At 45.7% G+C, this 124013-nt stretch overlaps 3 protein-coding genes and 1 non-coding gene across 12 annotated transcripts; 3 read left to right on the forward strand and 1 right to left on the reverse strand.

Annotated features, from left to right (window-relative positions):
* Positions 1–33181: 33181 nt before the first annotated feature.
* Positions 33182–80017, forward strand: RHBDL3 (rhomboid like 3). Of its 2 annotated transcripts, XM_007190151.3 has the most exons (8): positions 33182–33614; positions 50326–50484; positions 54343–54567; positions 57824–57972; positions 60417–60529; positions 65823–65923; positions 73787–73847; positions 76396–80017. In XM_007190151.3, exons 1-8 carry the CDS (start codon positions 33504–33506, stop codon positions 76665–76667), a joined length of 1191 nt encoding a protein of 396 aa, XP_007190213.1. In that variant the 5' UTR covers positions 33182–33503; the 3' UTR covers positions 76668–80017. The 2 variants fall into 2 exon arrangements, with proteins under 2 accessions (XP_007190213.1, XP_057391193.1); XM_057535210.1 differs by lacking the exon at positions 50326–50484.
* Positions 80018–82762: 2745 nt separating this feature from the next.
* C20H17orf75 (chromosome 20 C17orf75 homolog) lies at positions 82763–96825 on the reverse strand. 3 transcript variants are annotated; one of them, XM_007190154.2, is made up of 10 exons: positions 96535–96825; positions 95602–95682; positions 92277–92402; positions 91223–91366; positions 90920–90977; positions 88983–89102; positions 88139–88203; positions 87849–87985; positions 86626–86729; positions 82763–83837 (listed from the first exon to the last, which is right to left on the reverse strand). In XM_007190154.2, exons 1-10 carry the CDS (start codon positions 96672–96674, stop codon positions 83739–83741), a joined length of 1074 nt encoding a protein of 357 aa, XP_007190216.2. In that variant the 5' UTR covers positions 96675–96825; the 3' UTR covers positions 82763–83738. The 3 variants fall into 3 exon arrangements, with proteins under 3 accessions (XP_007190216.2, XP_007190215.2, XP_007190214.2); XM_007190153.2 differs by having other exon boundaries at positions 82763–84657; XM_007190152.2 differs by having other exon boundaries at positions 82763–84747; positions 96535–96822.
* TRNAW-CCA (transfer RNA tryptophan (anticodon CCA)) lies at positions 90716–90788 on the forward strand. Its single transcript has one exon. It is a non-coding gene; the product is annotated as a tRNA-Trp (tRNA).
* Positions 96826–100125: 3300 nt separating the features above from the next.
* On the forward strand, positions 100126–115875 carry ZNF207 (zinc finger protein 207). 6 transcript variants are annotated; one of them, XM_057535266.1, is made up of 12 exons: positions 100126–100304; positions 101769–101895; positions 106294–106432; positions 107161–107331; positions 107451–107526; positions 108042–108089; positions 109170–109240; positions 111539–111696; positions 112884–112976; positions 113991–114233; positions 114826–114985; positions 115128–115875. In XM_057535266.1, exons 1-12 carry the CDS (start codon positions 100264–100266, stop codon positions 115286–115288), a joined length of 1488 nt encoding a protein of 495 aa, XP_057391249.1. In that variant the 5' UTR covers positions 100126–100263; the 3' UTR covers positions 115289–115875. The 6 variants fall into 6 exon arrangements, with proteins under 6 accessions (XP_057391249.1, XP_057391250.1, XP_057391251.1 ...); XM_057535267.1 differs by having other exon boundaries at positions 107164–107331; XM_057535268.1 differs by lacking the exon at positions 108042–108089.
* Positions 115876–124013: the final 8138 nt, after the last annotated feature.

Below are 124013 nucleotides of genomic sequence, written 5' to 3' on the forward strand. Positions count from 1 at the left end.
AAGCTTGTAAAATAATGTGTGTCATGTTCACTTCATAATTCCCTGTCTCCCTCCCCACTCCAATTTCCATTCTGAAATTGAGGAAAAGGAAAATTGAGCAAAAAAATCTGGTGGCTCCTCATTTTCATTATTTTCTGAGAGTTTCTCATTTACCAAATAAATTTCAGTTACACAGCTTCCAATGACAGTTAATTCTTTCCTTCCAAGTTCTTCCCTGTTCAGACTGAAATATTATTTTAAATGAGTATGCCCTGTAGATTGTTTTGTTTGAGGAAACACAGAGGAAAGAAGGTAGTTTGCCAAAAGGTGAAAAGTAGTATGTTTACATATTTAGATTTTTCTCTCTGAATCTTTTCACTTGAGGCCTAAGTGTCTGATTCACAGGAAGGCACCTGCCCTATTTCTTTACCTGCTCTTGACCCTTCTCCCTCCCTGGGGGAAGCCTTCCTCCACTCTCAGTCTAGGCAGGGTGGGTTTGCAGAGGAAATGCTCACTGTTTTCTCCTCTTTAACCTACAGGCTCATGCGGATCCTTTTCCTTATTTCATATCCACGTTAGGGACTAGTTAATGTGGGGAAATATGTGAATCAATACAGTAATAGGCCTCTTCTGGCTTTTACAATTTACTCGAAGGTGCAAGCTGTAAGAATACTAAGGAAAAATGAGGAAAATAGGACTTTGAGGGTTGAAAGGAAACCTTTCACTTTGCACCAACTGCATTATATTTTAAATGGACAGTTCTGAAACTGCTACAGTATTTTAATGAATTTTCGAGACGGTCCTGTGAAGAAACATCACTTTGAAGGTTTGTAGTCCCTTGGCATAATGTAGTAACTTAGCCTTAATTAGCACATCAATGGTCTATCACTTCTTGCCATTCATCTGTCTTTCTCTTTCACATTTGACCAAATATGGGCCATGTCCCACGTTGGCAGAGCTTATGAGTGTTATAGTAGGAGTGGGCTGATGTTAGGAGTTTGGGAAGCACATCACCATTCTGAAATGGCCTGTGAAAGAGTAGGAGGGCTGTGGATATCTGTTTGTGCAGATCTGTACATCACCTGTCAGAGGAAGGCACCAAAGAGGAGGTATACTGCTGAGCCAGTCCTGAATGAAAGGAGAACTTTTCTGACCTGAGGGAAGGCAACTGAAAAATGACTAGCAGAGGGGAAACAGAGGTAAGTGCTCAAACTCTGTATAGGGCATAAACCTTTCCTAAACAGACCCTCACAATGCAACTGGTGTTAACATTGATGCCCCTTTTGTCTCAATTGTACTAGAAAACATCAGTGTAAAAGTGTCTTTAAAATACATGTGCAAATCTTAAAAATGGATATGTGACCTAATTTTCATTAGCACATTTATTTATTTGGCATCATCCTCGAATTTTTAATAGTCCATGTGTTTTTAGGAAGCTGATTCGGGACTAGATGCTTTTTGAGAAATACCCCATGTCAAGATTCTAAATTTATTTAATGTTTGTAGTATGAGAATGCTCCATGCAGGTAGCCTGAACCAAAAACCTTGATCCCCAGATTCACAGTCCCAGTAACCCATTTGTTAAAACCTCTAATCTTACAAGTACTTCTTGTCTTTTAAACTCTATTTATCAAAAGGCTCCATCAGTAAGAGTGAATGTCTGTTAACCTGTTTGGCTCTCAGCTCTGTGGAAGTCTCTGACCTGTGAGTATCACAGTTAATGCATCTCAGATCTCTCTAGTGCATCCCCAATTCAAAAACTATGTCCCCTTGCCTCCCGTGGCATGCTCACACTTGTCATACCATTTGTCTCAGTTATTTTTGGTTCAGAAAGCACGGACACCTTACTAAAAGGTGAGATTTTGACATCATTAGGAAACTTCTTAACTTTGTAGTGCCATTCTGGTTCCTAGCTGTATTTTCCAGTGATAATGTTTTACTCTGTAGATTTTCTCTTCTCCTTTAGCATAGAGAGCTGCAGAAAGACAGTGAAATTGAGAGATTGTCATTCCTTCTGGGTTTGAAAGCTGCACGTCGGATACACACACACAAGGAGGCATTGCCAGTATTATCCTCATATGTTGAAAAATTCCAGTTCTGTACGAACACTTTTCCTCTTTCAGTATTTTCCTATTCATACTTTACCTATGTCTTTTATGATCTAAATAACCCTTGGAAGTGTTTGTTATTAAAATGATATGGGTATATAGGCTGTGGTGTAACTTAGGGGTCACAAACTTTTTCTGTAAAAGGTCAGATAGTAAATATTCGAGATTTTTGCAGCTGCTCAACTATGTCATAGCAAGAAAGTAGCCACAGACTTTACATAAACAAATGAGCATGACTGCGTCCCAATAAAACTTTATTTATAGGCACCGAAATTTGAATTTTGTATAATTTTCACTTGTCAAAAAATATTCTGATTTTGATTATTGTAACCACTTAAAAATGTAGAAACTATTCTTGGCTCATGGGCTGTAGAAAAACAGGCTGTGGGCCAGATTCGACTAACTCCTTGGTGTAATTGATGAAAGTATTAGTAGTAAATGCATAGCAGGTTAAAAAAATTTACCTGATTGTTTTCGGAATTTGAAAAGGTACAGTACTAGGAAGAACTTAAAACGACTGTAGTCATGTTTTATTTATAGGGAAACCAAGATTGGACCTGCAGAAAGTGTTTGATTTCTTTCACTCTTACTGATGGTACTGTTGTTCACCGGAACATGGTGCTCTGGCTGAGCTGGCACCCACCTCGGAGGGCAGCATGGCGCTCAGAAGGTACAGGGAGCGTCAATTCCACTTCCTCTGAGCGCTCATCTGGAGCTGTTCTTTTTTTTTTTTTTTTTTTTTAACATCTTTATTGAAGTATAATTGCCTTACAATAGTGTGTTAGCTTCTGCTTTATAACAAAGTGAATCAGTTATACATATACAATATGTTCCCATTTCTCTTCCCTCTTGCATCTCCCTCCCTCCCACCCTCCCCATCCCACCCCTCTAGGTGGTCACAAAGCACCGAGCTGATCTCCCTGTGCTATGCGGCTGCTTCCCACTAGTTATCTATTTTACATTTGGTAGTGTATATATGTCCATGACACTCTCTTACCCTGTCACATCTCACCCCACCCCCTCCCCATATCCTCAAGTCCATTCTCTAGTAGGTCTGTGTCTTTATTCCCGTCTTGCCACTAGGTTCTTCATGGCCTTTTTTTTTTTTTCTCCCCTTAGATTCCGTATATATGTGTTAGCATACTGTATTTGTTTTTCTCTTTCTGACTTACTTCACTCTGTATGACAGACTCTAACTCCATCCACCTCATTACAAATACCTCCATTTCATTTCTTTTGATGGCTGAGTAATATTCCATTGTATATATGTGCCACATCTTCTTTATCCATTCATCTGTCGATGGACATTTAGGTTGCTTCCATGTCCTGGCTATTGTAAATAGAGCTGCAATGAACATTTTGGTACATGACTCTTTTTGACCTATGGTTTTCTCAGGGTATATGCCCAGTAGTGGGATATCATCTCACACCGGTCAGAATGGCCATCATCAAAAAATCTAGAAACAATAAATGCTGGAGAGGGTGTGGAGGAAAGGGAACACTCTTGCACTGTTGGTGGGAATGTAAATTGATACAGCCACTATGGAGAACAGTATGGAGGTTCCTTAAAAAACTACAAATAGAACTGCCATACGACCCAGCAATCCCACTACTGGAGCTGTTCTTTTGATACTTGATCCGTGTTTGCTTTCCCTTTGTCCAGTTGCGTAATTGACAAAGGTGGAAGGTGAAGGAATCCCACAAGAATGTTTCGTTTGAACTCTGGTTATCTGGGGACTGTCCCCTTGTGTGCATGACAGTGTGATAATGCTTCTTATTTCTTTAGATTTGAAAATCAAAATATCAGAGCTTAAATAGACCACAAAGACCATCTGTCCAGCTCTATACGTTTATAGCATAAACTGAGCACAAAGCCATACAGTTAGTCTGTGCCTGGGCTAGGAGTGGAACCCAGATGTCCTGATTCCCAGTTCAGCACTCCTTCCACTGTAGGAGCCAGCCTTAACAACTTGCCTTGATTTTATACCTTTAGTAAATATGCTGTATGTTCAGTTTAAAAACGCAGGCAAGAAAAAGAGGAGAGAGAGAGAAAGAAAAAAATAAACCAATACAGAGTTTGACATTTCTATTATTAAGAAGGGTTAAAGTTGGCAAAGCAAATTTTCTGGATGCTTTTCAGTTCCTCGGAGGCATTTTGCCTTCTCTTCTCGTAGCTGTCACCAGGTAATTGATGATGTCTATTTAGAGGAGTGCAGGCTTGGCGGTTAGGTTTATTTCAGGTATAGATAATTGAGGGAAGGTAAGGATGTAACTACTCTTTTAAAAGCATTCTTTGTGGTTTTTGTTTAATTGTTCTAAAATTGTTAATTTTGAAAAAATTACTGTTTTGCTTTTTATTTATAAATGGAAGAGTATCTTGGAACAGGGGCTTTAATGGAGGGGAAACCTCCTAGGCTAAAGTTTTGTCATTAACTGTTTTTATCTCTACTTTTCCAGTCTGCCTCTGAGATTTCTATAATTCCAGCCTCTTTTATCCCAGCTTGTTTTGTATATGGTCTAGAAGAGCATCAGGAACTGAGTGTGTCTTCATATACTCTCTTACTCTTTTTACTGATTCCCTCTAGGATCTTTTACTTTCCCCACCCAGATTCTTTTTTTTTTTTAATTTATTTTATTTATTTATTTATTTTTGGCTGTGTTGGGTCTTCGTTGCTGCACGCGGGCTTTCTCTAGTTCGCGGCGAGCGGGGGCTACTCTTCGTTGCGGTGCGCAGGCTTCTCATTGCAGTGGCTTCTCTCATTGTGGAGCACAGGCTCTAGGCGCGTGGGCTTCACTAGTTGCGGCACGCGGGCGTAGTAGCTGTGGCTCACGGGCTCTAGAGCACAGGCTCAGCAGTTGTGGCATACGAGCTTAGTTGCTCCGCGGCATGTGGGATCTTCCTGGACCAGGGATCGAACCCGTGTCCCCTGCATTGGCAGGCGGATTCTCAACCTCTGCACCACCGGGGAATCCCTCCCCGCTAGGTTCTTAAAGTGCAGTCACAACACCTGGGAACTTGTAAGGAATACAGTTATCAGGTCCCACCCCAGACCTACTGAATCAGAAACTTGAAGGTTGGGGCCCAGCAAAATCTGTGTTAACCACCCCTGCCCCCATCCCATGATTCTGCTAAAGTTTGAGAACCACTGCACTAGATATTGAGGAGGTAGAAGTAGTTCAATCCAATGGCTTTGCCCTCAGAGAGGTTATAGTCTGTTTGGATAACTAAGTTAACAGTGGTTAAATTTTTTTAAAGACAATTTAATTATGTGTAAGTATAATTTTGATTAAAAAAGGGAATAAACTTAACCTCTTCCCTTTCCTCTTATGATAAAATTCAAATCCTAAGGTAGTTTACAGAGCCCTGAAGACCTGGCCCCAGACCTTCTTTGCAGCCAAATGTACACTGTCCCACGCGACTACCCTCTAGTCAAAGAGATCATCTTTCGGTTCTAAGAATGCACCTTGCTCACTCTCTGTGGAGTGCTTTGCCAGATGCTTCCTGCATCTAAAACCCTGTCCTCCAGCTTCTCATCTTTTGGATCCCGGAGGGTCAAGGCCAGGATGCCAGTGTCCAGGAGCTGAGTCTTGGTGTTTAAGATACATGTGTCCCCTTCATCCTCCTGTTCGCAGCATTGACACCCCTGCCCTCACCTGTGCTTTGTCCAGATACTGTCTCTTTTACCCTCTAAAGATTCCATTAAAGGGGTTTAAGCAGGGGAGTGATGTACCAGGCAGGTCTTGACAAATTGCCCATTCCCCTGTCCCTGGGGAACTGAACCTGGGGTAGCTGACCAGTCTCCGTCCTGCCGTATTGGCAGTGAACTGAGTCCCAAATCTTTGCACTGCAGCCCTCCCAGCCCCCCACCATTGTGTGCCTGCCTAACCTTAAAGTACCCAGGGGGATACATATCAATCTGCTTGTGTCTAACTTAATTTTCTTGATTTATGCAACCCTTTCTTAAGAAGCAACTTTACTCAGTCACTGTAGCCCTTGTGGAAACACTGACTAGCAGCCCTGGAAACGGAAGGATCTTTAGGTGGTATTGGCAATTCACTAGGTTGCTGGGGGAGGAGTAGAAAAGCATGGACTTAAGAGCTAAAATTTTGAATCCCAACTTTGCCACATTCATTGTGCAAACCACTTGATTTTCTGGTTCTGTTTCCTCTCTCTAAAATGAAGATTAGGATCACTATGCACATTCACTGAGATCCGTCCCTGGTGGTATTTCATCTTCCTCCTTCCCCAGGAGAATAGATCTTCATCCCCACAGCAAGCACCACTGGGGGGCAAGGCTCTGCCCCTCCTACGCTTGGGTGGCAGCCAGATTTTTTTTTTCTTCATGTATCTGACAGATGTCTTGATTAAGCTCTCTGGAGTATTGGGGCCAGTAAAATGTCCCTCACCCCTGTTGTCTTGGCAGGCGGCACAAATAGCTGACTTTCCTATCTTGCTGGCTACTTTCTCTTTCTCAGTCTCCTGCTGTCTGTTCAACCTGTCTTCAACCTTTAAAGTGTTAGCATATCCCAAGGTTCTGTCCTGAGATTCCTTATCCTCTCTGTCTATACTGTCTCTAGGTGATCTCATCGAGTTCCCTGATTTTATTTTTCTAAATTTTTATTTTGGAATAATTTGAAACATTTTAAAAGTTGTAAAAATAATAATAGGGTTTGTCTATTCTGGGCATTTCATATAAATGGAGTCATACAATATGTGGTCTTTTGTGACTGGCTTCTTTTTAGCATAATGTTTTCAGGGTTCATCCATATTGTAGCATGTGTCAGTACTTCATTCCTTTTTTTTTTTTTTTTTTTCGGAGAGGGGGCTGAATAATATTTCATTGTATGGCTATACAGGCAGACCACGATGATACCGTATTGTGAGTTTGGTACCAGACCACCACAACAAAGTAAATACTGCAATAAAGTGAGTCACTTGAACTTTTTTGTTTCCCAGTGCATATAAAAGCTATGTTTACACTATACTCTAGTCCATTAAGTGTGTAATAGCCTTATGTCTAAAAAAACAATGTGTGTACCTTAATTTAAAAAATACTTTATTACTGAAAAATGCTAACCATCATCTGAGCCTTCAGTGAGTCGTAATCTTTTTGCTGGTGGAGGATCTTGCCTCGATGTTGGTGGCTGCTGGCTGCTGGCTGATCAGGGTGTTGGCTGCTGAAGGCGGGTGGGGGGGAGGCTGTGACAATTTCTTAAAACAAAACAACAGTGACGTTTGCCACATCAATTGACTCTTCCTTTCCCAAATGATTTCTCTGTAGCAGGCAATGCTGTTTAATAGCATTTTACCCACCATAGGACTTCTTTCAAAATTGACATCAGTCTTCTCAAACCCTGCCACTGCTTTATCAACTAAATTTATGTAATATTCTAAATCCTTTGTTGTCATTTCAACAGTCTTCACAACATCTTCACCAGGAGTAGATTCCATCTCAGGAAACCACTTTCTTTGCTCATCCATGAGAAGCAGCTTCTCACCCATGAGAGTTTTTTCATGGGATTGCAGCAATTCATCTCATCTTCAGGCTCCACTTCTAATTCTAGTTCTCCTGGTGTTCCTACCATATCTGCAGTTACCTCCTCCCCTGAAGTCTTGAACCTCTCCAAGTCATCCATAAGGGCTGGAATAAACTTCTAAATTTCTGTTAATGTTGATATTTTGACCCTTTCCCGTTAATCATGAATGTTCTTAGTGGCATCTAGAATCCTTTCCAGAAAGTTTTCCATTTATTTGCCCAGATCCATCAGGGGAATCACTATCTATGGCAGCTATAGCCTTACAAAATAGATTTCTTAAATAATAAGACTTGAAAGTTGAAATTACTCCTTGATCTGTGGTCTGTAGAATGGCTGTTGCATTAGCAGGCATGAAAACAACATTAATCTCATTGTAAATCACCAGCTGCATTAGCCCCTAATGAGAGTTAGCTTGTCCTTTGATGGTTTGAAGCCAGGCATTGATGACTCTCTAGCTATGAAAGTCCTAGATGGCATCTTCTTCCAAAATACTGTTTCGTCTACACTGAAAATCTGTTGTTTAGTGTAGCCGCCTCCATTAATTATCTTAGCTAGGTCTTCTGAGTATCTTGCTGCAGCTTCTACATCAGCACTTGCTTCTTCACCTTGCACTTTGATGTTATGGAGACGGCTTCTTTCCTTAAACCTCATGAACCAACCTCTGCTGGCTTCAGACATTTCTTCTGCAGCTTCCTCACCTCTCTCAGCTTTCACGGAATTGAAGAGAGTTAGGGCCTTGCTCTGGATTAGGCTTTGGCTTAAGGGAATGTGGTGGCTGGTTTGATCTTCTATCCAGACCACTCAAACTTTCTCCATGTCAGCAATAGGCTGCTTTGCTTTCTTATCATTCATATGTTCCCTGGAGTAGCATTTTTAATTTCCTACAAGAATTTTTCCTTTGCACTCACAACTTGGCGGTTTGGCAAAAGCCTGTTTCAGCTTTTGACAAGCCTTCCTCACTGATTTTAATCATGTCTAGCTTCTGATTTAAAGTGAGAGACGTGTGACTCTTCCTTTCACTTGAACACTTAGAGGCCAGCGTAGGGTTATTAATTGGCCTAATTTCAATATTGTTGTGTCTCGGGAGTAGCGAGGCCTAAAGAGAGGGAGAGATGGGAGCAGCTGGTTGGTGGAGCAGCCGGAACACACACAACATTTATCGACTGTGTTTGCTTTCTTATATTGGTACAGTTCCTGGTGCCCCAAAACAATTAAAATAGTAACATCGAAGGTCACTGATCACAGATCACTATAACAAATACGATAATAATGAAGAAGTTTGGAATACTGCAAGAATTAGCAAAATGTGACACAGAGATACGTAGTGAGCAAATGCTATTGGGAAAAATGGCACGGATAGACTTGCTCAACATAGGGTTGTCACAAACCTTCAGTTTGTTTAAAAAAAAAAAGAAAAATGCAGTATCCGTGAAATGTCTGTACCGTATTTTGTTTATTCATCAGTTTATGGACATTTGGATTGTTTCTACTTTTTAAAAAAAATTTATTTATTTATTTATTTATTTATTTTTGGCTGCTTTGGGTCTTCATTGCTGCACATAGGCTTTCTCTAGTTGCGGCGAGCGGGGCTACTCTTTCTTGCGGTGCGCGGGCTTCTCATTGCGGTGGCTTCTCTTGTTGCGGAGCACGGGCTCTAGGTGTGCGGGCTTCAATAGTTGTGGCACATGGGCTCAGTAGTTGTGGCTTGTGGGCTTAGTTGCTCCGTGGCATGTAGGATCTTCACGAACCAGTGTCCCCTGCATTAGCAAGTGGATTCTTAACCACTGCGCCACCAGGGAAACCCTTGTTTCTACTTTTTGACTATTATGAATAATGCTTATATGAACGTTTGTGTACAAGGTGTTTCTTTTTTGGTTTTTTTGGGGGGGTGGGTGGGTGCTGCACCTCACGGCTTGAGGGATCTTAGTTCCCCGCCCAGGGATGAAACCCGGACCACGGCAGTGAAAGTGCTGAGTCCTAACCACTGGACCACCAGGGAACTCCCAGTGTACAAGTTTTTATGTGGACATATGTTTTCTTTTTTTTTTTTTTTTTTTTTTTTCCCACACACACACACTGTATTTTATTTTTACAAGAGATAGATAGACTGACACCAAGCATTGTACATGGATGACCACAACAAAAGCAACAATGATTGCAATTACCAAACATGAAACACACTTATACTATGTCATAACATTGACATTCAGTCCAGTAATCCTCCACTGTAACAGCTCCTTTACTTTGCAGTGAAAATTGATTTGTATATTCTTTTCCTCTAAGTCCTTGTGGGATTTTTTGACATATGTTTTCATTTCCTTTGGGTATATACCTGGGAGTGGAATTGTGGGGTCATTTGGTAACTCAGTTTTAATATTTTGAGGAACTGCCAAACTGTTTCCCAAAGTGGCTGCACCGTTTTACATTCTCACCAGCAGCATCTAAGGGTTCTTGTTCTCCACATCCTTGCTGACACTTGTTATTATCTGTCCTTTTTACTGTAACCATTCTAGTGAGTGTGAAGTGGTACCTTCATTGTGATTTTGACTATTGCTGATCTTGCCCAGAACAGTTACTACTGTAATATTTGCCAACTTTTCTACTTCTATCATTTCTTCTACATTTATTAATTGGAATTGTACTGTAAGAGAGAACAAAGCATTTCCCCCCATATATTTATTCAGTGATTTACATGTATCGTTATGGGCTTGTGAATATTTACTTTGTTCTTTGCGTCATAGTCCATTACTATCATTTATTTCGTTGCTCAGTGTTGCTCATTGTTCTTATCTCAGGTTTGGCCAGTGGCAGCGCCTTCAGCTTGGTTCATGTGCCGTTTCAACATGTGCCCATTATTTCTGAGCCCTCCTTCCTTTCTGGCCTCGTAAGAAGTTCCAGGCAACTTTTGTACTTCCCAGGCATCATCCTGTACTTTCCCTGTCCTAGTGCTGACACCAACCATTTCTCCAAGGAACACTGGTCCTTTTATTATTTTATTAGAAACCAAGATCTCGGAACGAGGTATAGCTCATTGCTACTAGCAGCCCCTTGACTTTAAATCCAGTCCTCCAGGGAATCCCCTGGCGGTCTAGTGGTTAGGACTCTGTGCTTTCACTGCTGATGGCTCGGGCTCAGTCCCTTGTCGGGGAACTAAGATCCTGCAAGCCACACGGTGCTGCCAAATACATACATACATACATACATTCATTCATTCATTCATCCAGTGACTCCCAAATCAGTATTACCAGCCTTGACCTCATTCCAGAAATCCACACTTCTATTGTTTCTTGCCTGTAATTACCTCTTGGATATCTGAGGCCCCTTAAACAGACCCCTTGGTATCCAGCACTAACCACCCCCTTCCCAGTTTTCCCACTTTAGCAGAGTACATTCTCAAAGCAAAAATCTGGGAGTTATCTTCTGCTCTCCCCACCCCTGCAATCCGTCAACAAATCCCGTTGACTGTGCTTCCAAAATACGTAACTGTCCTCTTATCTCCATCTCCGCCATGACCACCTAAGTTCAGGCCGCCGTGACTTCCCACCTGGACTAAATGCAAGTTCACTAACTAACTGTTGGCTTCCCACTCCCATTCTTTTCCTTCTAAAATCCATTCTCTTATGTTGCCATGACTATGCTTAAGTTCTTTTGGTGTCTAATCACACTTAAATAAAACCTAGACTCCTTGCCCTGCCTTATAAAGTCTGCCTGAGCTGCTCCTTGCCTGCTTCCTGACCTTACCCTGTTCCTAGACCTATTGTGTACCTGCTTCAGAGCCTGTGCACTGACTATTTTCTGCTTGGAATGCTGTTCTCTCTGATTTTTGCCAAGCTGCCTCATTCTTGTCATTCATATCTCAGTTTAAATGTCATCTCCCCAGAGAGGAACCTTTCTAGACCATCTAATCTAAAAAAAAAAAAAGCTCACAGAAACATCACCCCGAATTCTTAGCATCTCACCATCTGTGTTTCATCCTTTTTTTTCCTCATGTGTATTCCTTCATTTGTTGAGTGTCTCCCCTGTGCTTGCATATAAACTTTGTGAGAGTAGCGATTTTTCTGTCTTTCTTTAAAATTGAGATATAATTGACATATAACATTATATTAGTATCAGGTGCACGACATGATTCAATATCTGTATATATTGTGAAATGATCATTACAATAAGTCTAGTTAACATCCATCATATACATAGTTACAAAATTTTTTTCTTGTGATGAGGACTTTTAAGATCTATTCTCTTAGTAACTTTCAAATATGCAATACAGTATTATTAACTATAGTCACCATGCTGTACATTACATCCCCATGACTTATTTATTTTATAACTGGAAGTTTGTACCTTTTGACCCCCTTCCCTCATTTCACCCACCCCCAACCCCCCACCCCTCAACTCTGGCAACCACCAATCTGTTCTGTGTCTATGAGCTTGGGGGGGGTGTTTTTTAGTGGAATTGTATGATATTTGTCTTTCTCTGGCTTATTTTGCTTAGCATAATTCCCTCAAGGTCTATCCATGTTTGTCACAAATGGCAAGGTTTCATTCTTTTTTATTGCTGAATAATATTCCATTGTTTATATATATGTGTGTGTGTGTGTGTATATATACACACACCACATCTTCTTTATCCATTCATCCATTGATGGACACTTGGGTTGTTTCCATATCTTGGCTATTGCAAGTAACAATGTAATGAACATGGGGGTACATATTCTTTTCAAGTTAGTGTTTTTGTTTTCTTCAGATAGATACCCAGAAGTTGAATTGATGGATTGTAGGTAGTTCTATTTTTAATTTTTTGAGGAACCTTCATACTGTTTTCCATAGTGGCTGCACCAGTTTATATTTCCACCAAGAGTGCACAAGGATTCCCTTTTCTCCATATCCTTGTCAACATTTATGTTTTGTGTTTTTGATATTCTAACAGGTGTGAAGTGATATCTCACTGTGGTTTGATTTTCATTTCCCTAATTAGTGATTTTGAGCATCTTTCCAGGTACCTGTTGACCACCTGTATATCTTCTTTGCAAAAATGTCTATACAGATCTTCTGCCCATTTTTAATCACTTTTAAATTGTTGTTTTGCTGTTGAGTTTTATGAGTTCTTTATGTATTTTGGTTATTAATTCCTTATCAAATATGTGACTTGCAAATATTTTCTCCCATTCAGTAGGTTGCCTTTTCATTTTGTTGATGATTTCCTTTGCCGTGCAGAAGCTTTTTAGTTTGATGTAGTTCCACTTGTTCGTTTTGCTTTTGGAACCAGATCCAAAAAATCATCACCAAGACTGCTGTCAAGGTGTCTTAATTACCACTGTATGCTCAGAGCCTAGAACAATCGATACTTGGCACGTAGTTGGTGCTCAATAAATTTTTTTTTTTGGCCGTGCCATGCAGCATGCAGGATCTTAGTTCCCCGACCACACCAGGGATCGAACTCGTGCCCGCTGCAGTGGAAACGCAGAGTCTTAACCACTGGACTGCCAGGGAGGTCCCTCAGTAAATATTTTTTGAATGAATGAATGAATGAGCAGGCAAATAAACGAACTTAAGGTTACTTGCCTTAAAACTCTATAGAAGTCAGTGCAGCTTATTGGACTGAGTGAGGAAGTAAAACTAAAGGGAAACCCAGATATTTTCTGTTGAGATAGCTCTGGCAGCTGAGACGCTGTGGGGAGGGGCCTCAGCAAAATCAACTACAGAATGGCAGGGACTCAGATAATTCAGGTATAGTGGTCATGGGCCTCAGAGTTGGGGTCTAAGCTTTTCTTCAAGTCATCTGGTCAACTATCCTCCTTAGCCTGAGCTCAACAGTCTCTCTCCTGCTGCACTTAGTGTTGTTTTCTTGTTTTGTTTTGTTTGTTTGTTTGTTTGTTTGGCTGCATTGGGTCTTAGTTGAGGCACGCAGGATCTTCGTTTGAGGTATGAAGGATCTTTCATTGCAACACATGGGCTCTTCATTGTGGTGTGCGGGCTTCTCTCTAGTTGTGGCCTGCAGGTTTTCTCTTCTCTAGCTGTGGCATGCAGGCTCCAGGGCGCGTGGACTCTGTAGTTGTGGAGCGCAGGTTCCAGGGTGTGTGGGCTCTGTAGTTGTGGCATGCAAGCGTTAGTTAAGGCGCGCAAGCTCAGTAGTTGTGGCGCGCAGGCTCAGTTGCCCTGTGGCATGTGGGATCTTAGTTCCCTGAACAGGGATTGAACCTGTGTCCTCTGCATTGGAAGGCGGATTCTTTACCACTGGACCATCAGGGAAGTCCCTGCACTTAGTTTTATCACGAGGGATTCCATACTGCTTGGTCATTCATTCATTCAGAAGCATGAATGAATAAAGTGCTGGGCTGGGTGTTGTGAGAACTAAAGATAAGATAGCTATAGTGAGACAGATTTTTATCTTCCGAGAGGTAATATGTAAATAAGTGTCTACTACAAGTAGAAAAATAATAAGAACTGTAAGAGATAAAATCAAGTGCAATGGGGATTCAAGCAAAGTGGGAATTTTCTGAAGTTGAGGAGCTCCCAAAAAGCTTTATGGAGGAGGTCGTGTTCCATTTGGACCTTGAACAATTCATATATAAAAAGTATTTAGTTAGTTTCACTTGGGCTGAAGGAGTTCAAGTTCCTGTGTGCCTCCTACTTCTGGGGCTGGAGATCAGCAATCACCTCTTTGAAGGAATTTCCTTCAGTGTGGTACGTAAAAAACATTTTTGACACACATTTCTATTAAAAAATGTCAAGGTAGCTGCTGAGTTTGAAAAATATACTGTATAATAATGCACTTGAGGGACTTCCCTGGGGGGTCCAGTGGGTAAGACTCCACATTCCCAATGCAGGCGGCCCGGGTTCGATCCCTGGTCGGGGAACTAGATCCTGCATGCATGCTGCAACTGAGAGTCTGCATGCTGCAACTAAGAAGTCTGCATGCTGCAGCTAAGAGCCTGCATGCCACAGCTAAAGCTCCCACATGCCGCAACGAAAATCCCACATGCCGAAGCTAAGACCCAGAGCAGCCAAAATAAAAACTGTATAAATAAATAAATATTTTTTAAAAATAATGCACTTGAAACAAAATAGGTGTTCATCTCAAGCAACAGGAAAGCTTTGGTCACCTGTTAAGTGTCAGTGGCAGCTGAAACATGTACCAGGTTATAAGCCAGGTGCAGATGTAGCATCTTACATTGCAATTAGGATTCTGCCACATTTTAGGATTCATGTTTTAGAAGTGAGAGTTACTGTTTATCAGAAATGACCTTCAAAGCCCAAATGAAGAAGCTCTGCCTGCCCAGCAGTCAGTGAGAAAGAATTGAGAGGCATGTCACCTGCCAGGGAGAGCCCTCCTCATGTGGCCAGGACTATGGAGCTCCCAAAGCCAATGATTCTGGGCGTCGGGCAGGGAAGCCTGCTTTAGGGTGTCTCCTGGCTGGCTTCTGTGTGCCAGTGGAGCCACCTGTCTTTAGAGCTCCCTGCTGCACTCTCTCTGCTCAGCTTATGCTTATGCTAAACCAAAATTTTCAACTGATTTTCACTTTGTGAAACAAATTCTGGAACAGAAAACGTGTGGTTCTGGAGGGTGTGAGAAACAGGGACAGCTGTATGTGTTGCTTCACTGGGTGCTCGTTTAGAGAAGGAAGACACTGTCCTCTGGTTGTTCACCCAGCCCAATATGGTTTCTGGTCTTTATGCTGCATTCTGGTAAGGATTAACTTCTACCTGCTACCTCCAAGCAACAGTTCAAGTGCTATGCTTGTGTTATATTTTAACTAAAGATCTCAAGAACAAAATGGAGGGAATTCCCTGGCGGTCCAGTGGTTAGGACTCCGCACTTTCACTGCTGAGGGCCCGGGTTCAATCCCTGGGTGGGGAAACTAAGATCCCTCAAGCCGTGCAGCGTGGCCAAAGACAAACAAACAACAACAACAAAAATGGAAAATCTAGATTCCGATACTCTAAGCAAACCTAGGCCTGGGGGAATTGACAGATAAGCATTTAGGTGAGCAGACAGTCCATTGTCATCCCACCTCACCTTAGGTCAGTTCACGTGTGCAGGGGTGCGTGGTGGGGTGCTATCCATTTCTTTCCTCTTTGTGTGATATTTAAAAGGTGCTTACATTAAGGGGCACCCAATCTGCATGTATCTTTACCCACTCATCGATATGGGTTCTTAAATTCCCCGCTAGCAGGTTGGATTCCCATTCGTCTTGTCGGTAGGATGGCTCTATTAGGGTGCCTCTTCTCAAAAAATAGAAACAACAAAAAAGGCAACAAATCCTCCTGAGAAGGGGGTATGGGGTTATAGCAGACAAGGGTAAAATGCCTGGCACAAAAGATAACCTGTCTTGCTCATCAATAAGTCATCTGTCCTTTGACTTCCCAAGGTCCTGGAGAAACAGGAGCTCAGCTGGCTGCGAGCTGCTTGGGACCCCTACATGTGCTTCAAGCAGTGGGTAGTTTGGGATGGAGGGCAAGGTAGTGGTCCCTCCTTGGTTAAGAAATAACTCCTGAGCCCTTGTAGAGGGCAGTACAGCATAGGAAATTCTGGATTGCAAGATGAGAATGTCTGTGCACCAGCGGGCTTCTGCCTTCAGGGTCCAGTCTGAGGCCCTGGGGATGCAGGGATCCTCAAAGCGCTTTGACCTCTTGCCAGGACAGAAACGGAACAGTGGCTAGAAGCGTCAGGAATTGGTAGGTCTTGTTTTCCTCCCCCACTCCCTGCCTCCCACATAAAGCCCCAGAAGGAAAGAGCAGCTTAGCCCCGCTACCAGCAATACTGAACAGTCACCCCCACCCACCTCCAGATCACCCACCTCTAGCCTGTATGGGAACCCTGACCCTTGGGGAAAAAATGCTGACCTACGAACTCTCCCCATTCTCCTCGAATGCACCCAGAGCAGAGTTTTGACTGAACTCATCAATCCTTTCTTTGGAACCTGTTCTTCCAGCTTCATCTTCCTTCCCTTGTTTCCTTTATTTCTAGAATTCTGAGAGCTGTACTGTTCATTGTTTCTACCCATCATTGTTAAGGGAGAGATATGGAAACATTCCCATGGTAACAGTTTCATCTCAAAATATCTGAATGCTATTAGCTGCTTTCCCACTCCAGGGAAAAGACTAGATTCTTTTTTTTCCTTCTTCATCTTCAGAGAACAGTTGACAGTTCCTCTCTACACTGCAGGGAGGCCTGCCCAGGTCAGAGGTAGAGACTGGAAAGCCCAGAAAGTCAGACTTGTTTCTTAGCTAACTTCACTTTCTGAACAAAGTAGAACCATTTCAAAAACTTAAAATTATATGGCTCTCACACTGACCCAGAGAATTGCTTGTGGAAGCACTGATGAAAATACCAACTTCCCTGGGGGAAATCATCACCTGAGAACACATGAGAGGGGCCAGCACAGACATGGTTCAAAGCCCCACGCACCACACTGTTTTACCGCAGAGCTGTGTGGTTTGAGCAAATTCAGATGTTATGTGCTGATTGTCGTTAGAGACACAGCAAGAGGCAGTGGGATGAGAGAGGGTTAAACGCTTTATATTCACGGCAGGCTTTGTGGTTGACAAGGGATTTTCAGATTGAAATAGGATGATGCAAGAGACAGGACACATTTGTTTTAAACATGTATATTTGTTATCTTACTGTTCTGATGGGTCAGAAATTTAGGAGCAGTTTAGTTGGGTGGTTTGGTTCAGAGCCTGTAATTAGGTCGCCGTCGTCTGAAGGCTTGACTAGGGCTTGAGGATGCCTTTCCAAGATGGCTCGCTCATACGGCTGTTGGCAGGAGGCCTCAGTTCCTCACCACATGGGCCTCTTCCTGTAAGGCTACTTGAGTGACATGACAGCTCGCTTCACCACAGCGCAAGTGAGTGAAGAGCTAGAGAACAAGGAGAAGCTGCATTCTTTCATGACCTAGTCTCGGAGGACACGCATTGCTTCTGCCATATTCTATCTATCAGAAGTGAGTCACTAAGTCCAGCCCACACTTAAGGGGAAGGGAATCAAGCTCTACTGCTTGAAGGTAGGACTATCAAAGACTTGTGAACATATTTTAAAACCATCACATCATAGTAGTTATGCAAAAGAAGGAGGCAGTGCTATATGTACTGATATGAGGCAATCTCCAAGATATATTCAGTGAAAACAGCAAGATGCAGAACAGTAAGTTTGGATACCATTTGTAGTTTAAAAAAGCAATGAGGGATACATATGCAAATATACACACATATGGTCTCATATACATAGATTATCTCTTAGAGGATATGCAATAAACTAGCCTCGAGGTAGGAAGGAGATTTGCTTCTGTACCTTTTGAATTTTATTTGTGCAACTATTACTCTTCAATAATAAAATAAAATTTAATTTAAAAATAGATTAAAATAACAAATAAATAACATTGTTGCAAGAATTCAGAGTAAAAGAATGACCAGTTTGGGTGGAATGAATTTTAAACAGCTGCTGGGGTAGATGATTTCTGGGGATTGGTTTGCTTGCTTGCTTGCTAATTTTCTTTGAAGCTAGTTTGCTTTCTTTGAAGGCATGTGTTGAGACAGGAGGCTGTAGCAAGAAGTTCAAGGAAAATAGACTGAGCTCTCTGAAGGAAGGCACTTGGAAGAGAACTTCCTCAAGCTCCCACACCATATATACCTGCATTTGTATGTATCTGTTGTCCTTTCTCTCCTGTTACTACAGATAAATTGTCCACAAGGCAGCCCCATTACTTCAGCGTTGGATTCCATCCCCTCTCATCTACATCTTCCAGCAATTCTGTCTCTCCACCCACTGCATCATCAACTTTTTTTTTTCCTTTCTGCTGGATGTTTTTTTTTTTTTTTTTGGCCGCACTCCGCGGCTCTCGGGATCTTAGTTTCCCGACCAGGGACTGAACCTGGGTCCTTGGCAGTAAGAGTGTGGAGTCCTAACCACTGGACTGCCAGGGAATTCCTTCTCCTGGATGTTCTTATACAAACATAGCGTTATTTCTGCCTCCTGAAAAAGTTATCTTGTCCCCATTCTTCTGTTCACCTTTACAGTAGCATTGCTTGGAAGCTTCTCCAATGTCTTCTCCTATTCTGTCACTTAGAAACTTGAGATATAATTCACCCACCATAATATTCACCTGTTTAAAGTGTAGGATTCAGTGGTGTTTAATATATTCACAAAGTTGTATAACTATCACCACTATCTAATTCAAGAACGTTTCATCACCGCCCCCCAAAAGCAACTCCATATACATTAGCAGTCACTTCCCCTCCAGGCCCTGGCAAACAATCTGCTTTCTGTTCATGAATCTGCCTATTCTGGATCTTCCACTTAGATGGAATCATGCAGTATGTGGCCTTCTGTGTCTGGCTTCTTTCACTTAGCATGTTTTCAAGATTCATCCATGTTATTGCATGTATTAGCACTTCTTTTTATGGCCAAAAAATATTCCATTGCATGGATATACTACATTTCGTTTATCCGTTCATCAATTGATGGATTTTGGAGCTGTTTCCACCTTTTGGTTATTATGAATAATGTTGCTATGAACATTTGTATGCAAGTTTTTGGATGGACATATGTTTTCAGTTTTCTTGAGTATATACCTAAGCGTGGAATTGCTGGGTCATATGGTAACTTTTTTTTTTTTAATCATGGTGTTCTGAATTCACAGAACAATTTTTTTTAACTTATTTTTAATTTTATTTATCTTTGGCTGTGTTGGGTCTTCTTTGCTGTGCGCGGGCTTTCTCTAGTTGCAGCGAGCAGTGGCTACTCTTCGTTGCAGCACACAGGCTTCTCATTGTGGTGGCTTCTGTTGTTGCGGAGCACAGGCTCTAGGCGCATGGGCTTCAGTAGTTGTGGCATGCAGGCTCAGTAGTTGTGGCACAAGGGCTTAGTTGCTCTGCAGCATGTGGGATCTTCCCGGACCAGGGATCGAACCCATGTCCCCTGCACTGGCAGGCGGACTTTTGACCACCACGCCACGAGGGAAGTCCATGGTAACTCATTTTTAACATGCTGAGTAACTGCCAGACCGTTTTCCAAAGTGGCTGCAACATTTTTACATTCCCATCATCCTTTCCTGACGTTACACTTTTTATGGTCCATCTTTTTATCATAGCCATCCTAGTAAGGGTGAAGTGATACGTCATTGTGGTTTTGATTTGCATTCTCTAACGACTAGTGATATTGAGCATCTTTTCATGTGCTTATTGGTCATTAGTACGTCCTCTTTAGAGAAATGTCTCTGAGTCCTTTGCCTATTTAAAAATTGAGTTATTTATCTTTTTATTGTCAGGTTGTAAACATTTGTTATTTTCTCTCATTCTGTGAGTTGTCTTTTCATTTTCTTGATAGTGACCTTTGAAACACATAAGTTTTCATTTTAAAGAAGTCCAATTTATTTATTCATTGTGTTGTTTGTGCTTTTGGTAACATATCGAAGAAACTGTTGCCTAACCCAAGGTGACCGAAATTTATACCCATGTTTTCTTCTAAGAGTTTTAGCTGTTACATTTAGACCTTTGGTCCATTTTGAGTTAATTTTGTATATTATGTGAGCTAGTGAGCCAACTACTGTCTCTTGCATGTGGATATTCAGTTGTCCCAGCACCATTTGTTGAAAAAAACTATTCTTTTCCTATTGAATAGTCTTCTCTAGGTCCATCCATATTGCTGCAAATGGCAATATGTCATTCTTTTTTATGGCTGAGTAATATTCCATTGTATGTGTGTGTGTGTGTGTGTGTGTATATGTGTATATATATATATACATACACACACACACACACACCACATCTTCTTAAGCCAATCATCTGTTGATGGGCACTTAGGTTGCTTCCATGTCTTGGTTCTTGTAAATAGTGCTGCAGTGAACATTGAGGTGCATGTATCTTTTTGAATTAGAGTTTTCATCTTTTCTGGATATGTGCCCAGGGGTGGGATTGCTAGATCATATAGTAGCTCTCCTAGCCTGAATTCTTGCTTTGTTTTTCTCTATAGCTCTTACCACCATTTTATATACTGTACTTTTTATATAATTAATTTTGTTAGTTGTTAGTCTCCCCAACACTGTAAGCTCTGTGAGGGCAGAATTTTTGTGTGTTTTATTCACTGCTTTACTCTCAGCTCCAACACAGTGCCTGGCACATAGCAAACACTCAGATACTTGCTTAGTGAATGCATAAAGAGAGCCTGCTGGGGGTGGATGGGAGAGTGTAATAAAAAGGAGGGAAAATTAGCACATTTTATAGAGCTGTTTCCAAAGTCCTTTTCACATATCATTTGATTCTCAAAACCAAGAGGTATGGTAACATCATCCCCATTAAAAATATAACAGAACTGTGGCTAAAGGAATTTAGATAGCCAGTCACAGACCCAGTTAAGTAGCAGGACTGGGACTTGTACAAACGCCCTCTTGTCAGATGCCTTGATTGAGGTTAGTACCCAGTTAGCAAAGGCCTTATGGGACAGACCTTAAGCTCCTTTCAGCTTTGATTTTGCGTATGACCATTTCCCAAAAGAAGGAGCAGAGCTTCTGGCATGCACTTCGTACGGGCAACACCACATTTCTGAGTTACAGCATCCTAAGAAAACTCCAGGGCTTCCCTGGTGGCGCAGTTGTTAAGAATCCGCCTGCCAATGCAAGGGACACAGGTTCGAGCCATGGTCTGGGAAGATCCCACATGCCGCGGAGCAACTGGGCCCGTGAGCCACAACTACTGAGCCTGCGCGTCTGGAGCCTGTGCTCCACAATAAGAGAGGCCGCGATAGTGAAGAGGCCCGCGCACCGCGATGAAGAGTGGCCCCCGCTCGCCGCAACTAGAGAAAGCCCTCGCACAGAAATGAAGACCCAACACAGCCAAAAATAAAAATAAATAAATAAATAAATAAATTTTAAAAAAAGAAAACTCCAGCATGACAGAGTGAGCACACCACCTGCAGATGCCCAGGAGAGCCTGGGACTTATTTTTAGCCAGAATAGGAAAAAAGCCGAATATCTTCTAGGAGAGTTGGCAACTGGCGGGCTGCTGATACAGCTGTGTTTATGTAAGCCAGCGGCAGAGGAGAGTATGAGGGTTAGAAAGGAGGCGGGAGGTGCTGAATCCACCTCTACACTTGCTGATGCTCTGATGCCCAGTGCCTTTTTTGGGGGAAGTTGTGGGTCAGAAGTTATCACTGAAGAGAGAGGGTTGTGCAGATAATTTGGAGATTGTAGAGAGCATGGGAGCAACGGTCCCCCCGGCCCACATGTCAGCATTGTCGAGGCGGTCCCTTAGAAGATGCGTCCACTGGTTCTTGGCCTCTTCCCACCCTATTATCCAGGAGTAAATAAAAGAACAGCTCATTCAAATGGTACAGCTGTAAAGCACGGCAGCTCATCTGATTCTGAGCGTGTTTCTGATGTTCCAGGTGAAAGCAATCCCTAACACCCCATCCTACAGAAGTTGTCGAACAGTGGGCTCCTGTTTCCTCATAGAGGGAGAGAATAAAGGTTTAAAGGAGTCTTCTACGGGCTCTCCTGAGGGTAATCACGGTGGAAACTTTTTCTAGTAGGGATTTTTTTTTATATTTAATTATGAAAATGTTCAAATAAAAACAGAAATAAAGCAAACAGCATAATGAACCCTCATGTACCCATCAGCCACCTTCAACAATTATCAACGTGGCCAGTCTTATTTCATCTCTTCCCCCACCCACTCTGAAATGATCTTGAACAAATCCCAGACAGCACATCATTTCATCAGAAAATATTTCAGTGTGTACCTCTCAAATATAGGGAACCTTTAAACAAAATAACCACAACACCATGTTCACACTTAAAAGAAATAAACAATTTCTTAAGATCAAAATACAGAGTTCAGATTTCCCCATTTGTCTAAAGTTTTTGTGGGTTTTTTCCCATTTTGTTTAAATCAGGATCCAAAAAAAGATTCATCTCTTTTCCTCTCTCTTTGCAATTTATTGCTGAAGAAAGGAGGTCATTTGTCCTGTAGAGTTTTCCACAGTCTGAATTTTTCTGACCACATCCCCGTGGTGGTTTTCAACATATTCCTCTGTAAATTTATTTGTTAACTACCAATTTGTTTCCTGTAAACTGGCGGTTAAATCTAGAGGCTGGGTCAGACTCAGGTTCAGTTCTATGGCAAGAATATTTCACAGGTGGTGCTGTGTACTTCCCTCAGAGGCAGCGAATGACTGGTTTCTTTTTGTGATGTTGGCAGCCTAGAATCATTGCCTAGACCCCATTCACTGACTAATGCCTAGTCATTTTAAGGAACAAGTGTGGCTGCAATGTCTGTCTCTGAGTAATACAATCAGAAAGGCATTTCCTGGAAAATGTGTTGTCCGTTTCTTTGGTATTTCCCAGTCATGAAGACAGCCCTGGAAGTCCTGGTAGCCGCACCCTGGGGCTGATCTGGAGCCCTTTAAGGAACCACCAGCCCTGGGCTTTGTATGTCTCGGCTGGGTCTCGGGGTGCTCTGGCTATTTTTCCCCACTAGAGGACAGTCTGGCTCCAGGACTTCATGTGGTTCCCCGCCAGTCTTGCAACTCCCATGCCTCTCCGAAGGCCAAGGCTTTGGTGTGCATTTATTAGGCACCAACTGTGTGCCTCCTGTGTCAAGGTGAGAAGAGGTCAAACACAGTCTTGTGGCGTTGTTTCCCGAGCTAGTTTCTTTGTATTCTCTTTTAAAAATAAATGACCCTCGGTACTTCTCCATCTGTTGGAAACCACTTTAGACCTCCAGAAGGTGGCTGCCTCCTGCTGTAAACTGCAAATTTGGTTCCTTGGTGTTGGTTTGGGGAAAAAAACAAAAACAAAAACTGCAATGTATGGGCTTTTTAGAATGTGAATGTATCCAAGAAAGATGCCAAAGTATATTCATCTCTGAAATAATGTATTCATTTATTCAGCACCATGTATTGAGTATCCAGGGGGAAAAGGGAGGGGCACTGGTGCTGACTGAGAGGTACTGTGTGTCAGCACTGTCTCATCCTTTTTACCCACACGATGGCAAGCTGTGTCTTATTAGCCTCGTTCATATCCACGGAAACTGAGGCTCATTGAGCCTAAGTGAACTAACCTGCTGGAGGCAAACAGAGATCTGTATGAATAAAGATATGTGGTTTCCACTAAGCCCCCTAGATACCACGCCGACAGGCATTGTTCTAAGAGGTAGAGAAAGGGAGGTGATTCCAAAGGCATCCTGTCATTGTGGAGGTCATGATCTAGCACGGAAGTTACAGCGAATGGACAGTTACAGGTTCCCCAATAAGTGGTCATCCTCACGACATACAGACTCCGCTGCTCTGCTGCTGTCCTTATGCAGGGGGAGGCCACTGACCACAAGTAAAAGGGCAACACCGGGCTCTGCGGTAGGGATGCCTTTGTGTTGACTGCCCACTCACCCTGCCCCCATCTGCCTGGCGAACAAGGCTTTCAGGAGCATCTGTGGGATTCAGGCTATGACCAATCCACCTGGAATATGTAGCAAAGCCAAGACAGACATAGCACATACCGCTCACAATCTAGTTTCACGGAGGAAGACAAAGGCAGACACATGTGTTAGCAGGGGAAGACAATGAGCTCTTGAAAATTCTGTGCTAATGTAGCAAATAATTTCAAACCCACTCCCAGCCTAGTCCCCATTACCTCACAGTTCAGCCCTGGCAGCACAACCAAACTCACATCATAGGTGCCCAAGCTGTATAATTGACTAAATGCTGACAGTTACATTAAGGAGAGAGAATGACAGCTGGCAGTTAGGAGAATGGACTGACTGGCTTAAGCTGGGAAAGAAGATACAGGTGGCAGGTATCTAAAGAAACAGAGCTAGGAGCACTTGGAGAGGCCCAATCCCCATCACCACCTCAACCTCAGGCAATCAGAGCTGCTCCAGACGAGCCCTAGGATAATGAATGAGCCATCAGCCAGCGCCTTTGCTCTCCAATGGAAGGACCCCCTCCCCCCGCTTCAGACCATTCCTCTGCAGACACAATTGTGCTCCAGGAACCATCTGGCAAATGTGCCCGTTCCTTCAGCGGTTCTGGTATTTCCCTGACTTGCAGCCCTTTTCTCTTGGATATAAATTGTTGCAGCAAGCCAAGCCAGCAGAATGCTTACTGGTGCTTCACAGGCTTTCCCCGAGCCTGGTTAACCCCATGGCTCACAGCCTATGAGGCTGTTCACAGCTAATGGATGTCTTGGATGCGTGCGTTTCTCCTCTCTGCTGTTCTTGTGTATATGGGAGTATGCAGAGCGGGCATACAGGCTGCAGACTGGAGCTGCAGCAGCCAGATTGAGAGGCCGGTGGGGGGAAAGCACATTTCTGTTGCAGGACGTCCTTCACGGAGAAGGGACAGGTTAACTCCATCTCTCTGCAGAGGACTTGGACAGCTCCCCGAGGAGCCACAACAGGCCGCCACAGCTGTAGGACAGATCACGTGCTCCGGCCACACGTGGGAGGCTGCCCAGCAAACCCAGACCGCCCATGCCAGCCAGCCGCTGGCCCCCATTTTGCACAAAGCCACGTTCCTCCTCTGACCCAGCCTGATGGTGTACAAGGCTGGAGAACTGTGGGTCACCTTGGAGCCCCTGGAGCCAGCCCCCTATTTCCAGCCTGCTTTACTGATTCTAATTCAGAGAACTGATAAAGGCAGGAGATGGAAGGGGAGACTTATTAGTCTCTCATCTCCTTGGTGATACGCTTTATGGACAGGGAGGCCAAGCTGAGCCGTCAACCATAAGCCCCCTCACCCCCATCCAGGGAGTACTGGATTGTTCCAGAGGGCTGGGAGAGGAAGCAGTCACTGCAAAGACTCCCAGAACGTCTCCATCACCCTAACAACAAGCGGGCAGTTTCTATGCAGATTCACACCTTCCTGCCTTAGTACATGCAGTTCCCTCTGTCTTGAACGCATCAAGCCTCATCCACCTGGCCAACTCCTACTTGGTTTTTTAAGATTCAGCTCTGGTATCATTTACTTGGACCCCCTTTCTGCCACCACATGCTTTGTATATATCTCTACTCAGTACCCATCACATTGTACCTGCAGTTTTCTTTTTTTTTTTTCTCTAGCATTTTAGCATGTCTTCTCCACCTGTCTTAGACCTCAATGAGGGTCTAATTCATCTCTATGTCTGGAGCCTCAGACTGTCAAGATGTTTATCAGCAGTGTTTTGGGAGGGGAAATCAGAGATCACGGAATTTCAAGGTGGATTCTCCTACTGAAATCTCCTAGTCCCACCCACATGTTTCACAAAAGACAAAACTGAGGTTAGGAAACTGTGCCTTCCCCAGGGTCACATGGCTAAATAGTGGCAGAGCTTGGACAAGAACCCAGGTCTGCTGACTCCTGGGCCTGCTCGCAAGTGCTGAGGAATCACATCCTCATCTGTATTTGCCCTGGCCAGCCTGGGTGGAAGGGATGATAGAAAATGAACAGGCTTCTGAGCAAACAGCAGGAGGGCGAAGGATGAGAGTGAGAACAATTGAACTGCAGAGCTAGAAGAGGTGTCACAAGTTATCTATCTAATCTGACCTCTGCATTTATAGATGAGAAAATGGAGGCCCACGGGGTTGAGCTGCTTTGCCCAAGGTCGCACAGCAAGCTGGTGGCAGAACTAGGACGAGAATGCAAGCTTCCTAATTCCCAGGAGATTTGAGAGCTCACCTCCCACCCCCACCCCAGAAAGCGGATGACCAAGCCCCCATGACCAGCTGCTCTCCGAGGGGCGGGTCCCTGGAGTCTTCGACTCTTCTGGGCTTTTCTCTCCCTCTCCTGGTGGCACAGCACTTAAGTAGGGTGCGTTCTGCATAAATAATAAAGAATGCTTCCCTTCCAGGGAGGAAGGCCGCGTCTGGGCAGGCAGTGTGACAGATGGTATTTACAATGTGTACTGAGAAGTTCTCACACAGCCTCACTTGGGCTGAGTGGCTGAGAGGTGCAGGAAACAGATCTGAGTGCCCGCTGTCTCACTCCTCTGCCTGGTGTTCCTGCTGCTGCTGCTGCTGCCGCCACCACTGCCGCAGTTCTCTTCTGTCTCCCTTGGGCCGGTTGCCCCATGTCAGCCTGGATCTGGAGCTCCAGGGTGTTTGCTGCTGCTGCTGCTGCGAACTCATCGTCAGAAAGCCTGCCTGTGGGGCTTCCCTGGTGGCGCAGTGGTTAAGAATCCGCCTGCCAATGCAGGGGACACGGGTTCGAGCCCTGGTCCGGGAAGATTCCACATGCTGCGGAGCAACTAAGCCCGTGCGCCACAACTACTGAGCCCACATGCCACAACTACTGAGCCTGCGCTCTAGAGCCCATGAGCCACAACTACTGAGCCCATGTGCCACAACTACTGAGCCTGCGCTCTAGAGCCCACGTGCCACAACTACTGAGCCTGCGCTCTAGAGCCCATGCTCCGCACCAAGAGAAGCCACCGCAATGAGAAGTCCAAGCACCGCAACAAAGAGTAGCCCCGTTCGCTGCAACTAGAGAAAGCCCGTGCACAGCAATGAAGACCCAATGCAGCCAAAAATAAACAAATAAATAAATTTTAAAAAGAAAGAAAGCAAGCAAGCCCGCCTGTGGACCCCAAGGCATTCTTCCCCATAGCACCTCACTAGAGGAGGTGCTGGATTAATGAACACTCTTCCCCGAAGGAGGCCAAGGAAGTCCTCTGAGGCCAAACACTGGGCAGAGTTCCCAGGAATTCTGACATCTGGGAGGCCTTCCCCAGGCCTGGAGAAGTATGAATAGGACAGGTCCGTTCACTGAGCACATACTTGCTGTGAATCTTCTAGGTGCCAGGAGTCATCCTAGGAGTCAGAGATTCTGCTGTAAGCAGACAGAACCAAGTCCTTGTCCTTGTGAAGTGGCCCCTCAAGCAGGAGGTTCACCACGGGCTTTGTGACAAATTGCCTCCAGACTCTCTCTGTCCCTTTCACTCTGCACAGACTCATGTCTGGCTCTGTGCAGTGGGGAGTGACAGCAAAGCAGTCCCCCTCCTGGGGGCGCTGCACATGTAGCTTAACAGAAACAAAGCAGAAAAACAATCCAATGGCTTTGCTCCACAGCCAGAGACACCCCCCCACTGTTCTGACTCCTACTAGCCTACAGCTGGACAAGCCCCCCCGGGTGCCCTGACTTAGCCCCACCCGCTTGCCTTGGGAGAAGGTCACTGCGGGCAGTGGTCGGGGCTTTGGTCTTTCACTCTTAAAATAAGAAATTTGGTGAGAGGAATGGAGAATCAAACCTCCTCTGGGCCTGGAGATCTTACTGTCCCCATCTGTACCTGTTCTGCTACCTCAAAAAGGCCAGCGTTTTGAGGATGGAATGAAATGACAAATGTGTAAGTGCTTTGAAATAAAGGCAGCAGGGATACAATTGTATTTTTATTATGCAGAAAAATCTTTTCTCTATAACATAAAACTTGTTTCTTGTTGAGGGCTGAGAGTAATAACTATGTAATTAGACTCCATGTCAGATCAAGAGACATGCTCTGTTTTTCATTAAACAGACATTTGTTCAGCTCTTACGGTGTGCAATGTTGTGTATTGGGATGGGTGCAAAATTGAATAAGCCATAATCTCTCCTTCAAGGAATATATATTTTCATACAAGGAAGACAAAACTTAGATAATTTAATGCAAGGTCAAAAGAAAAAAGTGATCCAGAGGAAGCAGTGGTCCATTTGGGCTTGGAGGGTTGAGGAAAGGCTTCCGGAGGAGAGAGCATTCGTCAGAGAGGCACACAATTGAACATGCACGTGCTGTTTGCTAAGGACACGGGGCCTGCCTATGGTATAACCAAAGGTCACACAGAGTGTTGGAGGCCCAAAGAGAATCCAGAAATGGGACCCTGGAGACAGCCTAGCCCCAAGGAGATGGCAGAGAAGGAAGAGGAGACCCAGCAAAGCAGCTGAGAGTTTCCCTGAATGTGGGGCTGGCTAAATCTTGGAACCAGGAAAGTTTCCTCTGTGCTTTTCTGAGCTTCACTTTTGGGTGCCCACGCCTCTCTCTGAAAGGGCTTGGTGTCTGTTGACCTAGACATCTTTCAGTAATGATTTAAGTTCCTTGGAAAATTGGCCCTGGCGTGAGAGAGGAAGAGACAAAAGGAGAGGGGAAAAAAAAAAAGTCCGTTTAGCAGTCATGTTCCGTTTGATCTCCTCGACAGCGGGCAGTAATGGAAGAATGCTGGAGCTGGGGATGGAGGGTGGTTGGATTCCAAGTGGCGGTCTCCTCCCTGAGCTGCGCCCGCTGTTCGGACTTGCAGACTTCAAACATGACTGGGGGATTCCTGGAAGACAAAAGAATTCAGGGCCCGGGCTTGGATCTCAGTCAAAAATAACTCATGTCTTCATCTCAGGCAGCTCGGGGCTGTTTGCAGGTTTCTCAGAAGATGGAGCTCCACGTGGGCAGGGGGCACTGTGAGGGTCAGTTTAGGTTTGCTTTGGGGAGAGAAAGGACCTTGAAGGGTGTGGGCTGTTGGGTGGGAAACTGTTGTTGAAGCCGAGAGGTTCTGGAGAGAAAGCCACCCCCATTTACCCCCCTTCTCGGCGTTGCCATTTGCTTTGAGCGGTAATTACAGCCTTTAATGTTTCTTCCCTGGCTTCTCATTAGCTCACGGTGTCCACAAACAAACTCCCGACTCCCCTCACCACCCGCCTTCCCTCTCCCAGTGGTTCCTCCTGGCTTTCCTGGTTCCCCATGGCAGCCCCATTGTTCCAGCCCCTCCCCCAGCCCAGGTCAGAACATCAGGTCCTTAAAGAAATCCCCCTCCCTGTCTTGATGGGTGCATCTTAGACACTCAGCCCCCAGACAGCTCTTCCTCACTTATCCCACTGGGCTGTAATTAGAGGATTATCTAATTTTCTCCCAGGAGGCCAGGGCCTGGGTCTTATTCCCTTTGAATTCTCAGCACCTCGGCCAGGGTCTGGCAAAGAATGGACACTCGCAATGTGTTAGTTGAATTGCTGTCTTGGGCTACTGCCAACTTAATCTTCCTAAAATGCTGCTCCAGTTAGAAGCCGCCACTGCTTCTCCATCGCCCATTAAGCAAGGTCCAGCCTCCTCAGACTGGTACTCAAAGACTTTTGTACAGTTTCTCACCCACCTGGCCATCCCCGCTTTGTGCTCACCCACTGAGTTGTCCCCAGCACAGTCAGTGGCTTTCCTGTCTCTGTGCCTTTACTGCAGTGGCTCCTTCCACAGAGAAACCCTTCCACACAAAGCTGCCCCCCCTTTCAAGGTTCATCTCAATAGCACGCTCCTGCCCCTCTGAGCTTAGTTTGATCCTTCAGGGTTTGAACTGCTCTCTCCCAAGCTCTTATCCTGTTCTGCATTGACTTAGTGTCTGGATAGGAACTTCAAGAGAGGTCATAGGGCTTCCCTGGCGGCGCAGTGGTTGAGAATCTGCCTGCCAATGCAGGGGACACGGGTTCGAGCCCTGGTCTGGGAAGATCCCACATGCCACGGAGCAACTAAGCCCGTGAGCCACAGCTACTGAGCCTGCGCGTCTGGAGCCTGTGCTCCGCAACAAGAGAGGCCGTGATAGTGAGAGGCCCGCGCACTGCGATGAAGAGTGGCCCCCGCTCGCCGCAACTGGAGAAAGCCCTCGCACAGAAACGAAGACCCAACACAGCCATAAATAAATAAGTAAATAAATAAAGGGAAAAAAAAAAGAGGTCATGAGTGTAGAGCTCTTACAAAATGAAGAGCAGGGTGTAAATGCCAATCAGCCCTTGCCTGCTGTCATCTCCAGGTAGACTCGGGGTTCCCTAGGGCAGAGCCTGTGAACATCTCTGAGCGCCTGGCCATGAACTGTTCAGTGGAAGTGAGTGGTCACCGTGCCCTTTCTCTCCTCTGTCCCCAGCAGGGCTCAGAATGTGCTGGTCCTCAGGTTGTCTCAGAGTGGGACAAAAGCTATCAGAGAGCCTGGCCACTCCCACCCCTCAGAGGTTCCAGGCCTCGGGACCCAGGCTCCATGCCCCAATGCCTGCTGGAGAGTGGGTTATTCCCAGTTGCACATTCCCCTGGGGCTGAGGGGGTGCAATGAGCTGGCTGGTGAGGCTGAGGCAACACTGAGGGCAAAAGGTGAGTGTGGCCTCAGGTTCACAGGGGATGCTGGATGTCACAGCTCGTCTCCAAGTCCAGATGGCCGTGCTCCTTCCAGCAGGGGCCAGGGAGAGGGAAGCCATCTCCCAAAGGGAGGATTCTGGCTAGAGGTCAGGAATTCTTCCCTAGGAGACTTTTGGGAACAGTCTGCCAAGGTGGGGTGAAACGTTCCTAGGACAGAAGGAAGAACAAGATACCCTTCTGGATACTTCCCAGAGCCTCGCTGCTGCCCTCATGACTCTTGGATGGCACCTCCCATTCTCATCTCCCTATGCTCAGGCCAGCCTCCTGGAGGGGATCTTTTTTTTTTTTAGTTCCCTGACCAGGGTTCTAACCCGGTCTCTCGGCAGTGAAAGAGCTTGGAGTCCTAATCACTGGACCGCCAGGGAAGTCCCTGGAGGGATCTTTTTAAATATTACTTTCCTGCTCACAATCCTTCGATGGCTCCCCATTGCCCTCAGGGTAAAGTCCAAGCCCCTTTCTCAGGAAACTCACAGCCCTTCAGACCGTCCACTCCAGGCTGGGTTCTTTACGTTGAGCACCTTGCTCTCATTTCCAGCCATGCCAAATTGCTTGTAGTTCCCCTCCCAAACCATACTGCTTCCCAAGCCCAGCCTCTGCCCATGCTGTTCCCTCTGCCTGGAATGTCCCACTTTGCCTGGTTCTGGGGTATATCCTTTGGGAAGCCCTCTTGGACCCACAGGAACCCCCCTCCTTTGGGTTTCTATACCCCCTGGACTTCCCTGGCTGTCACCCCCAATTAAACAGTTTCTGAAGGTCACTGTCTGGATGCTATCCACCTCTCCCTTCCCAAAGTTCTGTCACTGGCACTTAGTAGGAGCTCAAGAAGTGTTCAGGGAACTGAACTGAGCCTGCTGAGGTCCCTTCCACTGGAGGAGATGAAAGAGTTGGATAGGTTGATAAGAGCTGTTCCTGGGCTGGAGAAAAGGCAGAATCCAAAGGGCAGCTGGGGTCAGAACACTGCCCAGGGCTGCTGGGCATCTCACAGAGACCAAGCCCTCTCTGAGCTCTTCTCCTCCCCCCTCCCCTGGAACCGCCCACTTCCTGGCCCACTTCTCCAGCCCCAAAGATCTAAGTGTAACACATCCAGCACCCGGGTGGTGTCACCCGGCAGTGACACTGACCTCAGGGCCCCCAGCCACCCCTTGTCCTTCTGGGCTTCTTTCCACGAAGATGTGTGTCGGCCTCTCTTCTGTCCCCTGAAGGCTGTTTTCAAAATCACACCCTATGCAGTTTTATTTACAAGGAAATCTTGGCAGGATCTTGACTTAGTAGAGTAGGGATGGGGGAGGGTGGTGAGAAACAAAAATAGTTGGAATGATCACACTTTCTGAAACCGAGATGAAAATTGGTGTCTGTAGCAAACTCACCTAATTAGAACGGAGTTAATTTCCTTCTCTGTGTTTAGGGGGAGTAGTCATTGTCAGGTGAGATGGTCACAGGTTGGATCCTGGGGCTGGGGTTATGTGTTTGCTTTACGAAGATGAGAGCATTAATTGCAACTTTCACTACTGGAGAAGAGCATCAGTTTCTGAGAGGGAGGGAGAGGGGCAAAGGCCAGTGGGTGAGTGGGTGGTGGTAAGAGGAGTGGAAGGAGGTGTGGGCTGGGGACTGACCGTGGGACATCACCAGAAGTGAATCCCTGAGCCCCCTGGGAGAGCCGGGCACCTGTCCCAGTCGGCCACTGTCACCATTTACAGGCACGGCCTCGGCTTAAGGGAGACAGTCTCTCCTGGGAGGTCTTTCCTGCAAGGAAACGACACCAATTGTTTTCTTTAGAACCCCTATTCCTCTGCTCTAACTTGATTCCTACTTGCTGTAGTTGCTTTACCTCCCCTCTCCCAGTTGGGGCACTTCCCTGGTCTTACCTTTGTCAACCTGGTCCGATGAAGCCAGGGCACTGTCACATAGCTCTGGGGTGTGGGGAGGGAAGGATTTAGGGTCTGGGGTCCGGGACTCCCCTGACTTCTCCCATCCCTAAACTACTGAGCCTGCCTGGACCTCCCAGGATCTCAGACCGAAGAGAGATGGAAGGGTGGTCAGGGCATCCTGTCTTCCCAGCCTCCGGCCCCCAATTCACTCCCAGTTAACTCCGACATTGCCAACTTAGTGAAAACCTCGCCCCTGCCACCGTCACGCATCTGCTGCCTCCAAGTCATCTTTAACCCGGTGGGTCTCGGCAAGTAGACGCTGCATTCCCACCCCCGACCCAGTCCTGAGAGACAGACCTGAACCCGGGGTGGAGGCAGGTGGGGATGGGGCCATCCCCGCCCGGGACCGTGCAGCCACTTCCCCGCCAAGCCCGCCGCAGCCCTCCTCCTCCCTGGGCCGCGGCGCTCTGACCGATTCGGCCCGGGTGGTGGCGCCCGGTGGGGCGGGGGGGAAGGGGGCGGCAGTCCCGGGAGCAGCCCCGCCCCCGCCTGCGCGCCGCCCCCGAAGAGTCCGCGGGGAGGAGGAGACTCTGGTGCGGAGCGGGGAGCGGGAAGGCAGTGCGGGGAGTCGGGAGGCCGGGGCCGGCCCAAGGGCGCCCTCGCCTCGGAGCCGGGCGTAGGGGCCGGGGCGGAGGCGGAGGCCGGCGGGGCCGCGGGAGCCGAGAAGTTTGCGGCGGAGGGCCGGGCGTCCCGGGGTCGCAAGACGGCGGCGCGGGGGCTGGGACCATGGGGGCGGGCGCGGAGGCGGCGCGGCGCGCACTGAGAGCTCCGAGCGGCGCGGCCGCCGCGGCGCAAAGTTAGCCTGGCGCCCCGGGACGAGCCCCGCAGCCGCGCCCGGCCCCGGACGCCGCCTTGGCATGGGCGAGCACCCCAGCCCGGGCCCCGCAGTGGCCGCCTGCGCCGAGGCGGAGCGCATCGAGGAGCTGGAACCCGAGGTCGAGGAGCGGCCGCCGGCGGCGCCGGAGGACGTGAGTGCCCTCTTCCCCGCCCGGGCAAACTTTCTGGGGGGCTCCAGGGGGAGAGCTGCCCCCGGCTCGCCCCCCGCGGGGCCACTGGGAGGTTTCAGGGTGACGCGGGAGAGCCCCGGATTGGCCGGGTCCCCACGGGCGAGAGAGGGCGGAGGGACCGGGCTCCCCGAAACGCGCGCGCCACCCCCCGCTTGGGCTCCCCGGGCTTCCCTTCGGAACGCAGCGCCCGCCGCCGTGCTGGGGACCCGTCGGCCGCCGGAGCCCCCTCCTCGCGGCTGGTGCAGTGCCTGGGACACGGCGTTTTCCCGCAGAGGCGGCCGCGTCACAGCAGTGGCTCCCCTCCCCTCCCACTCGCGACCTGCGGGCTCTCCGAGTCCGGGGAAGGAGTGGGCGCCGCAGAGTCCCCAGAACCCGGCGGCGCAGACCGGTCTGGCGACCCCCTTCTCCGCTCCCGGATTAGCTCCCGCCCGGCACCTGCCCTGTCGCGACAATGATTGAAATTCAAGCTGGCCCCTGTCCCTGAGCCCGGCCGGAGGAGAGAGAGGAGTGCTGGGAGCGCTTTTGCTCCCAGAGGGGGGCTTACGAGCCCCAGACCGCGTCGGTGCCAGCGACGGTCCCCTGGGCGAGAATAGGGAGGGGCTGCCCTAGAGGGCTTCCCTGCCATCTGCTGCCTGTGTCTCCCTCCCTCCGGTCCTGGGAGCCGTGGGCAGAGCCGGCACTGGGGAGTCCTGGGAACTGGAGTTTCTTAAGCTTCTCCCTCCCTAGGTTAACCTGCTAACAGAGGTGAAAAATTGGGCACACGTCCTGCCCGTTCCCTCTCAGGGTGGGGACAGGGAAGTGAAGCCAGGCCCTCAACCTACCAGACCTCAACTGGAAAGTCTGAATTGGGTTGTATCCCCTGTAACTCTTGTGCTTAAACCCCTCACTTGCTTCTGGCCCCAACACTCTGGCAGACTCTCATGTGCTCATCACTTAGACTCAGTCTGGAAAGAGGCTGAGGGTGGGTTTCAGTGCAGGCGGAAACCCCCTCCTCCCAAACTACAGGCAAAATGTTAATACTTATGCAGGGGTGGATTTTCCTGACAGGGGTCATTGGCCCCCAGCAGGTGGAGACCGCTGCAGCAGGTCTGATGGAATTGCAGGGATTGCACCTGGGCGTGCATTCCCGCGGAGATGAGCTTTAGGCAGCAGAAGTTAGTAGAGGCCCTCGGACAGAATTGGACGACTTTATTTTAGGAATTGTTGAGGATCACCCTTGTTCTGCTCATCTCTCCTCCTGCCTGTCCCAGAATGAGGGACGCTGTCTCTCCCCAACCTGAGTTCTCCCACCTTTGTTATGTGTAGACTCATTTGGGAGGCTTCTCCCAGGTTTTCCTGGTCTCTTGTTCGCGCGGGTCCCTGAGCCTGGGGCAGCAGCTGGGAGGCTACAGAGGCCTTGGTGATAAGTGTGTTTCTTTCTTTCTCTCTTCTTCCTCCTCTCCTGCATGGCCTCCCTCTCTACCAGCACTGGAAAGTCCTGTTTGATCAGGTATGTGAGCAGTTAAATCCGCGCCCCCCCTTCCTTCCAGCCCTCCCCGCAGTCTCCCTGCTTGCGTGGGCTTCCCCAGCTCTGCACTCCTGAGACTGTGACGTGGGGGCGTGGCTTAACGCAGCTCTGTATATGAACGGTCCTGCTCTCCAGGTTTGGGGGGGCGGCTGGGGAGGGCTCCCCTGAGAGATCCCTCCCTCTCTCCCTCCCTCCTCCTCCCAACGCCACTTCACCAGGACCGGCTTTATACCAGGGAGACACTGGACAATATGTATTGAAAGCCTGGGACGTTCTCTGTATGCCAGGGGATCGCCTTTGGGGCTGGGGAGGAGGGGGAAGGACTTAGGTTAACATCCCCTTTCCTCTTCCCCCTCCACCATCAGAGAGCCACTGAAGTCAAATCTCTGCCATCCTTGAAGGGCGACTCGATATGAGCACTTCTGAAAGCTGACTCTACTCTAATTTTGCTGCAGGGATGGGGGAGTCATAGCCGGAAACTTGTATGTGATTGTTCGAAATGCCTAGAGCCTAGGCGTGGTGGATGGAGTTGGAAGTGCCACGCGTTGGCTTTGGAACCGGGAGATGGACATTTGACCTTCAGCAGGGAAATGGTTCTCTTCTTTGCTTGGTACTCCTTTTGCGTGCTGTTGTTGTTATGTGTTTCCTTCTCCCTCCCCGTTTCACGATGCAGAAGGAGAGGAGGCAAGAGCTGTCCCAGTGTGGGGGAATAATGAGCATTGTGGTCCTGGGGTGAAAATGACTATACCATGAAGTGTGTGTGACTTCAAGAGACCAGTCTGGTTGGGCCAGAGGGAACGTGTTGGGTTGGAGAGGTAGCTGAAAAAGTAGCACGGACCAGACCTCGTCCTGTTGGAGGCAGGGGAAGCCTTTGAAAGCTTTTTTGACAAGTTTGTTACCAGATCCAGGCAGTGGTTTGGGAAGATCCTGTGTGAGAGTGGGATAGAGGTGAGATGGGTTGCAGGGATGAGAGGAACTGGCCAGGAGCCTGCTGCCATGAATGGAGACAAGCACCTTGACTTGGAAGATGACAGTGGGAGTGGAAAGGAAGTGGGGCATGGTGATGGGAGAATTGGAAGATCTTATTAGACCCGAATAGATGAGGTGAACCACATGTATACCTTTGAGGTTCTGCACCTAGGAGGAGAAGGAAATGTCAGGCTGGGGACAGGGGGGTTTGTAAAATAGACAACTTTGGTTTCAGACCAGTTCAGTTTGAGGAGTCAGCTAAATGCAGATGGCCAAGTGGGACTGACAACACGGAATTCAGCTTGAAAGGCATGGTGGGCCTGGGGTGGGGACTGGGGGCTGTCATCCACCTTAACACAAGGCCTGGCTGTGGCTTGGGGAGCATCCGGCCGCTCCTGTCCCTCTGGGGTCTATAGACCATCTCTCCCTCCGGCTCTTAAGAGTACAGCAGCTTCTGGCCTGACGCCCTGAGGCAGGAGGGAGCCGCCTGCTGCCACGGATGCCACGACCAGCAAGCTGCCAGCCCTTCACACCTCCTGCCAGATTTAGAGTCGAAACCTAGAACAAAGTGTATCATTCTTTTTTTCCCTCTGTCTGTGTCTTTCTCATTTCATTAATTTCCTTTGCCAATCCCTGCGTGTATGTTTACATTGTAAAACGAACTATTTGGGGGAATGGAAGAAAACTTTTAGGAGGAGGAATCTGGAGCTTGAGGGAGCAGAGAGAATGTACAGCACCTAATATCAGCGCGTGGTCTATGAAATCCCATTTTTCCCACTGTAGGGCGATCCTGGGTGTCACCAAGAGCCTCCACCTGCTTCTGGGTAGGCCCACCCAGAAACCATTCTGGACAGATGAAATTAATTCTCGGAAAGAAACTCCCCAAACTTACTCTGGACAGTTTTTTCTCTCATGATAAGTTCTGCCTTAGGTCCACTCCCAAGCCCTCACGCGGCTTTAGAAGCTTGTTTCTGTTGTTTTCCTTCCTATGGGTGCTTTGTGTTTGAGAAGAACTGCTCCTGAGCGGGGGCCTGACCTCTGGCAGATATCCAGTCCCTCTGCGTCTGTTCCCCCTCCTTTGTGCAGCCCCCCTGGACCATTCCCCTGAGAGGACTGAATGCAAAGCCGGTGTGAAGCTTCATAAATGGATGTACAACTTCAGAGGGACGCCGGGTTATTTGGAAAGCTGAAGGGTCTTATCCTTTCTGACTCTTCCTCTGGGCCTACTTAAAGGAAGGATTTGGTGATGGTGAACTTGGTGCACTCAGGAAAGAATGTTTGGCTGGTGGTTGCAGGCAGCCTTCCCACAATTTCTTACAGAAATAGCCCTGATGGGTCAAACTCTGCTGAATGGGGTAGGATTCACATGACATCCGTCAGAATCCCTGTAAACTAATGTGACCCTGGAATTCACCTTCCCGAGGTCACTGGATTGGGAGGCTGGCCCCAGTCAGTCCTCCTTCCCATCCTGGGTCAAGGGGATGTCAGTGGTCACCTGGTTTCAAACCAGGATCAGCTGGGACCTTTTCCCAGGTGTTAGGAATGGAATTAGACCAGTGCCTCTGTGCTATCTGGTTCTTCAGCATGTAGAGTAGCTTTGACCCAACATGACCCTAATTGGATCCAAGGGCTCGAAGCCATGACCTTGGCCTTTTGGTCCTATGTGGTCACCCCTCAACTCAATGGCCAGAATGCCTTTTGGGGAGTTGGAGGTGCAGAAAACAGGTGACCCCAGTCCCTTGGAAGTTTACCTGGCCACCGCCCACCCCCGGCATCCTGGACATTTGTCTGGTCTGCTCAAGCAGGGGTGTAACACGCCACCCAACCTCACCCCCTCCCCAGTGTTTCCTCACACATCCCAGAAATTACAACAGACAGGAAACCTGAAGATCACGTTGACCCCCAGATGTTCCAGGTGTTTGTTTCCTGTTTGAACTTCTCCTTAAGGAAATTGTCTTTTCATATCCTTGGGTGGTTTTCCTAAATACTAGATTTTAAAGTTACCATAAATATTAACCCGTCGTTATAGTGTAATATCATGGTAAAAATGTCTTATTTTTCTACAGTTGAATCTGTTGGGCCTTTCCTTCATGATTCCTTATGTTGCTTTGGAGCTGAGACACTTTTCTTCCCTCTTCAGATCACATAAATATGTGCTTCTGGTTCCTACTGTTTTTTCTCTGATTTAAAAAAAAAAGTTGTCTAACCCTTTACTCCATCCAGATCCTATTCCTATCCACTTACACCAGCATCACTTATTAAGAAAGGCTTCATTTATTTATTTACTTACTTAGTTAAGTTTTTTTTTTTTCTTTTTGGCTGCTCCACGAGGCATGCAGGATCTTAGCTCCCCGACCAGGGATTGAACACATGCCCCCTGCAGTGAGGGCACAGCGTCTTAACCACTGGACCGCCAGGGAAGTCCCAAGAAAGCCTTCCTTTATATACTGAGAAACTGTATCATTTGGTAAATTTTTATATGTGGTTAGGTTTATTTATTTATTATTTTTTTAAATCAATTTATTTATTTATGGCTGTGTTGGGTCTTTGTTTCTGTGCGAGGGCTTTCTCTAGTTGTGGCAAGCGGGGGCCACTCTTCTTCGCGGTGCGCGGGCCTCTCACTATCGCGGCCTCTCTTGTTGTGGAGCACAGGCTCCAGACACGCAGGCTCAGTAAATTGTGGCTCACGGGCCCAGCTGCTCTGCGGCATGTGGGATCTTCCCAGACCAGGGCTCGAACCCGTGTCCCCTGCATTAGCAGGCAGATTCTCAACCACTGCGCCACCAGGGAAGCCCGGTTAGCTTTATTTTTGATTTCTGATCTACTCCCCTGATGTTTACAGTTGTGCCTAGGTAATGTACCCTTTAGTTAATGCTCCCATAGGTTTCCTACAAGCTCCTCTTTTTCAGGTTATGCTCTGATAGTTTCACTCCCAGTTCCTTCCTGAACTCCAGGGAGGTGTCCTCAAGGACCCAAGGTCAAATAGCAGGTCCATGGCAGATACGGGACTGGAGCCCGTTAACCCATAAAAGACTTCCAGGGTTGGAAAACCATTTCCAGTTTCACCCTTACAAATGCCTTCAATATCTCCAAATGTTTAATGAGCAAAAGGGTTTGGAGCAGAGTTCTGTTAAGTCAACAGAGCACAATTGCTTTCCAAGCTCAAACAAGCAAGAGGGAAAAGGGAGAATTGAAAGGAACTTGATCCTGTCTCCCTTTTTCCCTTCCCACTAGGAGCATGCATTTTCCAGACTCCGAGAAGGGACCCTAACTTTGCTAATCTCCCAGAAGGGAAGCAGACAAGTCTTGACTATCCCTCCAAAATTATAAACATGCTACGAACACAACACGGAGCTGCTTGCGTGGGCTGCTGGGGAGAACCCTGAATGTGGGGTCAGAGAGTCCTGGGTTCAAGCCTTACTGACTTTGTGATTGGGGTCAAGCGACATTAGCTCTCTGAGCCTCAATTTCTTCATCTCTAAAATGGGGAGGATCATCTTTAACTCCAGGGGTGACTGTGGGAGTTTAATGGAAGTGGAAACTCTCTTAGTGATGTCTGATACCCAGTGGACTTTTTTCTTTTTGGTCACGCCGAGTGCCATGTGGGACCTTAGTTCCCCGACCAGGGATCGAACCTGTGCCTCCTGCAGTGCAAGTGCAGAGTCTTAACCCCCAGTGGACATTTGACAACTGTCTTTTGACCAGGAACCAGAATTTGCTGGAAGAAGCACAGGGCCGCTTCTGAGATCCAGGCCCCTATAGGGAAAGCCGCTGCCTCTAAACCAGCTCCTTCCCAATCCCGGCTCCTGGAGAGAGAGCCACTTTTGCGCCCGGAGGATTTTTCTGCTTGCTTTCCCCAAGTGTCTCCCTTGTCCAGCCCCCTTGCCTCCAGCCTGAGAGTCTTCCCTTAGCCTGACCCTGAAGCCTGCCTCATTTACAGCCCTGCAGGCTGGCTTAAGAGGGTTCTGGGAGCTGAAAAGAGGTTCAGATGAGACTGCTGCGTGGATTAGTGAGGAGCCGCACAGAAAGCACCTGCCCCAGAGTCAGGGGCATTGGCGGCGCCCCCAGGACACAGGATTGACCAGCAGAGAGGGATTCCCTTACTCAGGCTCTGCATCTCCAACCCCTTATCAGGTGGCGTCCAGGCCCCTAGAGTCTGTGGACTTCCCTCCACCGCAAAGCCAGCTTCCCTACCCTGCTCCTGCCCCAGTGACCCCAGCGGTCATGCTGAATTAACCCTTTTATCCCTGACCACTCCCAGAAATGCATTGGATAGCGGTTGAGCGGTGGGGCCAAGGGAGCCGAGGTTGTTTGCTGCCTGGCTGCCTGCCTGCCACGGAACAGGCACGCACATGCCGGAGCGAACGAGTCCAGCTACATCCCTGCACACGTTGTCTTGGGTTCTAATGTCTTCTCCAGGGGCAGGCCCTGACTGTGCGGCCACCTGGCCCGTGCCAGCCCTTCTGGGGCTGCCGCCACCTCAAGGACCGTGGATTATTAGAAGGTCGGTGGAAGCATCTTGTCCAATCTGCTCATTTTGCAGATGAGGGAACAGAGGTCCGAGACCTTCTGAGGTCACTTGGTGCAGTAATGTCAGAGCTGGAACTAGAGCCTGGCTCTACTTTCTTTCTCTCTCTGACCGGTGTTCCTGCCACCGGGCCTTGCAGGCTTCCGTCTGCTTCCTTGGCACCCTGAGTAACTCAGGCGGGGCGAGGACACGGAGTCTGCCTCGGGTCCCAGTTCTTCTCCTCCTTGCTGTGTGACCAGGGGCAAGCCGGGTAACCTCTCCAAGCCTTGGTCTTCTCATCAGTAAGCTGCCTGCCCTCAGGGCTGTGGTGAGGCCTGATGAGATGGTGTGTGAATAGTACGTGGCACAGTGTGTGGTGAGCCCCTGGTAAATGTGGTGGTTACCGCGTTACTGGAATTTAAAGAAATTAACACTGTTTTCAAAATAACCTCTGACACGTGATAGTTCTAGGTCTTGAATCAAAGTGTCCAGATCCCCAGTCTGGGGTTCCTTCCACCATATCAAGCTGACTTCTTCAGGGCAGGAGCTGGAAAACCACATTCCCCCTGAACTTTCCAAAGAAAGGAGAGAAGTGTTTGGATAGAGGCTGGCTGGGGGAACGTGGACGCCCAAGCATTTTCCCTCCGCTCACTGGCTGCCTGCATAGCAGAGGGTGAGGGCGAGAACGAGGCATCGGGCACCACGTGGCCAGACCCCAGGGCAGGCTTGCTCTGCCCAGTGTTCAGATTTGGCAATTCCTGGTGGTCGACTGTGAGATTGGGCCCAAGGCGCTGTTCTCTGTTACGGAAGTGAGCTGATGTGTATCTCGAGTTGTGGACAACTAGGGGTAGCTGCCAGCCTCGTCCCACCAGCTTTTTTTTTTTTTTTTTTTTTTTTTTATTAATTTATTTTTTATTTTATGGCTGTGTTGGGTCTTCGTTTCTGTGTGAGGGCTTTCTCTAGTTGCGGCAAGCGGGGGCCACTCTTCATCACGGTGCGCGGGCCTCTCACCATCGCGGCCTCCCCCGCTGCGGAGCACAGGCTCCAGACGCGCAGGCTCAGTAGTTGTGGCTCACGGGCCCAGCCGCTCCGCGGCACGTGGGATCTTCCCAGACCAGGGCTCGAACCCGTGTCCCCTGCATTGGCAGGCAGACTCTCAACCACTGCGCCACCAGGGAAGCCCCCACCAGCTTTTTTAAAGCAAGGTACAGGTTTGAGTCGGAAAGTATTCCTCTGAGGGAGCAAACATCGAGCTTCAGCTGTGTGCACATGCGTCCTTGTCTTGTTTTTATCTCTCAATAGCCCTGCGAAGTGAGTGGTGCTATCTCCTCTTTACAAGGAGGAAACTGAGGCCCAAGGGGGCGGGGATTGCCCAAAGACACAAAGCAAACAAGGACCCTCTGCAGAGGGGTTTGTGTGTGTTTGTACACGAGGCTCCTGGGTATGTTTCCACACAAGGCTTCTAGGTGGCTTCTGAAACAGGCAGCGGGCCGCAGGAGGTGAACCAGTTTGGTGACCCTTTATCCTGCCCACCCTGCTCCTGGTCAGAGGTCTGTGTCCCACTCCCCTCCTTCTCCCTGGATCTCTCTTTTCTGGGGAACCAGAGGGATCCCTTGGTGGCTTCCAGGAGAAGGAGCAGGAGGAAATGGGTTTAGGCTGAAGGGGGTGGGATGAGGCAGATTAAGACCCCTCCCTGCTCGAACCCGCTCCCACCTCTCCCTGCCCGCAGCTCCCCTGGGACTCCTGCCTTTATGGCCCTGACTGGGCTTCAGTCCCCAGGTGGCCTCGACGGTTGGACCTGGGCGAGTCAGCACAGGTGTTACGTCTGCTCCTGGCACCCAAGGGGCCTGCCTCTGAGTCACAGCCCCCAGCTGCCCCCTCAGAGTCTGTGTGCCTCCAAGGCCTTCTGTGATTTGAAGGGGGAGAAGCAGGGTCTTCCAGGAGGCTCTCTCTCAGGGTGGAGATGGGCAGGGCCTGGAGGAAAGAGGCGGCCCCCACTTGACCCCAGCTTTCTGCGTTAAGGGGAAAGTCTGAGAGCTCTTCTTCTCCTCACGGCCCAGGTGTTGAGAGAGAGAGGGCTGGGTAGTTTTCTGGAAATTTGCCAATTGTCCAGCGGCTCAGCCTGGATTCAGGCCAGGATGTCCTCCGCTTCTCTACTGAGGGAAGGGTGTTCTAGCTTCCTAATCAGCCTGCCAACCTCAGATCCTGGGGTTCAGCTCTTTGACTTATGGGGGGGATGTTCAGGAGCCTGACTTGGAGCTTCTGGGAGAAGCCCCTTGAGAGGGATGAGCTCCCTCCCCCGGACCCCTGGGGTGGCAGCTGGAAGAACAGAAATAATGTAACTGGGAATCGTGGAATTGCTGAAGCTTCGCCAGCTGTCAGATGCCTGGCCAAATCCCAGGGGAGCACCAGAGCCCCTCCTGCCTCCATGTGGGGAGACTGGAGAGCAGGAGGGGTCAGAACCTGGCTTTTAGGAACTGGTCTCTCTCCTTCCCAGGGAGGCTTGAGGTCTTTATAAATCCACTTCTGGCTTCAGCTGAAAGCAGGCCCGATGGTACCCTGTTCTACTCACTGAAGTGCCTCTGGACAAGTCGTTCGTCTCTGTGTGCCTCAGTTTCCATATCTGTTAAATGGGACTAATCACACTTATACTCTAGGGTTGATGTGAGAACAAAAGCAATCACATATTTGTGCCAATGAGTATTTCAGGTCTGGGGGAAAAGTCAGGGGATGGTGTGAGGTGGTTTTCTGTATGGGGCGAATTAGCATCTTCATTTGCAAGGCAGAAGTGCTAGAGAAAGCTGCTACTCCCCTAACCTCGCCTCCTGACCTCAGCAGCTGCAGGCCTGGGCCTGATTTATGGGGCTGTAAATATCCCTGAATGGGCCTGAGTTCCCTGGTGGGCTCTGGCTGTTGGATGGGGACAGCTCTGCTGAGCTGGAAACCCCTGGGCAGCCTCGTTAATTCTGCTCTGCTCGGAAGCCAGGTGATGATGCGGGGAGCCAGCAGATGAGCCATGGTAACCCCCTAAGTGGGGAGGGGCAGTTGCCTGCACCCTCCTCTGCCCCAGCACGCACACCATGTGGTCCTTTCCCAGGGCTTATTCTGTCTCAGTGGACAGAGAGGGGACAGTGGGGCCTGAGATGGGAGGCTTCCTTAGACTCCAGGTCCCAACCTTCCAGGCGTGAGAGGTCTGCACCAGCATGGCTCCCCAGGTGCCACCTTTGGGCTCCCACACCCCTCACTGAGGACATGGACCTCTCGAGATGAAGGAGAGGGAGAGGTCCCCCTGGGAGAGAGAAGGGATCAGACATGTAATTGTCCTGGAAATGAGTTGGTGCAGATCACACATAACATAAGAGCTATAAAATAGACGTGTTCCTTTCTTCTTTCTCTTCTGCTTTGCTGCTGCTGAGTGGATTCTGAAGCCTTGGCCGGGCTCTTGGGCCTGCAGCAGGGGTGGGGAGAAGTGGCGCTGCTGTCCTGGGTGCTGAGCAGGCAGATCCCAGACCCTGCGGGCTTGGTTCCCTGGAAGCTCAGCTCAGCCCATTAGGCCAGTCACTTCCTCCTCGGCCACTCCCGGGGCCTGGCACCCTCCTCAACCCTCTGGCTGGGGCCTGGATCCGGCAGACTTCTAACTTGGCTGGGAGGACTCCAAATAAAGTGTCAGCTGCCTCGAGGGCCTGTGCCACTCATGAGATGGAGGCGAAAGGCTGGTTCGGAAACACTGACAAAGGGGCCTGGTTTCACAAAAGGGAAAAGTAACTCTACTATGGATTCATGCATTTTCCCCAGATTGTGTCCCATGGAGTGTTACTGTGAAAAAATATTATGATCAAAAGACCCAGTAAGTTTGGGAAATGCTGGGCTGAAAAAAATCAGACAGGATTCTCCACTGTAAGATCTTGAAGGACCTTTAATATGGTTTTATACATCACGCCCTTCCAAAAGGGTTTCCCAAACTTCTGGAACCACGGCACCCTTATTTCATGCACCGTCTTGGGCCTGGTGTTCCACAAAACACACAGTGGGAAACCCTGTGCCAGTTATATTTCATATGACAGAACAGGACAAAGAAAAACAAGGAAGAGCAATGCTGGACCGTTCAACCACTATGGAGGAACCCTGAACTATTTCCATCTTGACCACTAACTTGCTCTGTGACCTTGAACTAGTTTCTTTTGCTCTCTGCACCTGTTTCCCCATCCATAAAGCGAGTGTGATGCCAGACACGTAGTCGATCCTTAGCAAGTATTTGTTAAATGAACGAATGGGAGGACTGAACTGGGGTCTCTCGAACCCTTTTTAACCACAGCATCCTAATGATGGGAGAGTGCAAGCTCTGGGCCTGGCCACTTGGATGTGAGTCTACCTGCATCAATTACCAGCTCTTTGAACTTGGGCAACTCTGCTCTTGGTGCCTCGTTTTTCTCCCATGTAAAATAGCACCTACCTCGTAGGGTTGTTGTGAGGTTTAAATGGGGGGACCACATAATTTATTATCCAACTTGGGACGATTTTGAGGGTGAAAGGAGCACTGTTAATAATCATGCTCAGGGACTTCCCTGGCGGTCCAGTGGTTAGGACTCTGTGCTTCCACTGCAGGGGGCATGGGTTTGATCCCCGGTCAGGGAACTAAGATCCCTCAAGCTGTGCAGGCGCAGCCAAAAAAAAAAAAAAAAAAAAAGTCATGCTCAGACAATAGGTGTAAGAAGCCAGGACTGTCCCAGACAAACCAGGACATAGCGGGGGTGACCTGAGGCTTCAATGAGGTAGCGCCTGATACCTGGCGGGTATTCTGCATACACAGCCACTATCGTGTTGCTGTTCAACCTGGTAGTATGCAGAAGGCCAATGCAGAAAACAACTCAGAATGGGGCCGCTCGGCAACCCCCTCCCCGCCTCGCTGGGCTTCGCAAGTCCCCCAGCCCCTAGAACTCTGCAGAGCAGTTTGAAAACCACTGAGGTTCCTTTCAGCTCTCCTGGATCATGACTTATAATTTCCTGACCTGCTGTCCTTCTTTCCAGTGTCACCAGCTCCTTCCTACAGCACAGACCTCCCCCCCTCCCCCCCCCAATGTGAGCTGCCTCATCCTGATTCCAAATTTCCCGTCAGCCCTTTGACCGAGCAAGGATGCAGAATTGAAGATCAGCTGCCCCCATGGGCTGTGTGGGTTGTGGATGTCTCTTTCCCCAGCCCCCATTTGCGTATGGTATGCTTAGGTATGCAGGGCTGGGGACCGACCACCTTACATCGCCCCAAGAAGGGAAAGTTCCTACCACATGGTGGATGGGGAAAGTGAGGCAGTGTGGTTAATGGTCTGCCCAAGATGGCACAGGCAGCTGGGGCCGGGGTTCCTTCCAGAACTCTCCCCCAACTCCTTGCCCCAGAGGAGGGGAAGAGCCCTAGGTGGCAACAGTACAGAGAGAATCCGGTGGGTCCTTTTTGCATCCAAGGTCATAAGTGAGCCAGGAGGGGGCCCAGGGTGGGAGATGGGATATATATATGGCAGAGCATGCGTGGGGCGCCGGGGGTGGGGAGAACTGGCGACCTAGAGGATTAAGGGGCCAGAGGGCTCGGTGCTGGTGGGATTAAGCGCCCCTGGAGTCTGGAAGCTCTTTTCAAGGCCAAGGCAGGTGGGCGGGAGCTGTGGGAGGGTCACTCGTCACTTTGTGTTTTCCTCCTCTTCTGCGCCAGCAGCCTCCACGCAGGCTGAATGTGGACGTGGCTCCCCCTTCACACACACACACACACACACACACACACACGTGCACCCGGCCCTGCACAGCGCTGGGGAGGCAGCTGCAAGGATGCTCCTGGATCCCCAAGGGGCCCCTGCCTGCGGCTGTTCAATCCCATTCCTCCCGCTGCCCCGCCACCCCCAGACCACCCCCGGTCAGGTTGTCTCCAACCCACCCAGCCTAGACCTCATCCCAAGAGCCCCCCCCTCCGTCCAAAGTGGGTGAATCCGGGTCATGGAGCACCCAGGACGGGGAGCTTCGGGGCCTTCAGTACATTACTGACAAGGAAATTGCATTTGTAGGGTTTGTTTCCCCCAAAGCTCCAAACCACGGTGCTTGTGTGATCCTGTCCCCAAAGCTGCCCTTGAGGAGGCCCAAAGGCGGGAACAGTGTCCGGGAGGGTCGGCCAAGCCTCCATGGCAGGGCTGCTCCCTCCTCGCTTCGAATGAGGCCAGTGCGGCCGGACACTGAGTGCGGGCGGCCCTGGGCCCCGGAGAGCACAGCCCTGCGTTTGCTTCAGCCCACCGCACCCCGAGGGCACGCTCGCCCCTGCTTGGTGAATGAGGCCAAGGCAGTTATGGCTCGAGGTGTTTCCCCTAAGTTACACGAACTGGTAAGTGGCTGAGACCAGAGTGGGATTTTGCCCTGCTCCTCGCAGCCTCCTTTAGAAGCTCCGTCAGGGCAGTGGTACCCACCTCTCTCCGCCTCTGCACGAATCCTCTCTGTGTGTTTCTTTTTGTCTCCCCCTCGTTCCCTCTCTCTGCACTACCCCCCCCCCCGCCCCGTGCCCCCTGCCCCCTGTCAGCCGGGGCTCTTGCCCTCATCTTCCCAGGTGTTCGGGGTGGTAGTTGGAAGGTGTCCCGTGTACATCTGTGGAGCCCAGGCAGCTGGCCCCTCCCTTCCTCTCCCCCCCTCCCCCAGTCCCCCTCCTTCATCCCTGAGGCCTCATTATTAGGGTAGCGGTGACCCCCCCCCCCCATTGTCTGGGCTGTCTGGCCCTGGCATGAAAGGTAGAGTTTTGGCAGAGAAGGGAGGCTCGGCATGCTTCCAGCTCCTTCTCTGAGGTCTGGAGCCTGTGATGTGCTAGGGGCAGGCCGGGCAGGCCCTGGTGGGGGGGAGGGGGAGGGGCCACAGGGCAGCCCCTGTCACTGGGACGACAGCAGGGAGCCCTGGAGGGGGAGGGAGAGCAGGGGAGCAGGTGGTTCTTTGTCTGGAGCTGGAATCAGGGAGAGGGGCCCTTGCCTGATCGCAGCCCCTCCACCCCACTGCCCCCCCCATCCTCGGATGGGCCCCCTGGGGCGGGGATTGGCTTCCTCCCCCGGGCTGGGCAGCAGAGGCTCCCTGCCATGCGCACAGCCCACTGCCCCCTGCCGTGCTCACCAGGGGAGGGTTAGGGAGGGGATGGATCTTCCCAGGGGTCGGGGCTGCTTCTCATCCCCCACGTCAGCCCACCCAGTACGGGGGCCATGTGGGCCCAGGCAGGGGCCAGGCTGGTGAGTCCCTGTAGCCAGTGCCAGCCTGTGGGGACGGGAGGGGTCCCAGGCAGAGGAGGAGACCCTCCCTAGCTGCCATCGCCACTTTGCCACTCCAGGCGTCATTTCCTGTCTGAGCTATAAGGAGATCAGAACTGTTGCTGTTTGAGCTCTTTCCTGCTTTAAAAATCTGTGTAGGGTGGGCCCGTGAGGCTGCTGGAGCCCCCTCCACTCCCGGGCCTGCACTCACCTCTTTGACCCTTGACATTTGGCTTCTGAGCAGCAGAGCAGGCCCTGGAGGCTGACGGTCAGCGGCAGCCAGCGGTTAGAGGCAGTGCCCGCTGCCCGGGTCTGGAATCCTGGCTCTGCCACTTGCAGACATGTCACTTAACCTCTCTCTGCTCGTTTTCCCGTGTCTCTACTTCCTCATCTGTGACATGGAGATAATCATAGGACCCACTCATAAGGTCGCAGTAGGAGGCCAAAGAAATCGTATATTTACATGAAGTGCTTGGTATGTATGATGTTTGGCCCAATGAAAACACTCAGCAAATATTAGGCGTTTTTACTCGTAAAGATCTTTCTGGAACAGAGGGTAGGTGAGTTTCCTGAAATAGTCGATGGTGGGAACTGAAGAGGTGTCATCCCTGAAATCTGGTATTTTGGGTAGAGGATTGGGTACACAAGCAGATTTTATTTATTTATTTATTTATTTATGTATTTATTTTTGGCTGTGTTGGGTCTTCGTTTCTGTGCGAGGGCTTTCTCTAGTTGCGGCAAGTGGGGGCCACTCTTCATCGCGGTGCGCGGGCCTCTCACCGTCGCGGCCTCTCTTGTTGCGGAGCACAGGCTCCAGACGCGCAGGCTCAGTAGTTGTGGCTCACGGGCCTAGTTGCTCCGCGGTCTGTGGGATCTTCCCAGACCAGGGCTCGAACCCGTGTCCCCTGCATTGGCAGGCAGATTCTCAACCACTGCGCCACCAGGGAAGCCCCCAACAGGCAGATTTTTAAATAGGCCTCTTTAGAGATGTCCTCTCTCGTTGAGTTCTGGGGAGAATTGAAGGAGTCATGACTTGTGACTCTTGGCTGTTTTCCTGGATTGTCTTAGACAGGCTGCACACAGCATCAGCCTTCCGAAAATAGTCTTCACTGGCCTTATCCAGAAGAGAGGGAAAGGTGGGTTCGGTCTTCCGGGCTCCCTTGTCATGCACACGCGGACGTCCGCAACGCAACCCACAGCAGCACCTCTGTGTGCAGTGAATTCATGTGGGGAGGCGGTTTGTGAACAGGACTTCTCTGGGCAAACTGGGAGCTGGTTAGTGTGTGCTGAGCGGGGGCACTGAGGGGGTTCTGCCAGGAAAGAGAGGCGATGGAAGGGTGGCAGAAAGGTTATGTGCTTCTCCTGGGGAGATGAATAAGCCCCTTTTCTAACTGAACCTGTGAGCCTTTCCTTGGAAAATGGGTACCTGTCTTTTCACCCAAGCATCCACTTGTTCACCCAGCAAATCTTCACTGAGTGCCGACTCTGCCGGGCTCTGTGCTATAAGCCCCGGGGATAAGTTGTGCACCAACTTGCAAGGAGTTGAACATGGAGGCCAGTGCAGGGTGGAGGCCAGAGGGCTGTCTGACATGCAGGGGGAGCAGATCACGTGTTGGGGGAAGGCTTCCTGGACGCGGGACATCTGAGGAGTCGGAAGGGTGAGTCGGAGTCTCCCAGGGAGACGAGGGGAGAGAGGGAGTCTTAGGCAGAGGAGCCCAAGTGTGCAAAGCTGCAGAGGGAAAAGGGCAGCGTCAAAAATCCAACCAGGGACTTCCCTGGTGGTCCAGTGGTTAAGACTCCACGCTTCCAATGCAGGGGGCGCGGGTTCGATCCCTGGTCGGGGAACCAAGATCCCACATACTGCGTGGCATGGCCCAAAAATAAAGAAAACAAAAAAAACAACCAAACAGAGCACAGTGTCTTTGGGGAGCCCTGTGTGCAGGTTGTGGGGTGTACGTGGGTGCAGGCGTGGGAGAGGGGCTGGCAGGCAGATGCGGAAGTGCTGTCCAGGCTGTGCTCCCCGCTGCCCGGGGCCTCGTGCCTTCCCCGCTCAGTCCCTCTGCCCCAGGCCCCAGATTTCCTCATCTTCCTCTACTCATCGCCTTTTCATTCCCTCTTTCCCCTTGTCCAGGGTCAGGAGTAAGGGCAGAGAGTAATAACCTCTCTCAACCTCCGTTTCCCTTCTCCACGCACCACACGGTTGCGCTGGGCGATCTCAAAGGTCTCCAGGGCCTTCTAGGGTTGTAAGTGGTTGACCGCCCTATTTGGATGTTTCCCCTGGGGGCCTTGGAAACATCCCAGATGCCGCCTAGGCCTCTGTCAGCAGAGGGCTGGAGACAGGAGCCGTGAGTGGTGACGGTGATGGGGCACCCGGGGCAGTGTGGAGAGGGGGATGGGGCCCTGCTGACCCCGCTGCTGTGTGTGCTTCTCCCTCAGTTTGACCCTGGGAACACGGGCTATATCAGCACATGTAAGTTCCGGAGCCTCCTGGAGAGCCAAAGCTCCAAGCTGGACCCGCACAAGAGGGAGGTGCTCCTGGCTCTCGCCGACAGCCATGCCGATGGGCAGATCTGCTACCAGGATTTTGTCAACCTGGTGAGCGCTCTGGGCCCCTCGCCACTGGGAGAGGCCTGTTTGGGGGTGTGGCTTAGAGGATCCTTTTGGATAATTAATGGGATCTGTTGGTCTGTAGCATTGAAAAAGTCCAGGCTTCAGCAGGTGAAAGGAAATCACCAAGGACCCAATTTCTCTTTATCTCTAAGTTCTGCTTTCTGCAGTGTCAGCACTACTCAAAAAAGCCCCAGGCAAATCCAGACCCTACCATCGTGGCAGCAAAGTGGCTGCAGCTGTTCCAGCCCTCATGCCCTCAGGCCTCACCACGCAGGGGAGGAGAGGGACTTTTTGAATGGTAGCTCCCACATGAGGCCTGGGATTTCCTTCCTCCAGTTGGCCTAGATTGGGTCAGTGGGTTGTGCTGATTGAGTCAAACCAATCAGTGCCCACCCGTGGAGCTGGGAGTGGGGTCATTTCCACAGAAACGAAGGACTGGGAGTGGGAGGTGGGAGGTTGTTGTTGGCAGGAGAGGAGCTGGGGAGTGGATGTTGGGAGGATCAGGGCAGACCTTTCGGGAGCAACGGGGCACATGGGTGAAGGCCAGAGCTCATCAGACCTGCTGGAAGCTGTCCTGGGTTGCCGGAGAGGCTGGAGACGGGAGGCCCGTGAATCCTGCCCAGTGGTCTGGTGTCTTGGAGTCGGGACTTCCTCCTCACTGGAGTTACTGCTGTGCTGTTCTGGGGGCTACTATGGCGGGATTGGAGTGGGGTTCAGTGGGGTTAAGCAGGAAGCATCCCACTGTGGGGTGGATGGCACATGAGTAGAAGCTGCATGAACTAGCAGGGTGAACACGAGGCCAGAAGGCTCCACTTGGTTTCCCTGTTGGTGAAATGGAAACAGTCGCCTCTCTTCTTGTCACCCATGAAATGACTGGTGTGAAGTCCCCAGGCTCTCGGAATTCAAAAGCATCAGTGATGGAGGAGCCAGGACCTGCCATCGTGCCAGGTTTGCTCTCTGATGTGGATGCATGGGCTTTGGCGTTGTTTTAATTGCCTCTTGATTAAGGACCTGCCTTTGCCCAGAGGTTAGCGTGATTGCAGGGAGCAGCTGTAGGGCTTTTAGGGGTGAAGAAACCTGCTGTTCAGAGTGGACCCAGGGAGCAGATCTCCTAGAGGGCGGGGTTGCAGAGCTCAGATAAGCAGGGGAGTTGGGGACAGTTGGGATTCATGGGATGGGCTGTGGAGGTGAGCCCCGTGACTGGGAACCCAGCAGTGCCAGCAAAGACCAGGCCACGGAGTTGAGCCTGCATCGGCTCGTCCACAGCCCCAGCGCCAGCGTGTTTGCTGCATGCCCTGCTCAGCCCAGGGCAGAGTGAGGGCATGGCTGGGCCAGGGAGCTGCTTCTCTCCAGCTGGGGGTTCGTGGAGTCGTCTGTGTGAATTCGCAACAGCAGATTACTTGTTACCATCGAGATTTCTCTATTTGGATTCTGAGCTGGAGCAGCAAGCCATAGCCTGGATTCTTGTGAGCAGCGCTGCCCCGGAGGCCAAGACTAAGAAGGGGTTCACGAGGGGGAAGCTCTGGGCAGGGCAGAGAGCTCAGGGGCCGGAGTCAGGTGGGCCTGGGTCCTGCTCCAGGCTCTGCCTTTGCCACTCAGTGACAAAACTGAGCCTCGGTTTTCCCATTTGTAAAATGAAGCCAAAGGAGACCCTCTTCAGGGTTGTGGCAAGGATTAAATGAGAAGACGTGTTTGAAAGTTTTTGTTGCCTCTGATGTTCTTCCACCAGATTAACTCCTCTGCATCCTTTGTGAGCCCTTTCCCACCCCAACCCAGGGAGAATGAACCAACCTTACCCAGAGCCCCCGCAGTGCTTTGCACAGGCCTGTCTTATAGCACAGACCACATTGCATTACAGCTGAGTGGCCAGGGTTGTCATGTATGGGTGTGCAGGTTGTGGACTGCACAAGGATGCCGGGCAGAGAGAGGAATGGGGACTGAAATCCGGCCTGGGCTTTGTTCAGCAAGGCCTGGAATGGGTGCATCCACCTGAAAGGAGAGGCTCCCTTATCTAATGGGCACAAAAGCTCCACATGGGCCAGCATGGGCTCCAGAGTCAGGCAGATCTGGATTTGAATCCTGACTCTGTGATTGACTAACTGTGGGTCCTTGAGAAAATTACTTACGCTCTCCAAGCTCTCATCCCCATCTTTGTAACGTGGGGATAATACTACGCACCAAATAACGAAGATGACATCCTCTTTTGCTGCCGTTTATGCGTCTGTCTCTCCTGTATGCGCCGTGAGGCCAGAGACCACGGCTGCTGCTGTGCCCGGCACAGTTCTAGGCACATCGGGGCACAGGTGAATGGTGAGTGTGTGTGTGTGTACACACTGCTTCTCCTGTATTTATGCTGAGCTCCTTCCCACCACGGGTCTTGCAGATGTATTGTTTGTGAGTATATGTGTGGTACATGCACATGTGCATGTACACACCCAGGGATTAGGGGAGAGGATGGCTACCAAACTAATTTGATGACGTGGTCTTACCTTGGGCTTGTAGTGATCATGGAGCCCCAAGTCCCGTCTGCATGTACAGATCCGCCAAGCCACTAAGAACCAGACCCAAGCTTTGCAGGCATGGAGGGGATGGGAGTAGGGCATCGTTGGAAGGCGTTCATCCAGGAAGGCCTGCTGGATGGGGGAGGCTTAAGCCAGATTTTTCAGGTGTGTGCAGAACCCAGGAGAGGGGACGGGGCACTGCAGATGGAGGCTTGTTCCATCTGGCCTGGTCTGAACCCAGATCCTCCCCAGCTCCCTGCCGCCTGACAGAGCTTCAAACCCATGTGCCTTGGTTGGGCTGGCTCACCTCCCCAGCCCTGTCTGGACTCCGGCCTTCAGTTTTAACCTGATGTCCCTGCTGGGCCCATAGTCCCAGGAATATGTTGATAATCCCCACCCAGCAACCACAGAGCGGCCCCCGGGTGGCACTGTGAGCGCTGGGGTTGGGAGAGCTTTGTCTTTAGGACATCTCCCCGTAGGAAGGGTCTAGAGTGTGGTTGTGGAGGGTGGGTGGGAGGTAACAGAGGCCTTGGGAGGCTGGAAGTCAGTAGGACCGCCTCTGATCTCTGGGGGTCAGGCTGACCGCTGGGTGAGGCAGCCAGGACTCTGCCTGGGGAGGGGCCAGTCCTGGGGCTCCCTGAGCATCACAGTTCCCTTGGAGGCACTCAGGACTGATGACCTTCCACAAGCACAGCTTTGGGTTCTGGTTCCGGGGACTGAGGATGCTGACCCCTGCTTATCCTTCAGTTCTCATTCATGCCACCTCCTTCAGGAAGCCCTCCCTGACTACCTTGGGACCGGGTTGGACTCTTTCCTGTGTGCTCCTGCAGCAGCCTTCACTCTGAACTGTTACTTATTGCTGGTTACTTATCTGTCTTGAGCACCACCGTATTCCCATGTCTGGCAACACCTGATGCTTAGTAGTTGCTCAGGAAATTGTGATGGATGATGGACAGGTGGGTGGAAGGGAGGTATAGTGGATATGAATACAGGCTGTGGAGCCCTACTGGGTTTGAACCTGATGGATTCCTAAAACTCTCTATGCTTTGGTCTCCTGTCTGGTGGAATGGGGATATTTATGGTCTTTATCTAGCAGGTAGACTAGTTGCATCAATGAGCCAAGCTGTGATGTGCTTAGAACAGCGCCTGACACATAAGAGCTCAGTGAATATTGCTTCTTGTTAACTATGACATTTAACTTCTTGTTAACTATTATTACAGAAGAAAGAGGAAGGTAGAATCAGGCCTGGTTGGTCTGAGGAACGTGCTGGCTGGGAAACGGGATGGGGCTCCCCTGAGACTCTGGTTCTGACCCCCCTCCCCTGCCCTGTTTCCTGTGTAGATGAGCAACAAGCGGTCCAACAGCTTCCGCCAGGCCATCCTGCAGGGCAACCGCAGGCTCTGCAGCAAGGCCCTGCTGGAGGAGAAGGGGCTGAACCTCTCCCAGCGACTGATCCGCCACGTGGCATACGAGACCCTGCCCCGGGAGATTGACCGGAAGTGGTACTATGACAGCTACACCTGCTGCCCACCGCCCTGGTTCATGATCACAGTAACACTGCTGGAGGCAAGGACGAGGGTGGGGAAGGGGCTGCTGGAGGGTCAAGAGGATATCTGAGATCACGAGGGGAAGGGCAAGTCACTGCAAGTCAGGCCCTGTTACAGGGCACTCAAGTGTTGTTATAACCGCCGCCCGGACCATAGAGAGATTACAAAGATCATTACTTTAAGCAATACGCCGTGCAGCAAAATCCCCACGTGACCACCTCCACCAAAACCAACAGCAGCAAAAACAATGTCAGTAGTTCATTGATTCGGGGGATTTAGCCAGGCTAACTCATTAAGACACCTTCTTTTAGTTCCTCCTGGGGTGAGTAACGTGGATGAGTCATGTGCTCCCCTGGGACACCTGTAAAGTAGGAACAACCAGACCTGCCCTCCTTCTCCCACAAGACTCCCCTATTTAGAGCCAGAGAACGGCAGGTGGTGCTTTGTGAACACAAAAGCATTGCACAAATACATATGGGAGGGAGTGTTTATGAACAGGTAGATGTGGGCTTCACATATTTTGCAAGAACATTCTCCCCTTAGGAAATCATCCATACCTATTGTTATTCTAAAAGTCTCATGCTTATGCAGCAGAATCCAAAGTACCACCTTCTGAATCAGCGCTCCTGTATGAGGAACTCTGAATGCTTTCAGCTCTTCAGCCCAAGAACCAGCGGGCCCCCCAACCCCAGCTCTTGAACGAACCGATGCTTGGCTTCCCTTGGGCGTTTTATAATCTCCATCGTTTCTCTTCCAGAACCAGGGGCCTACTTACCGCCCCTGCATATGTTCTTGTAAAGTTCCTGCCGAATCAAACTGCAGGATCATTATGCTTCATGGCGTCTCTCTTCTTTTTTTCTAAATCATAATATCTGGACCGCAGGCTAGAGCTCCTCTGTTGTCCTGGCTTCATCCAAGTACATGTGGAAGTTGTGATTTTTCTGAGATATTCTTGGACTTGTTCTCCAAGCATTTACTGTGTTGGTCTATTTATTAACTTCCATTTGAGGACCAATAATAACAAGCTGTCTTGGAAGCTGTATTTGCTCCCAGGCCAACTGTACCCACGGTGTTAGGTGGACAGAACAGCTCCCAGAGAGCCCCGGGAATCCAGCTGCTGGGAGGCCTGAGCCATTCCCAGGCTCAGCCCAGGAGGGCTTAGCCACACGCTAATTACAGCTGCCTTCCCTAAGTGCATGCCTGCTCCTCACGTACTTTATCATTTTTAAACCTCACGATCACCGTGGAAGTGTAAGAATTAGTATCCCCGTTTCCAAATGGGGAAACTGAGGACCAGTAAATTAAAATAATTTGCCCAAGGTCATCCAGAGGAGCCAGATCTTGTGTCCAGATTGGTTTCAGATTTTCAGAAACCTCAGCTGTGTAATCTCGAGCCACCAATCTAGAAGAAACTGGAAAATGATGAAATAACTGTTTCAGAGTCCTTATACTAAAGCCCAAGGTTTTTGTTTTACATACAGTTCTAGTAACCTGGTTTTCTGAGTCCGTAACAGAGTGAACATGGTGGGAAGCTACTAGAAGGGGCCCCCTACCAACCAACAATAGGAAGAAAGAACCTTGTTGTAGTACCTGGTCAACAGCGTGCTGACACCCAGGCATTGCGGACACCCAGGCATTGCGGGAGAGGACAAAAGAAAATGTAAAAGCAAACCTGAGTCGTTAAGAAACACAACAAACACAAGAATTTGGGACCATTTAGTATAGGAGCAAAACCCCTGTCAATTACTGGAGGAGGCATCACTCCTATAGCCCAGATCAATACCTGAGACATCCTTAAAATTAAGAACCTAGGGCCTTGAATTATGCATTCTAGAAAGAGTTCCAGGGGACTTCCCTGGTGGCACACGCCCAGTGAAGGGGGTCTGGGTTTTATCCCTGGTCAGGGAACTAGATCCCACATACATGCCGCAACTAAGAGTTCACATGCCACAGCTAAGGAGCTGGCGAGCTGCAACTAAGGAGCCCACCTGCTGCAACTAAGACCCAGCACAACCAAATAAATAAATAATATTTGAAGAAAGAAAAAGAGTTCCAGGAAAAAATAGTTCAAATAAATACTCTTTTAGGGCTTAAACAAGTACACATCAGTCATCTTTAAAATTAACTTATGTGGGACTTACCCGGTGGTCCAGTGGTTAAGACTCCACGCTTCCACTGCAGGGGGCACAGGTTCAATCCCTGGTCGGGGAAGTTCCGCATGACACACGGTGCAGCCAAAAAAAAAAAAAAAAGAACAATTATGTGAGGTGTTGGTGAGAATTCAAAGAAATTGAAACCCTTGTGTACTGTTGGTAGGAAGGTAAAATGGTACAGCGACTGTGGGAAACAGTATGGCAGTTCCTCAAAAAAATTAAACAGAATTACATGGTCCAGCAGTTCCACTTCTGGGTGTATACCCAAAAGAATTGAAAACGGATTCAAAGAGATATTTGTACACTCATGTTCATAGCAGCATTGTTCACAATAGCTAAAAGGTGGAAGCAACCCAAGTGTCCATTGACAGATGAATGGATAAACAAAATGTGGTAGATACATACAGAGGATTATTAGGAAGGAAATTCTGACATGTGTTACAGCATGGCTATACCTTGATGACATTATGCTGAGTGAAATGAACCAATCACAAAAGACAGATACTGTATGATTCCACTTATATGCAGTCCCTGGAGTAGTCAAATTCATAGAAACAGAAAGCAGAATGGTGATTGCCGGGGGCTGGGAGGCAGGGAATGGGAATTAATGTTTAATGGGTATAGAGTTTCTTTCAGTTTTACGAGATGAAAAGAATCCTGTAAATGGATGTTGGTGATGGTTGCATATTATGAATGTATTTAATACCACTGAACCGTACACTTAAAATGGATAAGATGGTAAATTTTACCTTATGTGTATTTTACCACAGTTTTTTTTTTTTTTAAATCAACTTACGTGGAATTGCTTCAGCCCCCAAGTGGGTATGTGAATTATTATCAGAATTAAAGTTTAAAATCCTACAAACCCTTCCTGCTTAACACCGAGGAAATGTGGGCAGAGACCATGAGACCATTTTGTGAACATTTAACACAAAATAATCGAACAGAAGTGGGGTAAGAGATGGTGCAGAGCTAGCTTGGCTCTGGTCGTAGGGATGTCCCTCCTTCTCTGAGAAGGAAGGATGACAACTTGCATAGGGATTCCAAATGTCAGCACAAGAGGGGTTCCTGGGCAGTTTCACACCTAGCAACAGGCTCTCTTCATTCTGTGCTCTCATCCAGGTTGCCTTTTTCCTCTATAATGGGGTGTCGCTGGACCAATTTGTGCTGCAGGTAACCCATCCACGATACCTAAAGAACTCATTGGTTTACCATCCACAGCTCCGAGCACAGGCTTGGCGTTACCTGACGTACATCTTCATGCATGCGGGGTGAGTACACTCTATCAAGAGTCCCTGTGGGAAAATAACTGGTCCAGAGAGCCTGGATTGAAATTTTTTTTTTTAAAGTATTTTTTTTAAACGTTTCTTTTAATTAATTTATTTATTTATATTTATTTTTTGGCTGTGTTGGGTCTTCGTTTCTGTGCGAGGGCTTTCTCCAGTTGCGGCGAGCGGGGGCCACTCTTCATCGCGGTGCGCGGGCCTCTCTCTGTCGCGGCCTCTCTTGTTGCGGAGCACAGGCTCCAGACGCGCAGGCTCAGTAGTTGTGGCTCACGGGCTTAGTTGCTCTGCGGCATGTGGGATCTTCCCAGACCAGGGCTCGAACCCGTGTCCCCTGCATTGGCAGGCAGATTCTCAACCACTGTGCCACCAGGGAAGCCCGAAATATATTTTTTAATTTTATCTACCTGGACACAGGATTTGAGGTGGCTTCTTGAAACTTATCTAATACCAAACTGTATGAGTAAATTATTAAGAGTGTATGGGAGGGGCTTCCCTGGTGGCACAGCGGTTGGGAGTCCGCCTGCCGATGCAGGGGACACAGGTTTGAGCCCTAGTCCGGGAAGATCCCACATGCCGCAGAGCAACTAAGCCCTTGTGCCACAACTACTGAGGCTGCGCTCTAGAGCCCGCGAGCCACAACTCCTGAGCCCGTGTGCCACAACTACTGAATCCCACGTGCCTAGAGCCTGTGCTCCGCAACAAGAGAAGCCACTGCAATGAGAAGCCCGCACACCACAACGAAGAGTAGCCCCCGCTCGCTGCAACTAGAGGAAGCCTGTGTGCAGCAACGGAGACCCAAGGCAGCCAAAACTAAATAAATAAAATAAATAAATTTATTTAAAAAAAAGTGTATGGGAAAGGGAAAATAGAAACAGAAAAATGCTAAAAAGCCAGCAGAGAGCTTTTTAGCCTATACACAGCATGTGATGCTATGTACTTGCTGTAAGTGGGTTATAAATTTATTCTGAACTTCCTAGTGGCCAAAGCAAAGAGGGAAATGTGGTCAGCCACCAGGTTCATTGTCCATAAACCGTGTGTGTGAGTGCCCCATAAGTGAAATAAAGGACACATTTATTGAAAGGAGGTCTCGCAATATGGTGGCATGAGTCTTCTTGAGGAACTCTGGCAATACTTAAGGTTTCTGTTTGTAGAGCCGTGTGGCCTCTTTTGGGGCCTGGAATGCAATCAGTTCTCACTGGTACTTCCTACCCCATGATAAGGACCAGGCGACCACCCAGGTCCAAGTCCCTTGAAGAGCGTGGTCTTGGCTGGAGACTGTTTTTACATAGTAGAAGCATGGAGTTGGGAAATCAGAGTCCCCAGACACCAGACCTCTGTGGTGTCTTCTACAGACTCTTCTAGAGAAGTAAAGGAAAAGCCTGGAAAAGCCCTGGGGGTGCCTGTCCCTGGGGTTGCCAATGGGAAGAGGATTATCCCGGCCCCCATGGCTCTTTCCTTGGCAGAAAGACCCACAGTGGCCAAGAGGAAGCTCCACTGTGAGCCTCCCTTCCTGCTGAGCCTCTAAAGGGGGCACAAGAGCCACCCCCTAACTGGCTGCGCGTGCTGGGAAGGGTGCTTTGGCGTGAGGAGACTTCTGGATGGTTGTTGATGGATGTCTCCACTCTGAGCCTGCGGGGATGGATGCCTTGCCTGCTGTGTCCCAGCTTCAACTTCACAGGCTGAGGAGCAGGGTCGGGGAGGCACTTCATGCTTCAGTCTCCTCATGAGCCAAGATGTGGACACAACAGGAACTGGAGGATAGCTTTGATATACTAAGCTCTAACAGATATCTTTCATGCTTGCACTTGTTTGGAAAACATCTTTCTCTTTAAATATCAGTAGGTCTTACAAATACAATAGCAAGCCAGAGCGACTGAGTAGCCTGGATAATGGACCAGGTCCCGCACATCAGAGACCAGGGCCGTGGTCCCAGCCTGACCACTAACCAGCTGTGTGACTTTAAGTCGGTCAGCGCTCCTCTCTGAGCCTCAGCTTCTCTTGTGTCAGCTGATGGAGTTGCTGGATCTTGACCGTTGTTAGCCCCTCATTGGCAAGTGCAGACACTGCCAGTCACCACCCAGCCCTGTACCTGTGTCCCTGTCCCAGCTGGCAGGGAGGGTGGAAGGAACACTCCAAAATGGTCTATCTGCATTGTAATTCCTTCCCCTCCACCCCCCAGACTGTGAGCTCCTCAAAGGCAGCTGTAGGGTCTTTTTTTTTTTTTAATTTAATTTTGGCCACGCAGCACGGCTTGTGGGATCACAGTTCCCCAACCAGGGATTGAACCCCGGGCTACAGCAATGAAAGCACTGAATCCTAACCACTAGACCACCAGGGAACTCCCAGCTATAGGGTCTTGTTCACTACTGGATCCCCAGCATCTTGGCATGCTGAATGAATGGATGAATGAATGTGATCTCTCTGTACAGGATAGAACACCTGGGACTCAACGTGGTGCTGCAGCTCCTGGTGGGGGTACCCCTGGAGATGGTGCACGGAGCAACCCGCATTGCGCTTGTCTATGTGGCTGGTGTCGTGGCAGGTAGGCAGGTGGGCCCCATGTCCCCAGGGGTGTACCTCCCCAGGGCGGCTAGGAGACCCCATGAGGTCAAGCAAGCCCCAAGTTCCAGAGGACCCTCACCATCCAGGCTCCTGACTACTAGGGTTGTCCTCCAGGCAAATCTCTCCACTTCCCCGGGGAGGCTGGAAAGGGAACTGCCACCCAGAGAGGGAGGCACGTGATGACAAAGGAGGGGAGAGCACAGGATTTGGAACGGGCAGACTGACTGGAGTTTCAGTCTTTACACTGCCGTGTTGCAGCTGTGCGAACTTGGGGAAATGCCTTACCTTCTCTTGGCCCTGTTAAGCTTTAAGAGGGAACTGATGAGATCTGCCTGCCAGGCGTGAGGAGGGCGGAGTGAGGTGAAGGATGAAATAAACCGTGCAAGGGAGGTGAGATCCCTGTGGGGACATCCAAGGGGTGGGTGGAGTCAGGTACCTCCCCTGGCCAGGCCAGCACCTGTACCCTAAGGGGGATCTTGCCTCTGCCCCGGCTGGCCCTTGATTGACTCACTGCCGGCCGGAGAGAGTCTGGCCTAGGAGGTAGTGAGCACTCGTGCCAGCTGGAGGAGTCTGGGGCCCTGGCTGACTCAGCCCACGTGGCAGGTGATGATAGTGATCATTGTGGCCTTGAGGATAGTGGCCAGCCCCCTATCCCCCTCCCCAGTGGCAGGGGAGGTAGACTGGGATGAGGTGGGGAGAGCAGAGCAGATTTCTGCAGGAAAAGTCTGCACCAGCTGGGCTTCTGAACAGAGGAATCTCCCTCGTGATGTTTCCAACTTTATCGCCGGCTTTTTTCTTTACAAGGTTTGCCGCCTCAGCTCTTCCCCCCTGACAGCTGTGCCCAGGGGAGCTTTGTGTGTACGTTTAAGTAAGATCTTAATCCTTTCTGAGTGGCATTGAAGTTGTCATCAGGAGAGCAGGGCAGCGTCAGCCTTGTAAACAGTGGGCAGGCAGGGACCCTGGAAGTAAGTGGAATGACTTCAGGAATCAAAGAGGGAAGGGTCCCACCACACCCCCCCATCCCATGAGAGGCTGGTCTGCTAGTTCGTGAACCCTCAGCCTGGGAGATTGGCCCAGCGCTGTCTCCTTCACTCCTGTGCTGAGGTTAAAAACTTGGCCACCTTGGACAGCACTCACACCAGCTTCTCCCAGAATCCAGCACCTTCTGCATCCTTGAAAAAAAGGTCTGATGAGCATCTCTGTGTGCCAGACTTACTTAGCCACTGACACACCCCTGAGTGTCGACATCTGGGGATTTAGAGCCACATTTTCCATACCTACATACTCAGAGACCCAGATGGTTAATGGAGAGGAACAGGAAAGATGCTCGTTAACACTTGCAGTTGGTAGTTAATTAGATGAGAGTGCCAGTAACCTAGAAGGCAGACATAGATTCAAGATGACTCAGGCCTCGCCCAAACCAGATGACACCCAGCGGGAAGACAGTGCAGGTATCACTTCACAGTGATGCCAGTACAGAAGGAGATGGTGTAAAGGCAGACGGGGGCTTTCCAACTAAACCTGAGGGTGTGGGGCTGTATTGCAAAGCAAATGACATGCACTGTTCTATCTGAGTCATTGATTCAGAGCAGAGGGCATTCTGGTCACTGCATATCAAATCACTGATCTCCAGGATTGAGTTGACTGACCTGCCTGTACCCCTTCCTCCCTGTCTGCTCTGTGTGCATCCCTCCTCAGAGAAGGGGGGCCCGTTCAGACAGCCAGATCCTGACCAGATAGCCAATAGTTATCAGGTGCTTGTCCTGTGCAGGCTGTATTTAATCCCCACGACAACTCCATGAGGCAGGAACTGTTACTCTCCATCTGTTACAGATACAGAAACCGAGACTTAGGGAAGCTAAGTGACTTGCCTAAGAAGATACAGTCATAAGTGGTGGAGCTGGGCTCTAATCCAGGCTATCTGACCCCAAAGGCTGTGCTCTAACGCTATCATAGTGTTATGAGAATGAAAAGGCAGGCCTTATCCTTTATGCACATAATTTGTCAGAAACCAAGGGAGGTCTTAATAGACATTGACCCCTGCTCTCTAATACCTGCCCAATGAAAATATTCCAAATCCAAGGCCATCGCATTTTGTAACAATAATTAACCTCTGCTGAGCGTGTCTAGTAGTCCAGGTATGTGATAAATGGTTCACATGTATATTATCCACTCTTCTCATCACAACATTCCTATGAGGTAGGTGCCGACACCCCCATTTTATAGGCAGTTCAAAGAGGTAAAATCACTCTATTTGCTCAGCCAAGAAGCCCTAGAACTGGAGTGGAAACCCTTCCTCCGCCCGGTGCTTCTAGCCAATGCTTGAAGCCAACGTGCATCTCACTTCCGGCCAATGATTACAGGGCTGAGTTTAAATACTTTAAGATCCAGTCTCTTTGCTGCTCTGCCCAGCTTTATGATAGATTATATAGATCAGAAGCGATGGATGCATCCCCAGAGCCTAGCACAGGGTTTGGTACATGATAAGCAACAAATATTTGTAAACTAAGTGAAAGAGTACATACATAAATAAAGTTGTACTGCTTAAAGGTAGATGTTCTGTCAATTTTTATTTGGATTTGTTTGGGGTTTTTTTAACGGCTAAGGGAGATGCTGGAGAACACCTGCTTTAAATTTTCCAGGCTAAAATTATCGCAGCTGTGCATTATGGCAAAGTCACCAATTCATCCCCATGCTGGCATGGACCCAGGGTTTTGGGGGAAAATTCATAGCCTTGACTAACACTGATCCTTTGGTTTGCTGCTGTGTACAGGTGTGGCATGTCACTCCGGCTCGCCTTTCTCTCCCCGTCCTCTGCCCCCATGACCTCCAGGAGTCCACACTGGCCTTTATTGAACTGTGATCCATTCGGTTCATTGGGAATCCTGCCTGGCCCTGGCTTTCTGTCCCAGGATGACCTGCCTTACTTTATTGATATGCATACATGCCCACATTTGTACTTGACCTCTCCTAGTCCCTATAGCCCAGGGCTAATCTGCAGTCACTTAAGGAAAGTCTTTCTACCACAGATGGAGGGCAGGTGGATCCAGATTGTCACCTTCCAGATTCTAGAACCAGGATCTGAACCTCAGACCCTGGATCTTAGGCCGAGACTTGGATTATTGTATTTCTGATCTGGAAGGAACCCTTGAGATGCCCTCCAGTGGGTGGCAAACTTTACTCCCCAGGTCCCACCCCCATTCAGCCAGAGCAGCTCTCTGCACCATGGGGTAGGGGTGTGAGTCAGGTTTCTTTGAAAAGAATGTCTCACTGCTCAAAAGTTGGAAAGCTTTAGAGTAACCTCCTCATTTCACAGATGTGAAAACTGAAGCCCAAAGAATTCAGGAGCTGTGCCCAGGGTCACACAAGTAGGCAGTCACGCCCCCATCCCATAATCCTGCCACAATCCAGACCTCTGGTCCTGGGGTCAGGACTCTCATCCATCATTAGGGTGAGGGAAAGGTCAGTGCACAGAAGCTGGACCCTGGGGGCTTCCCTGCCGCCTCCCTGTCCTGGTGGATCCCACCGGGGAGGCCGAGGGAGCAGAATCTGGCCTGGTTTGTGCGGACTCACGTGGAGGAAAGAGGCCAGCCCCAAGGAGGCTGGGGCTTCCTCTGTCCAGACGGTAATTAATGGGCAGCCAGCCCTGTGCAGCCCTGCAATGCAGCCTTTGCAGCCAGCCCTGCCGCCAGGGAGAGTGAGAGCGTGGGAATCCTTTGTCATGCAGATCCCGCTGCCTGCCCCTTGGCCACCCTGGGATTTTTTTTTTTTTTTCTTTTTCCTGTTATATAGGGCTGACCCCATGGCTAGGCAGTTAAAAAAAAAAAAGAAAGTTATCTGACAATAGATCAATACCTAATTAAAGCCAGAGGGAAAGCATGAAAGGGGAGAAGAAAGATTTATAGTTGCCCTGGGAGGGGAGAAGGACTTCGGTGTCCTTAGTTCGTGATGGTTTGTATTTTCCTGAGAGATGACATTCTCCTTGAGACTAAGAATCTGTTGTGGGGATCTCTTCCTCCAAGGATCTCAGTGAGCCAAGAAGCCTTGAGAGTGGTCTGGGGATGCCGGCAAGCCAGGGAGAAGGCACATGACGTTGCAGGGGCCTCTCCACGCCCAGGGTGTCAGGCACGCTGATTCCCGGGCCGGGCCTTGCCTCTTCCTAGTAGTGAACCCTCCACCCCTGTAGGGCCTGCAGAATTTGGCCTTCTGCCTGTCCCTCTTCTCTCCACCCAGGCAGCAGCTAATTGGCTCCTGAGCCTGCGGGCATTTTCCAGTGGTGATTTCTGCACACTCACCCAGGCCAGCCCCCTCTCATCCTCTGAGCCCTGGGTTCTAACTCCCAGTTATTTTTAGTTTCCTGTGTCTTTCCCTGAAAGCCAAAGCATTGATCACACTTAAATGAGACCAGAACAATACATTTCCCATCTTCTTCTCTGCCCAGCTTCCCTCCCAGGATGAAAGTTTGTCATCCCCCAGACCAAGAGTCTCTACCATTCCTTTTCCCCAGAGGGTATGACATCATCTTTCTCTCTTCCCCGGGACTTCTCAAGGATGTTTTTCCTCCAGAGAAGCCCCGCTCTGGAGATCCTGTTGGCCTGTTGTAATTTCACTCGGTTGGAGGTGATGCTAGGCAGGTTTTTGGATGCCGTTGAGGAGAAAGAGGGAGGGTAGAGGGTGGAGGTTGACCTCTGACCCAGTTTGGGGAGTGGTTGCTAGAGAGGCCGAGAGTGTCGGGCAGACCTGGACTCGTATCCTGGCTCCAGCCCTTCCTACCAGGTGACTCTGGGCTCAGCCTCCTCATCTCTGCAGTGAGGCTGCTAGTGCCTGCCTCAAAGGGTGGGCTTGAGGGTCAAAGGGAAGGATGTCTGTAAAATGCTTGGCCGGTGTCTAACACACAGTGCCCCGTAAGGGGTGGCTATTTCTGCAAGAACTACTGCTACTATTTTTGTCGTTGCTTAGAACCCTGAGATAGCACAAGGGGAGGCTGGATTGCCAGGCAGACGATCTGGGTGGCAGAGTTCTACTTTGGGCAAGTCACTTCTCTCCTTGAGACTTTGCTTCCCGGCTGTAAAAGGAGAAGTTTGAACCAAATGGTTCTTTCAGCCATAAATGAATCTTCTAGGAAGCTCCGAGGTGACATGGGATCAAGGGAGGAAGAGAGCGAGCCTCTCGCTCTGGGGTCTCAGCCCCGAGGCTGCAGCATCCGAGGGCCTGGGACTGGGCTGGGGAGCCGACTCCAGCATCCTTGAGTTCTCCGTCTCTCTCTGTACCAGGGTCCTTGGCGGTGTCTGTGGCTGACATGACCGCACCAGTGGTGGGCTCCTCTGGAGGGGTGTATGCGCTTGTCTCTGCCCATCTGGCCAACATCGTGATGGTGAGCACCCCCTGTCCCAGCAGCCCTCTCTTGGCCTCCCCTCTGCTGTCACTGGGCCCAGCATTGATCTGCTGGAGCTGGGTTTTAGATCCTCCTCCACACTCCAGCCCGGGCTTGGCAAGCACCAAGTGGCCTTGGCCAGTAGCTGAGGTCAAGGACACTCCTCACCCTCTGCCAGGACACTTCCAGTGGGGCCCTTACATATATGATTCATATTTTCTCCAGCCATGGCTTTGCCAATCTTCCTATTCCAACTCTGCTACTCAGTGACTTTAAAAAGTTTAAATCCTTGACTACTAGCATGCGTCGTAATTGTAACTTGTTGTTTGTCATTGGTTGTTAAAAGTAAGGGGATCTTAGGGACTTCCCTGGTGGCGCAGTGGTTAAGAATTCGCCTGCCAATGCAGGGGACATGGGTTTGAGCCTGGGTCCGGGAAGATCCCACATGCCTCAGAGCAACTAAGCCCGTGCGCCACAACTACTGAGGCTGCGCTCTAGAGCCCGTGAGCCACAACTACTGAGCCTGCATGCCACAACTACTGAAGCCCGCGTGCCGAGAGCCCACGCTCCACAACAAGAGAAGCCACAGCAATGAGAAGCCCGCGCACCGCAACGAAGAGTAGCCCCCACTCACTTTATTATTAAAGCCCGCGTGCAGCAACAAAGACCCAATGCAGCCAAAAATTAAAAAAAAAAAAAAGTAAAGGGATCTTAGAGATGATCTCATCAAAAGTCCCAAATAGGAAAGAAGGCTCTGAGAGGTTAAGTGATTTGTCCAAAGCCACAATCAAATTTGTGGCAAAATGGGGACTTGAACCCACGTCTCCTGGCAATCATTCTAGTGTCACTCTCCTCCACCAGCCCCTCAAAGCGACTGGACGCCGTCATTCCGTTTCTCATGCTCTTCCTTGCCTTTTCCTGAAAGGCAATCTAGTGTAACTAGCTAAGAGCAGGAGCTGTTATTCCACCTAGATCTGAATCCCAGCTACCCACTTCCTAAAGAGTGACCTTGGGCAAATGACTTTACTGCTTTGTGCCTCAGTGTCTACATCTGTGAAATGGGATGAGATGGGATCAATAACATAAAGTGAAAATAACCACTCAGTATAAGTGTGAACTTAATTCCTGACTCCCCACAGAAGAGGCGGGGGTAGACTCAGAATAGAGACAGGATCTTCAAGGCAAGCAATTGGAAGCCATCTGATAGTCTCAGAGGAGGCCAAGACGGCTTCCTTGTTTTAGAAGCAGTCTGAAGTTTGGAGGCTGAAAGAGGAGTCACTGGCAGTGCTTGGCTCACCCTGTCTGATGCTCCCACTAGCCCAGGAGCCTCCAGGCAGAGCCCAGATCTTACTCATCTTTTCCCCAGTGCCTGGAATAGGGCTGGACACATGGCAGAGGGTGCCCACTAAACTGGGGGGAAGGAGGGAGGGAAGGGCCGGAGGGAGGGAAGGAGGGCAGGAGGGACTGTCAGGAAAGGCGTAGCTTCTCTTTGGGGTCTTCTTGCTCTCACCTCTCTCCTCCATCACTGTCTTCACCCATGTGGCAGATGTGTGAATGCTCAGTGACAGCAGTTTATGGAGTTCTTGGAAACACGAGTCTTAACCACTGGACCTCTAGGGAAGTCCCACCCCCATTTCTTCATTATTATTGCCACTCTCACCTGGCCTGCCCCTTAGCACCATCCCCTTTCTTTGCACCAAAGTCCCCTTTGTACACCGAGAGAGAAGGAGAGCTACAGCAGGGGCGGGTGGGTGTGTGACAGTGTGTTCACACACGGGGTGCTTGGCTTGGTCTGCTAAACACCTGGGAGCCCAGGGCCGCCTCACATGGCCCTTTAAATGGGTCATTCCGTATCAGTGCCACAGCTTTCCCCAGACACAGCTTTTCCTCTGAATTCTGCTTCTGCCACTCCCCCCTCCCCCTGCCCCAATTCCTTTCTGCAGGGGGAGGAAAGGCCACCCTCCCCTTCCCCTTCCCCCCAAGGTGCATCTGTGTATGAAGGGGATGAGCCAGCCCAAGTAAGAAAGAAGAGGCAAACAGGACTCATACCGATGACCTTTTCCACCCCTTCCCACCACCTGGGAAGCAGCCCCATGCCCCAGGAGTTCCTGTGGTGAGGGCAGACCACCTGGAGGACCCAGGACTGAGGGCTGGGGCATGGGGTTGAGGAGGGGGGTGTGAGAGCAGTTTTCTTCCTGTTTATGTTTCTTTCTGCAAGTAGCCTGTGGCTCTGCAGATAAGCTGTCCCACCCGAGAGCCCAGCGGTCTTCCAGAGGACGTGGCTTTCCCTGACCAACGGGGAGCTTTGGGGGCCCCTGGAGTTGACATAAGGTAGCCTTTCCCTTAGAAAGTTGTGTGGTGCTTATTGGACAGTGAAAAACACTCATTTCCTCCTTAGAAGGTCAGTTTCCTTTCATCAAGAGGCTGCCTTTACCCAAGCTAGCTCAGTGCCCAGCAATTCAGAGATACATTAGGACACACCATATGAAATTGCCATTTCTGTGGGTCAGAAGCATTTAAGCATTGGCAATTTCATGTGGTTCAACTTAATAGATAGACTATCGATTTTTTTTTTTCCAGAATGTTAGCAAATGTATGGGGAGAGTTCTTTTTTATTTTAATTTTTATTTTATATTGGAGTATAGTTGATTTACAGTGTTTTGTTAGTTTCAGGAGTACAGCAGGGACTTCCCTGGCTGTCCAGTGGTTAAGACTCTGCACTTCCACTGCAGGGGCCAGGGGTTCGATCCCTGGTCGGGAAACTAAGATCCCACATTCCACTCGGCCAAAAAAAAAAAAAGAGTACAGCAAAGTGACTTAGTTATACATATACATATATCTATTCTTTTTCAGATTCTTTTCCCATATAGGTTATTACAAAATATTGAGTAGAGTTCCCTGTGCTATACAGTAGGTCCTTGTTATCTATTTTATATATAGTAGTGTGTATATGTTTAGACTATTGATTTTCAATTCCAAAATGAAGACTTGTCTGTGTGTCCCAGTAAAGCACCTCATCAGAACAAAAAGGAGAAAGAACATGCACTTGACATCCAGGAAATCTGGATTTGAGGACTGCTATCACCATTTTAATAGCTGTGAGTTCCTTAACTTCTCAGGGACTCTTCTCTCATCTGTAATCCCTTCTTCACAAGGTAGTTGTGAGAAAGACATGAAAAAAATGGATGTGAAAATGTTTTTCATGTGACACATCACCAGACAGCTGGGAGACCCTGTATGTATATGGGTGTATTTCTATATATTTTTATACATATAATTCTTTATCTTTATAAATTCTACCTGATGTCTGTACAGAGAATAATCTAAAAATGTGTTCTTTATGCTTCAGATACATAACAGAAAAATGTTGAACACTTCTGTTCTCAGGACTCTATTTAAGTGAGAGATTCTGCCTTAAATGAAAGTATGTCTTATTTTTCATAAAAAACACTCTGAGTTTCAAAACGCTTGTTTACATCAAGGGAATAAATCTAGAAAATATTTCAGCAAATGATCTGGATGGCATTAAAGACCTGTAATCAAGACTTCTTATTTTAAATTCTAGCAGTATAAAGACACACATAATTGAATAATTTATTAATTCCTTTTGCTGGGGCCCATAGGGCAGAGTTTCATTTTTATTTATTTATTTTTAATTTTAAAAAATTTATTTTATTTTATTATTTATTTTTGGCTGCATTGGGTCTCTGTTGCTGTGCGTGGGCTTTCTCTAGTTGCGGCGAGTGGGGGCTGCTCTTCGTTGCAGTGCACAGGCTTCTCATTGAGGTGGCTTCTCTTGTTGCAGAGCATGGGCTCTAGGCTCACGGGCTTCAGTAGCTGTGGCACACAGGCTCAGTAGTTGTGGCTCACTGGCTCTAGAGCGCAGGCTCAGTAGTTGTGGGGCACGGGCTTAGTTGCTCCGGGGCATGTGGGATCTTCCCAGACCAGGGCTCGAACCCCTGTCCCCTGCATTAGCAGGCAGATTCTCAACCACTGCGCCACCAGGGAAGCCCTCATTTTAAAATATACAAGATATTTTCTTTAACTTTGCCCCATATGATAGATGTTTTTCTAAAACATTTGAGACCTAAATTTTCGCAAATGGAACCATACTGTCAAAGCACAAGGAAAGATTGTTGTCAAAAAGTCACAGAAGATTTCTGTTATAAGGTTCATTTTATTAAGTAAAAATCCTTCTGTAGGATTTGTACTTAATAAAATGTAATTTTATCTGTGTCATGCTTTCTTTTTTATCTGTGTCACGCTTTCCTTGTTTCCTGTGTTGGGTTTTCTTGAAGTGATTTGACAAGAAATTGTTTCCACTGGGGTTATGTAAAGCTGTCTTGGAACAGAACCTCTCGCCTGGGTTTCAGCCTCTGAGCTCTTGACTGGTTGGGTGAGCAAGGTGCCGAGGGGACGTGTTACTGCCTTGTTTGACGTTGGTGAGTTACCATCTCACCCTGTGAGGCTCTGGTAGAGAATGAAATTAAAGGACCTGAAAAAAGTTTATATTCCCCAGGGGCCTGCAGGCTTTTCAACATTTATAGCAGCAGCAGCACTGGCTCTGTGTGAGATTTTTTTCCTTCTCTCCTGTTGTTTCACTGTGCTCATTTTATTGGAGGGAATAATGGGGAGGAGGGGGGGAGCTGAGGCAGCTGGTGGAAAGGAGTGACTTTCTAGTTTAACCCCTCAGCTGCTGGGAGGCTGTTCATTTACTGATGATGGCTCAGCTCTGGGGGCAGCCAGCATGGACAGACAGAATGTGACCCTGCCTTGGAAGTGTGGGCGGACAGAGCCCTGGACTGGGAACCCTGTCAAGCTCAACATTAACTCACTGTGACCTTGCACTTGCCCTCCTGGACCCTCAAGTGCAGATCAGAGGGGGGTGACTGGATCAGCTTGGCAAACTCCAGTGCCTTCTAGGGCTGGGCAGGTATGGTAGATGAAGTTGGCCCTGGGAGCCACGTTGCAAAACAGGAGCTCCCCGGCCTCCTCCAAGGTCATTGAGAGTCTGAAACTTCTTTTTAAAAAATTTTGTTTATTTTTATACGATTTTTAAAGTTTACTTTCCATTTACAGTTATAACAAAATATCGGCTATATTATACAATACATCCTTGAGCCTGTCTTACCCCCTAATAGTTTGTACCTTCCACTCCCCATCCCTATATTTCCCCTCCCCCCTCACTGGTAACCACTCATTTGTTCTCTGTGTTGTATTCACTAGTTTGTTGAATTTTTGAGATTCCACATGTAAGTGATATCATACAGTATTTGTCTTTCTCTGTCTGACTTAGCAGAGATTCTGAAGTTTTAAAGCCGCTCTGCAGGGCAAACTCACCATCTTTGCCCCAGGTCCAGATACTATCAGGCACTTAGATGACTCTTACCACATGCCAGACAGTGTTCTTCTTTACGCATATTAATTCATTTCACCTTCGCAACAAACCATGAGATGGGTAATGAGTTAGGTACTGTTGTTATCTCAGATTTACAAATGAGGACACTAGAAAAAAAGGAATTCTGAGTCACCCCACCAGTGGTCTTGCCAGACTAAAAATGCAGACAGTGCTTTTTTAGACAGATCCCAGATAGGGCCCAGAGGGGCCTGGACCTCAGCTGAAGGAGAGAGTGGCCAATACATTCTAGACTTACTCTGCCTGATACTATCACTCAGAACACAGTGAAAGAGACTTCAGGTAAAATATTCAGAGGGTTGTTATGAGGAAAAGGGATCTTAGAAGTGTTCCCTATCCATATGAATCGCCATGTGTCCACAGAACTCTTTCTATTTTGCAAAACAAAAACTCTATACCCATTTAACAACTTCCATTCCTCCCTCCCCCAGCTCCTGGAAACCCCTATTCTACTTTCTGTCTCCATGAATTTGACGACCTCTGTAGTCTGTACCTCGTATAAGTGGAATCGAACACTATTTGTCTTTTTGTGAGTGGCTTATTTCACTTAGCGTAGTGTCTTCAAGGTTCATTCAAGTGGTAGCATGTGTCTTAATTTCCTTCCTTTTGAAGGCTGAGTACTATTCCATTGTGTGGATATAGCACCTTCTGTTTCTCTATTCATCCATCCATGGACGCTTGGCTGGCTTCCACTTTTTTGGCTGTTGTGAATAACACTGCTGTGAACATGGGTGTCACATTTAAGGGAGAATGACGACCCATGGGTGGACCTCACAGGGAGACAAAGCCTGGCCGGACAATAGCAGGAAGAACTTTTCAGTGATTGGAGCCCCTTCACGGGGCTGCTTCAGGAGGTGGTGAGTTCCCGGTCACAGGGGCTGGAGGGCCATTTTGTCAGCTTCTTGGCAGGGGTGTCCCTTTGGGTGGAGATGGCCCATCAGGTGACTCCCAAGGACCCTCCCATCCTTGGGCTTCATCTTGGAGAGGAGCTGAGGGACCACCGACCTTCGGCCAAATGAACTAGCTTGGATTAGGTGGCCAGATCCGGTGGAGGGCACCAACTCCCATTTTGTTGCCTGTCTCCCAGCGAGGGTCCTCTGTGGGCAGATGCCAGCAGGTGACAGCCTTGTCCTGCCGTCTGCTTCTTAGCACAGAACACGTCAGGAAGCAGAGATTAGACTCCCCCACCTAAAGTAGGGCCGTGTGTCACTCACCTCGCCTTTTGTGAGGTTCAGGTCATTGAGGAATAATAGGGAATAATAGGGAGGCAAAGGGCAAGAAGCCGAATGTGGCAGGATTTCTCTGTCTTTTTGGCAGCTTCCCGGCATCCTGCTTGGTCCACTGAAGCTTCCGTAGACATTATTGTACATGCCAGCGTTCAGGGCCTCTGTCAAGTTTCACGCATGGGTCCCCCAATGTCAAAGGAGTTCAAGACATGCCCCTGAGCTGGGCCTGGGCCAGGCAGCAGAAGCAGGGGAGGTGGGTGGGAGGGAACAGAAGCCCCGGCTGTCCCCACTTGCCTCCTTCCCTAGGACTGATGTGTTCCAGGGAGATTCCAGGCTCGTTTCTGCTTCTGGGTAAATGGAATCGAGCTTTGAAAGCGCTGCAGGAGTGCCCCTCAAAGGAGCCCTGTGGCGCAGTCTTTTGTAAATTGAACAGTCCTTTTGTAGGGTGAGTAATTGTGCTCTGATTATCTGCTTTGGAGGTTCAGAGTGTTCAGAGATTCTCAGGGGAAAGAGGGATTTGTCTGAAGGCCATCTGGCCCACCCCGTTTCCAATGCCTGATTCTCTTGAGCATCCCCTCTGAGTGATGCGAAGCCCCCATTTGAACCCCTCAATGATGGGAAACTCACCATCCCATGGATCACTCCATCTTTGGACAGCTCAGCTTATTAGAAATGAAAGCTTATCCTGAGCTTAAAAAAAAATCTCTGAAGTTTTCATCCGTTGAGTCTTCCGCTTACAGGTTACACTGAATATGCCCTTTCCTTGCATTGACTCACTTGATACTTGATGGCAATGAACTTGACCCCTGAGTTGTCTCCTCATTCATTCCTCAGATGGAGGATTTTGAGTTCTTTTATCATCCTGATGGCTCTGCTTTAACTTGGCTTGCTTTGCTGTCCTGCATCACTTTGCAACCGTGGGACCCAGCAGTTGAGGCAACCGTCAGACATCTGTGTGAGGGAAACAAGGACTGTCATCTCCCAGGATCTAGATTCTCTTCCTCTGTTCGTGCAGCTTGAGAGCTTTTATGACACTAATAAACTTACCGTTGCCTGAAATCTCAAAGCCATGCTGGTGTGATCTGGGACAAAGCCACGACCGGCTCATTCAGGATTTAATGGAGATGATTTTTTTAAATGTCAGGTTTTCCTAAGCGGGTTACCTCTGCAGAGGAGTGGTCTGATCTGGAACTAATGGAACTCTCTCTCCTTTTTCCCTAGAACTGGTCAGGCATGAAGTGTCAATTCAAGCTGCTTCGGATGGCTGTGGCCTTGATCTGTAGTAAGTTCTGACGGGGCAGGCTCGGGGAGGGGAGCCCTGTCCTGGGCCTGGGGGCGGATGTAGAGATGACACAGTCCCTGCCCTTCTGGGACTTGTGGTCAAAAAGAAAACCTTTTGGGTCATGGAGTTGATCCTTTGAGATCTCCTGTTGGAAGCTCAGGATTCCTTTCCAGAAAAGTGCCTGTATGCACGTGCGCACACACACACACACACACGTACACACACTCTAAAACTTGCAGTTCAGCAGGTTCACAAACTGTAGCTAATCCATGAACCCCTGTGAACAGGTGCCGTGGGGACCTTGGTTGGGAGAAGTCAGTCTACCTGCAGAGTCTACCTGCATTTTGAAAGACAATTTGCCTCCCAGCAATTACCTGAAAGACAGGCAGGTGTCTGCCAGATAGACAGGATGCAAGAGGACACTTCAGGTGCAGCAGGAACAAAGACACGGGTGGGTGACGGGTCATGGCTGGCAAGTCAGTTAACAAAACTGCCCCAGGAGGTTCAGGACCGTGTGTGATTGTGTAAGAGGTCATTGGAGTCGGATCATGGAGGGATTTAAATGCAAAGAGAAAAATTGGGCTTCATTCTGAATGTACTGGGAGGCCACTGGAGGCCTTTAAACAAGAGAGATACTGACAGTTTTGAATTTGCAGTCACTCATCAGGCTGCAGGATGAAGAGGATGTTGAGTGAGGGGGATGAGACCAGAGGCCAAGAGGCTCATTCTGAGATAGGAGAAGATGAGTCTGAACAGAGGAGAGAAGAGGGATGCACAGACTCTCATTCAGTCCCCAGAACATGGCTATGAAGAGTGGATTATTGTCAGGCTTAATTTACAGGCTCAGAGCGTGAAGTTCCTTGCCTGGGGTCACCCGCCCTAGAGGTGGTAGAGCCAGTATTCAGAGCCAGCCTGTGTCATCTCTAATGCCCCACACTTTAGCCAGGCTGGGCTGGAGCTCCTGGACTGTCTGTGCCTGGGTCAGCTACCTGCTGTGTGGGGAAGAGGAAGACTGAGCCAGGACAAAGGAGCAGGGGCCTGGGTGGGCTTCACTTCAATCCACGTTTATATCCCTTGTACCCCTGGCGTTCAGGGCCCTCTGGTCTCCGTTTCCTGGATGGGGTTGGAGGATCTCTAATCCCAGAGAGGAACTTCCAGCCCTAAAACTCACAGAATCTTTGAGCCGGGGCCATGGTGGGCCATGGGGGGCAGTGGGCTGGAAGCAGTTGGGGAGCATAGCCTCCAGTTTGCTCAGACTGAGTTTGTCTGTTTGCAAGGAAAGGAACCGAATGCTAAGTCTTGCTGTTGAGAAGAATCCAACTCCAAGCACCATAAAAACTAAAATGTGGTTTTGGAGCTGGAACCAATGCCATTCAAACCTCGTTTGTGGACCGCAGGGCCTGTGAAGCAAAGGCAGGAAGATGCCCCAGGGCCTGGGGAGGCATGTGGGAGGGCACGGTGGGCGTCCCTCGCCGCTCCTTTTCCGCCATCTATTGGCCACCCCTGGAGTTGCAGGGTCCAGGCCAGGAGGCTGGGCGATTCCCCCTGGGGAATGATCATCGCTGTAGGTGCTGGCATCTCTGGGACGTTAGAGAGGAGAGAGGTGCCCTGGTTAATTAACTGGTAACGAATAAGTAGAAAATTCCCCTCAAAGGCTTTAGTCTGTCAAATGGGGATAAGAATCCCCACACTTGGTGTTTTTTGGGCGGTAGGTAATGAAATGGCACGATTTCCCAGCACTTATCCTTTCAAGAGAGTACATACATCCCCATTGGACTGGCCAACCCAAGAAGTTCGTGCAAGAACGATGGATTGGAGAACGGGATGAGGGCGTTTTAGAATCTGTCAAGACTAAATTCCAGCACTTTGTTGGGATTGTTTATTTCCAACCCTTCCTTCCAACCACAAAAGCACTGGTTCTGAGGGTTCTTTAAGGGTTTTGAACTAGTACATGAAGACACTTTATAAAATGTAAAGGGCTAGCACGTACTGAGGTTGTTATTAATGTCCCGGCAGTGCAGCCTGGTACCGAGAGGCTGAGACTTTATACAGATGGGGAAACTGCACCTCCAGGACTCACGCCTGCAGGGGTGCAAGGGCCTTCGGGCTTCTGCACAGAGCTGTCGCCTCTGCCTGGAACGCTCTTCTTAGGGTCTTCTCTTGCTATTCAGATGTCAGTCCTTTAGGAAGCTCTGGCCTGATTCCCCAAACTAAAGAATCCCCCCTCCTTAAATGTGGCCTTGATTTTAAATCACCTATTTTTTTCCCCATAGAAATTCTTTTACTGAAACTATCTTATGTATGTAACTATATGCTGGTCCATCTCCAGACCCTGTAAGCTCTAGGAGGACAGAGGTTTGTGTGTTGTCTTCACGATTATATTTCCAGGGCACAGAGCAAACAGTGCTTGGCCTGATGGGTAGTGAATGAATTCGTGGGTGGCTGGCTGAGTGGCTGGCTGGATGAATGGACGGACTGCAAGGCCTCCCGCGCAGCCCCCGCCCCGTGGCCCTCCTGTGACTTCTCTGTGCTCTTCCTCCCCTTGCAGTGAGTATGGAGTTTGGGCGGGCCGTGTGGCTGCGATTCCACCCATCAGCCTATCCCCCGTGCCCTCACCCGAGCTTCGTGGCGCACTTGGGTGGCGTGGCTGTAGGCATCACCCTGGGCGTGGTGACCCTGAGGAACTACGAGCAGAGGCTGCAGGACCAGTCGCTGTGGTGGATTTTTGGGGCCATGTACACCGTCTTTGTGCTGTTCGCTGTCTTCTGGAACATCTTTGCCTACAGCCTGCTGGACTTAAAGCTGCCGCCGCCCCCCTAAGGGCCTGGAGGACCTCGGTCGGGGAGGGGAGGGAGAAGCGGCGTCGGCAAGGAGCAGCCGTATTCTTTTTCTCATCACCAGCTCAGTGAGGCCAGGGAGGAGAGGACAAGAGACGCTGGGCCGCTGTAATATTTGTGTTCCGATTTGAACAGAGTGGAGGCATTTTTCCGAAAGGCACCTGTTGGAGGATTTGGATGTGGCTTCTGTAGTTTTTCTAGATTATTCTGAAAACCTCGGGCCAGGGTGAAGGCCTGGGGTGAGGTGAGAGTGGCCGTCCCCTCGGGCTGGGCGTGTCCCACGTGTACAGGGGTCCCCTCCCTTGTCATAGACTGGGCACCAGCCTTCTCGCTCATCGCCACCCTGAGAGACCTAAGCACGTAAGGACGGCCTGAGTCTGTAGTAGCCAGGCAGGCCCTTGTCCAGCCCCGAGGTCACTGTGGGCCAGGAAGTGTTCCCTCCGTAGCTGTTGGGTCTGGAGCTCTGGAGTGGAAGGGGGCCTGGTGGTGGAGGACGTGTCGACTTTGGTCTGGGGGGGCCCAGGGTGCCCTCCCATGCATGTCAGTGGGTGCTGGGATGTGGCCTCTAGTGCCTGGGGTGGGCAGAGGAGGGCGATTCTGTAACTCCAGGCCCCACCTTTGCCCTGCAGGTACCCAGCGAGAGGAACCCAAGCGGGAGGGAATAAACTTCGTTCCAAGTTCCCCCCGCGGAAGGGTATCAACTTTGGGCGTCTCCTGGGTGCTGACATCTCACACCAGTGCCCCAGCATCCATGCCCTTATGTTCAGGGCCTTTCCCTCCCCTTCCACTGCCCTGACCCCGCAATGTGCCTGTCCTTTGTTTATAGAGCCAGTGTTCTGATACGTGTGTGCATGCGTGAGTGTGCGTGTGTGTGTGTGTGTGGTTTGGTGGGCGGATGCACGTGGGATGGGAAAGACAACGTGAGGCCAGTTGGAGGCTGCAGAGGAGGCTGCAAGGGGCAGAGGGGGATGGGGCGGGAGTTTGCATGAGAGGAAGGAGGGTGCTGAGAGATGGGAAAAAGCTTGCCCCCTTCTTTCTTGCCTTTCTCAGAGAGGCTACTGGGCTTTCTTGCCTTTCTCAGAGAGGCTCCCAGTAGCCTCTCTGAGAATCACTGACCGTGGGAGACTTGCCGTGGTGGAGGGAGACCTCGGGCCTTTCCAGGGACCCTCAGGACGCTGAGGTTTTCCTCGCCTTTGCCAAGTTCTGCTCTGATTCCCATCTAGAATAGACTCCCTATCTGAAAAGATTCTGTTGTATCTCCCTTAGGAGCTTTGGGGGCACAGGAGAGGCTGGAGCAGGAATGTTGAGGCCAAGTGCCCTTTTGAGTTGAGGGCACAGGAGGCTACAGTAAAAGGAACTCAATTCAGGTGGAAAACTGCTCCTGGAGAAGAGCTGTAGGGTGCTTGGGTGAGTGTCAGAGGTGAGGGCAGCCTGTAGACTCAGATGCTCAGAGCTGGGAGGGATGATCAAATCCGTCCCCCCACCCATTACCCAAGTGGCAAAACAAGGCTGAGGCAACGACCCCTGACAGAAGCTTGTGCCCACCCTGAGGGGTGGGTGTGGGGAGGATGGCCTTTGACAAACTACGCCATTCCCTTCATACCGCTCTGGGAACTCACAGCCACTGGCAGCCCAGGAGGCTGCGTTCGTGCAGGAAGGAGGCAGCCACGTGCCTGTCAGAGCCCTTAAATACACCAAGGTCCAGAGTCAGCCAGGCCAGGCATTTGGGGGTCTTGGGCCACTGTGATCGCACGTAAATGGTCAGGGTCCTCCTAGCCAGGGACACCCCCAAGCCATGCCAAGCCCTTCCCTGGCTTTGCCCAGCAATAGATTGTTCTGGTCCCCGCATCTGGCTCCCGAGGTCCTGCTGCACTTGTGCCAACGCTGTGCGGAGGACTGCCAGCCCCAGGGTGGGGGATGAGCCTGGGTGTGCCAGCCTGTGCCCGCCACTCTCTGCCCCCTGAGAGGCAGGTGTAGCTGGAAGAGTCTGCTTCTTAGGAGACTCTGAGCTGGAATGGGGGCCAAGAAGACTCGGGGGAGGATGGAGGGGGTGGCCTCAGCCCTGGGCTGCCACCACTGCTAACCCTGAGTGGCGCTGTCCTTTCCTGGAGGGACGGAAGCTGCTGGTGCCCTGCTGCAAGGCAGGGCGTCCCCTCCAGGCCCTGGCACCTGAGAGCTCTGGGATGTGGGTGGAGGGAGCAGAGAGGGGCCTTCTTGTTTGGTGCGGCCTGGAGAGGGGCAAGAAGACTGTGAACCAGAAGAGTCTAGAAAGCCCTCAGAGAAGTACCCAGTTCCTTCAGAGTTTCAGATGGAAGCCTGTTACCGAGACGGACTGCCTGAGGTGGAGGTCCTGTCTCCCATCCTGTTAAGTCTGCCCTGCAAGGTCTGGGACGCGCTAAGGGAGCCTCCTCCACGCCTCAGGCCTCCAGCCCCAGCGGCTCCCTGTCCGAAAACAACCCTGAAGTTCTTTGCTGTGCTTAACGCCCACCTCCACCACCTCTCCCAACCATGGCTCCAAGCAAGACTGCCCAGTGATGACAGCAGTCACTTCACACCACTCAGGTCTCCAACCCAGGGCCGGGAGACAGCTGTCCGGTAAGAAGGCTTTACTTTTGGAGTCTGGGTTTCTCCCCGGCAAGTCCCTCTGTTCGCGAGCTCCCAGCACCTGCCAGCAGCACGTCCCCGTCCTCCGTCCTCCCTCCTCTAGTGTGGCCACCTGGCCAGGGTGCTGGGAAGCAGAGGGTGGAGTGAATCTTCAGGCTGTGGAGGCCGGTCGCCTTTCATCCACAGGCTCCAGAGACTGAAAGCTGAGGTTCCCCAAACAGCAGCCCTAGACTCACTCCCTCCCTAAACGGAAGAGGAATCACGGAAACTGGGGAAAGGAAAACAAACCTTCAGAGGAGAAATTTCGTTTTAATGACACCATTCATCATTCATTTTTTAATTAGGAAAAGCTCCCTAAGGAGATGCTTTTGACAGCTAATGGGATTCTCAATTTCCATGAGAATCATTCTTGCCCAGAGGATTAGGAGAGTCTCGGCTCGCCAAGCCTGGATCTTCTTTCCCCAGTGTCCAATTTCGTTTGCAAATAATGACGATTCCCAGGTGCAGTGGAAACCCTTTCCTGACATCATTCATGTTGCTCCCAGTGCTGGCTGGAAAGCTCTGAAACTCCTCTGCCTTAAAAAACTGCCCGACACTGATCTTCCCCCGCCCAGGACTTGAGTAAGTGGAAACAAAAAACACAAGCTGCAATGTTTGTTTCTAAATATTTTTATATTGTGTATATTCTGTATATTTTTGTTGTAACATATTATTTGAGCACAGATTCCATTAAAGATGTTTTTTTTTTCTTTAAGCCACTGGTTATTCAAGAAGTGACCTGAAGGGCTGGCATTGGAGTCTATTTCATCTCAGTTTGAGTTAGGGTGGGGGAGGGGGCGGGGGAGAGTGTGGACAGCAGTGGGGGTGGGTCTATGATGTATGCGCTACAGATGGGGCATCCGTGCTCGGTGCTGGTGATTCCAGCTCGGTGGTTCTTTTTTTTATATATATATAAATTTATTTATTTATTTATTTATTTTTGGCTGCATTGGGTCTTCGTTGCTGTGCGCAGGCTTTCTCTAGCTGTGGCGAGCGGGGGCTACTCTTCGTTGCGGTGCGCGGGCTTCTCATTGTCGTGGCTTCTCTCGTTGCAGAGCACGGGCTCTGGGTGCCAGGGCTTCAGTAGTTGTGGCACGTGGGCTCGGTAGTTGTGGCATGCATGCTCTAGAGCGCAGGCTCAGTAGTTGTGGCGCACGGGCTTAGTTGCTCCGCGGCATGTGGGATCCTCCCGGGCCAGGGCTCGAACCCGCATCTCCTGCATTGATAGGTGGACTCTTAACCACTGCGCCACCAGGGAAGCCCAGTTTGGTGGTTCTTAACGTTTCTTGAATTACTGAGTTCTTTTGAGGGGTTGATGAAAGCACGATTTCTCTGCCCATAAAAATGCACAGATAGACAATTCTGTGTATGATTTAGGGGGAGAGGGCTGTGAATAAGGACACTCATCCATAGTTTCAGGTCAAGAACCTCTGTGCCAGCTGTCCTGGTGGGTGCCCTGCCTTCCCCTTCCACTCTTACGTGGTACCCCAATGAGAGCTTAATATTTTGACTATTATTATTGGAGGAATTGTCTTCAAAATATCCTAGGTACTTCCTTTTTTACCCCAATGGCCTAGTCTTTAGGTCTTTCTAGAGGCTGTCAGCACCCTGATCTTGAGAAGGGATTAGGAATGTTCTCAGGGTAAAAGGGCATGGACAGTTCACATACAGAAGGGGAAAATAAGAGGAGCATTAAGTGTTAAGGTAGAGTCTGGTGCTTGGTAAGTTTAACAATCGAGTGGGCTTTGAATGGGTGAAACCTGAGAAGGTGATCCGTTCTCATCAGTTTTTCTAAGCTGATGGCAGTGTATGTAGTTTTGCCATTCATAACTTTCGCTGGAGGATTAAACTACCCTGTTAAATTCACTGTGGGAGTTGCTTCCCTTAAATGTTTTCACATCAGTTTCCTGTGTATCATTTACAAATATTTTAAAATGCTTTCTGGGATGGCAGAAGTCACCCCAGAACAAACTTGAGAGCAGGGTTCAGCCTAAAGGTCCAGGAACCCACTTCTGTTTGGAGTGTGGAGAACTGACTCCCCTAGAAGGAAAGTCTGGACCCTGTCAGCAGCCGTGCTCCCAGGACTCAGTTCCAGGTTCTGACACCCGAGGCAGTTAAAGGTAAGCTCCCTGGCAGCCAAAAGTCGTTAAGCCAGCTTTGGACTTGGCCTCTTATCCCTTCCTTCTTCACTCTTCGGCTTCCTCCCTTCTACCATTAAGTAATGGAAAGATTCTCATTCTTCCCATTACTTAATGTTTACTGATAATGAGGTAATTATGAAGACCATTTACTGGGTACCTATTATGTGCCAGGGCACTGGGCGAAAGGCACTTTCAATCTTACTCTCATTTAATTGCACAGCTACTTGGTGTGAAGTGGGTATAAGTACACCCGTATTGACACATGAGGGCAAGGCTTAGAGAAGTTCAGTAACTTGCTAGTAGGATCACACCCGACTGCCTGGTTCCGAAGTTCATGTTCTCAGCCTTCGGGTGTTTGTATAGAACTTTAAGGACACTAAGTCTGTAGAATCATCAGGGTGTTTGTTTAAAGAGCCAGTCTCATTGCCCTGGGCCTGGGGCCATTGGTCACAGCCATGAACCTTGGAACATTCACTCGGTGTTCACTTAACAGGATCTCCATTTTGTCAGCCCTCCCAGAGGTAGGTCACAAGAAAATCAGCAGCTATCACCCACTATCACCCCCAATGTCCAGAATCTAGCATTTATGCCAATGCAGAGTGGTATGAAGTCCATGAGGCACATTTAAGAAGTTTAGCAGATATAGGACTGGAGCTGCCTTCTTAGACCTCCAAATGGAAAGACTTCATTGAAGCCAGTGGGGTTTCCATGACTAAGAAGACACATGGTTAGGAAAATGTAGTCCTAGTAACTGAATCTTATTTCTGAGACGCCTGCAGCCTTTTCTGGCATCTGGTATAAGTGATCCTCTGGTAAAGGAGAGGCATTCTGTCATGGTTAATAATGAATGAGAGTGAAAGGAATTGACTTGGGTTATTGAGTTCGAGAGGTGAACTTTACTGGACAATGAATAAAACATTGTGATGGAAATTGCTCCTACACTCTGCCTGATGCCTCCTGCAGGATGCAGAAAGGTGTCTCCCAGCAGGTGCTTTGATTTCCTTCAACAAATTCCTTAGCCTAACAAGTATAATTTCCCCCATAAACTTGTTGCGAATTAATAAAAATGTCAGGCTGGAGAATTGAGCTCACTGAATAAAAACGACTGTGCTGGTGAGAAGCTAAGCTGTTTTATTATTATTATTGTACATATAATTACAGATAAATTGAGACCATTTTTTTTTTTTTTTTTTGAGACCATTTTTGATACGTGACAAACATACATTTCCTGTGTATAGCACACAAATAATACATAATGTATTCCACACTTGAACAAATGCTTTTTTAATAATATATTAGCTTATTAAAATTTGAATACAGTACATGTTTTTGGTCATGAGCTCTTTGAGTTTCTTCTCATGGCCCACAAGATGTTCAACGCCATGTCACTATTTTCCTTGTCTACAGTAGTGATATACAGTTTATCATACACTTTTAAAATAAGACTGTTTTATATATAACTGTGTAATGTAGTGAGCTTACATTACAAAAAGTATATATAAAAGTACATATAAAGAATATGTAATTATGCCTTGACCCTATCCATAAATGACTTGAAGCAGGTGATACATTTGCTTTTAAATGCTATTTACAACATGGACTCTTGAATGATATGTGAATTTGAAAATGAAAAATATGTTTTCCAGACTCAAGATGTTGATGTCTTAACATTGTTTATCTAAAAATTTGATTTCCAAGTGGGCGACCCTACATTAGAAAAAGATTCAAGGGCTGTGCCGCAAAATCGCTTGTTTTCCACAGTCATTCTGAATTTAATGCTATAAAGAAGATGCTACTTGGATTTTTTTTTTTCTACCCTGACTATGATCCAAGTTATTAACGTTTAAAACCATATGAAAGCCTTTATGAGGATCCTGAATTGTATTTCTCATTAAAGAAAAGAAATGGCTCAGTGAGTCATGTCTCTAGACTTCTATATAAGAGAAAGCAGAAGGCCATTGTCAGTCATTTGCAAAGTTAACACTCAGCACTTAATGTGAATCTAGATGAGTGTAGGAGAAGATTTTTACGGGCTTGTGTTCCTCTGAGCATCCTGAGGGCAGTGAGAACACAAGACTTCTGATCTTCTAAACAAAAATCATTATCAAATGGATTTATTAAAGAGCTAAGCAGAACAAACTGCAGTCATACGTGTGTAGCTACAGTTGGCTTCCATGGGAATTATAAATGGCTCTGAGAACACTTTCAATTGATTCAGAATAAAACAATTTAAGGCTTGCAACAAATGTACAAAAAACTAAAAGCAATGATTAACCCTGACGTGAAGAATCTCTGTTACATTTGCTTGTACAATTTATGTACTTTTGTTTCTTTTTTAACACTCGGTTTAAAAACTCCAGCATTTTCATCTGAAAGAAAAAAGAAAATATAGGCTCTTGGCAAATACCTGTGAACAAATGAAGAAAGTGATGGGGCCACTTCTGCAGTAGCTTTCCATCAGAGATAATGTTTTATCTTGAAGCTAGTACATCTATTTTTAAAGCTCATTTACTTCCTTACACACTCATGATTTATTTGCATATTGACATAAAAGCTGACTTCATCATCCATCCATTATCAATCAGACAAAAAAAATCTATCAAGCACCCACAGGATGCACAGATCTGTTTTTGAAATGGTGTCGTGGTGTTAATCTGTCCTAAGACTAGAAGTACTTTTTTTAAAAGAAGCTATAGTACGTTGAGAAAGAAGTATTATCATCTTTCTGGGAGGAAAAGTTGCTAAATACTGCAGCAAACTCCTCACAGAAGCCACAAAATCTCCTCTGAAGTTTTTTAAGGAACAACTCCCTGAAGTCTAGAATTTATGAGACCAGCAAATGTAAAATTTTCACAACTCTAACACACATCTATCTAGGGCTCAGTGAAGACTTGCCTCAGATTTATATGTCTAATTAGGTTTAATCTTAAAAGTACAACATGAAAAAACCTAGAATATGTTTCAAATAATCTGAAATAGCAATCCTATGACAGTTATAACAACTGCAATTTCAAACACCAAGGCTTGCATAACTTCACAATATAATCATCTCAAAACATGTGATCAAAAACTTTGGGTAGGAGCTTCTTTCATAAATTCTTCGAGGACAGCTACCACACTTTTGGCTTCGGGCATTTCTTCGTGTTCCACTTTAACAATCTTCAAAAGGATATCTCCACTACCACAGTTCTTTAGGAACATGAAACATTTAAACAAAGCATAATGACTCATTTCTGCCTGCCGGATAAATCTCTTCAAATTATTTGTGTCTTGTATGGCCTAGAAAAAGATTACCCAGTTAAATATATGTTTAGTGAGATAATAATGAAGCCTGAAAAAGATCTCCTATCCAGCTGAGAGCTCAACATATGTTACTGAAATGTTTGCTTTTTATTTTTGAATATTTTCATCATTTTTATTGCTAATATACTTTGCCCTTGGTAGAACAAAATCTTTTATATATATAAAGTAAAAATACTTTACAAATCTCCTAAATAAGGTGACAACATGCCTCCCCACCAAAATTTTGAACGCTTAGGCATGGAACTCCTTTTTTTGTGCTTTCCAACTAAGATATGTCACAAATTACAAGACTGATGTCCTTGAAATATAAGCAAGCATTCAATCCAATTAATTGGATATGCAGTGGTACATATGCAGAAGCCACTGAAAAATATAAATGGAATGCCTTTTGAGGATTCTAGTTTGTGTTTGTTTTTAAAAAATTATTTTAATTATTGTGAATAAGGCTTATGGTACAAAATAGATACAGAATAATGCAAATTTATGGTTAAGACCCGGACTCTACTTGACAATTTATCAAAAAATATAAAGATATTGTTTACATATAGAGAATGACAGGTAACATCTTTCATTAGTATTGCCTTTACAATTTATAATGTCGCTATATCATAGTGGATAGATTTGCTCCATTGAAATGTGTCTTTTTGTTTGTTTATTTGCAAACAGTAAACTAACATGAAAAAATGTTCAGCCTGAATAATAATTAAAGACAGATGTGAATAGCTATGGAGTACCAATATTAAATTAATAAAAATAAATAAGATTGATAAAAACTGTTATATTAGGTTCTGCATAGAAAACCCACACACAATGCTGGCCATTCTGTAATTTGTTCCTATTTTTCTGAAGTGCAAGCTGGCAATTTGTAATAGGAACCAAAGCATTCAAACACTTTAACTTGGTAATCCCACTTTTGGGAATATGCCCTAAGGTAATAATCCAAAGGAAAAAAATACGATCCAGCAATGCTCCTTCTGCATCTACCTGAAGAAAACAAAAACACCTATTCAAAAAGGTATCTGCACCCTCATGTTCCCTGCGGCATCACCGACGACATGAAGAACCCAACTGTCCACTGACGGATGACTGGACAAAGAAACTGTGGTATATATACACAGTGGAATACCACTCAGCCATGAAAAAGAATGAGATCCTGCCATCGGTGACAACACAGATGGACCTCAAGGGCACCATGCTAAGTGAAACAAGTCTGATAGAGAAAGACAAATACCACACGATCTCTTCTACATGTGGAATCCAAATATGTATAGGTTTAAAAAAAAAAACAAAAAAAAAAACAAGCTCATAGACTTAGAAAACAGACTGGTGGCCACCAGAGGCAAGAGGTAGGGAGTGGGAGAAATGGGCAACCCGTTTTGGTTTTGGTTGAAATAAACTGAATTTTTAAAATGCAAATAAAGGGACTTCCCTGGTGGTCCAGTGGTTAAGAATCCGTCTTGCAATGCAGGGGATGCTGGTTCGATCCCTGGTCAGGGAACTAACATCCCACACGCTGTGGGGCAACTAAGCCTGCGCGCCACAACCAGAGAGCCCGCACACCGCAATGAAGAGCCCGCACTCTGCAACTAAGACCCGACACACCCAAAAAATAAAAAAAATAAAAAAATAAAAAAGCAAATAAAAACAGTGATATACCATCGTCACCTGTCAGATTAGCAAAGATGAAAAGTTTAGGTACCCAGTAGTCACTGGGTATGGGAAAACTGGCACTGAGGATTCTAGTTTTGAGAATGACATCATAGCTACAAAGCAGATTTGTTACTCAGTCACTGGTACTAATTACAATTCAGACAAAGACTACGTGTGGCACTCGGCACACAGCCAATTAGTTACCTTTAGTTTAAAGTTCTCCAGGACTTGTCGAAAAAGAAAAGGGTTACCTCCTTCAGCACCATTCAAAAAAGCCTGCATCCAATCCTCACAAAACCGATTGCTTCCTATAAAATATTTTAGAAAAAACAAAAGTGAAATCACAAGACATTTATTCTTCCTTTCTTTTTATTTTCTTTTTTTTAAATTGAGGTGTAATTGACATATTAGTTTCAGGTGCACAACATAATGATTCAATATTTGTATACATCATGATATTCTTTCCTCCTTTATAAAAACTCTTATAATGAATTATTTAACATTTCTATAATGGTCTAAAAAAACTTAACTCACCACCTGGTTAAGAAATACCAAAATGGTTGAAGCTCCAATGTGCCTCTTCCCAATCACATCCCCTTCCTTTCCCATCAGAAAGGATTATCATGCCCGTGTCTTTCTTTAAACTTTTGCCACATACTTTATCTCTAAGCCCTATATAGTATTATTTTGCATATGTTAAAACTGGGCTTCCCTGGTGGCGCAGTGGTTGGGAGTCTGCCTGCCAATGCAGGGGACACGGGTTCGAGCCCTGGTCTGGGAGGATCCCACATGCCGCGGAGCAACTAGGCCCGTGAGCCACAACTACTGAGCCTGTGCATCTGGAGCCTGTGCTCCGCAACAAGAGAGGCCACGATAGTGAGAGGCCCGCGCACTGCGATGAAGAGTGGCCCCCGCTTGCCACAACTAGAGAAAGCCCTCGCACAGAAACGAAGACCCAACACAGCCATAAATAAATAAATAAATAAATATTTTAAAAAAAAAAAAAAACTGTATTTTTCTTTAATGGCTCTTGCACTATATAATATGTTTGTGTGCTATACTGAGACATATAGCTCTAGTTCACTCATTGTCATGGCTATATAGTATTCCATTGTACGAATAGAGCAGTTTATCAATTCTCCTGTTGACAGACACTTAAGCTGCTTTCAGTTCTTTGCTATTTCAAACAGTGCCCTTATGAACATCTTGTATTTGTCTCCTTGTGTACATATACAAGAGTTCTCTATATACCTAGGAGAAGAATTGCTAGGCATGACATGATTTCCATGTTTCTAGAACTGCTATTGTTTTTGGTGATTTGGGGATAAACATGTAAAACTGCACAAGACAGGAAGGATAAGTTTGCATCATTTGTTCTCAGCGCAAAAAAGGAGATTCACAAGCCTGCTCCCGGGGTTGTGGCTCACCTGCGTTGTGGAACTGAGGCTGGGAGCTACTACAATCGATGATCACAGACTTATGCTGCTCCTCCGTCATGGCCATGCACAAAGACGTCATGGTGCCTTCGTGAATAAGGCCTTGGAGACTGGCCACACTCAGAAACCTGCCACACACACAATCCTTTTGCACAAATTATATTACAGGATGGGAGGGAGGAAGCAAATTCATTCTGCATTGGGAGCGGGGGTGGGTGTTAAAAACATAAATATCAGGCTTGCTGTGGAAAAGGTTCTCTCTTTGCAAAACTGTTCTTTACCTGTGAATGTCTCTCTTTGTTTTTTCATCTGATTCTTTAACCTCAACAGGAGTATAACTCAGAGCCTATGAGAGAAAAATAAAGTCTAACTGATACATGTATTCCAGTTTTCCTTGTTGAGCAGCCACTTGTGACTAAACATCACCTCCCCCAATAACCACCACGCTAGACGATGCTTGCTGGGCACTCTCCGGGAGCTCTCCAGAGCCTTGTTCAGCTGTTGCTTACTAATGGTCTGAAACCTGGCTTCACCACCTGGGCTTGTGGGGCCATCCAGCCTCAGCTGCATCTACCTACCACATATTTACATGAAAAACCTGGCCATTTACTTGAGCCTACCCCATTGTCTGGATATTTTAGTGAATTTTTCATTTTTTATTTGGACATTTTTATACAGGTAAAATCACTTTTGATTTCCATTTTCCTTCTCAAATTATTTTGAAAATTACACCTCTTCCAGATCACTTCAAAGAGTAATTATTTTAGGGAGTTCCCTGCTGGTCTAGTGGTTAGGATTCGGGGCTTTCACTGCCGTGGCCCAGGTTCAATCCCTGGTCGGGAACCAAGATCGCATAAGCTGTGCGGCGTGGCCAAAAAAAAAAAAAGTAATTATTTTACAACTTTTATCCTATTAGAAGACTCAGTATTTGCAATTCTACCTTAGTAGTGTAACTTTCTAGGTCTGAATAAATAGAGTGTGGTCTATCCTAATTGCAGGCATTGTCTGAATGAATGTTCGGGGGGGAAGGTAATGTTCAGAGAAAATAAGTATGTCTTTAAATAATCCAAACTCGGCCAAAGTGATTCTCAATTAAGGAAATGATTTTGTTTGGGCAATACTTACAGCATGTAGCAGAAAGGTAAGCTGCTCCTGAAAGAGATGAACCACCCTTTGGATTGGGCATACAACATCCTCAAACCAGCTGCTCAGGTAGGACTGTACGTGGTTCTCCCCACCCCTTTCCTAGATCAAGAGAGAATGTCATTTGCTTTGATATCAGCCTTCACCTTAGTGGACTTAACATTTTCTTCATGATACTCTTGACAGTGAAAAGAACTGGGGACAGACACCTTCTTTTAAGCTAATACCACAAATTTTAAAAAAGGAATTGTGATATAACTTTGCTGGGCTTGTTGGGCAGAGTGGGGATTAATTCAGTACTGCATTTCTTAAAAACACACTAAGAAATGCGTTATATAAAATGAAGAGACTGAATTAATAGGGTTCCATGCTATTTCTTCACTGAAAGGAGTTGGGGCATTTACATGTCAATCTCCTCCCACTGTACTGTGAACTCTTGGAGATACTCTCTTAATAATCCTCTCCCCAGCACCTGGCACAGCCTCTGAAACGTCCATGGATGAGCTTATAAAGTGCCTGTTGAATGACTGAAAGAATGCAGATAGTTCGTTCACATTCGAAATGCAAACAGGGAAGGATACAAGTCATCGCATCAAAGCACTCAAGCCCACTCTGGGTGTCAGACACGCTGCCAGGAGCTCATTTGGCTTCCTTAGCTGTGCTGCTCCCTGGGGCTGGAGGGAGAGCTCCAGCCTGGGAGAGCAGCTCCCCCTAGACTCGTATCCCCGGCTCACTCCTATGCTATCCATTCCCCTCCTGCAGTGTCTTGTAAGCACATGCACGACAAGTGAAAGGAATTATTACCACGTGTAATGGGTAGTAAATTTATAAGAGTTATGACTTAACTGCCACCAACCAAACGCGTAGTTTTTAAAAGGTATGGATAAAGGAATCGATACGGATGTATCTAATTCATAAAAGATCGATTAATGAAAAATGGGATGTTTCTAAAAATCTTTGAGGTTGAGTTCAAGGACAGTCATCCCATTGCATAGCATGTCTCTGGTGCCAGAGGCTTTGTGGGCCATTAGTTCTGACCAGAATATAAATCTTATGTGTCTAGAAATTGGGAAAAGAACGTCATCTTCCTCGCTTAGCATGTTACTATATACCTTTGAATTTAATTGATTGAATTTTTCATAAATGCAAAACTTCAGAAGCAGTCTTGTGAAACTTACAGCACTTATAGGACTATGTTCCCTGCTTCCCTTAACAAGCACCTTTCTTTTTTTTCTTTTTTTTAAAACAAATCCATTTTAAATTAATTTATTTATTTTTGACTGCGTTGGGTCTTCATTGCTGTGCACGGACTTTCTCTAGTTGTGTGGAGTGGGGGCTACTCTTCATTGTGGTGTGCGGGCTTCTCATTGCCGTGGCTTTTCTTGTTGCAGAGCACGGGTTCTAGACACGCGGGCTCAGTAGTTGCGGTGCACGGGCTCTAGAGCACAGGCTCAGTAGTTGTGGCGCATGGGCTTAGTTGCTCCGCAGCATGTGGGATCTTCCCGGACCAGGGCTCGAATCCGTGTCCCCTGCATTGGCAGGCGGATTCTTAACCACTGCGCCACCAGGGAAGCCCCCAAGCACCTTTCTATTAGCCCGCAAAGTAGCACATTTTCAGAATTCCTAAGTGTCTGTGTCCACCTGGATGATTTGACAAGTATAGCAGTTGCATAATGTTAATCATCCCAGTCTTTAAAAATATTAATGCAGGGACTTCCCTGGTGGTCCAGCGGTTAAGACTCCATGCTCCCAATGCAGGGGGCCCAGGTTCAATCCCTGGTCAGGGAACTAGATCCCGCATGCCACAACTAAAGATCCCGCATGCCGCAACTAAGACCCAGCACAACCAAATAAATAATAAATATTAAAAAAAAAAAGAATGAAACTCTTTTAAAAAAAAATTAACACAATCATCTTACCTCACAGTTCATGTTATTTTTCAGCCCTTGAATATACTTGTCCAATTCAAGCCTGAAAGTATGTTCTTAAGGAAGCAATAAAGGATGAATCAAGAAAGGGTTTTATCTCTCAATAGGTAATATAAAAATCTCTCAAATAACTGTCAATTAAAACAAGCCAAGACAAACTGGTCGTATGGAGGTCTGAAATTGAAGTTAATGCATAAGAGGTAGAAAACCTTTTCGGAGGTTGCTAGTAATAATCCTCTACTTGCCTGCCAACATTTTCCTTCCTGATATCCTCAACGACCAAAGAAAGGATATAGCTCAAGTCCTTTTTCAGACCCTCCTAAAAAGCAGACCACATACTCTGAACAGTTATGTTCAGAGTCTGTTGTTGCTGTTTGGGAAAGCAGTTTTTCTTGTTGGAAAAGGCAGTAATAACAACCAACTCGGTAACCTGGAGTTCTAGAAAAGAAAGAAAAAGGTTAAATGTATTATTTTGATAACTCATGCATGTAGTCCTGTAGACTCCTCTGAGCCCTGGTCATCCTGATCTGGCAATACCATTAGACTGCTCAGTAGGTCAGAGCTTCCCAGACTTCTTGGTTTACTTGTAACAACAGAGGAAAATGAACATATACCATAACGGGCTTTAGCTAAAGCAGCGCCTAACAAACATGGAATTTCTTTGAATTCTCCTGTCTTATGTGAAAAATTCATGCAAATTTCGCTCTTGTTCATAGTTTATCCAGGTTCACATAAATATAATCATCTTTTCTCCCTCCCCTAAACCTTCACGAATCACTGAAGCCCCAGGCAGATGTGAAGTGTTTATCCGATGGCCTTATGTTTGGGATGTGACCTCATACTCCTGAGAGGACTTGATGCCAATGTCATGGTCTGAAGGGAACTACAATCAAGGGGTGTAGTGGAAAGGTGGCTGGAATTCAACTGAGGACACCTATATTTAAGCCTGCATTCCATCAATGTGACCAGCCTTGGGACCTCAACTTCTCTGAGTTTATGACTTCATCTGAAAATGGAAGTAAGAGTATCTGCTTTATCACCCCTTTGTAAGGAGAATGGCATTGAAGTTTGTGAAAGCCCTTTACAACTGTAAAGTATACAGTTTTAGTTTTGGTAATCAGCTCTTTTCTTCCAAGTACAAGGCTAAATGTGTACACTGAGGAGGCAGAGTCTCTGCCATTCAGTTAATTCCATTCCACAAAAATGTGTGTGAGGCCCAGTGCTCAGCTGCCAGGGAACAAAGATGAACTTTGCAGGTCTAGTAGGTACTGATCTTTTGGAGTTTCTCACCACTTCTCATATTTAGCTCAGAAATAAAACCTCAGGATACAGCACATTCTATACTTACCTCAGCTCCACAGATGCAACATTACCCAGCCCTTCAAAGACTGCTCCCTTAGAAAGACGCTTAGCAATGAAACTGCACAGCTCTGGCTCCAATTCAGATGGTAGATTAGTATCCGCCAAGGAGAGGCTTGACAAATGAAAGACACACGTTCCTTACCAGTGGACTCTGCATTTACACCCCGAAAGTCAGACAGGACATCGCTAAAAGCCCTCGCTAAGGACTCGGCAAAGCTTTCTATCTGACTCCTGTTGGTGAGGCTTCTAGGAATGTATATCACCAAGTATGATCTACCTCATCCATTTAAAATAGTTCTATCTTTCCAGCTCATTCTCTCTAGTATTATGACTCCACTGGGACCCCCAAGCCACTGACCTTATATCTTTTTCACAGAAACCTCAAGTTTCTCATCCTCACCTCCTTCCTCCTTACCCAGCTTAAATTCCAGTCATTGTAATCACACCCCTGCACACATTCTCATTCAACCCCTTTGTTTTCACCTCCCTGTACCTGCTTAGCAAAACTTCAGCCCTGGTTAGTCCAGCTCTCTACCTACTCTGCATCTGCACCTATGCAGCTGAATGTGGTTGGACAAAAACCCATATCCACAGTGTCTAGTCTCATTTTAAATTAATGACCACTAGGAATTCCCTGGCGGTCCAGCGGTTAGGTTGGTGGTTTCACAGCCGTGGGCCCGGGTTCGATCCCTGGTCGGGGAACTAAGATCCTGCAAGCCGTGCAGCACAGCCAAAATACATAAATAAATAAATTAATTAATTAATTAATTGAATTAATGACCACTAGCCTCCAGTGGGCCCTACCGCTGCCCAGCTATCACAACATTTCCTGGTTCACTCATTCTTCTACTCTTTGAGATCTCTATTTTTCTTTAAATTAATTAATTAATTTATTTATTTATTTTGGCTGCATTGGGTCTTCGTTGCTGAGCGCGGGCTTTCTCTAGTCGTGGTGAGTGGGGGCTACTCTTCTTTGCAGTGCATGGGCTTCTCATTGTGGTGGCTTCTCTTGTTACGGAGCACGGGCTCTAGGCACACGGGCTTCAGTAGTTGTGGCTCGTGGGCTCTAGAGCGCAGGCTCAGTAGTTGTGGGACACATGGCTTAGTTGCTTCACGGCATGTGGGATCTTCCCAGACCAGGGCTCGAACCCGTGTCCCCTGCATTGGCAGGCGGATTCTTAACCACTGTGCCACCAGGGAAGTCCCTCGAGATCACTATTTCATGCCTCCTCTTCTTTCCTCAATCCTCCAACTACCTACTACCCATGAGTAAACACACCAGCTTAGTGATCATTTATGAGCTAAACGTAAACACTTCAGTTTGGTTGAGATTAGAATATAAACAGAAACTATGAATTGAATATGGAGGAAGAAAAGCTCTTCTATCACCAAACTTCCCAATAGAAAATATAAACCCAATACGCCTCACATCTTTGGTTTCATGTTATGGAAAATTTCAAACATATAAAAGTAGAGAGAATAGTATAATGAACCCACATGTACCTACCACCCAGTTTTGACAATTATCAGCTTATGGGCAATCTTGTTTCACTTGGGGGGGCAGGGATAAACTGGGAGATTGGGATTGACTTTTTTTTTTAACTTATTTATTTTTTAAATTTATTTTCGGCTGCGTTGGGTCTTTGTTGCTGCTTGCAGGCTTTCTCTAGTTGTGGCGAGCGGGGGTTACTCTTCATTGCAGTGCATGGGCTTCTCATTGTGGTGGCTTCTCTTGTTGTGGAGCAGGGTCTCTAGGCGCGTGGGCTTCAGTAGTTGTGGCATGTGGGCTCAGTAGTTGTGGCTCGCGGGCTCTAGAGCACAGGCTCAGTAGTTGTGGGACACATGGCTTAGTTGCTTCACGGCATGTGGGATCTTCCTGGACCAGGGATCGAACCCATGTCCCCTGCACTGGCAGGCAGATTCTTAACCACCGTGCCACCAGGGAAGTCCCTCGAGATCACTATTTCATGCCTCCTCTTCTTTCCTCAATCCTCCAACTACCTACTACCCATGAATAAACACACCAGCTTAGTGATCATTTATGAGCTAAACGTAAACACTTCAGTTTGGTTGAGATTAGAATATAAACAGAAACTATAAATTGAATATGCAGGAAGAAAAGCTCTTCTGTCATCAAATTTCCCAGTATAAAATATAAACCCAATACGCATCACATCTTTGGTTTCATGTTATGGAAAATTTCAAACATATAAAAAACAGAATAGTATAATGAACCCACATGTACCTACCACCCAGTTTTGACAACTATCAGCTTATGGGCAATCTTGTTTCACTTGAGGGGGGGATAAATTGAGAGACTGAGATTGACTTTTACACACTACTATATATAAAATAGATAACTAAAAAAGACCTAGTATATAGCACAGAGAACTCTACTCAATACTCTGTAATAGCCTATATGGGGAAAGAATCTAAAAAAGAATGGCTATATGTATACATATAACTGATTCACTTTGCTGTACACCTGAAACTAACACAACATTGTAAATCAACTATACTGCAATAAAAATTATTTTTTAAAAAATCTTGTTTCACCTGTACTCCCATGTTGTCCATACCTCCCACTTCTCAGACTTATTTTGAAGCAAGTTTCTGGAATCATATTATTTCATTCCTAAATTTCTCATTAGGTATCTCTAAAAATGAGGACTTAAAAAAAATATATATATATATATATATCTATATATATATCTATCTGCAATTCTATTACAGTACCTGAAAAATTCCTTAAATCATCCATCATCCAGTCACTCAGTGAACATATTTTTGTTTTATACTCCACTTTGCATCCATCAAGTATTGAGGTTCATTCATTCATATATATATAAGTATATATTAAATATCTACCCTGTGCCAGGTACCACTCAAGGTACGAGGTAGGGAGACATCGATGAACAAAAGAGACAGCAATCCCTGCTATCTTGGAGTTTACACTGTAGCGTGCAGCAGAGGAGTTATGAAAGGGTATTCAATGGGGGGGGGGGGAAGGAGGATTTTAAATTTCTTGATACTTATATGATATTGAATATTTACTGGAGTTCCAGTCAAGAAGCTCAGAATAACTGTGTGGCTAATCACCCTGGTGCTAATCACAGGGGTATTTGGATCTGCCCCAACCTTGAATAAATGAACTAATAAGAAAATCAAGATAAGGTTCCTAGGGGAGAGGTGGGCTTGATGGTTTGACTCAGGGAAAGCTGCGTGGAGACAGGGTACCCACTGACATCTGCAGGCCAGAGATGCCCTTAGGAGAAAAGCACATACGCGGGTTATGGCCAAGCTGTTTTTACCTGAAATCATCACCAGAGGGAGTTTCCGCATTTGTGCCACTTGGGCTTCCATTATCACTGTCCGCTCGCTGCTGTGCCAATCTGCACTCCGCAAAAGCAAGTCAGCTATCAACTTATGGGTTCTAACTCAAGTGGAGTATGGGGCCCCCCACCCCCCGCAAGCAGGATAGGGGCAGTCAACTAAAAATGCTTCAAGGTAGAAGTGCTTGAATCCTCCACTGCCTCCATTGACAGGGAAAACCCATAAAACAGCTCTGACAAGAGCTCCTTCTCTCTGCAGGCCACTTAAGGGGTGGAGGAAAGGCTAAATTAAACATCCAGAAGAGTCAAGGAAATTTACTCTTAAAAACAGACTTTACAGGGAATTCCCTGGCGGTCCACTGGTTAGGACTCGGAACTTTCACTGCTGAGGGCCTGGGTTCAATCCCTGGTCAGGGAAATAAGATCCCCCAAGCCACGCACTACGGCCAAAACAAAAACAAAAACAGACTTTACAGGGCCAGAAGAACCCCAGGCAGTCTGCTGGGGCAGAGGGAAAAGAGGCAGCAAGGACAGAGGGTAACTAGAAGGTGGGCGTGGGGGTAGGGATGGCGGGTTGGGGTTGGAGGAAAGTGGGGAGACAATGACAGGAAGGACAGGGGATGGGAATTGACATTATTGAGCGTGCGTGGCACTGCGCTAAACAAAAGGCAGGGGCGACAGGAAGGGGCTGGAAGATGTCAAGGACAGGGCGCAGAGGCATGGGAGGGCCAGGCACAAAAGTCCAGGATGGGGGCCCGGAAGTACCGCGTGAGGCGAGGAGGGCCCTGAGGGCCAGAGACCTTGGCTGGGAGGGGAGAAGACGGCGTTTGAGAGCCGCCAGGCTGCGGGACCCGGGGTGGGCTGCGGGGTCGGGCGGCGGGGCCGGGCCACAAGGGCGGCCGGGCGCTGCACCTGCTTCCGCGGTAGCTGTAGAGACAGTAGTGGCTGCTGGGCGGCGGCTCGAGTCTCCGCTCCTCGGCGGAGCCACCCTCCTCGCTGCTCTCTACCTCCTTTTCATCCCCATCCAGCGATTCCTGCAAGGAGGGGAGCATCGCGGCGGCCACTGAACGGCCCTGTGTCCCCGCCAAACCGCTCCCCCGCTGCCGTACAGTCCTCGGTGGCCCGGCTCCTCCGGCTCCCGGCCCTCGCGTATCTGCGTTCCGCCGGTTTCCCGGGCTCTCAGGCGAGGAAGCTGGACCGCCCCCTGATTTTTATCTCTTCTTCTCTCACATCATTCAGGTCTCTGCAGAAACGTCACTTCCTCAGAGAGAACTTCTTGACTGCCCTATGCAAAACACATCCCACACGCACCTCTCCTGCTGTCCCATCAGTCTCTGTCCTGTCCCCTTATATTTACTTCTTCTTCATCGCACTTACCCCCACGTTATGTATTTGTTTACTATGTCTCTCCCACTAGAATGTCAGCTTGTTCACTGCTATATCCTCTGTCCTAGCCCATGGCCTACGGTGCTCAAGAACTGTTTGCTGAATTAGTTCTAAGATTTTGTAACGCCTAATCATGTTTTTCTTGCACGTTTCACCCTATCACCGTATCAAAGATATTAAAGTACACCTACATCTCATGTTAACTTTATATAGAAAAATAATATCTAACATGTACTGAGCAGTTTCTGTGTGTGAGGACCCTTCTAAGTGCTTTACAAATACTCATTTAATTCTCGCAACTCCGTGAGGTAAATATTATTATCCCATTTGACAGATGAGTAAACCAAGGCCAGTATCCTTAACTTGTCCATGGTAAAATAGCTAATAAGTGGCAGAGTGGCATTCAAACCCACTCTGGCTCTAGAACTTTTTTTTTTTTTTTTAATTTATCTTTGGCTGCCTCGGGTCTTCATTGCTGCCCAGAGGCTTTCTCTAGTTGCGGCGAGTGGTGCGCGGGCTTCTCATTGCACTGTCTTCTCTTGTTGCGGAGCACAGGTTCTCGGCACATGGGCTTCAGTAGTTGTGGCGCACAGGCTTGGTTGCTCCGCGGCATGTGGGATCTTCCCGGACCAGGGCTCGAACCCGTGTCCCCTGCATTGGCAGGCGGATTCTTAACTACTGCTCCACCAGGGAAGTCCCTCTAGAACTCTTAATACTGCAAAATTGAATTGAGGATGACTTGTTGACCTAAAATTATTGGACAATTAATCTCAGGGTTGTTTTGTTTTGTTTTTTGTTTGTTTTCACTTCTTTAGATCTTTAATTTCTTACAATATTTTGGTTTTCCAGAGTATAGTTCAGAACTTTTGTTAAATTTATTCCTAATTTTTATGCTTTTTGATGCTATTGTAAACAGAATTGTTTTCTTAATTTTATTTTCAGATTGCTTGTTGCTAGTGTATAGAAGTACAATTGATTTTTGTATATTGATCTTGTACTGTGAACTTTGTTGAACGCTTATTAGCTCTAGATTTTAAAAAAATGTATTCCTTAGAATTTTCTATAACCAAGTGTATTAGTTTTCCAGGGTTCCCATTAACAAAGTACCACAGACTGAGTGGTTTAAACACACACGCAAAAACATTTTTTTTTTGGCTGTGTGGCTTGCAGGACTGAACCTTAGGGTCCCAGCAGTGAAAGTGCTGAGTCCTAACCCCTGCACCCTAAACAACAAAATTTATTGTCCCACAGTTCTAGAGGTTAGAAGTCCAAAGTCAAGGTGAAAACAGGGTTGGTTCCTTCTGAGGGCTACGGGGAAAAGTCTGTTCCAGGTTTTTCTCCTTGATTTATAGTGGTCTCCTTCCTATGTCTCTTTATATTGTTTTCTTCTATACCTATCTCTGCAACCAAATTTCCTCTTTTTGTAAGGACACCAGTCATCAGTGTCCACCCCAATGACCTCACCTTAGCATTATTACCTCTGTAAAGGCTCTATTTCCAAATAAGGTCACATTATGAGGTACTGGGGGGTAGGATTTCAACACATTACTTTTTCTTTGCGGGCTTTTTCTTTTATTCACACACTCATGCCATCTCTGAATAGAAATGGTTTTACTTGTTCCATTCCAATCTGGATTCATTTTACTTCTTTTTCTTGCCTAATCACCCTGGCTGGACCTGCAGTACAATGTTGAATAAGAGTGGCAAGAGTGGACATCCTTATATTGTTCCATCACCTTCTTTCTTCATTTTTGTTTTTGGTAGAGCACTGGGCACCATCTAAAATTATCTTATTTTTTATTTTAGGAAGAATGAATAAATGCTTTTCTATAATCACTCCCTACTTCAGACCAATTTCATCTCTTATCCAGATTACTGTCACATTCTCTATGACTTGCCTTTCAGCCTCCACCAATCCACTGTTCTCACTGTAGGCAAAACGATTTTTTCTAAAACGCAAATCTAATTCAGCTTCATACTTACTAACTCTGTGACTTTGTGTCAATTACTTCAACTACCCGCTCCCCCCCCCCCTTTTTTTGGCTGCTCCGCCCTTCAGCTTGTGGGGTCCTTGTCTGGCCCACGATAAGTGCTCCATGGATATCTACTATTACTTTTTCCTTTTAATAGTAACATTAAGTTACATTACTGGTTATTTCTCTATGCCAAACTCTAAGTGCAGACAGACGAAGTTTAAGTGGCTTGCCCAAAGCCATGCAAATAGGCAGTGGCACTGGTGGAAAATGAACCCAAGCACTGGACTCTTAACCAGCTATACTCTTATTTGCGTTTTTCTCTACCTGCCCTCTTAAAACTCTTCTGTTGCTTCCCAGAGACTTCAGCATAAAATCCAGCTCCTCAGACTGCTGGAGAATCTCCGGAAGTCGCCTTTGCCGGCCTCCCTAGGATTATCTCTTGCCATCAGCCCCTTCACTACGAGCTCCAACCCTACTATCTCTAGTGTTTTTTCAGGTGCTCAGGCTCAAAGACGTGCACTTTTTGCGCCCTTAGTGAGATACCCTCTCCTCCACCTCGTTTGCTCCCATTGACCCTGCAGGAAGCCTTCCTCGATACCCCAGTGACCGCCAAGGCACTGTAAACGGTTCCCCTCCTCTGAGGTTCCCCTCCTCTGAGGTTCCGCAGCACCTCGAATTTCCGTCACCGTGGTGGCCACGCTGCGTCGTTTACGCATCCGTCACCGATCTGTGAATTACAAGGCAAAGACTGCGACTTCTTCGACTTAGTAGGCAAACGTCCAACACTTACTACAGAAAGGAGTAATCCGGGAAATGAAACAAAATGAAAAATTGGGCGCTGTCTCAATTATCCTTTATTTGTAGTTTACCTTGAATTACTCTGGTAACCTATTGAGGTTTTTTTTTTTCTCCAATTCGCGCTGTCTCGGCGCACCTACGTGTCACCGGCTCTTTTACAAACAAAATAAACCCGGAGTTATTCGCACGCACGGGAGAGCCCGGACCGCACGCACGGACAAGATGGCAGCCGGCCCTCCGCTGGCGCGAGTGTCCGCCCACTCAGGGCGAGGCCTCGTCATGTGACCCTCCCCTGCCTGGCACCGCCCCCGGCCGCAGTGCCTGACGGGAGGCAGAGCAGCGAGCGAGGGCGTCGGCCATTTTGTGGCTGTTTCCTGTGGGACGCGGTGGTGGCGGTAGGGTCGGGAGAGTGAGCGACTCTTCGGCTAGTTTTTCCTGCTTGTTTTCTCCTCCCTTTTTTTTTTGTCGGTAGAGCGCAGTTATGGGTCGCAAGAAGAAGAAGCAGCTGAAGCCGTGGTGCTGGTATCCTTTGTCGGTTTGAAGTCGAGGCCGAGCGGGGGCGCCGGTTGGTGGTGACTGGGACGGGGAGGCCTGGCTTTGGCCTATGGCGGAGAGTGGGATCTAGGCCTCGGGGTCGGTGATTTGGTGGCTGGACTCGGACTTGGGAATGCTTCTCGGAAAATGGGGTCCCTGGGGCGAGAAGCTCTGGCATTGTGGGTCGTGGGACTCCGTGACTCAGGAGGGTCTTGGTTTGGTGCGAGCGTTGACCCACGGGGAGGTGGCTTGGACCCCCTTCACCAAGGACAGAGTCCCCTGAGGACTCTTCTGCTACACTCCGTCGTTTTGGTGACGGTTCAACAAAGGGACTTGCTTCCAGTATAGTACGCTGATTGACTCTGTGGCGGATCAGGGGGGAGCTTCCGGAGTCGGTCACCCACTTTTTCTTTTTCTTTTTTTTTTTTTTTTTTTTGTAGAATCGGTGGTTTAGTAAAGGCTTATGTTAGTCAACCCTGATTTCGACGCCCCCCCACCCCCCCCCTTTTTTTTTTTTGCGGGGGTTGGGGGGAAGATCTAGCTTCCGCCTCCCACCCACTGACGCCTTAATCTTGGAGAAGCGTTCTCTTACAGGGTGGGGTTTCTTGTTATCTTTTTACCTGGTTTTATTGGAGTGAGAAAGTGCCTCTTACTAATGAAACGTGGCGTCGGTTTTTTTTTTTTTTCCCCCCGGAAACGTTAGTAAACTACGTTTCAATTGATTTTATTTACTGTCTGGTACCTAGAAACGCTTCATTTATTTATATAATAGTTGAAAAACGGTTACGGATTTTGTAAAGTGCTTTTAGGAAAATCTGACAAGGGAGAGAAGAATTCTCAGTATTATTGACAGAACTTATCTGTGAATTTAAATACATTCTTGGGCGACAAATTCGTACGGAATTGCAAGCAACTTTGTGGATTGTTCATAGGAAATTGTCGCAATGAACTTATTTTCAGATTCTAAATAATATAAACATTAAATTTTAAATGTTAGGTAAATTCTTGGTATTTCGATTATTTTCATCTTCTAATTTTTGAAGTTCTGTCCACATTAACTTTGGGTTTTTTTTTTTTTTAAACATTTTGAACCCTTCCAGTTCACAGTGTGTATTTGTAAATGTTGAGACATTGAGCAAAAGAAGAGTTAATTTCATATAAATCTGTGTGAAACGCGGGAATTTGACAAAACCATATTGCCTACTGAGATGTGTTTATTTAGGGGTGGTGAAGAGATATGGTGATCTTCCAGGACATGGAAAATTCCAAAATTATGTGGCAGGTTAATCCTTAGTTATATAATAAATATCAAAAGTAGAGTTTATATAAAGTACTCTTGGTTTTAGCTGTTGCCTGTTTTTAATGTTACTGCTGTTCTCTTTCATTACAGATTTATTTTTTATAGGCAGTGTCATTATTGTGCTATTTTTGTACCTTAACAATAGTGATCAGGTATTGTAATAGAGATTTTGATGATGAGAAGATCCTTATACAGCACCAAAAAGCAAAGCATTTTAAATGTCATATATGTCATAAGAAATTGTATACAGGACCTGGCTTAGCTATTCATTGCATGCAGGTAAGGAGTTTCTTCTGTATTTAATTTTTGCTCTCTTGTAGTTTGGAAACAACATGGGGAAAAAATCTTGAATTTCTCTTAGATAGCTGTAGAGTTTTTTTTTTGTTTATTGCAAAAGATTAGATAAGATGACCAGTCAGCTTTAAAATAGAAAAAAACCCTGTTTTTTAGCCATTGAGAAGATAAACAATTGATTTTTCATGTTTAAAGAGTTTATGCTAGTATTTACCTTTAAATTATTGACAATACCTTTTATCCTAGATTTAGATGGGTGACAATTAGGTTGAGATCACGAAGTATTTCCTCAGTACTTGGCTAAGAGAACAAGGATCAGTGATTTAAATTTTGTGGGCAGTCTGACCAAATCCAATCCCATAAGAATTAGTACAGAATTAACAGCCATTACTTACTGTCCTTGAAGGATTTGTTATAATCTGTTGCCTGGGGCTAGGCTACCATTTATTCCATGGACCTCTTTTGGAATGGTGGCATGGTGTTTCATTTAATAATTTCTAGGTTTCTTGAGTTCTTTCACTACTAGGTGGGGAGGGCTTTGTAATTTATATTTTTGAAGATCTAATAAGTACCTTTTTAAAAAAAAAAATTTATTTATGGCTGTGTTGGGTCTTCGTTTCTGTGCGAGGGCTTTCTCCAGTTGTGGCAAGCGGGGGCCACTCTTCATTGCGGTGCGCGGGCTTCTCACTATCGCGGCCTCTCTTGTTGCGGAGCACAGGCTCCAGATGCGCAGGCTCAGTAATTGTGGCTCACGGGCCCAGCTGCTCCGCGGCATGTGAGATCTTCCCAAACCAGGGCTTGAACCCGTGTCCCCTGCATTGGCAGGCAGATTCTCAACCACTGCGCCACCAGGGAAGCCCTAATAAGTACCTTTTTTATTCAACATTATTTCTTCTACTTTTGCCAGTCCTAGAGCTGCCTGAAGTTTTGCCTGATTGGACCCTAGAGAGATGTGAGATGAGCAAATCCCCATTCATTGGAAACTACTGTTGGTAGGAGGCAGGGAGGTAAATTAAAACAAGATATTGCTTCCCCAAGTTTAAAAATAAGTTTATAAAGATCTGTTTCACTCCAATTATGTCGCTATAATAACAATTCTGTATCCATTTAAAAATATGAGACCCACAGTTTTTCCACTGTGTTAGTCACTAGTTACTTGTGGCTATTTAAACAGAAATTTAAAAATTAAAACTTCAATTCCTCAGTCACATTATAGTCACATTTCCAGTGCTCAGCCACAAGTGACTGGTGGATGACTGTTGTATTGGATAGTACAGATGCAGAACATTACCATTTATCACAAAGTTTCTGAGACAGTACTGTACAATGTTTTAGGCACTGAATATACAGCAGTGAATAAATCAAAAGTTATCATTGTGGAGTTTAGATTTACATTGTGGAGGAGAACAACCTATAAATATTTAATTTTATGCTGATACGTGACAGAAAACTAAAATTGGGTAAGGGTTAAAACTAGGTAGGGGAGGGCCACAAGGTAGTACAGGCCTGAACGAGAAACTGACATCTGAACAGAGATCTGAAAGGAGGTGAGGGAGAGATTCCAGGGAACAGCAAATGAAAGACCTTCACGTCAGGAGCATTCTCCTATATTGAGGGCAAGGGCAGCAATGTGCTACTTTACATAGGAGGGCTTGCAGGCTATTGTAGGCCATTTTCTTTAATACTGAATGAAATGGGAGGTTTTAATTGAGATGTAACATGCTTTGGCACACTTCTTAAAGAGTCATTTTGGCTGCAGGGTTGAGAGTAGACTGTAGAGTGCAGTAAGACCACTTAGGAGACCAGGCAAGAGTATTCCAGGCAAGAGGTGATGGTGACAGAGAATTTGCTGATGAATTAGATGTGGAGTATGAGAAAGTGAGGAGTGGAGGATGATCTGAAAGTTTTTGGCCTGAGCAGTGTGAAAAGTGAGTTACTGTATTCATTTGGCCCTTGGTATCCACATCTGCGTATTACACCGCGATTGAAATTAGGTAAGTTGAATCCACGTGTGCAGAATCCGTGGCTACAGAGGGCTAACTGTACTACGCCATTTTATATAAGGGACTTGAGCATCCTTGGTATTGGGGGGAGTGGTCATGGAACCAGTCATGCCTTGGTACCAAGGGACGACTGTACTGAAATGTGGAAAGCTGCAGGAAAGATAGGCTTAGGGATGAGGCTATCAGGATCATCTTATGTTGATTTTGAGAAGGTCTGTTGAATATCCAGATGAAGATGTCATATAAGCAGTTGAATCTACAGGTCTGCAGTTCAGAGAGGTTGGAGCTGGTGATAGAAATTTGGGGGGATACAGTATAAGGATGGCTATTTTAAGCCATGATATTATGTGTCCTTAGGGAGTAGAATATAGATAGAAAAGTGGTGCCAAGGACACCACCTTGGGCCACTCCCAGCATTTAGAGGTCAGAAGATTAAAAGAAACCAATCAAGAAGATTGAAAAGGTAGGAAAACCAAGGGAGTAGTGCCTTGGAAGCCAAATGAAGTGTTTCAAGGAGTGAGTTGTTTATTTAAGTCAAATGCTGGTGGTAGGTTAGTTAAGCACAGGACTAAGATTGGATTAATCAAAGTAGAGGTCATTGGTTACTTGCCAAGAGTGATTTCCTAGAATGAAGAGGATGAAAGGCTGATAGGAATGCTTGCAAGAGAAACTGAGAGGGGAAAGTAGAGGCGCTATTTCAAGGAGTTGTACTATAGAGAAGAGCAGAGAAATGGAGTGGAAGCTGGAAGATTAGTTAAGAAACTATTAGTAATAATCTTTAATTGACTAAGTGCTTTTGTTTATGTGTTCTTACCATAATTTCACAGCAGCCTGTGAGATAGGCATGGCAGTTAAATCAGACACATGCTGGAGTTTTATAGATTAGTTTAGGACATTAGTAGTTTAGATGTTTTACATCAATGTTTGCTCCTATCTTTTCAGCCGAGACCATACTAATTTCTACTACGTAAGACTCTAAGAAATCTAATTCTGGCTGTAACATAAGGTTGGGAAGATTTTGAGTGAATGGCGTTATTTTTTCTTCTCTTTGCAATACCTTTTAATTAAGGTATTTCTTTCCTTCATCACTTAGAAATGTAGTGAAAACTAGTTAATGTGTATGTGAATGTAATTGTATTTTTTCAGAGAACATATATATGAGTTACTTCATCCGCCTTCATCAAGAGAAGTAACATATTCCAAAAAATTTAGAAAATGGTGATTGTCACTCATTAATTACCTTTCTATTCTTCCATGAAAGTGTCTTGGAAGGAAAGAAAAATTGAGTATTACTTGGACCAATATATCCAAGTCATTAACCTAAATAAGTGGTTCTCAAACTTGAGTGTGCAAAGGAATCACCTTGAAGTCTTGTTAGATATATTTGTGGTTCCACCCAAAAGTTTCTGATTCAGTAGGGCTCAGGTGTGGCCTGAGAATTTGCATTTCTTATTTATTTTTTTAAAAATTTTTATTGGTGTAGAATTTGCATTTCTAATAAGCTTCCAGGTGAAGCTGATATTTTAGGCAAACTATTTTGACATCCTTTAGCCTAAGTTAATACCTTTTGCGTAAGAAACCAAGACCGACAGGGATTTTAGCATATTGGCAAAGTTATTCGCGTTTGAGGGTTAGAAATGTTTGATCTAGCAAAAACCATACAGTGAAAAAAGGTGCTAGATCCCCAGTGTTTTACAATAAAACCTCTGAAGGACTTCTTTTTGTGATCTGCCAAATAAATTCAGAGATGGAAGGTGACAGGATCACTACTATGGCAGTGTTAGGCTCTTCAGGTGACTCATTAGTTACGGGTAGTGCTAATTGGAAATGTCACTTTTGTGGTTTGTAGCTACTAGCTGTCTCAGGATACATTCTTGGAAAATTTACTTTATTCTAATACTTAATTTTAAGACTTCATAAGCTTTACTTAGTTCAGACTTCACACTTCTCTGATTTGAGTAGCACTATTAGTTCATTGTTAATAATTCAAGCAATCAAGGTTATAAGGTAAACTTGAAATTGTTTATTGAGCCCTTGCTATGTGCTTCACATTGCCAAGTGCTTTTTACATACACAGTATTTTTTTTTAATCCTAAAAATGACCCCAGAAGTTAGGTGCTGAATAGGTGAAGTAAACTGAGACTTAGGTCAAAGAATTTGCCTGATCTCACATAGTTAGTATGCCATAAAGCTGGGGCTTGAATCCACATAGTCTCACTATGGAACCAGTCATTCTTAACCATTATACTAAGTGGTCTCTGAGTAATTTAAAATTACTCTTTAAAAGACTTTCATGAGGCACTTTTGTCTATCTAATGGAAGGTTTCTGTTTTGTTTGTGTGGGGTTTTTTTTTTTTTTTTTTTTTTTTTTTAATGTTAGGTGCATAAAGAGACAATAGATGCAGTACCAAATGCAATACCTGGGAGAACAGACATAGAGTTGGAAATATATGGTATGGAAGGTATTCCAGAAAAAGACATGGATGAAAGAAGACGACTTCTTGAACAGAAAACACAAGGTAAATACTAAGATGTATGCTTTTTCTTGATACAGCTTAACTAGTGAGAGTATTATTACAATATTTTCAAGTATAAATTTAATGGTAGATGTTAGGTCCATTCAGAATTCCAATTTTGAGGGTTTTTTTTTTTTTTTTTTTTGGTCTTATGTTCAAAGTTAATATATTTTATTTGTATATGTGGTAGCATTTGGATCATTCCATACATTTTATAATATTTTTACTCATAACTGAATTCCAGGTGGATTTAGCAAGTGTTGAGGCCTTTGAAAAGGAAGGTAGCTTGTTTTGATTTATGAAACCACTAATTGTAAATTTTTTTAGCGGTGTATTTGACTTGGGATTTGCGGCCCTCTCCTATCCCAATGATAGAAACTTACTAATAACCTATGAAATCTTTTGTTTTGAAAAGCATTACGGAGAGGTCAGACTAGTTTTCATAGTTTACCTTTTGGAGTGGAATAGAAAGCTCTTTTTTAAAGTATAACTGCTTTAGGAAAATGTTCTTTACCTGCCATAGAATAGGGAAAGGATGTTAACCTTCTTGCTTAATACAGATTGAAAAAACATTTGAAGAGTAAAGAGCAGTGTTAACTGAGTTTTTTTTGGGAAGAAAAATCTCGGGAGCTAGTTGCACTGAAATAAAATTTTTAAATGTTGAATGTCTTAAACTTGCTTAGGTTTTCTTTTTTTACTCTATGGGAAAAATTAATTTAAACTTTTTTTAGCAGAGAGTCAAAAAAAGAAACAACAAGAGGATTCTGATGAATATGATGATGATGACTCTGCAGCTTCAACTTCATTTCAGCCACAGCCTGTTCAACCTCAACAAGGTTATATCCCCCCAATGGCACAACCAGGACTACCACCAGTTCCAGGAGCACCAGGAATGCCTCCAGGTAGCACATAAGGCTTCTTACAATTTAACATTCTCAGGTCTTTGTTGACACAGTTTAGAAGTATTAATTTTTTCCTCTTAACCCTTTTTTATTTTTTTGGTTGAAATTCTTGTTTATAGGCATACCTCCATTAATGCCAGGTGTTCCTCCTCTGATGCCAGGAATGCCACCAGTTATGCCAGGAATGCCACCTGGGTAAGAAAACTCTTTTAATTTGACTTGTGGGCTTGTGCCTAGTAATGATCTTTTTCAACTTGGGTGTGTTACATCACTTAAATGTTACTTTGCTGTTTTTTTTTTTTCTTTTTGCTTCTAAAAGGTATGGGCTCTGTAACTATTAAACTTACCTAATAAAGGGATCTACTAATAAATTTAAGGAATATAAATTTGACTCTGAAGAGAATAGATTTTTGGGTTTTACGATGTATGTAGGCAGCCATCTGCTTCAGTTGCATCTGATGTAATTAAAGTAGTTGGTTGTAGATTTGAGTTTCTGAGATTCAAAACTGTCCATGACACTTTGTAGTTGTGACAAGAAGCAAACTCTGTAAATGATTTATTTGTCAAGGCATCAAAAACTAAAATGAATATGAGGTGCTCGTGCCCATCACTTTTATTTAAGTATTGTTGGATGTGAGAGGTATACAATACACTTTCCCACTGTATTTTGAAAATCAGTTAGATTTTGATTTTGTCATACATTTTCACAGATTGCATCATCAGAGAAAATACACCCAGTCATTTTGCGGTGAAAACATGTAAGCATCTCATTCGTAATGTAATTCAGGAGGTATAATCATAATGTCATTTTTTTGTGTGTTTAATGGTATCTATTAAGTTAACTTCAGAAGTTTTCTAATCTTCCTCACTAAAACTTCTAAACTTTGCAAAATGATTGACACAGATCTCTTAAAGGAGGGAACTAAAACATCTGTGAGGAAATCGTAATAGACTCATATAAACAAAGCATTTTCTAATTGTGCAGCTGTTTTCCCCAAACTGCTAAAAGTAAGGGGACTTAGTAAAAAGGGTTGATATTTAAGAAAGAGTATATATTCCTTTGCCAAATTACGTGCTCTGTTACTATAGAAGGTAATTGATTTTTCTTCTAATAAAATCTATATATAGAAGTTATTCTGATAAGAATCCTAAATCATTAATTCACAAACTTGTAATTTTTTAAGTGAATTGGACACTGATATTTGAAGGTGAGCTCTTTTAAGGAAAGGAAAACAAATATGGGTTGTGTTTTTAAGTCCTGGTTTAGTGTTAGGAACTTTGTACATGAAAAGTAGGGATTCTGAGTTTACTTTTGATTATCTTTAATTTTGATGGTAGTTTTTCCGTGCCTGTCCAAAACAAATCTTTACTCCACAGAGTACATTCAGTATTTTCATTTTGAAAAAATCTGATAACTCTAAAATATAGAGGATTTTTTTGTTTTGTTTTTTTGATTAATATTCTGTGGATATTTTCCAAGTGAGACAAAAGGTGATTTTGTTTTCCAGTTACACACGTTTTGGATAAGGCCTCTTGTTTATATTAAGGAGAGTATAATAATTGTTCTCAGTGACTTTAAATGTATTAAAATGTTCTGTTAACAAAGACTGAATTTTTTCCTCTATTTTACTGGTAAACCAAAGAGTTTGCTGGTTTTTAGGGAATTTATTTTGATAGAATTGTTTTAGTGTGTTGTGTGTTCTTTCAGCTTGATTGATTTCAGTATTAGGGGTCAAATTCAAGTCTTATCTATTGTTTCAGGCTTTAGCCAAAATATTTTCTAATGTTTTATACTGTTAATTAACTTTAGTTGTCTTTTGAAATTTGCTTTCTAATAGAATGATGCCAATGGGTGGGATGATGCCACCTGGACCGGGAATACCACCTCTGATGCCTGGTATGCCACCAGGTATGAAATGTTAGTTTCCTTTTTAATATGACAGAAGTGCTTTATTCTTAAGTATTTTAGACAGTAGATTTGTGGGCATTGGTGCAGTTTTAAAATTGGTGTAATTTTAAAGTTTCTATAAGTTAGTGACTTTTTATTTTATTTTATATTTTATTTTTTTGTGGAAGAGCGCAGATATATATTTCCTGGCTTATTTTTTTTTTTTAATAAATTTATTTATTTATTTATTTATTTTTGGCTGTGTTGGGTCTTCGTTTCTGTGCGAGGGCTTTCTCCAGTTGCGGCAAGCGGGGCCCACTCTTCATCGCGGTGCGCGGGCTTCTCACTGTCGCGGCCTCTCGTTGCAGAGCGCAGGCTCCAGACGCGCAGGCTCAGCAGTTGTGGATCACGGGCCCAATTGCTCTGCGGTATGTGGGATCCTCCCAGACCAGGGCTCGAACCCGTGTCCCCTGCATTGGCAGGCAGTCTCTCAACCACTGCGCCACCAGGGAAGCCCCAGTGACCTCTTTTTAAAATTACTGTGAGAAATGTGATGATCTCGTTTTGTTTTGAGTTCCGAGTTTTGAAATAGTAAAAGTAGTCCTCAAAGCAACCAGAATGAGTCACTGAGCCTGTGACTTAAGAGTGGTTATGGGCTTCCCTGGTGGCGCAGTGGTTGAGAATCTGCCTGCCAATGCAGGGGACACGGGTTCGAGCCCTGGTCTGGGAAGATCCCACAGGCCGCGGAGCAACTAGGCCCGTGAGCCACAACTACTGAGCCTGCGCGTCTGGAGCCTGTGCTCCGCAACAAGAGAGGCCGCGACAGTGAGAGGCCCGCGCACGGCAATGAAGAGCGGCCCCCACTCGCCACAACCAGAGAAAGCCCACGCACAGAAACGAAGACCCAACACGGCCAAAAATAAATAAATAAAGCGTAAAAATTAAAAAAAAAAAAAAAAAGAGTGGTTATATCTGTTAGGAATATTTTAGGCAAGTACTAGAGACTCTTAACAAGTAACAGAGAAATCCAACAAACTATTAAACAACGTAGGTATTTATTATGTCACTCAACCTAAAAGTGGTAGACTCAGTGGCTCCAGTGATAACAAGAACCCATACTTTAAAAATTTTCCACTTTACCAACCTTAGCTTTCTCTCTCAGACATGTAACTCAGTAGTTATAAGATCTCAGGCAAGAAAGGGTGCTTTCCTTTTTCTTGTATTGGGGAACAAAGTAACTTTCCCAGAATCTCCTTAGCCTTTTACATATCATTGGCCAGAAATAGGTCTAATGGAGCTTCTAGGTGCAGGGAAGCCTGGGAAATAAAGTATCTTTACTTTTTAGCCTACAGTGTGGGGAAAGGGATTTGGTTAGCCCAGTAAATGTGCCACAGAGGTCTTCATGAGGCTCTCTGAGTCCATTGCCTAGCATTTTAATCCTAGCAAGTTTGGTTTGCAGTCTATAGCCAGATTCAAATGTACTCAAGTGATAGTGTAAAAGGAACAGAAAAATAAAGCAGCAGCAAAATATGAATCATGCCAGTGCAACCATTAGTTTATAGGCAACAGCTTCACGTACATTATGCTCTGAGAGAATTTTAGGCATTTAAATGAATACAGAAAAATAACCTATGTTCACTTGGTAATGTGAAGTCAGTAAAAGTTTTAAGTTACATTGAGGAACTTCAAAGAATGCCTAGTGGTATATTTTAGGAAAATTTGTGTATTTAAAGCACACTTAAAGGAATAACTTAGTTTCTGGAAAAATTTTTATGGGTATATGACCTATTAACAGTTTTTACTGTAGTTTGTATTAGAGTTCTGGAAACATCTGTTAGATGATTGAAATAATTCTATATGTTTCAAAAATTCGCTGCATCAGTAATATCAATAAGCCTAATTGTTGGCTTTGCCCATATACAGGGTTTCTAGTGGTATCTTTCATGTCCCAAAATTCTGAAGAGACGCAAAGGTGTGGAAAGTTGGAGGCAAAACTCTTCCAAGGGGGCAAGTGCCTAAGTACTTTGAGCTTCATTGAGTTCAGCAGTCAGTCGTCAGTATTGATAACTTTGTAGTATAGAATCTTTTTTGTGTGTGTGTCTGTGCCGCACGGCTTATGAGATCTTCGTTCCCTTACCAGGGATTGATCCCGGGCCACAGCAGTGAAAGCCGAGTCCTAACCACTGGACTGCCAGGGAATTCCCTAGAATCATTTTAAATTTAATTTAGTATGTTTTAATGGCAAAGTTTTGAGGAAGTATTTTTTCTAAACTAAATGTTTCAGCAACCGGGTCCCACTCCAGTATTTCTTCTCTGCAGGTATGCCCCCTCCTGTTCCACGTCCTGGAATTCCTCCAATGACTCAAGCACAGGCTGTTTCAGCGCCAGGTATTCTTAACAGACCACCTGCACCAACAGCAACAGTTCCAGCTCCACAGCCTCCAGTTACTAAGCCTCTTTTCCCCAGTGCAGGACAGGTAAGGTGAAATTTCTGAAAAAGAGTGCACTTATATTTCAAGGTAAAGTGGAGTTATTCACTGAACTCTTTGAAAATGTCAAGTCATTTTAAAAATTGTAATCTTCTTAATACAATTTATTAACTATACTGAAGAAGTGGCGTTCTCTTCCATTTTTGCACACATTGATTTCCTTTACTCATAAAAGGTTGACTGGAACCAGAAAATAGTGTAGTATGTTATTTTTTCGTAGTTGTGAACTCTGGTTATTCTTAGCTTTAGTTAGAAATGAAAATTTAATTTCTGGGAACTTAAATACATAAAAATGTTATGAGGTCCTCCTTTACCTAATGAGCTATGAGTAGAATGAAAACCAAAGTAAAAGATGAAAAATCCTAAGACCTTAGCAAATAATGTTTGGGCTCTTCGTTTAGTCTAGAATTGTGACAGACAGTAGTGCCTCACTGTTGCTGGAAGGGCATCATTTAACGTCTTTTGACCTAGTCACACTCATATTTCCTACTCGTCCTTTTTTTTTTCTCCCCAGAACGCAGAAGCAAAAAGTCCTTCTTTTATATATAGCATGTATATAATGGTTGTTACCTTTGCTTTTTCCCCCCAGTTTGATTCAGAGTTAAGCAGATGTATTTAATTCATTCAGAATTGAGACGCTCAGGATGTATGTTCTTTATTGTTTACCTTAAAATTATCCCTTAGATGTTTCCTTTTTTCAAATTTTTTTCTGTTTGTAGTTCCTAAATTAAAAGCATTACTTTTTAAGTACATTAACTTATGTTTTCGATGTGGGGGGATTTTGTTTATTGTTTTTTGTTTATCCTATTAAACTTTTGGCAAAAATTGTAGTTATCGATGGAGAATTGGATTGAAGTGTCAATAATGCATCATAATTCTCAGTTTAAGGTACCAGTTTTGAAATATCATAGTGTAAAACATTAGTTTTAGGGGAAAAAACCTGTGGTTAATTAGGTTTATTGGTGTAGAATTTAAAAAGTTTTTTTGAGGCTCATAGTGTCACTGTTTATTGTAAGTGCATTAACTGCCTGCCTCTATATATAAAACAGATTTGATTGCATTGTATTTTGCATTTAGAAAAATGCAATCTATACTGAAAAAAAAGTCTACCACGTGGCTTATTTTCACCCATTTGTTTGGAGACTTTTCATTGTTTCCTTTCTTTTATGCTACAGATGGGGACACCTGTAACAAGCTCAAGTACAGCTTCATCCAATTCAGAAAGTCTGTCTGCGTCTTCTAAAGCTCTGTTTCCTAGCGCAGCACAAGTACGCAGGAAGTTGCAGTTTAAAATTGTTAAAAATGGCTTTATAACTTCATTAACCCTTTGGACCCTACTTTAAAACTAAATCTTTTCCCAAAAATATATTATGTTTAATTTTTTTAAAGTAAAATTAATGGCTTATAAGTCAATGGTATTTGAAAATTTGAACCACACACTAATAGAAAAAAATATACCCCAAACTCCTATGGTTCTAAAGGGTTAAAAGCATGTAAGCAGTAAATGCATTTTAGTGGCCAATGGTTAGCCTGATGCATGATTAAGCTATTCTGTTTTATGCTGTTTAATCTAAATGCATCACATATAATGTAAGGAAATTTAGTACTCTGCATTTGGTTCTAAAAGTTGACCTAGTTTACGTGTTTCAGATGTTCAGTGTTATGAAAAGTAACAAATTTATTACTTGGTAACTTTATACTTAAAAGCTTACTAAACCCTTTAGTCCATCATAATAATCTAGCCATTGTTAATTGGGAGGGCCATTGTATTACTATATAAAGAATACTTCTGAAGGACATATCTTTAATGTGTCACCATTGGTAGTTATTATTTATGCTATACTTAGTAACTGAAATTTATCCGAACATTTGTATTCTATAATTTCTAACTTTTTTTTTTTTGAGCTCCTTGGTAGATTAATTTTAAGAAGGAATTTAGAATGATGATAATAGAAAATATGCTATTCCATTATATGATAATATATTTCTTCAGTTAGGAATAAATACGAAGCTTTGTAAATTAAGTAATTTCTGGTGAGGAGATAGATGATATCTGAGAAGTTACATAAGTAGTCTAACTTGTTTCTTGTTTCCACTGCTGTGTTTTGGATGTGCATCTTTTGGTATTATGTGTTATCTTGAATTTTGTGGATTGATCATGATTTTAACTTTAAGTTTTGTCCCTTATTGAATGTTAGTGTCTTGTTTTTAAGTTAAATAGGTAGTAGATATATTCAGTTTTGGGTTTTGAAGTTTTGTTGATGAAAGATAATGTTTTACAGGCTCAGGCAGCTGTCCAAGGACCTGTTGGTACAGATTTCAAGCCCTTAAATAGTACCCCTGCAACAACTACAGAACCCCCAAAGCCTACATTCCCTGCATATACACAGTCTACAGCTTCAACCACTAGTACAACAAATAGCACTGCAGCTAAACCAGCAGCTTCAATAACAAGTAAGCCTGCTACACTTACGACGACCAGTGCAACCAGTAAGTTGATCCATCCAGATGAGGATATATCGCTGGTAAGTTGTTTACATTTCTTACTAGCAGAGTTTGATTGAGTACTGTGGTAGCAACTTGTCCATTTGAAAAGTTTTAATTTGTATACCAGTGGTCTTATGATCTGATTGAATGCTAAGTGATTTTTACCATTCTGATTTTTAAGAACCACAAAACAAAGTGAATATTGCATGTTTTGATCTTAGATACATCCCTCCTAAGACTATTTCTAAAAGAAGACAGTGAGTTGGGTTCTTATTCTCTCAAAAATTATTTTTGTTGTTCATAAATTTAATTAATTGAAGAAACAAGTGTGAGATAGAATCTGCAGGTTCCTTGCAGTCCATATACCTTCTTCATTACACAGTTTCTTGCTGAAGCAATTTATAATTTCTGGAAAGTTGTTCAATATAACATGCTTCAAATATAAAAATAGCTAAAGTTTTCTTAAGGCATCAAGATTTTAAGTAGTTGGACTGGTTTGTGGGGTGAAAGTAATTGGCATGTAAAGGAACATTTAAAAATCACTCTCACTCTATAAAGACTTTAGATGCTTACCTTCATGCTTAACACTCTGTGTTCAGATGTTTCACATTCACATATTTTTATTCCTAGGAAGAGAGAAGAGCACAGTTACCTAAATATCAACGTAATCTTCCTCGACCAGGACAGGCTCCCATTGGTAATCCACCTGTTGGACCAATTGGAGGTATGATGCCACCACAGCCAGGCATCCCACAGCAACAAGGAATGAGACCCCCAATGCCGCCTCATGGTATTCCTCTTTTTACGTTTATTTTATTTAGTGGATTTTCTGAGTGTACACATAAAACAGATTTATCTGAAAAATGCATTGCATTTAAAAGTACAATGCTCAGACTCAATCTATTTTTTTGTGTTTTAAATGTGTTTTTTAGGTCAGTATGGTGGTCATCATCAAGGCATGCCAGGTTATCTTCCTGGTGCTATGCCGCCATATGGGCAGGGACCGCCAATGGTGCCCCCTTACCAAGGTGGGCCTCCTCGACCTCCGATGGGAATGAGACCTCCTGTAATGTCGCAAGGTGGCCGTTACTGATCTTACTTCAATCCAGTCTAATAGGTTTGGAGATTAAACCTTTTCTCAACTTGTGCTGTTTATATAGCCAAGCTTCCGTCAATAAGGCTTCATTGTGACTTTAACAAACATTATCTTCCCACATACCAGGAACTATTGGACATTTATTTTACATGGGAAAATTTATTTGGAATAATAAAGCAGGAACTTTTCCTGAAGTTGCAATTTATACTGTATGGCTTCTTTTTCATGTTTCATCTAGGTTTTTAGAAGTGAAGTATAGTAAATTTGGTTCGTTATATTGTGAAGGCGCTGGAATTACATGAACATACCACCCTAATAAAGGCAAGTTCTGTAAGCTTACGTTGCTATTTGTAAAGTTATGCCTTCACAGCATTTCAGATGCTGTTGGACTTCATGTCCCCAACCTAGCTTGGTGAGGGCTGTAACTGTCTTCAAGTACCTGTACATTGGAAGTCTGAATGTGTAACAATATTTAATGTATTTAGAGTTCCTCATGTTTCAGGGTTTAAGAAATCTGACCCACCAAGGTCATGTGACTTTTCTGTACTGTTAAACTTCATTGTAATAAAAGAGAGAAAAATTTATGCCTTTTTATTCATAACCCAGCTGTGGACCACTGCCTGAAAGGTTTGTACAGATGCATGCCACAGTAGATGTCCACATAATAAAATTCGTAGTTATACCAATGCAGTTTTGATATATCATTGGATTCTGTCTTTGAATTGTAGGTTGTTCCTTAGCTGCATGTATTAAACTAGACACTATATGTAGAATTGTATGTTAGTCCTTCAGTTGACAGAAAAACTTAGATATACGTATGAGTCATTACATGGGTATGAAATCTTTGTATTATGTCACCTTTCCACCCCCTTGGTGTGTCAATATATGTTAGCTATCATAGATATTTGAAATGTAAACCTTAATATTCCCTCCTTCCTGCTGATGTTTAGAGCCTAGTGCCAGACCCATTCATTTTCTTCCGATTATTTTTGAGACTGCGGTACTGTGTGGACCTCAGAAGCTTTTCAGGTGCAAACTTCTAGAAGCTTAGGTGCATGCAGTAATAGCCTTCTGTACTGTTAATGACTGGTACATATTCTAATGTAATGATGAGAATCTACATGTGCCTCTGTTAAGATGGTTAACAGATGGATTTGAAATTTTTTATTTTATTATGTTCCTGGAAGATTACATTATTTCTTTGATTAAATGGCTGCCTTCTGTTATTATTAAGCCTAAATGGCTTTTTACTGTTAACCTTTTCTTTTCATCCTTGGAAATTTGAATGTTCAGCTGTGCTCTATGGAGAACTTTTCTGTAGAGATGACTGCTATTATTCAGTATCTTATGTTGCGAGTCTCATATATTAATAGCCTTGTTGACCTCTTTTTGGCATCCATTTTTTTGATCTTCATTTTTGCAGAGTACTTTTATGACTAAGTATCAGATGACCTGTACAAAGTATAATTATTAATATATCATGAACTCAGGTTTAGTTTTCCTCAATATAAAGTTAAGACGGCTAAGAAAATAACATTTCTTTATAACCTTTATGTGAAGGTGTAGGTATAAGGCACAGAATCTGAAGTTTTGTTTAAACAAAAGAAAGCTTTAACCATATTAAGAAAATACTGAAAGATGTTTTAATTATCATAAAAGAGTGTATATAAGTGACAAGTAAAAGTCATTCATCTTAAACAAAACATTGTAAGTATTAACAAAGCTGAGTGTTATTTTAAATCTGCTATTTTGCGCCAGTGGTTTTACAGCTCCTGTGCTATTTTTTTTTCCTGTGCTATTTTTGAGGGTCAAAAAATTTCATAGTTTGAAAAGGCAACATGCATGTATCGCCAAGAATGCATTTCTTCCTGCTGCCAGCAGCCAAGTCTCTACCCCTTTCTCACCAAACGCCTGTCTACGTAAATAGTTTTGAAATTATATACTTCTTAGATTTGGCAGCATGTTTAAAATACTGCCAAAGAAAGACCTGTGTTGAAAATCTTTAAGGTAAAAATGGCATAATTAAATTTAGAATTATTAAATAGGAAATATTATCCCAAACCAAATGTCTCTCAAGCATTTCATGTACAGGCTTATCAACAAACTACGAATGGATTAGAGCAGTGGGGGAGAGGGATCAGGAAGAGGAAATAAAATGGGTTAGTAATGTTTCAAAAATTATGCAAAGCTTGATTTGCATTTAATGCAAAGAGAACCAATATATTGAGGTTTGTTGCTTTCTGAGGTCAGAAAGGAGAAAATATTGCCACTTTTAAAGAAGTGATAGAATTCTAATTAAAAGTTAATTCAAAATGTTAAGCATAACACTTAGGCACATCATTCATCTCTTGTATTTTGTAGGTATATGGCTCAGATGGTGCCCATTTGGTATATTTAATGTGTAATTTGTGCATGCATCAGAGCGTAATTAAGCTTCTAGAAAATATCTTTTACCTAATTGCTTCTGGGGTCCATAATGTGGTTAAATCACGAGTGGAACAAATTATGTTGAAATAATTAACTCTGACTTACGCTTTCTTAAAGAATAGATGGAGTTGAGTTGAAATAAACTTCATCTGCCCTCACAGAAGACAGCTTTGGGGACTTGATATATACCGGCAGGCATTGTGATTGCCATAATTTAGGAAGTTGTAAGATTAATGGGGCTGCTAGTTTTGGCTCTACCTTACATCCACTGTTACCACTTTCTTTAAAAAAACAAACGATTTTTGTCTGGCACTAGTTTCTATTGTGTGTATGACAGTAACAAGACCAGCAGGTGAGGATCAACTTTTGAGTGACTGCTGGATATCATTTGATTTGAATACTTACTATTTTAGCAATCTTTCACACTTTTACTGTTAGGAATGGGGTAAATATTCTTTGAGCACTCCTGTTCCACTGATCAAGTCACATACTGAACTTAAACTCAGTTTAATTAAATTTAGTTATTTGCAGGGGTGGGCGAGATTCCCAATAAAAGTATGGGCTCAGAGTGGAATTATAATGGACAATAGATTTTTTTTTTTTTTTTAAAGAGCTACTCTTTTTTCCTTTGCTTGCTTGGTCATTGGGATTTTTTTTAATGCATGTCTTTTAAATTAATTGGGTAATGTTTTTCTAAAATTAAAATTTTCTTCTTCCTATAGCCCTGCCATAGGACAGGCTGAGGCTGAGTCTCAGTGTTGCCCTGTTCAGTCTGAGGCAAGTGGGATTTATTTTATTCCTTATAGGGGCTTTCACAGCTTTATGGCTGTTGGATATTCATGTCCCCAAACTTGCAGCAAGTTTGGTGAAGGCCCCTACATTTAATTAAATTTAGGATTTTTATACTCTTTTGGCAGAGAAGGCTCTATATTAATATTCACGTTTGACTGTGGTGTTAATAAACAGAAAAAAGTATTTGACATATGTAATTTTATGTAATTTACTTGGTGTTACATAATATTTAACAGCCTCAGTAAAGCTGGTGTTATTTATATTGAACTTCAGTAAATTGATAAAATTTGACGTATTTGGAGGCATGAAATGTTTCATTCAAATTTTCCCTTTCACTTTTAGGAAAATCTTACTGGTTATTTTCTCCTCAAACTATTAAATTTAACCTCAAGGATAATAATCATTGGAAATGCCACTGGATACTGAAATCTGCATTTTTAATCCCAAAGTTATGCATTGAACGTTAAGGTTGAAAGGTCATCTGGAAATGCTTGTGATTTTTAATATTTCCAAATCTCACCACATTAGAGCAAATGTTAATGTAGAGCCCTGTGAAAAGTGGGAAGATGGTGTGTATGTGTGGTATGTATGCGTATACACTACACATTTGATATAATAAAAGAGTTTGGGTATTACACACTTATCAGTATGGATGGATTACAAATTTTCAGGCAGCCAAAAACTGAAATTGTTTCACATAGTAAAGTTTAGTATATTGAATTGTGGTTTTGGAACGATTATTTTGAGTTTCATTTTTATCCGTACTGAACAACATTTGATGCAATATGCACACATGAAAAACATCCGTGTTTGTTTCCAACTAAAAATTGCTTTTATTTGGTGGAAAAAGTTGTGTTTATGTGTGTATGTTGTAGTGGGCAAGTAACGGGGGAACTGGAAGAGAGGCCAAAACATTAACGTGGATTATTTTTGTTCCTTCCTGTGTTAAAGCCACTGTTCTATGCAGATAGCATTTTCCTCTGAACGGTAACAGTTCACTTATAGTACAATGTTTAGCAAACCCAGGCTTGTGTTTCTATGTGGTTTTAATTCTTGGAAGCATAAAGAAGAAAAATGCATTAAATGAATTCCAAATTTTCACCTCTGTAATTAGAACATAAGCTTTTCTCTGTAACTGAATCATGGAAAAAAGATATTAATGTTTGAAAAAAGAATTGTGTCACAACAAAAAAATTCCACTGGAATATTTTACTACCTGCTCAATAACTGCATCTTTTAAGACTCCTCAGTTGGAGTTGTTTTCTGTTGCATCCATCATTCCCCAATATACTGAAATAATCAAGAGTGAAGTTGCTTGTCCTAATTCTAATAGTGATCATTGAAGTGATTATAATTGAAATACCCTCTTACATGCTTGAGTACTGGGGTGGGAGGGATTTTCTGAGGGTGACATAATTTGTTGAAGGTGATATAGATATCTAAGATGTAGGTTCTTCGGTCTTTGTAGTCCTCTAACTCAGACAGATACAGTTTTGAGAATTACTTAACTTTCAGGTATCTATTATATCCACAGGTAAAACTTGGTAAATTACTGAAAGGAAATGTTGAAGTCACTTCTTTACTGAGATAAAATTTTAAGTAAACTGACACTTTGTATCGGTTAGGGGATTTTTTAAAAAGTAGTAAACATGTTCCCTAAAATTTTGTGTAAATCAGGTATGTCTTTATTTAAAGGCGGTATTTATCTACCTTATTGAATAACCTTTGTATGTTATTCCAAAATGAAACTGGTTTTCTTACTCTTTTATGGAAGTCTTCTAAAAGAAGAGATTCATTGACATATAAGGCAGAGTTTTGTAAGGAAACATTCTTCCACTTAACACTTCTGCTGGCTGTCTCATGATTTGAATATTAGTATAGGTTACTCCTTTTTAGCCTTCTTTCTCAGTATTTTGTTTTCTGTCATCTGAATCATTTTAATAAATGATCTTTTGTTTTAATAGCATAGCAATCATCTAACATTTCTGTGAGATATTTCTTGGCAAAATAAGCAGCTACTTTAATGATGTTATATATAGTGTCATGCACATAGTGGATATTCACAATTTTGTAATTAATGTTGAATTTTCAGAACTATACTTTTAATATCTTGGCTCTTAGGCGTCCCCTGTTATGAATCTAATTCAAACTAATACATAGCAAATGGGGAAAGCAGGACCTCAGTTTGAGCTCCCTAATACTTTAAACATCTCCAACATTTCCAAGTGTTTTCATGTTCTTACTTGGCATTTTTGTAGGAAAATAAGTTTGAAAGTATCATTTTTTAAAAAACTAGATTTCTTCAGTAAGGCTCAGAGGAGAATTGCGTTTTATAAGCATTGTTTTTCTTGCTGTGGACTTCATACAATTTTGCATAATAATTTGGCCATAAAAGAAAGAGCTTTTCATTTTCTTCCCAACTCTGGAAAAATAATAGCTTGAAACTGTATTAGTTTGAAATTTTTGAACCATCTCTCTTTAAATCTATTCAACTAATCTCATGTATATTCTCAGGGGAAATTACATTTTACGAGCCAGGATATAGAAATCATATTAAGGCAGAAATTGGAGACCCAAAGGACATCTTCACTGAAGCTAATTTGAACTATTTCTATTTGAAGCAAATTGAACACTGTATTATAAATGAAGACTGGTTCATGGTTAGGTTCTTTAGGAGGCAAATAATCACCAGCTTTATCATGAGAATATATGTTTGTGTATATGTTGTAATTTTGGGCACATTAACTGCAGAGAAGATACATGTGAGTAAACTGTTTTAACAATTGATTACTTGGACCCCAGCCATTAATTCCACATGCTATAATGGTATGTAAGGTGGTGATGCGGCACAGTTTCAGTAATGTGCTGTGTGTTTGGTCAGGGGTTTGTGTAACGCTTTGTGTGTAAAAAGGGGAAGTCCTTTATTGGAATTCTCTGGGCCTTTTGGCATTCTTACTGTGTCTGGGTGTTTTTGTTTTTTTTTTAACCATTATTATGGTTAAGAATCGTATGCCTTCATTTTTGTTTAAATGTGAGGAACTGGCAGTGAAATTCATTGATGCCCAACTTGGATAAAAATGAAGAATGTTGTCTGCCCAGCCTACTACACACAAACCAGTAGTGATTATTTGGGTGAGAGGCCATTGTATAGTATTGTTAGACTTTTAAGAACCTTAAATGTAATGAAAGGTAATAGTATTTTGGCCTTGGTTTACATTTGTTATGCAAGATTTCATCAAATCATTTATTATAATGTAGCTCATTCTTAATATTATTATTTATAAATAATTTGGCAATCAGAGATGAAAATAAACAAGGTTTGCCACGTCATTTTCCAGTTTCTACTAATAAAACAAGGCTGCTTAACTACCCAAGTGGACCAAGGGAAGTGTTATTAAAGTTTCTGTAAGTTTGAGTTAGAAAAATATGAGAGATTTAGTTACTGAGCATAGCCTGCCTTTTAGCTATTAGCTTGTTGGTGTACTTCTAGGAGAAGCAACAGAATGTACTTTTCAGCCCATGTTTTTAAATTTGAAAATCTTTAATATACGGAAATGAAGTCAGGTATTTTAGAAGTTGAATTTAAAATATTAAAAATTGCTTGTTTCTGTGGGATGTGTCTACATGTACTTAAATTAGAAATTATCATGCAGAGATTTTTTTTCCTAGATATATGTACCCCCTCTCCTTTTAGAGTAACCCGTATCTTTGTAGTACACATACTGGAATATATAATTTATTTAAAATTGAGAGGTGTCCAAGAGATACACAGTATTATTAACTCATTCTCATAAGGTCACTCTAAATTTAATAGCCAATATAAGGTACTTTTTGTAAGACAGGGAAATTTTTTTTAATGTAGTAATGTCAGGCTCTGAGGAAATTTTATGCACATTGACTTTTTAAACTATGAATTGAACTCCTCAGTTTAATACAATTTGTGTTTTTGTTAACTAGCAGCAGAATTTCAGCATTTGCTACTTACTGGTAGAGAAGAAAAATCCCACAGCCCTGCCAGTACAGGTTAGTTTAATCTGTAAGTACCTGATGTTCCTATTTTTTTCAAACATATCCATATAACCCACACCAGGAAGAAAGCTGTGCAGTTACTTAAATGTGAGTATGACATTGGACACTTCCAAACACTCAGTACTTGGGCCAAAGTAGCTCTAGGTTTGCTCACCTTAGTTGTAATAAAGGTGTAATACTGCTTTATTATCGGGTTATGGTTAAACCTAAATAGATATGTTGTACACAGAAGGAAGACAGTGAAAGTTTCAATTGGCTATGTGCCCATGTTGGTATATGGAGTGCAGGGGTTTGGGTCCAGGGTCTCCTACTTAAGCCACTCCTTGGTACTCATACTTACCTTTTAACTTTTTACAGTATGAATCAACAGATAAAAAGTCAAGTTTCCTCACCTCTAGTAGTGATAAGTGGTGTGCAGTTATATGCCAGAATATATTTTTATACTGCTTTTTTGTTCTTAAATGTTTTTAGTAACCCTTGTTGTAAGTACTAATTTTGTTCATCCTATTTGTAAACTATAACATGTTGGTGCACCTCCACTGTGGGTTCATTTTAATTTGAACTAAGAAGAACCTTTTTAATATTCAAATGAGAGCTGACTACCCATCAAGAAATCTAGACACATTCTTTGTGTATTCCTTTTGAGGAGCAGTGAGGACATAACAGGTTATGAAAGTTAAGTTAAAGTTCTTATTACTTTCATTGGTTCTACCAGCGTTCATTGTTGTCTTGAACCATCCTTCAGAGATTTCCTTTAACCTTTAAATATTGTGCTCTTATGTTGATAAAAATTTTAAATACTGAGGAGAGAAGAAGAAAGTATACAATTAGTTTATACAAGCCTGCCTGAACCATTCTGCTATTCTATATGGCTTCCTCTTCACCTTAAGTGTAATGTGAGTCTGTCCGTACAGCTGCTGATCTTTTACTCCTATTAAACTGGGATGGTGATGAGCCACTGAAAACAGATCATCTTAATATTATTTTATATGAAAGTCGTGCTTGCAGTTAAGTTTTTTAAAGACCTTGATTTTTCAATCGATAATAAAATATATTTTATAAGATATCCACTTGTTTTTTAATATATAGAATTGCCTAAGGGCTTAAGTTTCATTGCCTTTCACAGTTTAATCTGTATAAGAAATGGCGTAGATACAGTGGAAATGGTTTTCCTTAAAACCATCTCTTTAAAGCTGCTTTTCTGGTGAGTACTATTTTATACTTTTATATATCACTTTTTTTCCATTTAAATTTAACTTAAGTTGGACACTTTGATCAAAGTGTATGAGTTTCTACACTCTATTACCTGAATCGGGAATGTTAAGAAGATGATTATTTTACCTCCTGATGTTTCTCTAATAATTGGGGCTCACTTTTTTCCTGACCTTCACTTAATAGACTATATAACTGCAAAAACTTTAACATGTAAATTATTTCTTTTTGGTGAGATAGGAAAGATGTTTTTACTCAAAAC

This window comes from Balaenoptera acutorostrata, chromosome 20, assembly GCF_949987535.1.
Source record: "Balaenoptera acutorostrata chromosome 20, mBalAcu1.1, whole genome shotgun sequence".
NCBI classification, from domain to species: domain Eukaryota; kingdom Metazoa; phylum Chordata; class Mammalia; order Artiodactyla; family Balaenopteridae; genus Balaenoptera; species Balaenoptera acutorostrata.

Excerpts from the sequence above, each read along its gene's own strand:
- RHBDL3 (XM_007190151.3), top strand. The coding sequence starts at position 33,504 with ATGGGCGAGCACCCCAGCCCGGGCCCCGCAGTGGCCGCCTGCGCCGAG. Across the intron at positions 65,924-73,786 it reads ATCTGGCCAACATCGTGATG|AACTGGTCAGGCATGAAGTG; the intron begins GTGAGCACCCCC and ends CTTTTTCCCTAG. Across the intron at positions 73,848-76,395 it reads GGCTGTGGCCTTGATCTGTA|TGAGTATGGAGTTTGGGCGG; the intron begins GTAAGTTCTGAC and ends CTCCCCTTGCAG.
- C20H17orf75 (XM_007190152.2), bottom strand. The coding sequence starts at position 96,674 with ATGCTCCCCTCCTTGCAGGAATCGCTGGATGGGGATGAAAAGGAGGTA. Across the intron at positions 92,403-95,601 it reads CCCTCTGGTGATGATTTCAG|CCTCTCCTTGGCGGATACTA; the intron begins GTAAAAACAGCT and ends TCATTTGTCAAG. Across the intron at positions 88,204-88,982 it reads TTACCTTTCTGCTACATGCT|GCTCTGAGTTATACTCCTGT; the intron begins GTAAGTATTGCC and ends TTTCTCTCATAG.
- ZNF207 (XM_057535266.1), top strand. The coding sequence starts at position 100,264 with ATGGGTCGCAAGAAGAAGAAGCAGCTGAAGCCGTGGTGCTG. Across the intron at positions 107,527-108,041 it reads ATGCCAGGAATGCCACCTGG|ATTGCATCATCAGAGAAAAT; the intron begins GTAAGAAAACTC and ends ACATTTTCACAG. Across the intron at positions 114,234-114,825 it reads CAGATGAGGATATATCGCTG|GAAGAGAGAAGAGCACAGTT; the intron begins GTAAGTTGTTTA and ends TTTTATTCCTAG.